Consider the following 139,984-nt stretch of genomic DNA (forward strand, 5'->3'; position numbering starts at 1 on the left):
GACAGAGGGACAAGAATGGAGGAGAGTATCTGGAATATTAACCTGTCTTGAGGGATCATTCCTGGCAGCTGAACCAAATGGCTCCCCTGATTCCTGCCAGGGGGCTGAAAACTATAGTGATCTAATGCTGGTGGCAATAGGGTGTTTCCCACATACACACACATACACACACACAAAATTACTTCCAAAACTTAGCGCTTTTTAATATATGTGTGTGTGTGTGTGTGTGTGTATTAATTTCAGAGAGAGGAATGGAGAGGGAGAGAGAGAAACATTGATGTGAGAGAGAAACATCAATGGGCTGCCTCCTGCACACCCCCTACTGGGGGTCAAGCCAGCAACCACAAATTTTTGGTGCACGGGACAGTGCTCAACCAACTGAGCCACATTGGCCAGGGCCTTAGTGCTTACTTTAGAATTGTGTGGATTCCCAGTCATTTTCACACAGGAAGTCTGATACCCTTGATTCAAGTATAGACTCAAGTAAGTAAATTTGGGGAACCTTTAAGTCATTAATGAATCAAACAGTAAACAAAGAACCAGATGGGAGAAGTTATGTTGGTCCAGAACATTTGTGAACACACGAATCTTCAGCAGAGATTTGCTGATCCCTGTAGCATATTTCTCTCATCTCCTTTCAAATGTCCTATCAAGTCACATGGTTCCTGGGGTCATTATTTGCTGGCTCTGAAGGTTGGGCTACATGCTATTGGATTTTGTTTCTTGAAACACTCATTCAATTTAGATTAACAGATTTGTTTCTATTCTTTTTTTCTCCAAAAAGGATACAAAAGAAACTAATACATGATACCAAGGATGGGAGTGGCACCATTTAGAAATATTTAAGATTTATTTATAATATTTTACACAATACAACATTCATAAAAATACCTAATTCCATAGATTACCCAAAATGATATCTCAGTTGGTACTAAGCACCTACAAGGAACTCAATAAATGCATGTTAACTAATTTATATTCACCAGGATAAGAGTGGTCATAATGATGTGCATTCATAAGGAACTTTGTTACTCCTGAAATACTTTCACAAAATGTCATTTTAAATGAGCCTCAAAATCTCATGGAGCACTGAGAAGGGCTTTGTGAACGTACATATGAAGGCTTATATCCTGGCTTTGCCACTAGTTAACTGTGTGACCTTGGGCAGGTTACTTTAGGGATCTGAGCCTTATCTTTTCAAATGTAAAACCTGAATGATAACTATTCTTCCTTGAGTTGATGAGAGATTTAAAGATAACATATGTCAAAGGGACAGCAGAGTATCTGACACATGGCAGGCACTTAGAAATGCAAATCATTTTTATTATAAAGCAAGACTGATTGAATTATCCCCTCTTACAGCTGAGGCAACTAAGGCGAAAGAGTAAATGAGTTGACCCATTACTACAGCTGCTAAGGGCCAGGGCTAGGAGCAAAGCACAAGTATTCAGTCCACCAAAGGAAAGAGTTCTCTGCTCTGTTTCAAAACCGGAAGGGTGAAAAGTAGAATTATTTCCAAAACAGGCGTGTTGATCTCTGAATCTTGAAAATAGTTGATCCATGCTTTCCTCAGCAAATAAGGCAATTAAAATAAACCTGTCCCTGCACTAGTGTTGTCGATGGGAAGCAGATTTAATTCAGGAGAATCTCACTTCTCATTTTGATACAGGCAAAATTTTCTAAGGACCTGACAAGTTTCAACTTTACCATCACTTGTATTTTTCTTCCATCCTGCTTTCAGAAATTCACTAATCCCATCCGGAGCAGCTAGAGGAGTATATTGTGATGGAACGCAGCATAGTCTGAGATCTAAAATGCAAAGCAGGTGCTGGAATGATATCAAAAAAGCATACACTTGGGAAAGTCTGGTTACAGAAAACATTTGAAATGGATATAGATAAACAGTATTTTTGTCATACTCATTGGGGACATCTTCTGAATCCTGGAGTCCTGGTGTTGCGATTTGATTTGAAAAACTGTAACTGAGATGATGAGCATGTCAACAAAATGACCTTCAGTAGAGTCCCAGATGCGGTATTAATCAAGAAGAGCTACGACTTTACCAAACGTTAGCATCACAGAAACCGAAAACTGAAGGAGCTCGCAAGAGACAGAGAAAACATGGGTACAGATGATGAAGGGCAATAGCAAGATTCCCGTGAAGATCTAGAATATGATGAGGCAATTAGAAAAAATGTAAGTATTTACAGAGATTCAACCATTCCTTTGGAAGGTGACCAGGTGATGAAGGAGCACCTCGAATTAGTCTGGCTGAGATGCTTGACCTTCACATTTCTCAAGACGCAACTGGTGACAAAGGTGGGTCTATGATGACATGAGATCATGCTGTAGATGGTTCCCACATCTGTAGGCTCAGGATGTCAGGCAAAACGACCTTTTCTACTCCACCCAGGCCTCCACATTCAGAGAGGAGCAATTTAGTTTTAAACCTGAATAAACAGGACTATTTTGATTGCTCACTCAAAATAAAATTCACTAATCCTGACATTTCAATATGGGTCACCTGCCCTTCAGCTAACGAATGTAATTTCTGAACAAAACAGACCCCAAAGTAAAAGAAGTTTGCCATCTCAGGAATGCTGCTGGAGGTCATCATTGTCATTTAAAATGTCATTTAAAATACCCAGCTCATCCTTCCCAAGCAGGAATAAAGGTCACCCTAGGACCTGGTGCGGCATCTGACACGTGACAGGCAGAACTTTTCTGCCTGCACTTTTTCAGTTCTGGAACATAGTTGGGATGCCTTCTTCTTGGAACCTCATTATAATAAGTGACTACATTCGGCATTATTGACGATAATCTGCGACCTGCCGCCTAAGGTTAGACATCTTCAGAACCTTACAGTAAGAACAAAAATCACTGGCGTTTCTGCAGCAAGCCTAAGGGAGCTTTTGTCAACTCCCTGCGATAAGCTCCCAACGGTCAGTGTCACTCGCAGCCCCGTATGGTGCTGACATGTAGCGAGATGGCCTGGAGCAGACAGTGCAAGCCCTAGTGCATGGGAACGGGGGAAAGAGAGAGTGAGCGAGCCCGGGACGCCCCCCACCACCCAGAGGGAAACAAGCGAAAGCAAGTAGCTGTGCTCTGCGGACAGCATCTTCCACCTGCTACAAGAGCACCAGCGCGGTAAATATACACTCAACACTGCCCGGTGTGCAATTCAGCCAACAGCTGTTCCAAGCTGTTAGTAAATTTCTCTTCTCTTTCTTTATTCTTGGCTTTACTTTCATTGCCTTTCTTCTGTCCTTTGCTTTTCTTCCCCCCTCTGCATTGCTTTAGTATTTCTTGCATTTATTTCTATTCCTTCCTTTATCCCTCTGTTATTATATGCAAGTGCTTTCAAAAGAATGCTAAAGAAATGTAAAGTTGTTTTATCATAATTACTCTTAGTGTAGTCATTATTTATGCCAACGCGTTACTAAATGTCATTTGCATTCTCACTATTGTATCTACAGCTTGTTCCTCCAGCTTTTGTCTTATCTGGTCTTGACAGATTTTTCAAAATACGGCACATAAATATTAATAATAGGAGCGAAGTTGAATATCTTTCTATTAACTATTTTTTCCTTACTCTGGAAGTATCCAGTGAATTAGGTAACATTCGTTACACACCATCTGCAGAAGTAATCATTATACCATAACTTCAGAGGAAATTCCAAAGATAAGAAAGACATGTTACTTGACCTTAGAAAGCTTAGAGCCTAGTCAGAGTGACAAGCCACACAATGAGTAGCTCAAATGTGCAGAAAACCTGAGTTCAATGGGGCAGCAACTTTGAGTTAGCCAGGTAGAGGTGACCTTGTAAGGCTTTTTGAAGGTGAATTTCAAAAGGAAAAGAGATGAGAAATCTAGGGCAAGAGGGATATTCTATCTGACCCACCAATGGTGTTAAGTCCTTTCCTATAGCCTTTTGCAGTCTCCTAGGGACTCTCCAGTATTCTGATGCCTTTCCTGTTTCTGTTCTTAATATATTATCAAAAGCTGCTTTGGAACTTAAGAAAGCTCTAATATGTCTTACTTTATACAGTTTCTTGTTGTGTGTGTGTGTTTTTACTTCCATGATCTTGCATACTGCTTTTGTACAACCACAGCCTGCTTCTCTAGTTCTTTCAAGTTTTTCAGGTATTTTTTGGCATTTATTTTTAGCATAACATGTAAGAGCCAACCATTTTTTAAAAGCAGTCCTGTGGCATCTGCTGTTTGAGGTATGACGTGTAGCACGGCAGCCTGGAGACTTTATTCCAGCCCTCGCCAATGCTCTAGGTTGTCCCTCCGTTTAATTATCTCTGTGAAAAAGATCAAGTTACAAAACAGGCTCCTCCACACTGAAATGGGGACGCCAAACTGAAGGATCTCAATTCAGTCTGAATCTGTTAGACAGCTGATCACCGTCAATAAGCTCCAAGCCTGGAATGAAACTCTTTCCACCATCTTTTCCAACAGGCTGCACCTTCTAATTTATTGGACATTAAAGTTGACGCAGCGACTTTTACTTGAAAATTAAAATTCATCCTGGTAAGAAAAAAAGGGAGGGGAGATGCTTTTAAATGAGAAGGCAGACTTCCAACACCACAAGAGTTTCTGCCTGTGTGCTTGATACCAGACAGGGTCTGAAACATGGGCTTCAAAGAGAAGAGCTCTCCTAAACTGGCTGTCCCTACACAAAACCATGAAATGCATCACCGGTCTGCTTGTAGAAAACATTTCTTTTATTCCAAAATAAAGGACACAATGTCAGATTCAAATGTCTGAATGGAATTAATGTAAATCTTAATCTGCCCAAAGGTGAGCTTGAAGGATGATCCCTGAAAGCTAGCATTTCTCACAAAGCAGGCATTTGATAACTGGGGGGAGAAAAGTGGAAGAAAGGGCCATAAGATGGGAGACAGACAGCAGGGAAAAAAATCAAGTTTTTCACATTATTTTTAAAGGCTAATCATAGCAAGGGCCACTTAGGGCATCAGCATTGTTCACCACCCTCCACTCACTACAGGAATCTTGCACAATTTGCATGCTCGTTTTCAATCAAGTAATTTAATAAAATCCAATGTTCATCCATGTGACTGGATTTTTTAAAAAATAACATTGGGGTACATCACTCATCTCACTGGCTATCCCTTCTCCACCTAGCTCCGTCTGAATGGAGAATGAAGAGCTCTCAGTCCCAGGAAGCATATCGAAGCCCATGTTCCTCTGCTGGAGCCACGGCGTTTGCACACTGCACGGCGGCGAATTTTCCTGTTTCCTTTCATCATGGGCTTGATTTACCAGGCAAATATTCAAGGCTCAAAGCTGATGGATCTACCCTGGAGCCAACTTCAGAGTTAGGCCTTAGATTTACAGAAATAAAATAAGCATCACACTTCAGTGACAAATATCTACTTTGAATTCCAATTTAGTAGAAATGTTCATCCTATAAATCCTCGCCTCGGTTTCTGACTTGGTTAGGAAGTCTTCTGGTTTGGGCCTTAGCCCTTTCCTCGAGGTGTCTGTTTAACTCAGTCCTGCACTCACACATATATATATATAAATCGAGCTCCACCATCCTGTGTAATATGTGTATCTCTGCTAGTTGTCAGGCTTTGGGAGAGACTGGAAGTCGCCGGGCCTGGCTCTGAAACAGCCTGGCAGCAGCTGGAGAGCCCACACAGTCAGTTGAGTTGGCATCGTCTTCTTCAAAGCTTTCAAAGCGCGGACACCAGGCTGCTGGTGCCCGAGTGGACGAGAGTGTCCCCTCCTCTGCACACAGCCTGAGCGCAGGCGTCAGGCTTCGAAAGGTCTCTAAGCGGAGACAGCCAGCAGGCTGTCGGTGTCACTCGAGAGCCGGCTTCTGCGGAGTGGACAGGAAATGCCACTGCTCCTGACCTGAGAGGGCAGAGCAGGCGTTCACACACGCATGCAATACTCTCACACATACGTGCACACACACTTATGCACATCTGTGTACATACATGTACATACCTGCTCCTGATATAGTGAAGAAATACCTGTGAAATCCCCCCAGAATAAAAACTTTGAAATTAACACAAAAGCACCACCAAGGCTCTGGGGTTTGAAAGAAGCTCTTCCATAAGTGCTGCTGCTACCCCCTGAAACAGAAAACCAGAGTAGAGAAAGGACAAATGGGGAGACGGGGGGACCCCTGAAGCTGAACAGTGGGCATCGCACCCCCAGCAGCTAAGAGGAGGAAAAGGCCCGTGGGGCCAAAGAAAAGCAGGCAGAATTTAATTTTAAAAGATCAGTGAAAGAACAAAAGGAGAAGAGGAGAGAGGCCAGAGCTGGAAAGGGGGCTGAGCACAAAAGTTTAAGCTGAAACAACACAGTGGGAAGAAAAGAGGCCTGTACCTGAACATGTGGGAAATAACTGAGTTTGTATTTTACCTTCAGCCAAAACAAGTCATGAGACATTTTAAAATGTAGAAACTAAGAGAAAAGAACAGGACTTCCCTTTAGTAAATCATAGTTCAAGTGGGATGAAATGTTACTTAACATTGTTTTCTAATTATAAAAACATATAGTCATTTAAAGAACATGAAAAATACCCCCCCAAAATAATAAAGAATAAAAAGAAATACCAATAGTCCCATTACCAAAAGATAACCTCTGTTAACATATATTCTTCTGGTCACATATGTACAACTCATGATGACAGTATATATGTGGTGATTTTTTTCCAGTGGTGTCTTACTATAGACAGTTTTTCATTAAATTAAATCATTTTTAAAACAACTTGTAGACAGTCACTTTAATTCTTAGTTTTTATAATGTGAACAATAATGCTGTAAATATCATACATAATTTTTTGTCCTAGTTTCTAATTACTTCCTTAGAATTCTTAGATTATTGAAGGGCAAATTTGGTACTTGGTTCAAAAGGTGCCAAATGTCATTTTTAGAAATTTTGTACTAATGTATACTGCCACTGACAGTATAGATAGGTTTGTTTCACCACACCCTAGCCAATAATGAGCATTTTCTTTTTTTTAAAAATCCTCTACTAGCTTGGCCGGCGTGGCTTAGTGGTTGAGCATCGACCTATGGTCCAGGAGATCCCAGTTTGATTCCCGGTCAGGGCACATGCCCCTGATCCCTAGTAAGGGGCGTTCAGGAGGCAGCCCATCAATGACTCTCTCATCATTGATGTTTCTTTCTCTCTCTCTCCATCTCTTCTTCTCTCTGAAATCAATAAAGAAATGTTTTTTTTTTAATCCTCTACTAAATTGATAGAGGTGCAAAATACAATGTCAAAGGCACTATTAACCCTAATCCAGTTTACTATTTACTATTTATCTTCCAAGTCAACCTCTGAAGATGCACAGAATACTTATACTTTTAGAATCATGAGCTCCTTTGAGAATCAGATAAAAACAATGAGCCTCTTGGAGCTCATCCTTAGTCAACCTCAGACTGACTTTGAAACATCAGACCTAAGTGGAATTTCTGGAACATGAGCTCATTTGGAAGCCGAGACCCCAATAACTAGCTTAAGCACAGAGAGCATACATGATTTAGTGGGATAGGACTCAACTTGAGTCATGGGACTTTGTGATTCTAGATCTACCTCTAAACATACTTAGGTCTTTATCACATGCTGGCCCCTAGAATCCCTTCCATCTGTGAAGCCCTGGAGTTCTAAGATAATGTCAACCTTTAGTGACATGTGGTAGATAACTGCTCCGTGGACATTCCATGGTTATTTTCTGCACCTAGGCTGGGTTCTTTGACAGATTCACAAACAGCCAGGACTTTCTCAACTCTGTTTGACATCTGTTCCAGGAATACAAATTAATGTCAATGCTGCTGATTGCACAGATCTCATTGCATTCCATGGTAGATTGGGAGCTCCTTCAAGGCACAAACGGTGTCTAACTCAACTGTGCCTCAATTACTCAACATACCAATAAATGTCTGCCAAAGTAAACCAAGCTAAACAAAAAATAGAGTATCTTCCAAAATTAAACAAAAGTAGTTTTGTTTTGTTTGGATTGACTATAATTCTACAAAATGTCTAAATATGCATGGTCATTAGCCATCTTTTCACCTTAAACAAAATGTTTATACAGTTCATTTTTAGTATTCACAGTAGTTAGGTTCTACTAAGTCACTGAGAACAATGAACTCGTGAATTCATTGTTCCTGGGGAAATATAGGGTTAGGTTCCTGCAAATCTCTGGTCACAACATTTTCATCACCCAAATGATACATAATTTTGTATTATGTGTTTCTATTTAAAGATAACTTATTTAATACACATTATTGATTCATTAACATTGAACTCATGGCCAACAGCTCTGTAACTCATGCCTGAACCAAACTTATCTAGCATATGTATTTTCTCCTTAAGGCACATCATAGCCTTCTCGTGCTTAGGAACACTAGGCAACACTTTAGCACTACACTTGGGAACGATTTTACACAGCAAACTCACCATCAAAAAACACAGAAATGCAAAAAGTACAGCACTAAATATACCAAGAAAAGGACACTTTTTTACAGCATGAGAGCTACAACAAGAAGGCAGAACCCTGCTTTGTAAGAGACTCAATAAGTGCTTATTGTACTAATCAGGATTCTCCAGAGAAACAGGATCAATAGGAGATATTTATCTAATATATATCTGCAGATACACACACACAGCTGGAGACCCAGGAGAGCCAGTAGTATAACTCTGAGTACTGGAGGCAGAAAACTGATGTTTCAGCTCAGCAGTCAGGTAAAGAGAGTTGAAGCCCTCAAGGGAGGGGGGGGGGCTACTTTACTCAGTCTACCAATCCCAATGTTAATCTTATCTAGAAACATCCTCACAGACACACCCAGAAATAATGTTTAGCCAAATACCTGGACACCCTGTGATCCAGTAAAGCTGACACATAAAATTAATCACCACACTTGTTAAAATAAGAGTACAGAATTCAGAATTCATTATATGCCATTGGCTCACATGTTCACCAAATATATATCTTCATAAACTCCAAAGAATAAAATGCTATTATTTTCAACTACTTATTTCATAAGGAAACTTTCTCCTACCAGATATCATCTGCCAATACAATAAATTATTCTATGCATGAACTTAGCAGGCAAGACTATACTGTAGACATTTTAAAATTAATAATATCTATTGCGGCTACCATATATAGCATAATACTATTTCCCATTTCATTTATTCTTAAAACAGAATTGTAAGGTATAAACTGACCCCAAATACAGACAATAAAACTAAAGCTTGAAGGGTAGGAGTTATTTTTCCAAAGATACACAACTAGTAGGTAATACAGTTACTACTTGAGCCCAGGTTTGTTTTACTCTAAAACCCATATTTTTAAGTGCTACATTATATTGTAGTGGATTTTAGTATAGAAAACAGTATTTTTAAAAGGTTTAGTTCACATTTCAAGAACTCTATTAATGCTAAAATAACTTAATATTGCAGTCAAAATACTTTTCTAGGTGAAGAAATAATCATAAGTCAAATAACACAGTCATAGATCCATAGACTCAGCGGGCAGGTGTCATATTTATTTCTCCAAAAATGGATATCCAAAAATGAAACTATTCATTGAAACACAGCTAACCAACCACCATGTAAAAATAAAATTGCGAATGATCAGGAAAGCTAATACAGTACGAGGCAGAACCTTCTGGACTAACTTCTTTGATGAAAAGGATATCACTAGTATTAGCTGCGTTTCTTAGAAAAAAGACTGTGAAAGTCAAGGTCAAGCAAGATATATATGTATGTGCTTTCTGCATTCTTTGTATACTTTTACATTATTCCTTTTAACCTAAGTTTACATATGTTCTATTCTCCCTCTCTCGTTTTGAAGGTTATAAAAATACTTTTTAGAATGTGTTTCAATAATCCTGGAGTGTCTTTTAGTCCCCATATTAAATAAAGATCTTTATTTAAGTAATCAAATGTTTGATTTCTTTGAGTATCTGCACTTGATGTGCATATTTTTAAAATTTTACACTAAACATTGGTCAACTTTACATAAAAATAGAACTAGAGAGGGAAGACGGCGGCCCTGTGAGAAACAGCATCGCCCCCGCCCCCAGCCACGGACCTGATTTCCTCCTAAAATCCTACGGAGCCAGCTTGGAAAAACCAGAGACACATACCTGAGTGGACGGAGCGCGAGTGGGGAGCACTGAGGAGACATCACGGAGTCCGGTAAGAGAGGGGGGTGTAGGAAGGGGGAGTCCCCCTGAAGCCTGTGCTGGGCTCTGAGCCCCGAGGCCTGGAGGCTGCAGAGCTCCCTCCCCTCGGGAGTGTGGACCGGCCTCCAAAAGCGGGGATCCCACACCCGGAGCGACGAGGGGAAGGAGCGCCCCACGCACAGGGCAGAGGGACCCCGGGGAGCGGTGAGTCCCGGAGGGATCGGCGCCTTCCTAGGAAACAAAGCCTCTGATGGCGGACGGCACCTTCCTAGGGAAACAAAGCTTCTAGTGGCGGCTGCGACCGGCATCTAGTGCTCTGGGTGCTGACCATAGGGAAGGCTGTCCCAAGGTCTGTGGCACCCGAGTGGTAAGGGACCAGAGGACTGCGCTGAGCAGCCGCACGCAGGGACCCTCTGCGTCCCTGGGGGGCACTGTGCTGAGCCCCAGAAAGCGCTGAGTCTGCGTGGCGCGGGGGAGGGGAGGAGCCCTCCCGCCCTGAGCTCCCGGTGCCGGGAGGCTGGGATCTGCGACCAGCCGAGGGGCGCCGTGGTGGCGCGTGAAGCCGCCCCAGCTTTGCTGAGACGGGCGGTGCGGGGAGCTGCGTGGGGCTGACTTTGGGTCCCCTCCCGCTGGGGGCCTTGGTACACAGGCAGCGGGACCCTGCAGGGCGGACTCTCTGCCTGTGTGTTGCTTTGTGCCTTTGTGAGTCTGATGGCGGAACTGGCTCCCACCTTCCGGGGTGCACTGTGCAGACAGACCAGCAGAGGCTGGGATTGGCGTCTGCGCAGTAGACGGTCTGAGGGGCGGGCCTGGTGCGACCAGCCAACCAGAGCTGAGCAGGGAGGGGCGGAGCCTGCTGTCCTCTCCTGCAGCCGGGAGCACCGCCCCCAACAGGAAAGGGGCGGGCCTGGCTCACTGAGGCCCCGGACACCCCACAGGGCACAGTCCTGAGGGGAAGGGAGAGCAGCTCACAGGAGGACATTATAAGAATAGGACTCTCAGGGGCTCTTGTTTAGGAACTGGAGGAAACGCTGAAAACCCCTGCTGGCGGCTGGGCAGGCAAAGGGCTCACCAGAATGTGTTTTTAATTGAACCCACTGAGCCCAGGCTGCCGAAACGGCCCAGACAGAAAAGGCAACAGGCTGAGATCAATCTGAACCTGCAGCGGGCCAGAGCCTGGGGAACTAGAATCAGAGGACAGGGTAGGGACTGAGGAGCTGGCGGTGGAGCAGAGACTATCTCCCACAGGGTGAGCGCCTGACAGAGACGCCTCTAAGGGGAGTGATACCCTGAGCTACGCTAGCCACCCTGCACCCTAAAGGCTCTACAGGAGACTCTGGAGTAAGACCAGGCAACTACAAGGCTGCAAAACAGCTGACAAGGGGAGGTGGCCCACGGAGAGCCTCAGATCAACCATCTACCTAAGGACACCAGAGCCAAACCTGGGCGGCTCCTCACATTGGCTGATACACAAGCACCTCCCAGGAGAACGGAAATCAGCACACAAAACAGTGACCACAGACAACATAAGCTGCCCAGAAGAAACTCACCTGACTGACTACCTTTTTTTCTTCTGTTTTTTTGTTTTGTTTGGTTTGGGTTTTGGTTTTTTTGGTGGGTTTTTTGGTTTGTTTTTTGTTTGTGGGTTTGTTTATTTTTTATTTTTTCCTTAGGAAGAAGAGAAAGGGGAGAAAATTTATTTTTTTCTTTTTTAAATTATATAATAATTTTTTTTTTTTAAACATTTTTTTAACTAAATTATTTTTTCCTCTTTTTTATAAAAGAATTTTGTCTTGTTTAGCTTGTTTTTAGTTTTGTTTTGGTTACTTGCTTTGTTTTGTTTTATCCTTGCTTCTAATATCAAGACTTTCTTGATATCCCTGCTTAATGACCGGGACTTTATCATTATAACCAAGTCTACTACTCTCCTCTACAGTTTCCCCCAAATCTCTTACCAGACTCCCTCCCTTCCTGGGCTTTATCTCTCTCTCCTCTCGATCCATTGGCATAACTTTTTTTTCTTTTTCTTTTTTCTTTTTCTGCTTTTCTTTCATTCTTTCGTTATCCTCCCTTCTGTCTTCTTGTCTTTTTGTTCGATTGTTGGTTGCTCTTATTCTCGTTATGGTATTTTTGTTTTCTCATTTTCAACTATTATCCTATTCCTATTCTCTCCCTTAATTTCTTGTTGGCCCTTCTTTCAGAATCTTTTTTCTGCTTCTGTTATTTCCCAGTAGCTTCTCTATTTTTTACATTTTAGTTTATTATTATTTTCTAAATTTTCGCCAGTATTAACAACAATATACGTCTCTCTCTCTCTAAGCATTACTTTTCTTTCTCTCTTTTTTTAAGCTTTGTGTGTGTGTGTGTGTGTGTGTGTTCTTCCTTCACTCTCCCACTTCTATTTTCATGTGGGTTGTTTTCATTGTGACTGTCAAGATATTTAGTAAGATACCTCTTGTTTCCTGGAAGTTTAGTTGTGTAGTGTCCTGCCTTGCCAACACCTGTACAACAGCTTACACAGCGAGGTTGGGGCTGAGACACAGTTAGCCAACCTGAGAGGAGGGTCCTCCCAAGGACTGATCAACGACAATCTAGACCCAACCACAATAGGAGAACATAAAGAAACCACAAAAGAGACACCCATAAGAGGGACACACCTAGACCAAAGAGCTCAGAGGTATAAGGAAAACACACCTCTGGGCTCCACTGGACCCACAAGACAAAATCTCATCCCACAAGACTGGGAGACAGCAAATATATCTAATATACAGATACAAGCACTAAGACCTACCAAAATGGGGAGACAAAAAAAACAACCCCCAAATTAAAGAAAAGGAAACATCGCCAGAAAAAGACGTTGATGAGATGGAGTTAAGCAAGTTATCAGAAACCAAGTTCAGAGTACGGATGATGAAGATGTTCAAGGAACTTAAGAAGGCTCTAGATGATAAGATGGAGGACTTTAGTGAAAACATGAAAAAAGAGATAAATACCATAAACAAAACTCAGACAGAGATAAAGAATGTTGTATCTGATCTTAAGAATGCACTGGCAGGAATTAAAAGCAGGCTCAATGAAGCAGTACATAGAATAAGTGACTTAGAAGACAAGGTAGAAAAAAATCACACAATCAGAGCAGCAAAAAGAAAAAACACTTAAAAAAGCATGAGGACAGTCTAAGGGAGCTTTGGGACAACATGAAGCGAAACAACATTCTCATTACAGAAATGCCAGAGGGGGAGGAAAGAGAGCAAGGGATAGAGAACTTGGTGGAGGAAATAATGTTAGAAAACTTCCCTAGGCTGGCGAAGGAGAAAGCCACACAAGTTCAGGAAGCACAGAAGGTTCCAAACAAGAGGGACCTAAAGAGACCCACTCCAAGACACATAACTAAAATGGCAAATGTCAAGGACAAAGAGAAAATATTAAGGGCTACAAAAGAGAGACAAGCAGTTACCTACAAGGGAACCCCCATAAGGCTGACAGCTGCTTTCTCAACAGAGACTCTTCAGGCCAGAAGGGAATGGCATGAAGTTCTGCAAGTAATGAAAAGCAAGAACATGCAACCAAGATTGCTTTATCCAGCAAGGCTATCATTTAAATTTGAAGGTGAAATAAAAAGCTTCCCAGACAAAAAAAGGCTAAAGGAGTTCAGTACCACTAAACCAGCATTGCAAGAAATGCTAAAAGGACTGCTTTAAGAAAAAGAAGGAATAGTGAGAGAAAGGTACATTAGCATAAAGGGGGGAAAATGGCATTAAATAAGTTGATATCAATAGTAACCTTAAATGTAAACAGAATAAATGATCCAATCAAAAGACAAAGGGTAGCTGAATAGATAAGAAAACAAGACCCAAATATATGCTGTCTACAAGAGGCCCACCTGAGAGCAAAAGACTCACACAGGCTAAAAGTGAAGGGATGGAGTAAAATATTCCATGCAAATGGAAAGGAAAAGAAAGCTGGAGTAGCAATTCTTATTTCTGACAAAACAGACTTCAAAATAAAGACCATAGCAAGAGACAAAGATGGTCACTATATATTACTAAAGGGATCAATCCAACAGGAGGAAATAACCCTTATAAACATTTATGAACCTGATACAGGAGCACCTAAATATATAAAAAATTTCTTGGGGGACTTTAAAGGGGAGATTGACAGCAACACAATCATAGCGGGGGACTTTAACACCCCACTGTCAGCATTGGAAAGATCATCAAGACAAAAAATCAATAGGGAAACACAGACCTTAAATGAATCAGTAGATCTAATGGATTTAATTGACATTTACAGAACATTTCACCCCAAAGCAGCAGAATACACATTCTTCTCAAGTGCACATGGAACATTCTCAAAAATAGACCACATGTTAGGGCACAAGGCAAGTCTGTACACATATAAGAAGATTGAAATCATATCAAGCATCTTCTCGGATCACAATGCCATGAAACTAGAAATCAACCACTATAAAAAAACTCAAAAATATTCAAACACATGGAGGCTAAATAGCATGTTATTAAACAATGAATGGGTTACCAAGGAGATCAAGGAAGAAATCAAACACTTCATGGAAAGTAACGAAAATGAACAGACAACAACCCAAAACCTGTGGGACACCGCGAAAGCAGTCTTGAGAGGAAAATTCATATCATTACAGGCCTATCTCAAGAAACAAGAAAAAGATCTAATGAACCATCTAACACAACAACTAAAAGAACTAGAATGAGAACAGCAAGAAAAGCCCCAAGGAAGTAGAAGGAAGGAAATAATAAAAATCAGAGCAGAGATTAATTACATAGAGACTAAAAAAACAATACAAAAAATCAATGAAACCAAGAGCTGGTTCTTTGAAAAGGTAAATAAGATTGATGCACCTTTAGCCAGACTCACTAAGAAACAAAGAGAGAGGACCCAAATAAATAAAATGGGAAATGAAAGAGGCGATATAACAACTAATCCAACAGAAATACAAAAGATTGTAAGAAAATACTATGAGCAACTATATGCCAACAAATTGGACAACATAGAGGAAATGGACAAATTCCTAGAAGCATACAACCTTCCAAAGCTGAATCAAAAAGAGGCAGAAAATCTGAATAGGCCAATAAAGACTAATGAAATTGAAGCAGTAATCAAAAAAGTCCCAGCAAACAAAAGTCCTGGACCAGATGGATTTACAGGTGAGTTTTACCAAACATTCAAAGAAGAATTAACACCTATTCTATTCAAACTATTCCAGAAAATTCAAGAGGAGGGAAAACTCCCAAACTCTTTTTATGAGGCCAGCATCACCCTAATCCCAAAACCAGATAAAGATACTACAAAGAAAGAAAATTACAGGCCTAGAGAAAATTACAGAACATAGATGCTAAAATCCTCACTAAAATACTAGCAAACCGGATCCAGCAATACATTAAAAAGATCATACATCATGACCAAGAGGGATTATTCCAGGGATGCAAGGCTGGTACAACATCCGCAAATCAATAAATGTGATACATCACATAAACAAAATGAAGGACAAAAGTCATATGATCATATCAATAGACGCAGAGAAAGCATTCAACAAAATCCAGCACCCATTTCTGATAAAAACTCTCAGCAAGTGGTAATAGAGGGATCATACCTCAACATAATAAAGGCCATATACGACAGACCTACAGCCAACATCATACTCAATGGGCAAAAACTAAAACCATTTTCATTAAAAACTAGAACAAGACAGGGGTGTCCACTTTCACCACTCTTATTCAACATAGTACTGGAAGTCCTCGCCATAGCCATCAGACAGGAAGAAAACATAAAAGGTATCCAAATTGGAAAGGAGAAAGTAAAACTGTCATTATTTGCAAATGACATGATATTGTACATAGAAAACCCTAAAGACTTCATCAAAGTACTACTAGATTTGATAAAGGAATTTGGCAAGGTAGCTGGACACAAAATCAACATCCAGAAATCAATGGCATTCTTAGACACCAACAATGAACTTTCAGAAAGAGAAACTAAAAAAGCAATACCATTTACCATTGCAACTAAAAAAATAAGATACCTAGGAATAAACTTAACCAAGGATGTAAAAGACCTGTACTTGGAAAACTACGTGACACTGAAAAAAGAAATAGAGGAAGATTTAAACAAGTGGAAGAATATACCATGCTCATGGATTGGAAGAATTAATATCATTAAAATGTCCATACTACCCAAAGCAATTTATAAATTCAATGCAATTCCTATTAAAATACCAACAGCATATTTCACAGACCTAGAACAAACATTTCAAAAATTTATATGGAACCAAAAAAGACCCCGAATAGCTGCAGCCATCTTGAGAAAAAAGAACAGAGTGGGAGGGATCACATTACCGGACTTCAAACTGTATTACAAAGCCACTGTAATCAAAACGGCCTGGTATTGGTACAACAACAGGCATATAGATCAATGGAACAGAACAGAGACCCCAGAAATAGACCCATGCCATTATGGTCAGTCATTATTTGACAAAGGAGGCAAGAGTATCCAATGGAGTAAAGACAGTCTCTTCAATAAGTGGTGCTGGAAAAATTGACAGATACATGCAAAAAAATGAAACTAGACCACCAACTTTCACCATACACAAAAATAAACTCAAAATGCATAAAAGACTTAAATGTAAGTCACGATACCATAAAAATCCTGGAAGAAAACATAGGCAGTAAAGTCACAGACGTCCCACGTAGTGGACTTTTCACTGATACATCTCCTAGGGCAAGAGAACAAAAGAAAAAATAAACATATGGGACTACATCAAACTAAAAAGCTTCTGTACAGCAAAAGAAAACAGCCTCAAAATACAAAGGAACCCCATGGTCTGGGAAAACATATTTGCCAAGATGTATCTGATAAGGGGCTAATTTCCAAAGTATACAAAGAACTCATACTACTCAGCAAGAGGAAGACAAACAACCCAATTAAGAAACGGCCAAAGGACTTGAATAGACACTTCTCCAAAGAGGACATACGGATGGCCAAGAGACACATGAGAAAATGCTCGATGTCGCTAATCATCAGAGAGATGCAAATTAAAACCACAATGAGGTATCACTTCACACCTGTCAGAATGGCTCCATCAACAAATCAACAAACGACATGTGCTGGTGAGGGTGTGAAGAAAGGGGAGCCCTAGTACACCGCTGGTGGGAATGCAGACTGGGGCAGCCACTATGGAAAACAGTATGGAGGTTCCTCAGAAAATTAGAAATGGAGCTGCCTTTTGATCCAGTGATTCCACTCCTAGGAATGTATCCTAAGAATCCTGAAACATTAATCAGAAAGAAGATATGTACCCCGATGTTCATAGCAGCACAGTTTACAATAGCTAAGATCTGGAAACAGCCCAAGTGCCGTCAGTAGATGAGTGGATAAAAAAGCTGTGGGACATTTACATCATGGAATACTATGCAGCTGTAAAGAAGAAGAATCTCGTACCCTTTGGGACAGTATGGATGGACCTGGAGATGATTATGCTAAGTGAAATAAGCCAGGCAGCGAAAGACAAACATCACATGATCTCGCTTATACGTGGAATCTAAAGAACTTAATAAACTGATGAATAGAATAGATTCAATGACATGGAAGCATAAATGAGACTGACAAATGTCAGAGGGATGGAGGACGTTGGGTGGGTGGAGCGGGAGAGAGTAACCAAAGAATTAATATGCATATATGCACAACCCAAGGACATGGACAATGGTGGGGAGAGGGACTGGGGGGGGGATGGGATGGGGTGGAACGGGTCACTGGGGAGAAAAAGGGACATCTGTAATATTTTAAACAATAATAAAATTTTTAAAAAAATTGAACTAGCTTACCTAGCAGGACGTGGCTCAGCGGTTGAGCATCGACCTAGGACCAAGGAGCTCGAGGTTTGATTCCCCGTCAGGGCACATGCCCAGGTTCTGGGCTCGATTCCCAGTTGGGGGCGTGTAGGAGGCAGCCGATCAATGACGACTTTCTCATCATTGATGTTTCTCTCTCTCTCCCTCTTACTTCCTCTTCCTTAAATCAATAAGGATATCTTTAAAAAAGAAAAAATAGAACTAGCTTAAGCTATACACATACATATCCACACACAAACATATGCACATGTATACAGAGACTGTGATGTAAAAATCTTTTTCCTATTGTTGATTGTAGTAAAAAATATTTGAAAAACCATACTCTGGAAACTACTTTTAACAAAATCCTAGTTGCCATTACACGTTATATCAGCTGGTACTTACTAAATGTAAATGGATTAAATGCTCTAATAAAATGCACAGGGTGGCTGAATGAACTAAAAAACAAGATCCATCTATATGCTGCTTACAAGACTCATTTCAAATTGAAAGACACATACAGACTGAAAGTGAAGGGATGGAAAAAGATATTCCATGCAAATAGAAACGGTAGCAGTACTCGTATCAGAAAAAATTAAAATTTAAAACAAAGAATATTTTTAAAATTATAAAGAGGTGAATCCAAGAAGATGATATAGCAACCACTATCTATGCACCCAACATAGGAGCACTGGTCCCTTTCTGAAAACCACTGTCATTTGCTTTCTGTGTGCTTTGGTCTTCCAGACTCTCCCTCAGTGGTTAATGAGTCACCCTGCCACCATGTCTGGCTCTCCATTTTTTCTCTCAAGAACCACCATTGCAATTTGCTCTCTAGGCTCTCTGGGTCAGGACCATCGTCTCCCTTACGATGCCTCCCAAAAGAGACTGGGGTGCTAAGACATGAGAAGGAGAGCAGCTTTAACATGAACACTGGGCTTATGTTATCCCAACCAGAAGAAACCCTGCAGGTCAAACATCTCCATATGGCACAGCAATTAGTGAAAAAGATTTAGAATTATAGAAAAAATTATAATGACGATGATGATGATGATGATGAGAGTTAATCTTTATTGAGTATCTATTTTGTGCCACGCATTGTTCCAAGCCTTTGACGTGAATGAATTCATTTAATGTTCACAGTAACACTGAGGTAGGTAATGTTACCCCCATTTGCAGATCAGGCAAATGAAAGTTTTTAAGCAACTAGCACACAGTCTCACAGCTAAAACGTTGTGGAGAATATAGAAAGAAAAGAACAAAAATCCAACTATGAAGTCATCCAGAAAGAAGAGAATATTGAATTATCTGCTTCACAAAGGGAGAGTCTATGAGTTTTCAGGGTATCTTTAGTCTGCCTTTAGTTAGAACTCCTCAAGGTAGGTAGATGCTTGGATTCCAAATGCCTTTACCTGTCAACTTCAGTGTGGCATTTCTGGGGATTGCCAGTGTCAATCTCAGAGAGGTTTTTCCTTAAAGAAGATACTGCTTTTATTACTTCCAGACTCGAATCCTCATAATAAAATCTAACAAAATTTCTAGGCACTCACCAGGACGGTAAAGCGCAAAGCAAGAAGCCTTAGCACCTGGTGGCTAAAATTCACCCTACTTATGTGAGACAGGTTAGTCCCTACCTTATTTTGGGAAACTCGGCAAAAAGGCCGGTAGACAAAAGGTGCTATGAAGATCAACAAAGTAAGCCACTTAACACATGCATCCAAAGTCACTGAGGGGGGAAGTCACTGAATCCCAAAGCAGTGAAGTACCCACTTCAGAAATTAATATCAAACAGCTGGGCTAAATATTGGTGATTCGATACTGGTTTTCAAGGAACTAAAAAAAAAAAAGAAAAGAAAATCACTAAGGGCTGAGAGGAAGGAAGCAGAGGGTTATTAGCAGCTCTCTCTAGCAAATCTGAAGTGCTTATTAAAAAGAGAGAGGACCTCCAGCCTGACATTTAGACATTGCTGATGTGACGTGCACCGTCCCATTAGAGCCTGACCTAAATTTCAGAGTTTAAGAAGAACTAAGTCTCTGCTCCCACCCATTTCCAAAAGTCAGCTGAGAACTCATTTCTCAGACCCTTTTCATCTACAAGAAAGCCCTGAGAACTTTTTAAAAATTTAAGGACAAAAAGGTCAGAAAGTTAAAAACGCAGTATGCAGTCTCTCCTCCTTCCTAAAATGGCCATTTGGCTAAAAGCCATGACAATGTAAGAGTTAAAATTCTGCACTGTTTAAGAACAACCAGTTGACCTTTAACTATGCTGGTTTGAATCCAGTCACCTTTCAACAAGCATGAAATCTGGCACAAGGCGTCCTAACACACACCAATTATTTTCATAGTGTACATGACGGAGCTCACAGCGTCCTGTTTAGAAAAAAGAATAAATGTTCGTTTTTCAAAAGCCAGACTCAGAGGCTGAGTGTCTCTGGTGACGGGTTTGTCCTTCGGTTAACTGTCTCCAAAAGTGCTGCTGGAGACGGCATTTTCTTGAAAAAGCACAGTTCTTTAAAGAAAACGACTTGTTCATGTTGTTTAAATTCTGTTCTGTGGAATGGTTTCCCCCAACTTTTAGTACATCGAAAGTAAATATAGCTGGGAAATAATTACTATGCTCAGTTAAGAACTTTGCATACCATACAAGAGGGAAACTTGCTCCTCACACTGCAAGGGCGAAAGGCAGAATCCTACTTTGAGCAGATGTATTAAAATCCAGAGATTCAACACCCACCGTTGAGTGCTCCCTAAAATGAGTCTTTGCTTTTCAGAGGTAATTGCTATGAGTCTTCTATAAGTGGTGATATTCCCTTGTGTCTTCAAAACAATTCCATTTTCAAAATTCTGGCTCAGGCTTCTTAAGAGCAAATTCCTTGGCTGTTTTGGTGCAACGTGCAGAGGTAGAAGCCCTCTCTGCAGGACTGTGCCAGGCAGACAGACAGACCGACAGCCTCTGGTCAATTGCAAGACTGTGTTCTTCATCACTTCCCCAGTTGTCTATCTCCAGGTCCCCTCCGTGACTCTCCTCAGCCCATTTCTGTCAGCCAGTTCCATGGAACACTAACCCCACACCTAGGCCATATTCTTGTCTGTTTTTTCTTTGTTTAACCCTTTGCCTTCGGACTGAGACTTCTGAGATTCCTTCCCAAATCTCAGAATCCTCCTCTCTCTCAGCATCTTGCTCTAGTGAGAGACTTCTGCCAGCCATGCCTCATTTGCCAGCCCCTCCTTGCCACAATATTTGACTTCCCTTCATTCGCTCTGTGTCATTTGAGTCCAGAAAGAGAACAGTCAGGTTTCATAGCAACGTGAGCAGTGGCCCCAGGCCAGCACTTAGATTGTCACCCATCCAGCCACTTCTGCTTTGGGGCCGGGGTGGGGGGGCTTGATTCAGGAACAGAATCTCCTGGCTTGGGTACTGCTCACAGACTGGCAGGAAAATATCTGCCAGCCTGACGGTCCTTTGGGGTTTACTGTCTAACAGGACAGGCTGGTTACTTGTATTGTTCTGAGGACTCCTTTGAAATCAAAGGGACCCTCCAGGAGCTCTGGCAGTATAGGGTCATTCTACAGATGTGTCAGGCAAGACAGGCAGCCACGGCTCCACAGGCCTCGCTCACTGCCCCTGCCCTAACTCTCACTCATTCCTAAGAAGCAGGGGCCCCTCGCCAGCCTCTTCTAGGCAGCCACTAATTCCAATCCCATTTTCCTACCTCCAGACCGAGTCAATGTTTTAAAGTCCAGGCTCTCATCACTGACCCCAACTCACAACTGATTTCCCACCCACCATTTGCCTTGCCAAGATTTAGGGAGCAAGGGACATGAAAGTGTCTTTTGCTACCATCCTCAGCTCAAGTGCCAATAGAAAAACTCAGGCCACCGAATATAAGGTGTGAACTACCACGAGGCCCACACCTGACCTTCTTAGTTACTCTCCTTAAACGCAGTGAGTGACTCCCTTGGTCACATCATCCTAAAGTCTGTGACACAAAAAAAGACCCAAAGCCCTGTATGCTTGAAGAATTGCATGGCAATACACTTAGTTAACATTTGCTATTTTATTAGGCAGGGTACACAGTTCTATGGTGGATGAGATTTGCTCAGGCTTCCCACGCCAGCTACGATTTCCTGTCCTTTCTGTCAGCATCCTGCACAGGGCAGCCTCCGCTAGAAACGCAACGTGGTACTGGGGAAAAGAAAACACGGAAGGCCCGGGGACAGGAGGCTGAGGATTCGGCCTCAGGTTATTAGCTGAGAGACTGGCTGAGTCACTGAAATTCACTAACACCTGTTTCATCTTCTGTAAAATGGGGATGGTAATATTCACCTCACAGGGTGTTACAAAAGGAGCAAATGAGATCCTGAACATGAACATAATTTTGAATTATAAACAGAGAAAGAGGGTAAAAATGGAAAAAAACTAAAAAGATCCGCCTCCCTCACCCTTTTACACTAGAAGGTAAAAGAAAATGTTTAGACAGGGAACCTAAAGAAGGCAATTCAAAGTACAATATTCTTAGGAACTTTCAAAGGGGAAGCCACTCTGCTCTCCCTGGTCAAGAGCTCGGCCTGAGCAGCGTGTTGGGAGCCCTGAGTGCCTGGGGCACAGGCCGAAGGGCTGGGACCTGCAGCGAAAGACCAAGATGCTTCCCTCCTGTCAGTCCCAGGAGTAGGGACAAGAGCAGCTGAAGGACAAATGTTGAGAGTGAGGTGAGACAAACACCTCAGACTATCAACTTACTTTATTCCTTTGGCAGATCACCTTCAGGAGAAAGTCCCAGCTTTGTGTTTCCTGCTTGGTCCCCTCGAATGGGAAGTTATGCTGAGAGACCCAAAATAGAAAACGGGAAGCTAACAGAACTGATTTTCCCAACTCCCCAAAGCAAATCACTGCACTTGTTACAGATGAGAACTGCAGTGAGGAGTAAAGCCCCTTTCGAAAGGAGGTAACATGTCGATTTGCCAGCTGTGTGAAGAAAATAGCTTCTGCCCGGAAACAATCCCTCAGCTTCCTTCCTAAATGAAGGAGGAAAGCAGAGTGGCATTGACAGTGAAGTAAAGGGTACCCAGGGTGTTCCCATCAGAACCAAACTGCCACTAAAAATAACCAAGTGCCCACTTTGATGCTGACACTAATCTACGGCGCTTTTCTTAAAGGGGGGGTACTGGCGTGACTCTCCCCCCAGCTTCCTCATTACTGTTCAGGGTATGAGTATTTCCTTAGAACCCGGTGTTTGAAAGTTTCAAGCTAAAATGCCAAGCTCCACCCCCGCCCGTGCCTGTCCAATCAGCTTCTAGCCTGTAGCACCAGGTGCACCTCATTTGCATCAGGCACACACTCAGCTCGTTTTTCTACCACAGCTGGACTGGGGTGTGCACACCTGGCCATTTCCTCTGCTCTCTGGTCTGGATACCTAGCACCCCGCCTTCCTGCCTGCCCTCTTTCACAGGACCGCCAGATGGACCTCCCAGCACACTGACTGCTCACATCACCCCCTGTTCCAAGGTCTGCCACAGCGCCCTCGCGCTGATCAAACCTAAACTGCTCATAAGTGGTCTCGCCACAGCTACCCAGCGCTTAGCGAGCGCGTCACAGCAGGGGCGCCCGAGCCCGGGTGCCAGGCGCACTGGGGGAGAGCCTGCCCTGATGAGCTTTCTCGCTAAGCAGCTGTGTGGGCCTGAGCAGGTTACGAAACCTCTCTGCACTGTTTCCTCATTCGTGGAAAAAAGATAATAGCACCCAACTACCTAGTGATTAAGGACGAGGTGGGACAACGCTTACAGAGCGGTCACCGCGGGTCTCAGTAGGAAAAAGAGTAATGAATGTTTACGGGGTGCTTACTACAGCCCAGGCTCTGTTCTGAGCGCCGCGCACGTACACATGTTTACACAGGTATTATTACTATCCTCATCTTACAGAAGAGGAAATTGAGGCAGGTGAAAGCGAAATCACTGAAACCACACGATGACTCAGTATAAGAACCAGTGTTTGAACTCAAGCAGTCGGATTCCAGAGCCTGCACACTCAACTCCTTGCTACGTCTCCTTCCCTCCAGTTTTCACCAGCTAGCACAGCCCACGTGTCCACTCCCTCCTCCCCACCCGTCCAGGCTTCGCTCCACATCCCAGGCTCCCCCGATGGATGCCACGCTGCATTTTCTCTCCAGCCTCACCTGACATTTTAAAAGCAGTTATTGCATTTTCTCTGTGCTCAAGTATACCATCTCTCTACTCTTTTAGTTTACCTTCACTCACACGATCAGTGTGTAATTGTCCTCCGGTTCCTTCTGTAATCTGTTCCTAGAAACTGCATAAGAAAAATAGACTACATCTCCAAATTCCAGGATGTCCCAAAAGAAAAATGATATTTACACCAACAGCCCAGCTGCCATGATGAAGCCAGATCTCCTGGTTTCCGTTCATTTACCCAGCAAGCACTTACCAAACATCTGCCATGTTCGTTTCAATAGGTGAAGATGACATAAGCCCTGTCCTCTGGGAGCTCACAGTCTAGTGAGGAGATCATGTTTATATAGAAAATTTTAATAAATTGTGGTAAGTACAAAATGCATGCTGCTAACAGCATCTCTACCTTTGGCTCTTCTCGCTCAGGCATTTCCCAGGTCCTGTCCTTCACAGAGGCTGTCACACTGCCCCTTCCTTTTCATCTCTGCTGCCACCCTGTGGTCGACTTGCTCCCCATCTTGTTTCTGAACTATTGCAATCACTTCCCAACTTATCTCACCGCCACCCTCACTCTCCTGCCCTTCAAGACCAGCCCACCTCCTGCTGCCCAATAACCTATGATGTCGCTCTCATATCTGAAAACCACATAGGCTGCTGAACCAAGTGCAAAAGGCCCTGAGCCTGAACAGGCAAAGCTGCCTAGAAACAAATCCAGCTTTTTATCGTTGCTTTGCTCCATTTCCGTCCACATAGATACACTTCACCTCACACACCACACCCAAGAGAGACTTGCAGTTCTTCAAAAATGATTCACCTTCCTACCTCCTATTGTTTCCTTTGCCTGCCCTCCCCTCCCATTCTATCAGCTCATTATTATCTCTGAAATTCAGATGCTTCTCCAAGGTTCAGGTCAAGTCACCTCCTCCATGAAGCCTTCTCTGATTCTCCCACAATGTGTGATAGTTCTGTTCTTGGATTTGCTTTAGTCATGCATTTGTATCTCTTTTAGGGCACTTTAATTCTATCTTGCCTTACAGTCATTTGTATGTTTTATCTTATGGTCTCTGCATCTTTAGGATAGTACTTTGTCTTTATGATCTTTGTTCAGTACAGCGCCTACATTAGGCCTCAAGCATAACATGCTCAATAAAGAATGAATATGCTCTTTATTTTTTGTATGTGATATAATGGGAGAAATATCTCATGAGGACCCAAGAAGAAACTCAAGTTTTTTTCTTTTTTATTATTATCATCCAATTTTTCATCCCTAGGTAATATGCTAGGCAATAGAAGTACAAAAATAAAGATGCAAAGGCCTGCACTAAATAAATGTACATTTTCTATCAGGGAGATTGGCACATAATATGAATAAAATAATAAGATACTTGCAAAACAATATAAATTGCAAAAATATGGCAGTTCTACCACCAACCAGGTGTGCAACCTTGGGCATATTACTTATTCTGTGAGGTAAGTGTTGATAATTATAAAATCAAAATTCAAGGGCAGGCTATGAATTTATAAATCTAACCATTGCATGGCCTGCTCGGCTAATGGATGGCCTTCCCATATTAGTAAGTGCCAATATATCTGCAATAATTATTAATGCTAATTAATTCTAGGGAAATTAAGTATGCAACAACCAAAGAAAGGTAAAAGCCAGCAACTGAAATTGATAATTAGACAATGAGAAAAATCAATTATATGTGCTTTACCAGCACCAGTAGATTTTTTTAATTGCCTGCCAGTCGGCTGTTTGTAGGCAGGGGACAAGACCGCATGGTCAGCATTTTGGTATCTTCCTGGCTGGAATGTGATCTATAGCAGCAAACTGATGGACACAGCCACGGTTACGGTTCTGAGGAGATGGCTGGGGCTTGATTAGCGACATTTCATTTGGAAGATGAGTCTGAGAGATGTCAAATGATGCACAAGGATACACAGCTGGTTAATGACAAAGCTGGGATGAGAAATTTCACAATGCCACGAAATACAGAGTATGTGTATCTGGGCTCCTCCACCAAACCCCCAAAATGGAAATTAGATCACCCTCCAAGGTTCATGATTCAAACTATTAAAAATTAATAATCAGAATAGCCATGTGTTTTGTCACCTTAAAGAGAGCTGCCTTATAATACAATTGAAAACACATCTCATTAAAAAAGACTTGATACAAAGAGTGGTTATCACTCATATAATCATAGGAAAGTGAGACCATAGAGGCAAATACAGGCAGCGCTCACCCAAGCTCTCTCCGGGTGAAAAGGAGTCTTGATCAGCAGATTCTGAGTTTGACATTTCTCGGCCAAGGCTATTCCAAAGATAGAGGTGAATGTCCTACTTTACTCCAGCATAAGACATACAGGTCATTTAACGGACTTTCTCTAGCGCTGAGGCTGTGCTCATCCAGCCTGGTTATTTGCTATAACGTTTGCCTGTTGGAATAGAATATGACGGTCAAGCTGATGAATATTTTGGTTTCTCAGACAGTTGTCTTTGTCATCACAAATTAATACGTCATTCTCACTGACACATCAGTCTCGTTAGCTGCTGAATGTGAGTCCTCCTCTAAGAAGCAGATGCTCTCTCAGAAGGCTCATGAAATCAAGTCTTTGGACCTGAAAGGCTGAGATTTAAACCTTGGAACTTGGAAAATTCTGCCGCACAGACGCCTTGTAGGGGCTCCAGAAAGACAGTGGATTCCCTTCTCTTAGAGACTTACTTGCCCGTTACACAAGCCATGTACCCTGTCTTCAAAATCTACTAGTTAGTACTTAAATTAGGTAAAAACTAGGCTGCTTTTTCCTTGTGCACCATGGAGCCCAGTGAGGAGCAGTGCTGTGGCAGGCATGAGAGACGCTCTCCCCTGGGCTCCCGTGCTGTGCCACTCGTATTGACCACAGGGGACCGGAGATGCATGTGTGGGCAAGTCAGCACCCTCCCTGCAATGCAGGCAAGGGCTTCACTTTGTTCATCTCTCTATCCCCGCACTGGGTTACTGGCTCATTGAAGATATTCAGTAAATGCTTGGGAATGAAGTAGTCTTAGTCAATACCATGAAAAACTTACTGAGGATTTAACATACTAAATTAAGAACTCCAAATGATATGGTTCCTATCCTCAAGTAAAATAGATTAAAAATTTAAGACCCGAACTGTGAACCATGACTTGGTCTTAGGTATGGGTCATTATCAAAAAAGCAACAACTCAGCAACCAAGAAGTAATTTCAAAACAACAAATTCTCTTTTTCCATTTCTCAAACATTGGGAAAGGGACTCTTAGTCCCCAGCAACAATTCATAAAGCCCTCTTCTTTTCATATGGTTGCTTCACATCGCTCAGGCTCTTTCCATGTACCCCTCTTCTTTAGATTCTCCCACCAAAGCACCTCTTCCAGACCTAACCCTCGAACCTCTGTCCTTCTAATCCTCCATTTCCCTTGATTCTGCATCACAAAAGCCCAAAAGAACTGCTTTGGCAAAATTAAGCCAGGCATGAAATTTAGAGACATAAAAAAAACAAATAAGCAAAACCAGGACCATTCTTTGTAGGCAGTGTTCTGAAAGAAGCACACCTCGAAATTGTCACACATTACAAATGATGGCCTGTTCATAGATAGATCCAATTTAAAGATGCCAAAATAACTAGGAAATAATACAAAGAAAAGAAAGTGCCTAAAATTTTTAAGCATCCACAATGTTTAAGAGACTTATGACAGACATCCTGCTACCTGATATTAAACTATACTACAATGCTATAGTAATCAGAACAACATGGTACTGGCATAAAAACAGACACACAGATCAATGGACTAGAGAACCCAGAAATAAAACTATACCTATATGGTCAATTAATCTATGTCAAAGGAGGCAAGATTATACAAAGGGGTAAAAACAGTCTCTCCAATAAATGTTGTTGGGAAAACTGGACAGACACATGCAAAAGAATCAAAGTGGATCACTTTCTTACACCATATACAAGAGTAAACTAAAAATGAATTAAAGGCTTATATAAGACTCAAAACCATAAAACTCCTAGAACAAAACATAGGCACAAACTCTTTGACATTACTGTTAGTAATATTTTTTTTTTGGACATGCCTCTTCAGGCAAGGGAAACAAAAGAAAAAATAAATAGAACTACATCAAACTGAAGAGTTTTTGCACAGTGAAGGAAGCCATCAACAAGATGAAAAGATTACCTACTGAATGGGAGAAGATATTCACCAATGATATGTCTGATAAGAGGTTAATATCCAAAATATATAAGGAACTCATATAACTTAAAACCAAAAAACAAACAATCTGATTAAAAAATGGGCAGAGAACCTGAAGAGACATTTCTCCAAAGAAGACATACAGATGGCCAAAACACACATGAAAACCTGCTCAACATCACTAAACATCAGGTAAATGCAAAGGGGACATCTGTAATTCTTTCAAAAATAAAGATAAATCTTTTTTAAAAAAGAAAAACACAATGAGATATCACCTCAAGTCTGTCAAAATGGCCATCATCAATAAATCAACACAAAAGTCTTGGTGAGGGTGTGGAGGAAAGGGAACTATCACACACTGTTAGTGGGACTGTAAATTGGTGGGGCCACTAAGGAAAAAAGTATGGAACTTCCTCAAAAACTTAAAAATAGAGCAACCATAATGAACCAGCAATTCTATTTCTGGGTATTTATCTGAAGAAACATAAAACACTAATTTGAAAAGACATATGGACCCCTAATTTCATTGCAGTATTATTTACAATCGCCAAGACATGAAAGCAACCTAAGTGCCCATCAACAGACAAATGGATAGATAAGATGTAGTACATATCTACAATGGAATATGACTTAGCCATGAAACAGAATGACATCTTCTCATTTGCAACAACTTGGGTGGAACTAAAGGGTATTATGCTAAGTGAAATAAGTCAGAGAGAAAAAGACAAATACCATATGATTTTGCTTATATGTAAAATCTAAAAAACTAAATAAATAAACAGACAAAACAGAAACAAAGTCATAGACACAGAGAACAGACTGATGGTTGACAGATGGGAGGGGGCTTGGGGACATGGATGAAAAAGGGAAGAGATTAAGAAATATAAATTGCCAGTTATAAAAACAGTCATGGGATGTAAAATACATCATAGAGAATATAGTCAATAACTAGGTATGGAGTCAGATTGGTACTAAAATTTTGGGGGTGACCGCCTTGTAAGTTTTATAAATGTCTAATCACTATGTTGTATACCTAAAACTAATATAATATTGTAGGTCAACTGTAATTGAAATATATATATATATATATATTTTTTTTAAGAGACTTGAGACATTCAATAAGAATACATTTATTGAGCACCTACTATAAGATTTTGGAAAGTATATTGTGTGGGGGTACTCAAGACCACCTGTACATTTGGATATTCACTAGAAGAACTCACAAAACTCAGCTTCTATTTGTATTTACAGCTAAGATTTCTTATAGCAATGTAGTAAGGACATACAGCCAGATCATAAAGGAGAAGTCTACAGGATTCCATATACAGACTTCCTGAGGCTCTCTCCCTCTCATAAGAGATCATATGGAGAACACATCCTTCCACTACAAAAATGCAGCAACGTGTTCATGATGAATCCCCTAAGGAAGCTCCTTAGAGACTCAGTGCTCGAGGATTATATTGGGGGTTGGTCATGTCGGCACTCTCTGCCTAGAACGTAAAAAATTTTTCACTCCCAGAAGAAAGCAAATGTGCAAGCACAAACTGTATTGCTTGCACAAAACTCTAGGCACAGTGAGCAACACCTATCAGTTACCTGTTGACCGAGAGTACTCTTAGAACCAAATTCCCAGAAGTCAGCCAAGGGCCAACCTTGCTAACAGGACTTTCTAAGGGTGGCAGCCTCAGGCCTGCTATGTTAACTCTTTTCTGCATGAAGGCCAACTTCTTACCCTTGAGACAATTAAATTTAAAGAAATAAGATTTATACAGAAAACATCAATGCATATACAGTAGGTATACCTTGCTGGATAACACTAACGCAACATTTCCCAAAATGTCCTCTAGACAGACTTTATCAGAATCACCAGGGGGCTTGTCAACCTACTGGCTACAACTCAAAGCATCCGAAGAAGTAGAATTGGGCATCAGTCAAAGCCACACGTTCAGGTGGGATTATAGGCGACCTTGAATGCTATCATGAAAAATTTGAATTTGATTGTGTAGCCATGGGAGGTTTTCCCACTGAAGGTTTTCTTTTTTCTTCAACAGCTAATAATAAGATCAAAACAGCATCGTATGTAGATGATACTGATCACCTTACGCAGAACATAAAGGGTAAAAATAGTAAGCCAGGAAACCAAAACCTTGGAAAGAAAGTGATCATAACATCTTGAGACTGCTCACGAGGAGTTAGACACTATCCAAGGTGATTTACATGAATTCTACGTCAACCTTCTAAAGTACGTGCTATTGTCCCATTTTATTGAAAAGCTTGCCCAAGGTCACACAAAGAACTCAAACCTAGATGGTGTGATTCCGAACTCGCTATCCAACAGACCCCTGGAACAGAAAGTCAGGACCGCAGAGAAAGAAACGAGTGGTAGGCCAGTGCCCACGGCACAGGAGAGGAAGTAATCGCGGGCTTATCTTGTCTTTCCTCCCTGTGGGCACTTTCTTCTAAGACGACAGGCAGAAAGTCATATTCCAAAAGAGGTGGAAGATCAGAAGAAAGAACAAAACCCAGAAATTGTCAAGTTTTTCTGAATAAGAGAGGTGAAGAATAAATAGGAGTCATGACTTCTTGACCCAGACTGAGAGCAAGAAACAAAGCACCACCCTGCATCTTGATCTAAAGAAAGGAGTGGACAGCTGGCGGCATCCTTTTACCTTTAATATCTCAGAAATTTATACTATTAAAAATCTTCCTTCCTGTTTATTTCCCTCTGATACAATACAACCCAAAAAATCACTTAATAACTGAGCTACTCTTGAGACTGTAATTCTTAAGACATCTAAAATTAACCCTCTAGAATCATCACAGTTACGTTGATTGATCACTTGATTGCATAAAAAGTTTTGCAGATGCTAGACTAAGACACTAACCCACAGGGCTTTAGAGGACGCAGTGCAAGTAATTTGCTCAATCGATAAATATCTATCTTGGTACTTCATAAAACCCAGAATTAAGCAACAAGACATGACAAGCCACGATTCACAGGGAATTAATCTGTTGCCTCAATTGGCATTAAGCAGGAGACCAAAGGCCATTAAAACAAGTCGAAATTAATGTAGCAAAATAACTCAGTCCTAGGGTACTGATCTTATCATGTTGAAAATGACTCTAAAATATTTATGAGCCATTAACATAACTTCTAAGCGAGCTGTCTATCTTTCTCCTACTCAAAAACCCTGTCAGCCAATTCAAGCGCTCAGAAGTATGGCCAAGAAATGACCAAGAGGAACAACTTGAACAAAATCTTCAAAACCTTTGACAACACCCGGACGGCCTGTGGAATGTACCCTGCGAATGGGGAAAATTCATTCCGATTCAGATATCCAGCTGAGTTACAGCTTGCGTGGGAATTCTTTTCCCCTAAGAGGTAATGTCAGTAGAGTTATTTGCTCATTTATGGTTACAGCACTCCGACATGGGATAAAAGGATGGAAGGAGACACAACCTGCCTTCCAGGAATCTCAGGAGAAAGATGGGACAGGCACAGATAAAAGCAACATGAATACGTGCAGGTAAATACTTATGAATGGTGGTAAAACCATGGGTCGTAGAAGTCGAATGGCCGAGGTTTGCACCCTGGCTCCACTAGTCACCATCTTCAGCAAGCTTTACAAATCTCTCTAAGCCTCAGTTTTCCCTTCTGAAAACTGAGTTAACAATACCCATCTCTTAAGTTGCTGCGAAGAGTCAGTAACATATGTGAAGAGTCAGTAACAGAATGTGTAGCACACAAAAGTTCAACGAATGTGAGCAGCTATTGTTATCCTAAACAATATTTTGCTTTCACTACCCTTACGACTCCCCCTACCACTGTGGCTCTCTCATCTATATTTCGCCCCTACCTTAAAGATAAAGAGGCTCCCAGGCTGCATGAAGGGGTCCAGTGCAGATGGAATCATTCCTCTCGGGCTGGAAGTTGAGAGGCTCCCGGTGCGTCAGAAACGTCAGAGAGGAGCACTGCGCTGGAGGGGAAGGCTGTAGAGAGAGGAAGCCTAGCTTAGATAAAGCAGATAAGTCAGTTTGCTCTAAATGGCTTCCTGAGCTGAGGAAGGGCACATGTTCATAGGTCATATGATTTTCAGAGCTGGAAAGTGCCTTAGAAATCCTTAAGTTAGGCAAAAAAAAAAGCAAGCCACAAAAATGGTGTTTGTGACATTTTGGATAGCCACAAGAATTGTATGCCTTCCTCTAGGGTTATTTGAAACACTGAAACAAATTCAGTATCAAGGGGAAAAAATAGATGGATGCAATGGTATTTTTTTTTAATTTTTTTTTTTTTTATCTTTAAAGATACATATTTCTTCCTTCGATCATGTGGCAACAATGTGAGCACAGAATCTGCTTGCTCATTACCAGCCTTTCTAAGTAACGGGGAAAGCAGAGCCCAAAGCAGGTTACTCTCAATGTCAAACTTATCTGCTGCTTTCTTTTCAAATGGCCTAGGACACTGTCACCCTGACTCCGATACACCCCACATGGGGCCAGGACAAAGGAGCTCAAGTAAGACTCAAGTGACTGCTCTTAGACACACAACTAGCTGGCAAAGGGAAACAGGAGTCCTGCTGGTGGAGAGGAAATTCAGAGGAGGAAACAGATGATGGCGAGGGCTGGGAATAACGTGCTGAGGGAACCAAATGATGTGGGCAGCTGAGGAGATTTGAGCAAGAAAGCAACGGAAGCAAAATGATTTTTTTAGGAAAAGCATTCTCGCTGCTGTATACAGAGTACAATAAATTAACTGTGTCAGATTCCTTATCGCGACGAAATCTAGAATGAAAAATCCACAAAATATATTTAAAGGGAAAATCCAGTTGTAATTTTTTTCATTTGAGGAAGTTTTCTGTTTATAATCCACACTTAACCCAGTTTAGGAATGAAGTTAAAATGGTTTGGGTTGTGTGTTTTTCTCAGTTGGTTATAACAAACTTAAAGGCTAAGTGGCTTTAAAAAAATTGTTTTCTTTTTTTTTAAGGACAGAAAGTTACCAACTAAGCACGTGGGAGCTCAGACTATTTTTTAGGTATTCCCCAAGTCAAAAGTTGAGTTTCAGTCCTGCTTCCCTTAGAGACGTCCTTTTGCTCTGGCAACGTGAAGACCCTGAGTTCCCCTCAGCTCAGGTTTTCGATCCAGGGAACTGGAGGTAGGGCATTTTCCCAAGAGAGTCCTCAAATTTTCAACCCTTCTTTCCTTCCCAGGACACCTGTGTGCATATTGACCTAGTACAGACCTGTGGTCTCGGTAGACTCTCAGCCAATGTTTAATGATGACCCCGGCCTTCAAGGCTCAGCCACCACCCTCAGCTTTTATAGCCTTTTCTCAAAGCGGAGAGAATGAAAAAAGAACTTTAAGACGGGAATGCATCCTGCTTAGCCACTGCCCCTACTAGTTATCAAAGGCCCTGCCGATGGGAATGCCCGTAAAGGGCAACATTAACACACCCATGTTTGAGCTGCCGTCTGAAACCGAAGTCAAATACACTCGTAGCATTCCACCTGCTGACCGACAAGCTGCCGCGTTTCCTCGGAAGAAAGGAAATGTGGGAATGCGGGAAACAGGCAGGGGTTGGAGCAGGAAGCTGCCAAGAGGAGGACCCTGGGGGGCTTCGCGTACAGCTGCGTCTGCAAGCGCCCTGCTACTGTGCGCACTGCAGGCTTACTGCGCAGCTTCCTGGGTCTTAGCAGGAGAGGAGCTGTAGCTGACGGAGCTGGTGCTTAAGGCCCCACATCCGAGAGATCCCCTGGCCTCCCACTGGGGGGTGAATGAAGAGGTGACAGGCCACAGTGGGGAAAGTCTTGGAGAACGATGAAAACCCGCTGTCCGTGTGTCTACTGGGGTGCGAGTCTCTGACGTCTCTCACGCTGCTTAGGCCCTGGGAGGCTTCCCAGCCCAGGCCGCTGCGAAGTTCAGGGCCCTTCCTGGAGTGATGCGAGCGAATCCTTCCACGCCCACCGACAGCATGTTCTCCCTGATGTATCTTGGGTCGGGTTTGACCAAAAAAAGTGAATTATTTTTTGAAGAGATAACACCATAAATGGTACAAAATTGTAAAGTTATACAAGAAAATAGTGTGAAATAGAATATTCCTCCCTACCTCTGTCTCTGAGCTACTCAACAACTGTTACAGTCTCTTGAATATAACTCCAATGCTGTTCTATACATATTCAAGAATGTACATGGCATGTATTTTTATGAAAAACTTACATGTGACAAATATAGAAGAGTCATTTGCAAACTTTTTCACTGTGGTCCGCAAAAAGAGAGGCAACTCTCTCTTCTTTCCACTGGTGTAGCTCCTGGTGCCCAGTGCCGAGGGCGTTAATCATCTTAGCTTCATAGTGTGTGTTCAGCAGAGCACTTGTGCTTCTCATTGTTATTCTGATTCAGGATTTTTTCTGCCAATTCTTACTCTTTTATTTTTCCATATAAACTTTAGAATCAGCTTCTCTGGGCACATATGGTCTTTTTTGCTCTGTATTTTGCTGCCAATTGTTTTTGTTTTCTAAATATTCTGCAATTTCAGTTTCAGGATTTACAGAGTATAATTTCCGGGAGGTCAGGTTTTGTGTGTGTGGGTTTTTTCCTATCTTCATTTTTAATTTCTGATTTGATCGCATTATCATCAGAGTATACTGTCTATTTTCATTTGGGAGGGTTTACTGCCATTTTCTTCGTGGTTTCATATGTGCTGGTTTGTGCGGCGGCTCCGCTGTTAAAGGGAAGCATGTTTTCCGAGAGCCTGATGGACATGCATCCGAGCGCTTACTGACTGTATCATTTAGACAGCCCATATCCTTCCTTGCTATTTTTTAACTTTGTGTGTCAGTAGTTAAGAGATAAAAGTTAAAGTTTTCCATTGTTAAAGCATTTCTGTCTGTTCCTGTTTCCTGTAACTCTGGCACCATGTTTTCCAGGAGGGTTCACCCACACTGAATTTCGCCCCCAGCCGACACCCTTGGGCCGCCCCCACCTGTCTTCTCACAGTCCGCGCGGCCCCGACGCCCGCACCTCGAGGGGACTTTCCTGCCGTCCCCGCGGCCGGGCCCCTCCCGCGGCCGCGCTTCCCCGGCCACGCCCTTCGAGCCTCCTGGGGTCGGTCATCTTTCCAGCAGCGGGGGCCCGATGGCGGGGCTGATGGGGGGCTCCCCCCTGCCACCCGGCCTCCTGCCGCTGCCGGCCACTCACCTGCCGCTCCCTGGACTCACACTCACACTCACACACACTCACTCCATACACACACACACTCACGCACACATACACATTCACACACACTCCCACACACTCCCACTCACACACTCACGCACACACACACACTCCATACACACACACTTTCACACTCACACACTCACTCCATACACACACACGCACACCCACACACTCACACTCATACACACACTCCCATACACACAATCACACACATCAGTCACACACACCCTCTCACACACTCACTCACACACACACACTCATGTAGACACTATTCCTGTGATTCCAAAGAAAGGACGGTTTTGTCCCTCAGAGCGCCCTCTGCTGAAGAACATGGTTTTGTGGGCTCTGCCGAGATCTGCACCTCACCCCCTCGGGCGTCCGCACCCACAGCGACCTTGACTGCACCCATCCCTCCCCGTAGAGTATCTTTTGGGGGTTAGCCTTCAAGCTCTATGAAAGGTGAGATTCACACGTAGGCCCTCTTTCTCTGGCAAATTCTAAGGTGATGGAAAACATTTCTCGAATCTGCTCTTTTAAAAGGAAGCCCCAGTATTTACAAAAGGGGAAATAAAGTTTAAATAAACTTAAAAGAGCAGCCGCACAGGGGGAAAGGTCCTGGCAGGGGGACACGGATCCTGAGAGCCGAGCAAGGAAGGGAGGGATGACATTCCCAGTGCCCAGTGCCCCCATGCGGGATCCGCATGTAGACTGCACTCGGGTCCCTCCTCATGACACTTATTTCCCCCGCCCCACTGTCTTGCCTCATCCCCTCCCTTTAGAGTCCTTGGTCCATGGACCTGAAGCCTCAGCACCACGTGGAACTGGTTGGAGATGCAGAATCTCAGGCCCCTCCCCAGACCTGTCCCAGTACAGGACTCTTCATTCTAGCAAGATCTCCAGGTGATTAATAGGCATACTGGGGAAGTGCCAGCATACAGTAATTCCTCACTTAGCACTGTCAATACGTTCTTGGAACCTGCCACCTTAAGCAAAATGACATATTTCCAAACCAATTTTACCACAGGCTAATTAATATAAGCAACAACTAAGTTTCTGCAGCATATTTCTGGTCACAAAAACATCACCAAACTTCTAAATAAGAACCCAAAACACTTCTAATATTAGACATTAAAATAAATGTGAGCTATATATACATTTGAGAAAATGAATGAAAACTCAGAGCATTTGCTTCCAAACTGCTTATTCCAGGTCAAGGTTACAGGTGGTTGGAGGCTATCCCGGCAGCTCAGGGCACAGGTTGGCACGCACCCCGGACAGGGCCCCTTCCACGGCAGGACGCACTCACACACCCCCACACTCACTCACACCTACCCACACACACACCTACCCCCACGCTCACTCACACCCACCCACACTCACACTGGAACATTGTAGACAGGCCAGTTCATTTCATGTGCACATCTTTGGGATGTGGGAGGAAACTGGAATCCTCGAAGAAAACCTACACAGACATGGAAAGAACGTGAAAACAACACACTGACAGCGGCCTCGGCTGAGGATCAATTTTTTTTTTATCAACACTGTAACAAAACACCATTATTAGAGGATCTGCTGTAGATCTCAGCTGGAGCATCACGTCCCTCTGCTAACCAGTCACCCCGGGCTGCTTTGTAAACACTCATAAAGCATCTGTTTTTTTTTGAGCGCTCAGTCTGTAACTATACTTTAGGACAATTTTTTCTATTCACCTGTATCCTCCCAACTAAACTACTGCCAGGCCCCACGACTCTCCAACAACCAATCAATAAGTGTTTGCTGAACAAGTAAATGAATGTGCATAATATTATATTTGCATCTCAGAGCATTTTTGGTGCCAGCTGGCTGACACCCGCACATTCTCCCACCAGGGGCCTCCCTGCAGGGGACCCACCCACACCTGCATCAGCCTGGAACTCCTCGAGCCAACCCTCTGACTGGCCCAACTCAGTGCCCGGCGTGGCCTTGGACAAGGCCCTGCCAGAAGTGAGCGAGGAAATCAAGGAATGAATGGCATCGCTGAAAAGAATCCAAGAAATCCCATTACACAGAGCACGGTTCCCCACGGCTGACATACTTGTAAATGGTACAAAGAGATCCTGCTGCCCGAGTGTTATTTTGGAAAATCTGATCCCCATGTCTGTGGGAAGGGAACCCAGTCCCCACCCATTGGAGCAGCTTCCACAGCCCCACCAGCCCGGCCCACAGCGGGTGTGTGCAACGTCAAGGGCCCGGCAGACAGGAGTGGGAGGCCGCTGAGACGGGCCCCCCACGCTGGGCTCGCACTGAACCCCAGCAGTGGAATTTTCTCTCGCCCAGTGCCCTCACCGGGTATAGCTGAAATTGCCATTCTCAGCTGCGAGGGCTGTTTTGATGAGCAAGGAATGAAAGGTGACAGCTTGAAACTAGTTTCCCCGACTTGGATAATTAAACCTTCACTAAATATAGTAAGTTTAAATGAATGTTCACAACATTGAAACAGAACATGCTACTTCTAAAAATACAGACTCCCTTGCAGCAAAAGGCCTCTTGGGAAAGCACACACTGACTCAAAACAATGATTTCATCCCTCCTGCCCACCCCCACCCCCCACCCCCCAGACCCAGTGAGCCAATTTTTTCCAAGATGAGGGTCACCAGGCAGGGGGGAGTGCCAGTGTTACCAGGCACTCCATGAAACTCTCAGGAGACTGATGGTAGAAAGTCAAGAGAGGAGACTGTGGGATCCTGCCAGCCCCAAATCAAGCAAACCAGCACTTGTTATGTATACTCAATACAGGGTGTCCCAAAAAATGTATACACACTTTAAATAATTATAAAGGCAGTGTTTATTAAAATACATTTCATTTTCAAAATGTAATAGAATCAGCTGTTTAAGCATGTCTACATATCTTTGGGACACCCTGTATATGCAAATCTAAAAGTTCCTAGGGGAAGGAAATTTCATTAGGTTCCTTTGCATTGTACTCCAAAGTGTATTTTGTTAGAAAGGAGAGACATTTTAATGAAAGATTTCCTTTGAAGATGGTATAAACTTTCTAGGAAGTTTTCCTGAATGATTAAACCAAAAATGACCTCTCCCCATGGCCTCAAGAGCAGTTACATTCAGATCTCAAAGAACATTGTTCCCCGGTCGTAAAATTCTCCTTCACAATTCACCTGGTGTAATAAATGATCAACAGACCTTGTAAGAGCTGAATTCACTTGGTCTCCAATTCTAAACCTGTTTTCCTTTGAACCCACTCCAACCACAGAAAAAGTTTGCATTGTGGTCACAATGCCCCTCATGTTGCTCAATCCAGTCATCAGTCCCCAGTCACCTGAGCAGCATGTGACATGACTGATCACTCCCTTCTTGAAAATCTTCACATTTCATTCATTTGGTTCTCAGCCCACCCACCCTTCCCTCTTGGTTCTCCTAGGACCTCAGTAGGGACATCTTAGCTAGAACAGAAATTCAGATTCTGCTTATGTGTGGCCTCATCTCCAGTGCCCATGCATCCTGTTTTTGAAAGGCTTGAAATTTCAGTTATCTTTACAGCAAAACTGTGTACATGGACATGACAGAAATAGCAGCCTTTTTTCCCAAGATGACATGTGGATCCTCCATCCTTTGTACAGACAAGATCTCCTTTCCCTCCTTTTCCTAAAACTGGTAATTAGTCCTGACATGTGTGTTGCTCTAAGATATCCTGTAAAGCATGTTCACTTAATTTTCTTTTTTCACAGAAAAAAATATATATATGGTCCAATTCATGGCTTTTGAAAAACAAGAAAAAATCATGGCCCCACAAAGGAAGGAGTCATCATTTACCCCTCGAAAGGCTCTTTAGGAGGTTCAGACATCACAGCAACCCCCTCACCTGGTCCCCTGGGACATCCCTCTCTGTCCAGCACCCTGGTACACTGACACCCACACGAACACTTGGTGGCAGAGTTTTTCGATAAGCTTCTCTGTCTTCTGGCTACGAGTTATCACATAACGAAGAATAGACTCGATAGAGCTGAATCCCTCAAATTCCCCTTTTGGGCACTTAGCTGATTCCCCCTTAGTGAATATGGGAACCTTCGGACTAGATACAAATATGCACAAATTACACCTACAATTCAGTGTAGGACAAAGGCTACTTGGCACCCTATTAATATGTGCCTGCTCTTGAGTTTTAAAGATTTTAGGACCGGAAGGAGGGCCTGAGTTTTAATGGGGGAATGGAGGCTCAGAGAGGTTCACGGTTGCCTCTGTCCAGTGCAACAGCTCCAGGAGCTCAACTCTCTCCTGGAGAAAGGGAAAGTCAGGCCGCCACACAGAACTTTCTAGCCACCTTCAGCTAATAGGGATGGAGGGTAGGGAAAACAATCAGAAAAGACGGTTCTTTCCTCAGTCATTTCATTCCACCAGTAAGTTATTCGTACTGTTTATCACATCACAGCCATGCTTAAAGATTTGGTAAATACAACATCAAATCATTCCAGAAGGAGAGGTAGGAAGGGTTCTTTTTCTTTTTAAAGAATTGGGGGCAAGTAATGAGGGAGATGTGGGCCAGGAAAATTTGGTTTCAGAGGTATGAAAGGCTTATCTGCTTCTCCTACTTCATGATTATCAAGTAACATGAACTGTTATCTTTTTTAGATGGGAAAAGGCCATGTTCACAATAAGCTCACTTCATTTCCTCCTGTATCTGCATTTGTTATAGTCTTGACTTGTCTTCTAGTTCAACATAATCAAACCAGATTGACTGGGCAAATTGGCATAATTTCATATATTCTGAGGGTCTCCCTGCATGATATTTAAGGACTTTTCATATGTATTACTCAGGGAGCTAGGCTTGAAAGGAGGAAACTGGTTGTTTCAAGAAGGCTTTCACCTTTGTGTGCAAATTCTTTAAACTGCCAATTGCCCTGCTGCCGTCTCCAAATGACGGTAACTCATAATCTACAAGTTTATATAACTCAGGAATTCTTCTAGCGTAAGTTACATAAAGCACATTCTTAACGTCTACAATGTGATGGGTGTTCTATGTTATGTTTACTTTTTCCATGGGAGCTGCGAGAGAAATCTGGCAGGTCTGACACTTTTAAGAGTTGTGCTTGTTCTCTGCTCTGAGTTCAATTCAAACGTTGAAAGTTCAAGAGAAAATGCTTAAAAGGAAGTGGCTACAACGTATATCTACACCATAGATAAGGACATTTATAATATATGAAGCATATATATAAATGTACAATTTATAATTGCCAGAATTTAATTACTTTGTAAACTTTCAAATAGGCAGCTATTTTAGGATCTATTTATATATTAAAAGGTAGAAAAAGAGTTGTGCCCTGGCTGCTGTTGCTCAGTGGTTAGAGTGTTGGCCTGCACCCCCAAGGGTCCCTGGTTCCATCCTGGTCAAGGGTATGTATGTGGGTTGCAGGTTCAATTCCCGACCCCGGCTGGGGCGCATGTGGGAGGCAATTTGTCTCTCTCACATCTATGTTTCTCTCTCTCTCCCTCCCTTCTTCCCTCCTTCCCCCCTTCCACTCTCTCTAAAAATCAATGGAAAAAATATCCTAGAGTTAGGATATCTTTTTTTTTTTTTTTTTTTAAGTAAACTGCTCTTTTTTTAAAAAAAAAAAATATATATCTTTATTGATTTCAGAGAGAGGAAAGGAGAGGGAGAGAGACAGATAGAAACATCAACGATGAGAGAGTCATTGATCGAGCCCACAACCCGGGCATGTGCCCTGACCGGGAATCGAACCCCGATCGCCTGGATCCTAGGTCGACGCTCAACCGCTGAGCCACGCCCAGCAAGGCAGGATATCTTAATTAACAAAGAAAAGGAGTTGTAAGATTATATTTTGCTCATTTTTTACTATATTCCCCCTTTACAAGCAGAATGTCGGCTCTTTGTTCACTGTTTTTGGGAAGAGTAAACAGGCAGAAAGCAGATAAGGCCCATGGGGTTTCCTAGCAGTGGTTTCTGAGGGGAGAGTGGAAACTGAACCCTTAAGGCTAAGAAAATAAACCACAAAGTGTCTGAGACAAACAAGAAAGGAAAATAATTTCCCGTCTCACCCTCCCATTAGCTCAGAACAAAAAGGTTTCCTGGGACTAGAGGAGAGCAGAGACTGGGGGAAGGGGTGTCCTTCAAAGGGGTGTCCCGTGTGCAGGGATTCTGGATGCCCAGCACTTCAGAGAAGCAGGCAGCTATAACGGCAGCACGAACGCAGCAGACAAGCCATCAGAAGGGGACGTGCCGCAGACAGGCATGAGGAACGACTCGGCAGCAGCCCCCGAGGCCCAAGGGCCCAGGATCACGCAGGAACACAGTCACGAACAACTGCATAGGACCAGATGACTCATCTGCGACGTTAGAGCTATAGGACCAGATGAGTCATCGTCAACATTAGCAACAAGCCCTAGAACTGGGACTCCAAGTGTGAAATGAGAGAAAAGGTGGCCTCAGGCCTGACCAAGATTGTCTGCACTACACTAGCAGAATGGGGATTGATAATAGGAATTATGATGGGTTGTAGGAAAACCACCAATATTTGTGGACTGAGAGTCATACCCCTATGAGGGTAATATTTAATCATCTACTGTAAGCTTTTCAACTAAGCAGAAGGACATTTACGGTCTTCATTTCATTGAGCTTATCTGTTTTTATTGCATTGTGAAACCAGTACATTGTAAGGAAGCTTAAAATCTACGAACGTTTCTATAATCACAGTGCCCTCTACTTGGAGGTCAGGAGGAAAAGTTTATTATATTGCAGATAAAAACACTAAGACATAAAAATCAAAACAGAGCAGGTCAGTGATAGAACTGAACATAGTTTTGTTTCATTTTTTAATGGATCCTCTGGTGCTCAGAAAGTATTCTAACGACTATAACCATATGCTAACAGGACATCATATGGTAACAAGACATCATAATGGCCAAAATAAGGATTATTTAACCATACAGCATCAGAAAGCCCAGAGACATTTAATTACTTATTATAGCCACAGGGCTGCTATTGCTAAAATTCAAACACAAAATTTAATAGTAGAGGTTGTTGAATATTCAATATCAGTTGAATTTACAATCTCACTAAGTTCCTAAGGTGAAAGTGAGGGTACTGATTTGGAAATAATGGAGCCATAAAATGTGGAATGAGGACACCTGGTTGTATTGAAATGAGGTTGACAATCCTGAAACCCCCAAGTCACCCGAGTCTTCCTTACCTGGGGAAGTAGCTTACCCTGGAGAAGTAGCTTACCCTCTTTTGTCGGAGGACACCAGCCTTTCTTTGTTTGAAAAGCCTATGATGACAGGAAAGGGGGTGATCATTCTTCTCAAAACCCACCACAACTACAACTACCTCTTGTGGCCACTGAACCTGTAAGTAGGGCTGATTCTCAGCACGCTCCAGGGACTCAGGCACACACTATAACATAGAAGGAAATAGCTCACTCTCAAAAAGAAATGCAGGATTTTGCTAAATACATTGGCATAAACCAGGGGAATATATGTGGAAGTAGAGTCTAAGGGTGATAGCATAAGGATAGAATATAACATTTTACTGGGCCAAATTCACTGATATGGGTATACTTACTAGACATTCTGGATTTAATGTGTTAGATTGTGCAGCAAGAAGTGGCTCTAACAATTTACGTGGATGGCTGACTGAAACTTGGTCTCAACAGTGGTCTACATTTAATGAGGTTGAGATGTCAGGAAGTACATACACTTAGGGAGACAGGAGTGTTAGAGAAGATTTATTATGTATGACCTGCAAACCCACCTCCCAATGATAATCCCCAAGAAGGCCCAGAATATACTCTTCATTGAGACATTGATACATACATCATTGGGTGGAGCACCTATATCCTTAACAAGCTCTGTGGTTGCTCACTTTGTAGGCCTAGAATGACCATGAAAGGAGCTTCCATTGAAATGTGTCCCCTGATTTCAATGAAATGATGGGACTCCAGAGGAACAGAAGTCATGAGGCAGCAGTTAACCACCAAAGATCACCAGATGGACACCTTTACCACGAAGGGCACCAAAGATGTAATGGTGATCTGAAAAGAGGGTTTAATGGGAAAGAAAACTCTAAGTTTGGAGGCCAAGTGCCTTGCAACAAAGGATGGGAAGAGGTATTTAGATGTAATTCTCAGAACAAGCATAGTATAAAGATATTTGTGTTGCATGTGAATCCTTACCGAAGGGCATCCACTACAGAAGAGGCTCTTTAAAATGAGATTTTCTGAAGTCAGACTCTTTCCCAGCTACCCCATGCTACTTAAAGGGCCCATGAGCTAAGTGGCCAGAGAGTCAGGGATAGAGACTCTGCATAGATAGGCTCAACAGCACAGATTAGTCCTTAATAAGGCTGTCCTGGCTACCACTGCTATTGCCTTTCTAATTGGCCAACAGCAGAAACCAACACTGAGTCCCTCATATGGCACCATTTTCCAGGGGCACCAGCCAGCACCTGGTAGCAGTCTGGTTATGCTGGCCTACTTCCATTACGGAGGGGATGGAAATTTGTCTTCTCTGTACTATACATAATCTCTGAATGTGGATTAGTCTTTCTGCCCATAATGCTTCTGTCAGAACCACCATTTGTGGACTCAAAGAATGCCTCATCCATCATCACGGTATTTCACACAGCACTGCTTCTGATCGAGGGATTGATTTCACAGCAAATGAAGTACAGCAATGAGCTTATGCCCAACTAATTAACTAATTTTATCACGTCTCACCACCCAGAGGCAACTAGGCTAATTGAAATGCTGAATGGCTGACTGAAGAGTCAGTTGCAGCACCAGTTGGGAGACAATACTCTAAAAGGATGGGGTTCTGTCTTATAGAATATGGTATATGCCTTGAATCAGAGATTTTATATGGTGCTATCTCCCCCACAGCCAGAAACATGGATCTGGGCATCAAAGGATGGAAATAAAAGTGGCTCTTCTCACTATAAAGGGTATGTGAAACACAGTTTATTCTTGTATAACTATTGAATTATTTTCCATATGAACTGTAAATCTACTTTTCCCTACCCTGTATAAATAATAATCCATTTGCAGAATTTGCACTTCCCTTCCCAGAAACTTTTACCTCTACTGGTTTAGAGATTTAGGTGATCAAGGAGACAATGCTTCCACCAAGGGACATAGGAATGGTCCCACTGAGCCCTGGCTGGTGGCTCAGTTGGTTGGAGCATCATCTCGTACACCAAAGGGTTGCGGGTTTGATTCCCGGTCAGGATATTACCTAGGTTGCTGGCTCAATCCTCGGCTGGAGCAGGTAGGGGAGGCAACCAATCCATGTTTCTCTCTCACATCGATGTCTCTCTCTCTCTCCCCCCATCCCTCCCTCTAAAAATATTAATAAAAACACCCTAGGGTAAGGATTTAAAAAACAAAAATACTGGTTCCATTGAATTGTTGGATGAAAATGCCACCAGGCCATTTTGCACTCCTTACGCCACTGAACCGACAGAAAAAAAGAGTATCTATTGGCTGGAGTGATTGATTCCCATAACCAAGGGGAAATTAGGGTGCTGCTACCCAATGCAGGCAAGGAGGACTGTGTCTGGAATGTGGGGATCCTCTGGGGGCACCAATAGTAAGTATTAATGAGAAATTGTGGAGGTTTCTCAAAAAATTAAAAACAGAACTACCAGATGATCCAGCAATTCTTCTTCTGGATATTTACTCCAAAAAAAATATGAAAACACTTATTTGTAAAGTTATATGTACGCTTATGTTCACTGCAGCATTATTAACAATAGGCAAGACGTGGAAACACCCTAAGTGTCCTCTGGCAGGTGACTGGATAAAGATGTGGGTATAGTACAGTCACTCTGGGAAACAGCGGCAGTCAGTTCCTCAAAGTGGTAAACATATCGAGCAATTCCACCTCGAGGTGTACACCCGAGATTAAATGGAAACATATGCCGCACAAAAACTAGTCCACGAATGTTCGCAGCAGCGTTATTTCTAATAGCCAAAAGGTGGAAACCATCCAAATGTTCATCAACTGATAAATGGACAAATAAAGTGAGATATGTGTATACAATGGACTATTTAGTCATAAAAGGGAATATATGCTATAACAGGACGAGCCTTGAAAGTGTTATGCTAAGTGAAAAAAGCCAGAGCTGGCCATAAAAGCCCACATATGGCATGACTCCACTGTATGAAAGTCTGCAGCAGACAAACCTGCCCAGCGCCAAGGACAGCCGCGGCTGCCTGGGGCAGGGGAGGCGGCGGATAGGGCGTGTTGCTGATGGCAATGGGGCTTCTTGGGGTTGATTAAAATGTTCCAAAATTAGACTGTGGCGATGTCTGCACAGCTCTGGGAATATCATAAAAACAGTGAACTATATACACTTTAAATAGGTAAATTTCAATGTACATGAATTAGATCTTAATAAAGCTACTTTGAAAATTTGTCTTTTAAAAGTGGCTTTACTTCTGCCACTATAGTTCATGAAATGTATCAAAGTGAGGCTACAATAAAAACAAGAATTAAACCCAGTAAATCACAAAATCTTCAGTTTGAAAAGTTGATCTGGCTATTTCTTGCCGTTTCATTTTATTTGCTTTCAATAAAAGTTGTTTTGAGAAACATCTGAGAGGATAGCGGATGATTTTTCTCAGATGTGTTATAATAGGCTGTTTCATCAGCCTGCCTGAGGGCATGCTTTGTGAGCGTGATTGAAAGCGCCCCGATTCTAAATCCATGCTAAAGACCAGCTCATCAGAGAGCAGAAGCAGGGGAGCCCACGGGAAATGCCAGGGGGCGTCCTTCTGGCTTCGCCTCTACACACGGAAGCCAGAGAAGCCTTCACCTCTCTGGGCCTCTCTTCCAACCTGTAAAAGGAGGGCGTTGAAAAGAGATGGGCTCTGAGGATCTCTGTGTCTCTCATTTCTATGGGTTGAGCATCTGCTCTGTCGACTTCATAATCTTTTATCAATGATAGAAGGCAAAGGTAAGTACAGGTGAGATCTAAGCAAATTTTGCAAATGGAAGTAAATTTTTGATGCTAAATGCTGATGTGTGATGGCCCGCATGACCATCAAATTTGCCTAGAAACACAGTCTCTCCAAAACAGCAAATTAGAAGCTAGATGGGAATCAAAACATAACCTGACTCTTCACAGTGAGCACTTTGGAATGAGGTTAAAAGAGTATTTGTTACAGTTGTCAGCTATATTTATTGCCACTTTCCCCAGGAAAAGTAATCATTTCTTCTTCTTTTTTTTTTTTTTTTTTTAATAAAGGCTTCTGTAGTTATTCCTGATTGAAAAATAAAGCTGGGCAATTCTGAAATAATTAAACCCTCTATATAGTTTCCTTTCACATTACTCATCTATTCTCTTGCTCCCTGAGGATTTTGCAAAGCAACGTACCTCAGGAAAAATGCAGGAAAATGCAATTCCTTTTTTCCCCCCTATTTCTTTTTGTGTGCAGTAAAAGAGTCCCCAAAAGAGCTTTCTAGTGTAATGCCAAATGTCCAAATCTGATTCTAATTGCTGCTTACATTAGCTAAGCTCACATTTAAATCATGTTGATGACATTTTATCAAGGCTTTGAAAAGGGCTTAAGCAATTTCTGTCTACTTGAATGAATTATAAGCTAGATGTTGCTCAAGGATTTTTAAATTTTAATTTTATTCCCTCAAATTTTACCTCATTTAATTTACTAAGTATGTAAAATGGTCAGCTATTCAGTGAATGAGAATCTTCTACCCACAAAATACAAAGGAAACTACAGACTTGGCCTTTACTGAGCAATATAAAATATGAATTAATAGAAAATGAACAAAATTATAAAATATAAATATGTTCTTATAAAAATATGAAATGAATATAAGTGTATATATAAAATCTTTGATATAGAATACTATATACTATTAGGTACAGATATATAGTATTAGATACCAAGTATTCACTTAAAATTAAAAAATAAATTACAAGTTATTAACTTTTAAAAGGTAATAAAGCTGATAAATATAACAAAATCTGGGGGAAAAAACTATTAATTAGCTGTCTAACACATTTCTAGAATACTTTTATCCCTACAATGTTAGTTGAATACTCTTTGGTTGCCTTGTCATATGATAATATGTGGGGGTTTTGAGAAGCATTGAGAAGCATCTCTTTTGTCCATTGTATGTCTGTTTGGTTCTCTGTAAATATTATGAGCTCATGATTCTGAAAAAGTCATTAAACATTGTTGAGTGAAATACTGCTCAAGTAACAAGTGATAACAAAAGATGACTATTTATCCAAAAGCAATGACCTCGTTATAATGCAGCCATTTCTGACCTTTGCACCCTTCTATTGGCTTTTTCACTTCCTGCTGGAGAAGGTCCTGGCTCTCATGAACATCTTTATGTCTCTGTTTTCATTTTTATTCACTATAGTTCCTGGTTATCTCGATTCTTTCCCTTATCATCATGATTTGGAGCATTAGAGCTCTTAGTTCATATTGTGACACAGTAAGAGAGTTTTTGGTATGTCAGAGCTTCTGCCAGCCTTCTTTCTTTCAATCTTGTTTCTGGCTTCCCCTGGGGATACTTCTTTTGTATTTTTATTTTTGTGTAGTGAATAATTCTTCAGTAACTTACACAATATATAATTAACATGCAACATGTCATATAACTCATGCAACATATGACAATTCATCTGACATCCAGGCATACACAAGAGTAGGAGCTGGCATATTCTTAGGTAAAGAGTCAGATAGTAAATATTTTGCGTATTGGGGGGCCTTACAGTCTGTCTCAACTATAAAACTCTGCCTCTAGAGCACTAAAATAGCTGTAGACAATATGTAAATACATGGGCATGACTGCATTCCAGTAAAACTTACAAATAAGGCAGCTAGCTGGATTTGGTCCCCAGGCCATAGATTGTCAACTCCTGCCCAAGAGCAATTCAAGTACATTCTCAAAGTGCTGCTAGAGTGTATTAAGCTACACGATTACTCATATTACTTACTCTTAAAACACCTTTTATACTGCATACACTGATTTATTAGTGAATTTTAGGAGTTCGGGCACTTGGACTCTTTCTTCTGGCTGCTTCACTGCATTGCTGGCGACAGGTGTGCCATTTCATCTGCGACCACAGGATTTTAGCAGGACAGATGCATCTGAAATGCTGAAACAATCCAATCCATGGGGAAACACTTAAAAAAATGACTTCACACACCTTGTAGTATGGCAACAGGTTTCAGTCTTACGTGGAAATTCTGATAAATTCTATTTTGCACGTATCCAATCAAAAGAGAAAAAGTACATATGGTGCATCTGTTATTGACACGAGGCATTACTGAATATATTGCTGATAGGAATTTCCATTTTGACTAGAAATCAATGAATATAATTTTACAAGACTGGAAATTAGAATAGTTTTCCCAGACGAGCTTCTGGTTCTCTACACTTCAAACCTTGCTACATGACAACCATGCTTCTGTTGCTAGACACCATGTGATGCATTCAGATCTTGACCAAACTCTGGTTCTGTCCTCTCGTGTTTCCGCTCTGCTGGGCAGACTGACACGGTGGGCGGCAGGAATATTCCTGGAAGCCACCCAACAGCAGGAGAGCCAGCAATAGCTCTGCTGCCTTTCTGATTTTGTTTCTTGTGGCTGCTGTGATAGTTGCCACACACTTGGTGGCTTAAAACAACAACACACATTTACTGTCTTACAGTTCCGGAGATCAGAAATGTGAAATCAATGTCACTGGGCTGAAATCAAGGTGTCAGCAGGGCCACACTCCCTCTGGAGGCTACAGAAGAGAAACTGTTTCCTTACCTTTGCCCACATTCCTTGGCTTGTGGCACCTTTCCTGTTCTCTGAAGCCAGCAATGCAGCGTCTTGCTTCAGAGGTCACTTTGCCCTCTTTTTTGAGTCAAATCTCCCTCTATCTCCTTCTTATAAAGATACTTCTGATTCATTTAAGGCCTACCCACATAATCCAGGACAATCTCCCCATCTCAAGATTTAATCATATAAGCAGTCTCCATTGCCTCATAAGGAGACATTCATAGGTTCCAGGGATTAGGGCCTGGGTATTAGTGGGGACCATCAGACAGCCTATCACAGTATCTAAGTTATAAATATAACATCCCTGTCTCACACCTAACCCAAACTAAATGTATATCCCATTCACGCTCCCATCAGGCGGATTCCAAAAATGCCTGTGGCATTTTTCCCCAAAGGGAAAAATGACATAGAAGTCAGAGTGGAATGAGCAGTCTTAACTAACTTACGTTAGAATATATTACTTTTGTAAATTTCACAAAAATCTAGGACTTTGTTATATTAACTCAATTAATCCTCACAACTCCATTAGATTTTATAGATGAAGTACCTTAGTTTCAAACACATTGCAAGGGTCCCAAATGAGAGATCTTCCAACTAAAGCTTCACTAACTTCAGGGAAACTCTCCTCCAACCCACTATTTACCTCCCCCAGGGTTGTTTTCATGTTTGTTTTCTTGCTAGTAAATGGGAAAGGCTGAATTTGTGGTCAAAGGCATTTCCACGCAGATTTTCCTTTGGTTTGTTTCATTTTTTAGAACTGAGGTGAAAGTCATACAACCATCATTCAATATGTGGCCTTTTGTGTTTGTCTTTTCACTCAGTGTGTTTTCAAGGTTCATCCACATTGTTGCAGGTATCAGTACTTCATTTTCTTTCATGGCTGAATAACAATCCATTCTATGGATGTAACACATTTTATCTTCTCAGGCATTCGAGTTGTTCCACCTTTTGGCTACTTTCTTATGAATATTTGTAAGGGTTCTGCACCCAATTTAACATGTGGGGGTTTTCCTCACACCACCGACCAATTCTCCAACACCGGCTGGGTGATCTACTGTTCAACTCAGTTCAGACACTATCTACCACGGGAGAGTGTCACATTCCACAGGTAAGGATTCAGTCCTACAACACTGCCCCCCCCACACACACTTCCAACACCAACCGAAAGTTCAGGACGTCACCTATGCTTCTGACCAACTGACTACAGAGTGGAGGTTCTAATGACGCTCTCCTCAGGTTGGATTAAATCACCAGAGCAGCTCACAGAACTCAGAGAAACCTTTCACTTACTAAATCACCAGTTTATTACAAAAGGCTCTAACTCGGGAATAGCCAGATGCACAAGATGCATACACACGGCAAGGTCTGGGGAAAGCGCAGGAGCTTCCAGGCCCTCTCCCCGCATGCCACGCTCCACAAATCTCCACCTGTTCACCAGCCTGCAAGCGCTCTGACACCTCTCCTTTTGGATTTGTACTGGAGGCTTCATTACAGAGGTCTGATTGATTAAACACTGCCCACTGGTAATTGATTCCATCTCCAGCCCCTCTCCCCTCCCAGGAGGCCAGGGGGTGCAAGCAGCACCCACCTCTGGGCCACAAACAGGGATGAAGACCAAATATGCATTTCTTATTATAAATCACAATGTCACATTTATGTACAAGTATTTGTTGAACACCTATTTTCAATTTATTTGGGTATATAACTAGAAGTAGAATTGCTAGTTCATATGATAACTTTATGTTTTACTTTTTAAGGAACTCCCAGGGGGGTTTGCAATTTAAGCCTTGTTCCTGAGAGTAGTATTAACCTAAAAATAAAAGACCAAAGTGAGAGGCAACAAGTGTTTATTTGAGATTTAAAAAAATAACTATTCTGGGAGCTCTGATTCAAGTAAAACCCCAGTGGTGTTCAAATTAGGGCGTGAAGGCAAGGGGCTTTATGAAAAAGGGAAAGGAGATATTTACATGAATTGAACGGAGGAATTTCTGTAGGTGCAAATAAACTAAGTTATCCTTTAGCTATATATGGTGGTATTAATTCTAAAGAATGTCTTTATTTTCAGCCCAGTAGTCAGAATGTCTGCTTTCCTGTTAGCTTTGCAAATAGTTGTTTGAAATACAGTGTTGGTTTGGCCCAGTCCAAAGGTTATTTTGCCTGTTCAAACATTCCAAAGGTTTCAGGAATCAGGCCTGCAAGGCAGTTCCTCTGAAATGGCTGCCCTAGCGCTATTTTAAAATGGCTCCACTTATGTCAACTTTTCACAATGAAATAAAAAGCAACTTCTCTTAACATGGTCATGTAGGATAGAGTCATTTTGGGGGAGACAGTGACCAAGAGAGTCGAGAAAGGAAAATGAAATTTCCCAAGTGGCTCTCAACCCTGGCTGTACCTAAGAATCAGCTGGGTAATTTTTTTTCCAAGTGGTAATTAAACATTTAGAAAACTTGATTTTAAAAAACCTTGGGAAACAGATTATTGTACCAAACATTCCCTTCAAATGTTTGCGTGGAGTTGCACGAACCAAAGTCCTTGCTTGTAGTTGGAGGTACTGGGACAGATTCCTGCACTGGCCTATGCATAGGAGAGTAAACCCTCAATTTTAGGGACCTTGATTTAATGGACTTTGGATTTCATGGACAAAATTTCTGGTCCATATCTCATATGTGACAATTAATACCCTGTTAATTTTAAAATGCTTTTAACCGAGGTTTGCTTATAATTAAATTAACAGGTTATATTTTTTGCTATTAATTCAGTTCTTTTTAACAAATTTTAGCAAATAGACTATATGTTGGAAAAAATACCGTAGTAATTTCACTGACATAAATAAATAGTACATATGTAAAACTATAGCCTACATATTTAAATCCAAGAGTCACCACTGGTAAACAACGTTCAGAGAATGATTAGCACGTGATCACACCCATGGTGGGGTAATGGGTTCTGCTGTCCCCGGCGTGACTTTCTGCAGCTGTTTTAATTCCTGCTGGCTGATGTTCCCACGTGCGCTAAGCTACGCCCCTGCCTTGTGCATTTGTTTACTCCCGGTGACTGGTGAATGCTTGCATTTACTAAACCTATTTAGTATAAATTTAAAATTACTGTAATGCATATAGAAAAATTTTCTGTGAAATTAAACTTTTTATACATACTTAATTTTAATTACACAAACGTGTCTACATAAGTAAAAACAGGTAAACTAATTTGTCAATTAACATACACAGCGGGAAAGCCCACTTTATTCTATAACGGACTATCAGCTTTAATGGACACCACCTGGACTGAATTAGTCTGTTATATCGAGGTTTTACTGTATCGCCTCTGGCTTTGGGAAGACTGTATACATGAGACAGTCCTGAAGAAAAAGTGTTTGAAACTACTCAGAACCACCTGAAAGTGCGCTACAAACCTTTGAATTAAAACTAGAATTACTATCCATTTTAGGGATCTTATAGTAGCAGGAGGCATAGAATAGAAGTGGGTGGTCAGAGACACTTACCAGAAAGAAGGCAAAGAGGCCGAAGACAAACCATTTTACAACATTGTGATTCTGGTTGACTATGTGCCTAATAACCAGTTGTCCACCTTCCTGGCTCACAGAACCCTATATAGCAACTGCTAGGCCCAGGAAATACACTAGGATGTAAGTAAGTCGGCATTTTCCAAGCTATGGAATATGCTCCACTTATGAGTTGTAAAATCAATGTGGCAGGTCAAAACCAACCAGAATAAAAACTGCCCTTATATTTCCTCAATTACAAGACACTAACAAATGTTAAGATACAACATCAATTTTTCCAAGCTTTGTTAAAATAATACATTAAATATACACATCGCATTTAAATGCATCTTATTTTTTCAAAAGTAAACATGTATATCTTAGATTCTGAAATATAAAGTCACTTAAATAAAAACTAAAATCAGACTTTTTTATGGCTTTTGCTATATAATAACATCAACTGGAAAGTGAGCCCTGGAAGAGAATAGCTAAACCCATGAGTCAGAAACTTTCCATAGGGTAAGACTATAAATTATGAACACTGTGGGTGCTTCAGATATGTTGTGGACAGGAAGTGGGTTTTTTCCAACCCAAAGTATTGTATAGGAAGGTAAGTTATCTAAGTTTTCTATTGTGGACCCCTGGATCACACAACAAATAATAATAGCAATAGTACCGTTTGTTGAAAACTGACTTTGCCAGACATCGTACTAAGCATTTTGGTGACATTAGCTTATTTAGTCCTCCCAGCAACTTATTACACTTTGAAGATAAAGACCTTAGGCTCTTTAATAACCCCTGTGTGTTTACAAATTAAGAAATATACTTCTATATAACTGATAAACTCAAGAACTCACAATAGAAATAGAATACACTTCAAACTGACTTATAATAAAAATAATACACATCAAAACTCATTGGAGGCTACTAAAGCTGTGCTTAGAGGAAAATTTATAGCCTTATATGCATATATTAATAAAAGACAAAATTCTGATAATAATCTAAGCTCTTATCTCACAAGAAATTCAAAGAAAAATAGCAAATTAAAGTCAAAGAAATAGAGTGAAGGAAATAAAGAACACAAGGTAAAGAAATAGAAAACATATACAGGAGAGGGATCAACAAGCTGAAGACTGGTTTATCACAGAGGATAAATAATTTGCCTAAATGACAGAGCTGAGTTAACCCAAAGCTCTTTGGCTCCCTAAACCAAACTCAGGCCATGGCCTAAAAAGCTACTCATAACCTACATCTGGTTCAGAGTCCCCTGAAGTGCATAATCTTAATAAAAAAACACCATTTATAGAAGATAGGACCAAAATGTAAGCAAAGCCTGCTTTTACAAATGGATTTCAACAGTGAAATCATTTTTGGTATTGTAACATATTTGCAAAGCTTTTTTGAAGCCCACATTTTCTCTGTTTTAAAATAACTCTTGAATTATTTTATAGGAAAAAAGCCGGAAAAAAGTCAATTGCTGCTTACCTGAAATAACTTTGCATGTATATACTGAACAAGAAACTATTAGATTACTATTTTAAACAAAACTGGGAAGAATTTTGCTAAGTAACATTCTCTATGGGATTATTCCAATTACTTGGAAAACCAAAACACTGTTTTACAGTTAAGATCCTAGGTAGCAGGAATTGTATACACTTACCTGAAACAGTTCTCTAACGCCTCGCATAATACTCTGCACTCTGTGACATTTAATAAATATTAATTCAGTATCTCATTGCACTGGTTTCTCTATTTTACTTAGGGTGTTTATATACCTGTTGCAGCTAAAAATCCCAATGGCTCACGAAGTGTGGTTTCGGTACCAGCAGCATCAGCAATAGCAGCACCCGGGACCTTGTTAGATATGCAAATCCTCAGGCTAGTCGCACACCGAATTCCCCTCTCCAAGAGGAGCCCAGAAAGCTGTGGTTTAACAAGCCCTCCAGGTGGCTGTAATGCAGCTGAGGTCTGAGAAGCACTGCTCTAAGGTAAGTTGAGAAACACTTCCAGAAGCACCTCAAAAAGTCATCGGCAGCCGCAGCTACAGGCAGCTCCCAGGGCTCTGCACGTCCACAGCGTGGGCAGCTAATGCAGCTGCTAAGGGCTCTGAGTAAGACAGGAGACTCATTACCTGCGAGGAGCTTCCATGACTCTCACAGGTTCTACTTGCAAAAATGGGCCAAAAGCAGCACTTCCCCACTCGCTGCAAGACAAGACAAGACATTTAATGAGCTCACAACACCGAGACATCCTAGCCTGGACATTTGATCAGTCACCAAGGTAGAGTTGCCCCTCCCCTAAAAAAAAACCTAAGCAGGAAAATAGAAATGAAGGAGCAGACGGAAAAAAAAAACACCACCATTTCAAGAGCCGCCAATTAGAAAATGGTTGCTAGAATAAAAGGATGCATCAGCACTTTATCAGCAATTATTCTAAGGTGACAATGACTATGTTCCCTCACTAGTTCCCCTTGCCCTGTCCCTCCCTTTATTTTGAGAAGACAATGAAGAAAAATGCTTCCTCCTCATTTCCCTGAGCTCACACTCTTCAGCTAACGCTGGGCAGGGCCCGAGAGGCTCCTCGCGTCTCTGAACAGAGCAGAGTCCCGGGGCACTTGCCTTTCCAGCTTTGTGTTTTGCTGCTGTTGTGTTGTTTTGATTACTGTTAGTGAGCTTTCTCCTTTCCGATCGGACCAGGGAGTAAAGTAAAGATCTGAGCGGAGCTCTACTGATGACGGAGGGGGGAAGGGGTGTGTGCGCATTTCACTACAATGTCTGTCTCCCACTCACCCATGACCAATTTCCGTCCCACCCACTCCCGCCGTACAGGTTAGGGCCGGTCTCCTGCCGCAGGCTGGGGAGCAGTGCCCTGGGGCCGCAGCCTTCTCCCCTCCTCCCGTGTCACAGCGCACCTGCTGACTCTGTGCCTGGATCTTGAAAGAAAAACAGCTCTCTCTTTTTTATAATGATTCTGTAGTCTACTTTTTAAATTACGAAAGTAATTCGTGTGCATTTTAACTAATTAAAATACTCCAAAGCTGCTTCTATAATATCAATGTTTAATGTAAATAAATTTGTAATGGACAATTGTGGGGCAATCTTCAGTTGTGTAAATGTGGGTGGGAAACTGTTCTGCTTCCTTAGGGTTTCACAGCCTCACTCCCTGGTGCCCGGTACAGGGCACATCAGCTCAACTCGCACCAACACTCGCCCCTGGGACTGTTGCATCCAAAGGCAGCGAAACAAGACTCCATGGCCAGTGGTGCCAGTGGGGTAATTCTAATGGTGGCCGCGCTAGAAGGGACAACTTCAACAGCACTATTTGTGCTGTGGCCCCCCCCTCTTGGTGTCCTCCACAACCAATTTCCTGCCAAGTTCCTGAGCCTAGTTCTTCTTCAGCCTTAATTTTCTAACCAGGTCTGTGAGCCCCATTCAGCCAATTCTTTGGAATGTTCTCAATAGAGGTGAATCTTTTTCCTTTAAGGGTGGATTTGAATTTTGAAACAGCCAAAAGGCATTTGGAAACAAGTGATGATACTAGTCAACGCTACACACGGGCGCGCACAGACACACACAAATGAGATGTGATTATAAAGTTTTGACATTTTCCTGCCTGACAAAGACAAAGAAAATGGTGCCAAAAATGTCTTAAACAATGGAAACATTGTTAATTAAGATGAATGGATTTTCACATTTCTTAATCTCACTGTTTAAAAGGATGGAATTAAAATTTGCAAGTTAAAATCAGTCTCATTACTGCCTGCCTAGTACATAGCTTATGAGCCCAGGCATAACAGCAGTCACAGAGGCCCTAGGAATACTTCATAATTAATAAGAAAAAATTAGGCTTACAGGTCCATAAGTTAATGAAATATGGTAGTAGAGGTGATTGAATCCTAAAACACAAAAATTAACTATTTAAAATTATATTGGAGATACCATAAAAAGTCATAAATAGAAACAAGAACTTCTGGAATAAGCAAAAAGAAGTATTATCAAAGTACAGAATTTACCACAAAAAAATGTAACAAAGATGTAGGGTTTTGAGATATTCAATGCTCCCGAAATTTCACAATATCCACGTGGTTTGGTTATGAAATGAAAAAGCATATATATACAACTGGAATCATGGAAATGCCATTATTACCTACTGAGGACTCTGTCTTACAGCAAAATGACTAGGTCAGGAGGCTCTCGGGAACACACAGTGCTCCTTTGAAAGATGTTTCCTGAGAAACCTGCACAAGCTATAAAATAAATAATATAAACAGCAGTACAAGTCCTGCCAATTATATCCTTTCTTACTTCTGCAGACTGGTGATGTGCATAGGGATAGAAAAACATTCCCTTGTAGTAAAAGAATATAAATGGAGTATAAAAAGAATATAAGAATTTTAAAACTACATCATTCTAGACTCTTAAAATAAATCGAGCTAGAAGAAAGCCATAGCATCTAAGTTTGACCAATACTCACTGCTTATAACTCAATCCCCTACTTAAATCTACTAGGGGCTATAAAAGTTTATAAAATTGGGCTTTTGATTATGAAAATATTCAACACTGGTAATGGGAATGTTTTGCATCTTTTGGTGAGTAAAAGGGCTATAAAGTCAAGAATATTTTAATGAAATGAGGAATAATTGAGAGATGCTTACTTCACACTTTCATTTTATATTGGGTTAAGAAAAAACAAAAACAGATCACCTTGGTTTTGACTTAATAATAAACTTGAAACCAGGAGTCATGACTTGAAGCTCTGTTCCAGCTCTAATACCCAGCTTCCCACGCTACTGAAAATTACCAGGAACATTAATAACCATATAAAAAGGGAGCCTGGGTTATATAAATGCAAGTCAATACTAATAGGGAAAAGACCATTTATTGTGATGAATGTGTTCACTGAATGTAAAAAGCAAATTATTGAAGATTGAGTGGAAGGGGAAAATCTATAAATATCGAGGCTTCCTGCAGTAGAAGGGGATTAACCGCATGGAAATTAAAGAAAAGCTAAGGGGAAAGACTGAGTTCACATGTGGAGAAAATATTAAAAGCATCTCACTGCAGGCAACAAGATTAAGGCCATGCATTTGCAGAGCCAGTTCTAACATTCATTAAATGTCATGAAATGAAACAGCACAGACCCAGAGGCATGGAATAGCACACTGTTGATGGAAAAATAGAAGCAGGCAAATAAAAGGATCCCTCTTTTAAATAGAGCACAAGGAACATTCATCAACACCAACAATATTTGCAAGCTTTGTAAATGTATTGGTACAAACAAACAGTGGCATGCTCTGTGAGAACTTGGAAATGGAGACCATGATGTAGCAGCAACCTAAAAAGGATCCAAAAGTGAATTCCTAAAAGCCCTTGCATCTGGACCCACTGAGCTAGACTAGAAGAAAGCCCCTTGAAGCAGTTGTTCGAGAGATGCTATAAAATTCTTTAGTTAAAATAATGTCCTGCCTGCTCTGTCATAGTTCATGAAATCCCCTTACTGCCCACTCCTTTAGATTAAAGCCATTTAAGACTCTGTATTAAAATAAGTATTATCTGGACAATATGGAATGAAATCATTTCTAACCGCCACTACTAGAGCCTTATTTCATGCTGAGGCTGGTCCAGCCTCTCAGGGCTCAGCTTAAACATCAGTTCCTCAGTGACACCTTCCATGTCCCGCCACCTGCCCTGGAAAAACTGCCTTTCTCTCCCGTGTCCCCTGCGCTCTCAAGGGTTCTGGGGCACCAAGGTCATCATCCGTAGTTACACGGGGCCATGTTCGTTTTCTCAGCGGCTAAGGTCCCTTGGAGTTCGAGCTGCCTTTCTTCCTCCATCACTGCCCAGCCTAGAGCCCGCGTAGCAAGGCTCTAAAACTAAAATGAATGAGTGACAGGGCTCTCTGTGTGGCTAGCTAGCGGCCTCCGAGAGAGATGTCGTGCGGCCTGGATAAATTATGCCGAGGGCTAGGCCGGCACCACAGCGGCGGCCCTGAAGCGGGAGGCAGTTCCAGGAGGGCACGGCTGTCTCGCCAGCTCCCCAGACGCGTCTCATACAAGACCACAAACACACGGGCAGAGCTGAGGAGGTGGGGCGTGAAGAGAAAAGGACCCCTAAGAAAGAAGGGGCACGGCGGAGGGTACAGGGAAACAAAAGTAAGCCCCTCTGCCACGATCTGCTGGGACCAAGCCCCTGTACTGCCTCTGAGTGTGGACTTGGTGGGGTGAAGGCTCCCAGGTCGTCAGAGAAAAGGCCAGAGTAACTGGGAACCTCTCTGAGTCTCAGTTTCCCCATCTTATTCTATTTGCCCACCGGCATTTGAAAGGATTCAGTCAGAAAATATACGGGAAATCACTGTCCAAAGTCCTCTAGGAATGAAAAGTATTATTTGTTTTGGTCCAACCAACAAGACAGTGAAGGCAAAAAGCCACCGGTTCGTAAAAATAAACATATCATAGGCAAGGAGATTAAAGGTCAGCTCTGGAGATTTAGGCTGGCTCAAGGGCTGCCAAAAACTCTTGAGTATTTTATCAACAGCTCTGACATATAACACACAAGTATTGACACTAAGAAAGGAAAACCTTTGTTAGCTTTTGCGGATTAAACCAACTGGCATAATAATATAAACAGACAAAGGCTAGTTCAGGCTACGCTAGGCCTTAGGCGCATTAAGACAGCCAAAGTTTCAAGTTTCTTTCAGAAAAAACGCATTCCACGAAGCATTAGCATTGACTCTATGCTTACCCTGATCGGCTTTCTTCTGTGATACAGAACTGAACTTGCTGACAAGAGGGTTTCCCTCAGAAGCAGAGAAAGATGCAGATAGGAAACTCAGCACAAGGTACTACGGGGCCAAGTGTGCAAAATGGTTTTAAAAAAATCAGGAATCATTAGCATTGGAAGTGACCTTACAAACCATCTAATCCAAAGATCATCATCTCCACAGGTAGGATTAGTTTGGCCAACATGGGGCATTTGACATCTTTTTGGATCAAATATTTTGTTGTAGGACCCACACACTCCACTGGGCCCACTACTCTCGGCAACTTACCTCTTCCTGGCCCTGGGAGGTGGACTTTGTGACCTCCAAAATCCAGCCCCTTAACTTTACTGAGGAGGGGACCAAAGCCCAGACAGGTTGTGACTTGATCGAGGCCACCTGCCCAACTCTTTACTGGCAGGTAGTGCTACAACTTAAAATCCAAACAGTCTGATTTCTAACCAAAACTGGTGCTACAAATTCTAGTAGGAAGGACCCTTGGATAATAATTTGGTTGGGGAGGGTCCAAGAGTCTTGCCTTGAGGTTGCATTTGAATAGCAAGTACATAGCGCTTACTTACCCATTTGTTTAAGGTGTGGGAGATGAAAGCTCCCCAAGCTCTCCAGGGGCATCTCTGCTGTTGCTGACACACTGCTCTTCCCAGGGCACTGTCCACCTCCCGTGAAGTCACTTATCCCAGTAACCTGCAGTGTTTCCTGGGCTTTGCTTGACTTGCTTGTAGCATGTTGACAACTGTAAGTCAACAAGGCCAAAGCCATTATTTCTAAATCCATGTTTTATCTTAATTCCACCTCTGCATTTATTATAAAGTGCTTGGTTTAGAGAGCAGAAGATTAGCTTAGTCAGGAATGAGAGTAAAACATTTATTTTAAGGAGAGAACAGGCAGTTATCCCCACATTGCAGAATGCAGCGAAGGCAAGGGGCTGATTTGCACAAAATTTTCATACCTGGGTCTTTTTCCCTCAAACTGAATTTTGCAGGCCTTTTCACTTTAAAACCTAATAATATGACATTTATTCCAGAGCACTGGCAGCTGCATTTAGATAATTGCTCATTTTTACTTATAGCCCAGGTTGGAGAGTATTTAGCAAGCAGTAGCCTCCTGAGGTTTTGGAGGAAACCATAATAGGGAAGCCAAATATTACCGTTACTTTTGTTACAATAATTGATTTTTAAGTTTACTCTTCCACAATGACTAATTATATAAAACATACTGGACTTTTAAATAAAATCCCTAGTTTTTCCTTTATGGTACAATAATTACCAACTCAAGACTAACCCCTCCTGGGAACATCTGTCCTTGTGAGATGGATCATGACTTGCAAAAAGTCTAAACCAGAAGCCTCCTAGAGCCTTAACAGGTCATTGGTCTCTGAGAAAAGGTAGGAGGAACTTTCTGAAATCAAAGCCCTCATCATCTTTAAGCAGTAATTGTGTCTAATTATACTGGTATTTTGATAAGTAGAAAAATTTAAGAAATTTACAAATGCTGTCACTGTGTTTGAAATGTTAATTATTGCTTCAGATGATTAAGGGTTAGAATACTGAAGCAGTGTTATCCAGTCAGATGTGACCACCCTGTACATAAGCATCAAAAAGCGTTTTGAAGATTGGAATCTTAGGACAAACTTGCAGATGGACAAAAACCAGGTTTAATAAAAAATTATACAGAACCTACTAGGCAAACGGCTGAAGTCAGTTATTTTCCTCTGTGGCCCATATTGTGGTCTGATTTAAGATCTTGTGTGAAGTTGATTTCAACCACATTGATTCTGATCCTCAAAACAGTTTTCCCATTTGACTTTGCTTTTTTTTAAATAGCAAAGTCTAAAACACACCTGATTTTAAAATATCGGTATAAGTACCAGTAACTAGACATAGACTGGAATCATGGGCTCTCAGAAAACCAGGGATTGCATTTTATCCTGGCATAACTATCTTTAGCAGCAAACCTTTCTGCTCTCTTGGTAAATGATCACTGAAATGTTTGTTGCCAGGGCTCTTCAAAAGGTCACAAGTTCTCAGTGGAAACAGTGAGCAAAAGGCCTTTTTCATTCCCATGTTGGATTAGCCTACAACTAATCAAAGTACTTCAATTTTAAATATCAATGATAGTTTACTTATTGCTCATGAAAGCAAAATATTCTTTAGTCCTCTGGTGTGTGTTTTTAAATAAGGCTGCATTTATCTCACTAGAATTCTCAAGACCACATTGTTATTACTGTTAATTAGAGATGCTGACAGCAAGGTGTGGGACTTGCGGGGGCCAGAAGGACAAATAACTTTGTCGTATTCTCATAGGGAAGGCCTTGGATGCCGTAAGTGTCCTCAGTTTTGAAGGAAGAGCCCCCAAAGGAGGCAGTACAGAGTGAGCAGATCTAGCCAACTATATATTTTATTTTTTTGTTTTGAAAAAGGTGTGGCTATGGAAAACATAATTTATTCTAGATCCTCAAATGAAGCAAGCAATTTGCGTAACAATTCTCCAAGGTGGAATTTGCAAAAACTGTACATTTTTAATTAAATCTTACATTCATGAGGAAATTGTAAAACTTACATAGCAACACAAGTAAGCACAAAACAACTAAAAAGGGACATTTAAAAAAACTGGGCTGGTACCCTATTTTCCCTGTATTGTTCCCATTTTATTTCCCCACATTGAAAGCTTGAATATTAAGGTTACTAGAAGCTACTACTTACCCTATTAGTGAATATACCCTCCACTTATCCCAGGCAGCATATTTGTTCTACAAAATGAAATAATGAATGCATTTCCAGTTGATACAAGTAAGTCAATTCTCTGTTTACTGATGTGGCCCCAGATCCCAACTCTCAAATCACTGGGGTACTCAGGAGCAAATAATCAAAGTTTATACACTAGAGTAATTTGTTTGCCTGTAAGACCCAATGTGCGATGCTGTCAAGGTTTGTGGTTTATACTTTTTTGCAGGTTATGTTGTCTTAAGCAAGGAAACCCAAGAATGATTCCAACGCCCTAAGGTTAGAATTTCCGGTCTCATTTTGAATTCAGTACTTCAAATTTAGGCAAATACTGTGATGACGGATAGAAACAGTTGAATTGCCTCTTAACATGGATTTTAGCAGGTAATAGTTTCACTTTGCTCCAGGCCTTTAATGTTTGAAGGTTTTTGTTCTTGAGGATGAAAGTAAAGATATAATTTAATAAAGCCACACCCATATAGTAAAGAGCCTTTTTAACTGATTCCTGTCTTAATCATGATAAAAGATTTTTATGACATTTCAAACATATATTTAATTTCTTCTTATACATAAGCAATTCTCAAATACTACCTGTTTTCAAGCTACATTTCCTATAAAAATATATAGAAACTCTCCCCTAGATTTAAGAATCAGAATCAGGCTCCTGGATAACACAAACACTGTCATGACTCATACGTATTTTACATTTGCTAGACCCTGGGTAGGATCCCCTGAAGGCAGATCCAGGAGATGTGTGAGAAGTCAGAATGATGAATGGCTGAATCCCATCATTCTGCTTACACACGAGGTACTTCAGCCTTAAAAATGTGCTGTAGTATTCTCAAATTTTCCGTGCAGAACACTCATTTGGTAAGTTCCTTATTGTAGTTTCTGAAATCAATGATAATCACTATGGCATTTTCTACTTGTCATACCTAAAAATAAAAGCAATTATACATAAATACTTTAAAAATCATACCTACAAATAAAACAAATACATGATTGCATTCACAGAGCTCCAAAAGAACACTTTGCTTTCATCATTGTTGAAGTATTTGGGGGGAATTGTGGGAAACTCAGTGAAAAATCATCACCAGGTATTTGTAAAAGTGACCAAAAGAAGCTTGGAATGAATTAGGCAAAGCTGGGTTAGGACAATGAAAACACTGCAAATCAAAAAGCCACCTGAGATCTCAAGTTTTAGAAAGTATAGGCTGAAAAAATAACATGTGAGCTTATATGTAACTCTCTAAAAAGTGTTCATAAAAACCATAAAATAGTGCTCACTGGGAGACAATAAGACATGTTAGTCAGGAGCCTGGGCTCTGCAGTCAGACAGAGCTGGCTACAGCTGCCCAGTGTGTTACTCACAAGCTGGGGATCTCAGGGAAGTTACCCAACCTCACCAAGTCTCGGTTTCCTGAGCTGTAGAATGGATACAACTTCCATAATAGTGGCTACAGCAATTTAACAGACTAGACTTACCTGAAGAAAGTGCTGAAATGGAAGAAATGCAGCACAGAAAGACAGCTGCATGAGAGTAAGAGACAGAGGACAGAGTGAGAAGATCTAAAATACGTTTATTCAAAGGCAGAGAGACTGTGACAATGACAACATTTAAGGTGATGAAAGACTTCAATCCTCTTATTTAAAAAGCCCTACAAGTCCCAAGCAGAATAACTGTTAAAAAGTTTATCATGTAAACTGAAGACAACCGAAGACAGAGGACATCCTAAAAAGCAGCCTGCAAAAAAAGACGTATTATCTATAAATAAGTGATGGAGTGACATTTCATAATGATAAAAAAAATAAAGGTGGGAAGGGGGGGCAAAGGGAGAAATAAAAATTGGAAAGTATAAAGTATCTATCGCTTCATAACAAATTACCCCAGAATTAAGTGGCTTAAAACAACAAATATTATCTCAGTTTCTGTGGGTCTGAAATCCAGGCACAGCGTAGTTGAATCCTCTGGCTTAGGGCCTCCCACAGGCTGCAATCAAGGTGTCAGCTAACACTGCCTTTATCTCAAGGCTCGACTAAAGGAGATTCTGCCAAGATCACTCATGCAGCTGTTGGCAAGCCTCAGAAGATCCACCTACAGGATCACTCATGCAGCAGTTGGCAGGCCTCATATATCTTCACTGGCTACTGGGAAGAGACATCAGATCCTTGCCTGATGGGCCCTCCACAGGCAGCTCCAGTCAATCAGCTGGCTTTCTTGAGAGCAGCCAGGGAGAGAGAGGGCAAGAAAGAGGGAAGCCAGAGCCTTTTTGTAATCTATTCTCAGAGGTGATACACCATCACTTTTACTACATTCAATCTGTTATAAGTGTGTCACTAAATCCAACCCACACTCAAGGAGAGATTATACAAGGGCATTAAGTACCAAGAGGCAGGGGTCTTGGGGACATTTTAGATGCTGACAACCACAAAAATGAAAACCAAAACAGTCTTTGTTTGCTTATATGCAGTAAATGTAGAAAATTCAAAAGAATCACACTAGATGTTTAGAACAGGAAAGTCTAGCAAGGTTGTTGGGTACAAAAATCAGTACACAAAACATGTATACACACACTATATAAGCAACAAACAGAAAACTGAAATTGTAAAATAACCCCATTTATAACAGAATCAAATATCAAGGCACCTGTTAGTTAAATAACTGTTGAAGCTAGGGATGAGTACTATTATCTTTACTTTTATATATATATGAAATTTTAATACATTTTTTAAACATATCAAATACCTAGGAATAAATCTAACAAAATATTTGTAAACCTTTACAGAGAAATTTAAATATTTTTCTCATTTATTCTAAATAAATAAAGGTGTAAACTATGTTCATGGACTGAAAGGCTTAATACTGTAAAGATAGCAAGTCTCTTCAAATTGATTTATAAATTCAATACAGTACAAGTCAAAATCTCAACTGTGTATGTGTTTGTGTGTGTGTGTTTAGTTGATAACCTGATATTAAAATTTGAACAGAAGTGGAAAAAGTCAAAAAAATATTTGGAGTCCCGGCCGTTGTGGCTCAGTTGGTTGGGTGTCATCCCATACACCAAAGGGTTGTGGGTTCAATTCCCACTCAGGGTACATGCCCAGGGTTGCAGGCTCAATCCCCTGGGGGGGGGGGGGAGTGCAGGAGGCAGCCGATCAATGTTCTGCTCTCACATGGGTGTTTCTCTCTCTCCCTCTCTCTCTAAATATCAATAAAAATACTTAAATATATATTATATATATTTGGAAATAGTCTTTAACCATATTAATAATGCAAAGTAAAACCATAATGAGACCATCATATACCAGCAGGTCTTGCTGAGGATGCTGAGCAAAGGCACTCATGCTGCTGACGGGAGTGTGCACGGGTACAACCACTTTGAACAATTGCTATTATCCACTCAGCAATTTCACTCTCTCCATAAGTATATTATACTTAAAGAAAAGTAACATTAAGAAGAAGAAAAGGAAAACTAACATATATTTCCAAAGATAAGCAATAGGAAAGGAGACTCTGGAAAGTAACCTCTACTGTGGAGAGCAAATTGAGTAAACAGTAGACTTATTCTTTGCTCTAAACAGAATTCCAAGGTTTGAAAATAAATTCTGAAATACTAAAAAACTCTCATTACTTTATCTATTTGCAAAGTAAGGTGGTACCCAAACCAGTACAGATACTTTTATCTATTTTTAAGTAAGAAAATCTGAGTCAATTATTGGAGGCATTCTGCTACAAAAGAACAGGGGCAGATCTCAGGTGCAAGGAAAAATCAGAACAAAGAGCAGAGCATCCCATTAGCGAGTGTTGCTCTAACTTTTTGGGTAGTTGCTCTCAGAAGCCTTCCAGATACTCCATAATCCAAGGGTACCACTATCTGCAAAAGCACAAAGTAAGCAAAAGAAATGGACAAAGTACCCTCCTGAAGCTGGTACAAAAGCTCAAATCTCACTTCTTATTTTATCATAGAAATAAATGACTAATATACAGCCAAGGCAATGATGTTAAGCATTTGAAGATACTTAAATAAATGCCAAAAAACCATGTATAATATTTTTATACAAAACAACAGTATTTATTTAGATCCTATTTACTTTCAAAAGAATGAGGAAGTTGGGGGAAATATATTTATAAAGGTAGTCTCATTTTGCTTAACCCATTTGTGGTTTTCATGAAACAACAAAGATTTGACTTAGAATCACATGTGTAAAGGGAATAAAAGATTGTATCCTGTTCAGTTTTCCATCTCTAGTCAAGACTGAAATTACACCACCGCAGTCAGAAGAAAAACTGTTCCGCTTATAGGTAAACATCAACAAGTATATATCTTATAACAGAACCAGCTTCAGTAAAATCTGTAATAGCATCCAACAAACCTGCAATAAAAGACACAGACATGATAACACAGGACATTTAAGAATCTTTATGCAACAATGAAAAACAGAATTTACACAGGATATATCATAACTGACTATTAAGTCAATAGCATCACAGTCACGGTACCCAGTGTCTCTTATTCAAGTACATACACTATTCCTAAGACTTGGTTATAGCAGAGACATCAGTAACTAGGATGTACACACAATTATTTCATAAACACCATGAAAACAACAAATAAAAATACCCTTAAATTTTCTAATAATTATAAACATGTTAACATTATGACTATATATTTATTTCAAAATGTTTAACTGATTTGTACACTTTAAAAATAGCACTGAGTTTTAGAAAAATACTGATAATGGCTCGACATTTTTTAAGTCAGATCATATTTATATTTCAGTAGTCTGTATTTTCTGCTCTTCTTTCTTCCACCACCATACTCTCTAACCACTCTTCTACTCAAAACAACATCAGAGCTCTCCACCGGCTGTGAAGTATTACATCCGAAAACTTCTAGTTCTTTGAAATGGTTGGAAAGGATTTCTTAGTGCCCACATTAGCAGCTGTGGTTTTGGTTTTGGTTTTTCAGGAAACAGGAGTGCTTCACTTTCTGGAGTGGGAAATCGTTCTTGGTAGACATCAGGATAGGATTTTTGAAACTAAAAAGAAAAGATCCACAATGAGTCCAAAAAACAGATGAAAGCCAATAAAATTGGGCAATCTAATTTTTAAATGAGTTCCTGATCCCATACTTTCCTGTTTTTGTTTTGTTTTAATGTTTATTGTTTTCTATCAGAAAAGAGAGCAAAGAAAACAGATCACAAATTTACTTCAACACAATGCATTTATTTATGTTAAATCATTTGATTCCACTTTCTGTGTATCTAATTCATCTTTAATTTGTTTCAATCTTCAAATAAACTTCTCATTTAAGTCACATTTCTTAAAATGTCCCCCAGTGCTAACTGTAAATAAACCTTACTTTAAAAATATTCACAAGTAGCTCTGACTTGAAAATAACATGTTCTAAACAATTAAAGAAAATTTTGATCCAACTGCATTTCACCATTTCCCTGCATCAGCGGCCCCTGCTTCTGCCCAAATGGAAAGCATTCTAGTATATATTATATTGTGAAAAGCTTACAGGGAAGCAACATGTTTCTCCTTTGCTCCTCACCACTGAACTCTTCTCCAAAGTTACTGAGAAAAATCTGAGCGGGAATCTAGAGCTCTGGTGCTGTGTATGATCCTGTATGTACGGTGTGTTCAGTAATCAAGCTATGCAGGATTCAGTCTTTAAAAATAAAAACCATTCATTTAACCTTGGATCAACATTTTAAGAACGGTCATAGTAAACCTATTTTGAGTTGAAAACTATTGTCTGAAACCCTAAGCCATGTTGTCTAATAGGAATTAAAAACTTAGTGACGCCCGAGGCAAGAAACCAATTTGATAAGGCTATTAGAACCAAAGTCTTTTAATTTCTAGACATTCTATATATGTAAATCCATCCTGATTTGCCTTTCAAAGAAATCTGTCATTTATTAGCATCTCTAAATATAAAGTAATTGCTCCACTAACTCCTATCATATGCCACATATCAAAATAAAAGATGAATATTAGAGAACACATGAAGAGTTCAGTAATGGCAAAGGATCTACACTGGAGAATGAGCATGTGGGAAACAACCATGCAAATCAGTGAGGCTTCTGGAATGCATGAGCTAAACAATGTGCTTTCAGCACTGCTCTCTCAGAAGATGGGATCCCGATGAAACCTATCGCAATAGAGAATTAAAACCACGTAAGAACAATAGGGAGGGAGAGAAATGACTAGAGAACAGCCTCTGTACCTGCTTCAGCTTTTTCTTCTTCTCTTTCCTGGAGAGCTTGGCATCTGTTATGACTTCCTCCAACAGAGCTGCCAGAGGTTCCTGAGAGCCATATGCTCTCTGGTATTCAAATTCCTCTGGACTAATTTGGCGACAAAACGATGGAGCAGATAGAGTGATATCCATGTCAGCGCCTGGGTATTTTATCTGAAGCAAAAGGATTCATAAAGAAAGAAAAAAGTGTATTTTCAAATAAATTACAGAAATTTTGTTCAGATCAAGCACAGCATATCTCCCACTAGGAATGCCATGTCACTCCTCAATTTAACTGGGGAAAACTCCATATTAAAAAGTTAAAGTGTTTCAAGAACTTAAAAAAAAATCACTTAAAGACACAGTTTTAAATGAGATTTTTACCTTTTTAAACCCAAGAGCCATTTTAATAAAATGTCCTCTTAATTAATAAGGTCTGAAATTAAAACATCAACTGAACATGTTAGCTACAAAACGATTCAAAACAAAAAATGATGTTGAACACACACAGTGAAGTATCCAGGTTTCTTCTCCCATCTGAAGAGTCTGGTCCTCCCTCCCTGGGGGATGGGCGAGGCACGCCTTAGCTCAGCTGTCATGTAGAGAAGTCCTACAACCATCTCCAAACATGTGATGGTGAGAATCAGTGAAAACAAGGAATGTGCAGACACTGCACAGGGCAAAGGGAGAAGGGAGAATTAAGAGGAAAGATGATACCAAACCTGTGAATAAATGAGCATCCGTTAAAAATATTCAACTTCAGAGTCCAAGAGCGTCATCTTCTCAAAAATACAGCATCTACTGTTCTTCTGCTGTGGATAAAACTACAACTATTGCATTCACTTCTTTGGCTTAAGATTTTTTTCCAGAAGCCACAGTTAAAAATAAGTGTTGCCAAGAAGAATATTACATTAAGTACGTTCCATGCCTCAATATCAGTTTACCAGATCAGTTAGAGACAACCTAAGAGAGACAGACCAGAACCATAGGGGAAGAGGTATACATAGGATATTTCCTTTTTTATTTGAAGGCCAGAAAAAGCAGAAAAGGGCCAGAATAAAGGGGACAGCCAGAGCCTAGGACACGAGAAAAACACCAGATAACTATGATTAAAGGGCACAAGAGGAAGGGAGGGGTTGCAAATAAAGTTGGTAGAAGGCTGGTGTAAAAAACAATGCCTACTGCACAACTGATCTATCCCAAGGTCAGCCCGAAACTGCCCCGAAACAATTCACCAAAACAGTCCAAATAACACTGTTCATTTTCAGAGAAGCACTGCCCTAAATGTGTTATCACGTAGCGGCTAAGTAGTCTATGTGCGAGAACAGAGGTCTATAGGAGCTTAGTGCTAAAACAAACCGCTCTTTGGCAAGTCTACTGAATAATTCTAAGAGAGAGGGTTATTGGACAATTGAGTAGTTACTGATTGTATTCAGTGCCATCACAGGTAAATTAATCATCATAGCTCAGCTGCCTGATCTTCAACTGACAGAAAAGGGCTCACAGGTGTAAGTTGCTGCAGCACATGCCTGTGCTACGTGAATACACGAACTTAGCAAGTACCAGAGCAACACAGTTCTCGCGATCACTTTTCCTTACAGAAATACAGCAAAAGATCTCTTTTCTTTCTTTTTTTTAAAATCTGAAAAATATCTAGTGGAGGCAGGGAGATTAAAAGATTAAACTAAAATAGCAGTAAGATTACACTTTTCACCTATGAAATGGCAAAGGTATATATTTTAATAACACCCAAAGTAGACAAGGGTGTAAAGAAATGAACACTCTTATACCACTAATGGGAATAAAAATTGGAATGCTCATTCTAAAGGGAAATTTGGCAACATGCAACCAACACTTAAAATCTACTCATGGCCTTTGACCATGCAATGCTGCTCCTAGAATTTATTCTTAGAAAATAATCACGGATCAATCCAAAAAAAATAATAAATCTAGCTATAGAAATGTTTACTGTTACATTGCTCACAACATTAAAAAAATGGAAACAATCTAAATATCAACCAAAGTAAATCACTGAAATAAATTATGGTAAACCATATTATGGAATACTATGTTATCAATAATAATGACATAGTGTGGTAATGTATCAACAGTGATGACAAAGCTACCAACTGAGAAGTTACTATGTGATAAACATTCTTCTAAGCACTTGACATCTTAAGCCATTCAATCCTCAAAACAACCCTAGGAAGTAGGTATTAACTATCATTATCTCATTTTACAGATAGAGAGAGATGTTGGGGCAGATGCTGAAGCAAACATATATTACATGGCAGAACCAAGGTCAGCCAGCTAATAACAGGCATGGCAGGAATTCAAACACCATTGAGCTCGAGTCTGTGTTCTTGGTTGCTCCAGTGTCAATCAAGAATAATTTTAATGATGTAGGAAAATTTTCTTCTTGTATTGTTAAGATAGGAGAAAATAAGTTATGAAAAAGAAAGAAAGGGGAGGGGAGGGGAGGACAGGGGAGGACAGGGGAGGACAGGGGAAGGGAGGGGAGAACAGGGGAGGGGAGGGGAGAACAGGGGAGGGGAGAACAGGGGAGGGGAGGGGAGAACAGGGGAGGGGAGGGGAGGGGAGGGGAGGGGAGGGGAGGGGAGGGGAGGGGAGGGGAGGGGAGGGGAGGGGAGGGGAGGGGAGGGGAGGGGAGGGGAGGGGAGGGGAGGGGAGGGGAGGGGAAAGATAACAGCAAAATATCTGAAAGACTGTAATACTGACAGAACCTTTGGTGTTACTTGGATATATTTTTTTGGTATGTATTTTCTTTATCTTCCAAATTCCTTCAAGGTATTAGGTTAACATCAAAACAGAAGAAAACTTTTATCTTAACTTTTAAATTGCTCACTGGAAACAATTCAACAGTTATTTACTTTTATAATACGTTGGAAGGTAGCAGTTCACTGGGCCTTCACTGAGGAACCTCAAAAAGTGCTTAAGTGAAAAAGAGGTCAGTCAAATCATTCAGAAGGAACCAAGCAGAATTTCTGCCAAAAGATTTCTTACCAAAGTTTCTGCTCCCACAGGCTGACATACAAACCCCACTTTGGGGTACACATAATAGTAATATATTACATTTTGCATCGTTTAACATAACAATAACAACTATGATAATAACACTCCCTTCCAAAGAGTAACTGCCATATATCAGGCATTTGTGCAAGGGGTTTTACAGTAATCCGCAGTTTAGTAGTATACTGTGAAATGCTTCACAACCATGTTATACAGAACGTATGGGCCACTTTAACAATTCCAGAAACTAAAATCTGGAGAGTGTAAGGGACTTGCCCAGAGCCACACAACCAAGGAAGGGACCCAGGAGTCTGACCCAGGTCTCATGGCTCCTGTTCTTCTACCACGCCACGTGCTACAGTGCGCCAGTATGGCAGGCAGTTAGAAGCACTGATTCTGGAGACTGATCTCATCAGTTTGAATCCTGGCTCTGCGACCTTGGACAAATCACTTACGTTCTCTGTGCTACAGCTTTCTCATCCATAAAATACAAATATTAATAGTATCTAGGTTGCAGGGCTGTTAAGAATCAAGGCATGTATTTCATATAAATCACTTCCATCTGGAAGTATATGTAGACTCTGAACAAATTCATTTAAGGAATTTGCCATCAAAAGTATATAGTCTTGGTCCTGGCAGGTATGCTCAAAGGGTCAAGGGAATGTACCTCGGTTGCATATTCGATCCCCACCCCCAGCTGGGGTGCATGTATGTAGGAGACAACCAATCAATGGGTCTTGCTCACATCAATGTTTCTCTTTCTCTCTCTCCCCCTCCTCCCTCCCTTCCACTCCATCTAAAACTCAATGGAAAAAATATCCTTGGGTGAGGATTTTTTTAAAAAGTATGCAGTTTTGATTGACATAACACAACCAAGTAGACAATGCACAAATTTTCAGTGATAACAGACTTACAGTGCTTACTACGTGCCAAACCTTGTTGTAAGCACCTTGTACGTATTAATTCACTTAATCCTCATAACAAAAAGTCCCAAGAAGTCTACCATGCTTACATGACTTTCTGGGAACAATTTCGTAGGGTTTCGTAATATCCCTTCCTTTACCTGCACTCTTCGTAGGTGAGCCACACGCTCCTCAATGGAGGTCTGCAAGGACAAAGGGACTTTCAGAATCTCTTGGTAATTGTCCATTAGAAACGTCACCAACCTAGCAGCTAATAAATCATCCAAGTCCACTTCATCCCTGGAGCACAAGATGCAATGGGAAAATGTCTGAATCATCTAAAAAAGAAAAAGAAAAAAGGTGGGGGGATTTTAAAATAAATACCAATGATTTTTTTTTCTTACTCTGAATTGAGTCCAATTTAATTTGCAAAAAGCAAGTGTGACTAGTCAGTGAGAGATGGCCCATAGCACAGGGTGCACATCCTACCTGGCCCCTGGCCACACAAGTCATCTCAGATGGGCTGATTTTCTTATTAATCAGCATGAGCAGAATGTGCACCTCATCTCACAGAGACTTGGCAGAGATGCTTGTCTAAAAGCTTTTAAAACCCTTCCACAGATGGTTTTAAATATATATTTAAACAAATTCCAAAAATTAACATTACCACCATGACCCTGATCATGTAGCACTTCTAAGTTTGGTGTACTTTATAGCCATTTAGTCTGATAATATCCTAATTTCATTATTGATTTTTTTTTAATATACTAGCACAGTTTGTGTGCCTCAACCATTACACATTTTCCTAGTTAACTTATTTTTCTCTAGGGTTTTGAATGTACATTTGACAGTGACCTTTGAAGAAAACTGTGAGAATTTACAAGAAGTGCATTAAGTGATGTGAGTCTTTAGAGTAAGCAGAAATACAAAAAATACTATAGCAGCTGCTGCCACAGAATTCACAGTAACTACTCCATCCTTATTGCTATCCTTTGGATGGATTTTCTTTTTCCTTTCTTATTAATGTTATTGCTGACAATCTTATTTCAAAGCCTATAAGCATGCAATTCTGTTTACTAAGATGTCACTTTCTCAGCACTGCAGTGATGCTTCATCTTCACTCATATTTATGTGGACTGAGATTCTTTACAGGGAGACAACGGACCCCAGGAACCCCACGAATGCCTTGAAATGTATGCAAAATTTCACACATGCATTCTCCTGGGGAATAAGTGCCAACTCTTCTTCAGCTTTTCAGAAAGGTCCACCAGCCTCCCTACCCAACCACACAAAAAGGGTCAAGAATCACTCCACAGGGCACTGAGTACTCTTCTGATCTTACTCCGCACTTCTCAAACTGGGCCAGGGGGCCCCCAGGGGTACACAGGGGTTCACCAGGACATGGAAATAACATGCACATACCAACGAAGCATCAATTTGACTCCAAGACTTAGAGAGAAATTAAGAAATTTAGCTAATAAGCAATTCTAAACATAAACCCTACTGTAAAACACACGCTGACATAACAAAGTAATATTCAAAATTCCTCAGTTTTCAGCAAAGTTGAGCATATTTTAAGAAAAAGCCTCCCTCATGGAGGCGCAGGTTCTCTTGCTCCAGCTGTCACGTCCAACCCCGCATCTTACTCTTCCCTCACTCAGCCCTGTGTAGGCTGCATCTCTCCTACTGGTTGGAGTAACGGCTCTGCAACCCTTTTGACCTGGAGGAGAGAGCGTTGTTTTCTTGAGAGATCACTTATCCTTTCTGTCCACCCTTCCTTTTCTATGTGTTGACAGTACACAGGCATCTCTACACTCAAGAGTCCACCCCTGCTCACTCTTTTATTATATTCGTTAAGACACCAAGACCAAAAGTACAATACTAGTCTGGGGGGATCCTAAGCCATGGCTCTTTGAGCAAGCCTGCCATGCACCTTCCTCTGGTTCCAAGCCAGTAAACTTTACTCAGGTGAATTTTATTTCAAAAACTCAAGTCATGTTCGATGTTAGAACTCAGCCTACCAGTGTTCGGGTCCCAAGGCCATCGCAAAGTGGTGGCATCTCCTTATTTGAGCAGATCCTTGTCATCATCCTCATCAACAGCTGTAACTTTCTCCTGTTTTCAGGTGGCAGGAGGAGGCAGCAAATCTGAAATGCTTCAATGGCCATTTTCTCTTTCTGTAACAAACCTGATTTAGAAAGAAAGTTTTTACTCTATAAAAACCTATATCCTAATTGACTCTATTATGTTCATATTTTTACAAAATATGTATTACTAAAATTATGTAAAACATGTTTAATATATTCAACTATACTGGGCGAATTGATTATAGATCCACTGTCACTCATAAATCAGCACAGAAAATGCAAATCACCAACCAGTGTTGACAAATATATAGAACAAACACAGCCATTTCCCCACCACAACCTTGACAGATACACCCGAGTTTTCATAGCACTTTTCCACTGAACCAAGAGCAGTCAGGTTGAGCCCAACCTAAACCCTAACATTTACTCTGTTAATAGGTCCAAGATAACATGAGCAAGTACATGAATGTGCCATCACTGCCCTGAATTCTTCCCTTTGTATTATTTCTTCATGAAAAGCAGATCACCATCTTACACGATTCTCACAGACCAAATAATAGAACTAATTAATGCTCCTATAGCCAATCCACTGCCAAATGGCTCTGCTTCTTTCTAAATAGCACCTGCCCAACAACCCTTCCTCCCACTTAAGCTATTTTTTCTAGTTAAGGGGGCCAATTCAATTGCGCTACATGCCATCCCTCCTCACCCAGTATGATTTTGCTAAAAATTAGGGTGTTCTAATATAATATTGTCTGCTCTTCGTCCCTATTTGTCCCTGGACACAGCCATTCCAAGCCAACTAAAGAGATGAAACCGCTTTCATCAATTTACTGGTCCAGATCCAACCTTTTCAAGTTTCTAGACTCTGATTTGGCAAAACTATCTTTTACATTCCAAAATATTTTCTCACCATGTATGATATGCCAGGAACTATGCAAGGTCGTGGAATTATGAAAATATGCCAGATCCCTTCTTTGGAAGAGTATATTCCTTGTGAAAAGGAGAGACCCACAAAAAATAAATGGCAAAACGTAAGTGTAAGAGGTACTTTAAGAGACCTCTGTAAGGGGCATATTAGGGGAACAGTAAGTCACTCAGTATGAAAGCAGCATAGGCCGTGAGGTAAGGGCTTAGTATACAAGCGAAGCTAAAAACCTCATCAGCAGACATGAGACCTTAGGAACCTGGAATACCAGACTAAGGAGCTTGAGTTTGATCCCAAAGGCAATGGATGTGCAGTATGATATCCCAAAGGGGGCAGGGGGAGGGAGTTTTAATATGCCAAGTTCAGATCCTAAATGTTCACCAGAAATACTGCTGCTAATTATCATTATCATCTATGTAAATCTGCTTTCAATTCTACATAATCAAATCCATGAAAAGAAAAAAGGTTTATGTCCATATTTTAATTCATTCTTTCGTTTATCTAATAAATATTTATTAAGCCCTGCCCAGTCCAAGAACTGTTTTAGAAAGGCTTCAGTGGGAAATAAAATCCTGTCTGATCTCATGGCACTCCCTTCCCAGTAGATAATAGGCAAAGAGATATATAAATATGACGTGAGGTGAAAAAGTGCAGTGAAGAAAATGAAGAAAAGGAGCTGGAGGGTGATGGGAAAACACTAGGGTTTTGGGAAAGGTCTCTTTCTGATGGTGACATTTGAGCAGTCATCTGAAGGAATGACAGTAAGCCAGGGAAATATCAAAGAGACAAATTTTCAAGGCTGAGGAAATATCAATTAAAGATTTTAATATGGGGGCATGTTTGAAATGTTTGAGGAACAGTAATGAGGCTCGTGTGAAGAGAAAACAGTGTGTAATGAATATTCAAATCAGAAGTGAGGTTAGAGAGGAAGCCGAGGGATACACAGAACCTTGTAGACCATCATTAATGACTTCCGGTTTTATCAGAAGTAACCTGAGGAGCCACTGGAGGATTCTGTGTAATACAAGGGTAAGGCAAAAGTAGGTTTACAGTTTTGAGTACACTAAACAGTTTATACTTGTAGTATTATTATTTATTAATAACTCTTATTTTCCACATGAACTGTAAACCTACTATTGCCACACTCTGTATGAACGTGAAACACCCTAAGACACAGTGAAATCTGACTCTCTTTAAAATTAGAAAAGCAAGGTATCTGTGGGCTAATGTGATAGAAGGCTTCATGGAAAAGTGAAGGCTTTGTGGAGAAATAAATCTAGAATTTAATGAGTTCTTACCAGTTCCAACTGCAACTTTATCTGAACATTGCATCTTCCTTCCTCCTTGTTACCCACTTACAGTCTATTCTCTACATAGCTGCCAGAGTAAAAAGTGATTCAGGAATGACAGACAAAGGAATTAGCAGAAAAATATGTTACATATTCATAGGTATTCTAACTATGCTTACATATTTAAAAGAAATATGAACACAGTGAGAGAAATGGAAATATAAAAGAGAGCCAAATGGATCTTCTGGAGACGAAAATTACTAAGCCTGAAATGTTCACTAGATGATAACCATTACAGATTAAACACTGCAAAAAAAAAAAAATCAAGAACCTTAAATACACAGTAATATAAACTAGCCAAAACAGAAGGAAAGAGAAAAAAGTGAGTGTGTGTGGGGAGGGGGGGTAAGGGCGGATGAACAGAGCTGCAGCAACCTGTGGAAAAATATCAAATGATCTAACATATATGTAATTAGAAAAGGGAAAGGAGGTGCAGAAAAAAATTTGAAAAAATAATGGCCCAAAAGTTTCCAAAGTTGATGAAATCTATAAATGAACAGATCAAAGAAATTCACTGAATCAAAGCACAATAAACACAAAGAAAAAACACATAGAGGCACATTGTAATTACATTACTGAAAATCATAGAAATCACGAGAGAAAACTTCAAAAGCATCAGAGGAAAAAAAGACACATTATACACAGAGGAACAAAAATAAGGAATTACCAAAGACTTTTCATCAGAAACTATTTAAGCCAGAAAACCAGAGATCGACACCTAAAAGAACAAAAACTTTTAACTTAGAATTCTGTATCCATTGAAAATATCTTTAAGAAGATAGTCAAAACAAAGACTTTTCAGAGCCCCATGCCCCTCCCCAAAAGTAGAGCATTTGTTTTCCAATACACCTATACTATAAAAAATGTTAAGGACCCTTTCCAAGCAAGGGAAAATGACACCAGATGAAAGCCTGGATCTACACAAAGGAGTGAAGAATGCCAGGGAAGATTAATATGTGCATAGATAAAACCTGTTCTATGTTTCTTAATTTCTTTGAAAGAAAATTGTCTGTTTAAAGAAAAAACAATAACAATGTGTAGTACGATTTATAATATATTATTAAAAAACATATGTAGGACTAAAATGTAATGAAACAATAGTACAAAGAGAGAGAATGAAAGAATGCCATTGCATGTAGTAACATTATATGTCAAATAATATAATATTTAAGGTAGGCAAAGATTTCCTGACACACAAAGCATGAGCCATAAAAGAAAATGATAAAATAAACTTAATGAAAATTTTAAAAATTTTGCTTTTTAAAAGGCATTTTTAAGAAAAAGAAAACCACAATCCAGAGGAAAATATTTGCAATACACATAGCTAACGAAGGACTTAGATGCAGAGCATGAAAATAACTCTTATAACTCAGTAATAAAAGAACAAACAGACAATAAAAAAATGACAGAAATTTCAACAGACACTTTACAAAAGAAGATACATGAATGGCCATTGAGCAAATGAATAGACACCTAACACTACTAGTCATCAGAAAAATGCAAATTAAAACCAAAAAGATATACCATTACACACTCACTTGAGTAGCTAAAATTTAAAAGACTGATGATGTCAAGTGTTGAAGAAGATGTAAAGCTACTGGGACACTCATATCACTCATATCACGGGAATATAAAATGTCACAACTATTTTGGAAAACAGCGTGTCACTTTCATATAAAAGGAAACATACATTTTCCATACGATCCAGAAATTACACTTCTAGCTATTTTCCCAAAAGAAGACATATATTCATACAAAGTCTTATACACGGATGTTCATAACAGCTTTATTTATAACAGCCCAACACTGAAAATAATTTCACATTTCCCTCAACAGGTGAATGGGTAAATAAATTGTGGACTATCCAGCAATAAAATACCCAGCAATAAAATGTAACAAACTACCGGTACTGGCAATAACATGCACAAAGTTCAAAAAGATTAATTGAGCAAAAGAAGTCAGATACAAAATACATACTGTATAATTCCACTTGTATGAAACACTAAAACAAGAAAACAATCTATACAGACAGAAAGCTTCTATTTCTGGTTGTTTGGTGCAGTGATGGGGTTGAGGACTGACTAAAAGAGAGCACAAGAGAGTTTTTAAGCGTAATGGAAATGGTCTACATTTTATTTGTAATTAACTAGTATAAATTGACCAAAACTCACTGAACTGTACTTAAAATGGGCGCATTTTAACTTTGTTAATTATACCTCAATAAAGTTAATTTAAAATAAATAAAGAGAACTTAAGAGACCTAAACATGAAATAAAACCTTAAAAAATCTTAGAAATATAGAATCTCTCTGTGACAGATATAGAAAGATTTCATGCAACACACAAGTTAATTTGACCAAAGTAAAACACAAAAGCTCTTTACCTTATGATTAACATCAAAGACAAGCCACAGACTAGGAAATGATATCTGTCAGACTAAAGGTAAAAAGGATTAATATTCAGAATATATTTTTAGAATGACAAAAAAGTAAAACCAAAAGAAGAGTAATGGGTAGAAAAAGTATTTCACCCAAGTAAAAACCCACATAAACAATAAACAGCAATAAGATTCCTTTTCACACCCATCAGAACAGAAAAATTAAAAAGCCTGATGAAATCAAGTATTGGTAAGGAAATGGTCAAATAGGAATATGGTGCTAATGGGGGTGTGTAAATTGCTGGAACCACTCTGGAAAACAATTTGCTAGAAGTAGTATTTACCAAACAACCTAGAAATTTTGTTTCTACACATAGAACATTGCAAGATGTAGTATTAAATTAGGGGGGTGGGCGCATGAATGTCTGTTATATTAGTATCTGTTCTGCCAAATTAACACCACCACCATCCTCAAAGAGTATTTTGGTGGACATCTGGAAATCAAATTGCAGGGTTCCTTTTTAAAGTGCTAATTAAGAATGTTTTCTTTTTTATGAACAATACTTCCAATAACAATGAGCACATCTAGCACTAGATCTTAGCTTCTGAATATCATTCTTTACTTCGGACATAGACAAACTTTTTGGGGCTACTATATGTGTCCTAGATAAAAATCATTTTAAATTTGGATTGTGTTTTAGAAGTTCATCTATCAGCCATCTATTATCATTGTATTATGTCCGAAGTTATCTTTTGGCAAAATCTCCAGGAACCTGAAAAAAAGCCTTACGAGTCTAGTAGCCATTAAGTAAATCTATATTTTAAAAGAGATTAAACACAGAATATAAAGCAGACATGAATTAATAGCATTTCTCAACCACATTAAGACTATAATTTGAAATTACAAAATTATTATTAGAAAATTTACAAAACTGACAGGGAAATAGTTGATAATTTTTTATGTTTGTGAATGTTTAAAGAGGCAATAGTGTAAAAAGTTACAATCCTAGAATTCCGTTAGTGTTAGGAACATGATGCTAAAGACAGGAAAAGAAACAGTCATAAGAACATTTGGCTCTGCCCCAGTTTATCACATCATTACACATATCATATAAAAACAGAACATATTAAAAATAAAATAGGAGCCATGTTTGCAGGAAGTAATGATGTGCAACACTTCCATGCCCTTAATCCCAAAGGGAGCAAATTCTTCTACCACATGGAAGAGCACATGATTTTCACATAGTATTTTAGAACTTGAGTAGATGATCTTCCACTACAGCTGAAAGAATTTTAAAGTCTCATCAAGTAGTTTTGGAGCTTACTTTTCTTTCTTTAAAAATTAGAACTAGTAACAGCAAATCTTTATAATGATGAAATTAATTTATAATGATGAAAATAGTTAGCATTTATTAAGCATTTTATTATGTACCTACCAGTGTGCTAAACAGTTAATATATCTCATTTAGTTTTTATAACAATCTCTGAGGTAGATACCATTATTATTTGCATTTACAGATTTATTTTTTTAAAAGGTGAAGCTTAAAGATATTAGGTCATTTGCCCAAATACACAGCTATTTCGTGGTAGGTGGGATTTGAACCCACATGGTCTAGGGCATGTACTCCTAAAAACCATGCTATATTACCTACTTTTTCCAAGTGGTCAAGAAAAGTGCCTAGAAGTAGAAATGCTGGTTCAAAAGAGTACCACAAACATTTAATAAGCAGACAGTCAAAGAAAATACCATTCTACATCCTTCAGCTTGGGGGTAAGGATTAGAAACAATAAAAAGAACAGAGAATTTCTGAACAAAACTAAACCTGAAGCTAGTAGCTGTTTTATATTAAGGGGGGCACTTCAAAATCATTTTCTTAAGAGTTCAGAATGAAAGCCAGGTGATAACTACTACTAGTTTCCCTCTCATAAAGTAAAAAATAGAACGTAGTTTATGCCTGAAGAAACTCAAACCCCTTTAAAATGCTAATTTCACAACAATCAGAATGAAAAACTGAATAAAACTATAAAATATGAGCCGCAGATAAAAGCTATTTTTAATCTAAGTGTAAAGAACAAACCATGTGCTGCTTTATCTAAGCATAAAGGACAAACCATGTGTAATATAAGCATCTGTCATAACTGACTATTATTACTGTTAGTATCTAAGCAATATTATACTTTCTGAGAGGCCTTCACCTTCATTAAATCCTCACAATCACCTTACTATGTAGGCCGCTAGGTGAAGGTGAAATTTAGAGGGTTTAACAGTTTTTTACAACTAAAATTAATAATTATATTTTACATTGTAACAATACAATGCACATTCATAGGTATTTAAAACAAAACCTTCATAAAAACATCTACTTTTACCATATACAATGAACTCTGATATTTTGTGTATTATTCTATGTCTTTTTTTTTTAATCCTGTTTTACTACAAAGAATTCATATCCAACATGTAGTTTCTGAAACAATGGCTTAGGGACTACTGAGTTTGAACTGAGGCTCTTGTATAACAAACATCCAGGAATGCACAGCCAGAGGTCAGACAGATTCTCCGGTTTTGATTTCAGACACAGATCTGAGAGGAAGATAAGAACTGAAAATACTCAGCACATGGGTGATTCATGAAGTGGTATGGATCTATCAGAGAGAAGATAAAAGGGCTGAGGTCTGGCGTATCTCTAATAACTTAAGTCCTTCCTGGCATCCAGTCCCAAGGATGTTATTTTTCAATCTGTTCAAATGTCAAAGTAGGACTCACTTTTAGTTCTGCCTTTAAATCTTGGAACTCTATGTATTGCTTTCCTCAGTTCAAATACATGTACAAATTTTTAGATTCTCAAAAATAGTTTAATCTGCACTCCTCTACTTTTGTTTCCTAATTTCTTTCTCATTGCTGACCATTACCTAATCTTTTTTCTTCAATAAAAGCTTATTGATAAAAGCACACTACAGGATTCAGCAAAAAATGATTGTAAGAGAACCTAGCTGTAAAATACAGTTGAACTGAAGCGACATCTCCAGCAAGTAATTTCGGGTTCTTCAAGATCATAAAGTATTACTGATTTTTAAAAGTGTCCTGGTTTTCTTAGATTCCATTTTAAGAACTTCTGAAGGACATTAGCATTCTATTCTCATTTTACAGCCAAAGAGTTTTAATGTTGTAACTATTTTATTATTTGGATTCATTTCATTTTTCTAAAACAGAAGCTAAAAGAGTAGCCTTTTCATTTTTTATCATTTCCACAATCTCAATGTCATCATAAAAATACTGAACCGTCCTTCTCCTGAGAAAACGGCAAGGGCCTTCTGTAGCCCCAGAGGCAACTGGTTCCTTTTCAGGATGATATAATAGTGCTTATCCCATTCATAGATTGTAAAGGTCTCTCATGAGTAATTTTACATGAAAATCTTCCTATCATTTGAGAGAACTGACTAGATAGCAACATATGGTTATCCTATTGTAGTTTATGCACTGTTCCAATTTTTGTACTTTTCAAAACAAAGCAGAAAAGATACTCAGTGGGAAAATAAGTGTTACCCATTGCTCTAAGTTTCATGTTTTCATATCTATTACTATGACACGCATTACTGCCATTTATCAATGAGAATCCTGGGGCCCAGAAAGGCAGAGCAATTATTAAAGTTGATACAACTAGGTCAAAATACCAAGTTACCTGAGCTTGGTAATGTTTCCATTGGTGAAATAAGAATAAAATAATGAAAAGATAATTAAAAAATCACCAAATCTTCTTTGAGTTTTTTCAATCATGAAAACATTTTGTTATATAAGTAGATTGAGGAACAATAACTGAATAAATAACTTAATACTCAAAGGAACCCAACTGTTCCTTGAGATAGAAATAAATAAAATCAAAATCAATGAAAATGTATAATATTCTATCTTATTACAGGTTAGGTGACACTTTGGCCATGATGACCTTCCTTTGTCACCCTCCCTCTCATTTCTCAATGGCTACATCAGATTTTTATTTTCAAATCATCAGGAAAACAAATTTTCATTTTTGCAAAGTAGACCTAATCATTCCACTAACATGTGTAATGTTCACAATAAGCTATTCCTTATGGGAGCTTCAAAAAAGAAGTGAAATATGAAGACTTTTGAGAAGGCCTGGAGTTCCCAGAAGGGCCACTGGGCCCATGTCTGTTCAGCCAGAGAACAAGAGATTCATGAAGGGTTTGTTGCAGTTTTTGAACAACCAAAGGAATAAAAAAATATGTCACAGTTTCATTTTCACTGAAAAGAGGTATAAAAAGGAAAAGGTTTACACTAAGCCAAAAGAATTCAGACTACACATCAATTGGTAAGAACACCCTGCTAAAGAAAGACACAGCAAGAAAGACTATTTCTCTAGAGGCTTTTAAAGAAAGGCAAACAAGTCGCCTTTGTGAATTGCTTAAAAGTAGATACAGATTCACCCACACACAAGATGATGCCCTTTCCTACATGCAGAGTCCCAATGCTTTAGCATATTTATGCCTTCTTTTGCTTTTGCACTTAGAAAGTCCTTCACCTACCCCAACGTCAGATAAATAACTATAATTTAGAATTTGAATTTTTTACATTTAATTCTCTAACCCAGCTGGAATTTATCCTGCTGAATGGTGGGAGAAAGGTATTAAGTTTTCCCCCAAAAGTTTTTCAGTCATCTTAGTGATTACCAGTATGCTTATAAATAGCTTTTGTATTTAGTTATAGCCAGGGAACACCTAGGCATTTCCACATTTAAGGAGTACCTAACACCACTTTTGCCAACAACCTTGACATAAAAGTAGTCATTACATTTGGAGGTGATTCAATATCCTTACCTTGGCCCATCTGCATCTTTAAAAGCCCCAGCCATAAGCAAGCCTGGTGTCCTGAGAGGAGAGACCACCACCAGCAAGAACTTTGGACTAACATGGGCAAGAGCAGTCTGTCTGATCAAGTACACCACCTAGGCACTCTCTGAGAAAAAGAATTGCTTTTCCTTAAGAATTACCACGGGACAAGGACCCCAAGATAACCTGAGGAACGTAAGTGCAGAGGTAACAAGGCAAAGATGGTGCTCGTCTCCAGAGGATTCCCTAGAAGTCACTAGACAAAAGAACCAAAGAATAGAAAATCTAACCTTATGGATATTTTAGGTTAGAAACACAGGAGGAGATCTCAACCTATTGAATCCAATGATCCAGTGTTCAATCCGTCTAGTGAATTTCAATGGCATTTTCTAAACTTAACATTTAGGAAGAAGGGAACAGCAAAGAGCTACTATCTCAGTCTTCCAGCCTACTGGCAGGGGTCTCAAGCTCAAGTGCTTACAGGAGCAGACAAATGGAATAAATGAGTAAAGGGGATCAAGTGAACTGGGCTTTAGAGCCTGAAAGGCAATGCGGAGCATTGGAGACTTGGCAAACTGGAATTCATGTCCCTGAAACACTTGCTCCTTCTAGTGGAGAGTGTACACTACACAGCTGCAGGAGTTTGTGCCACTGAAAATTCAAGCCCCGAATTGCCAGATCTTCCAGTTTTTCTAAAAAAGCCAAAATTATAAGTTTATATGAATTTCTTGTTTCTTAGAGTTTGGCAATTAATTAAATTTCTTTTGAAAACACACAGGTCACACCAGATGTATTTATGAGCTAGAGCTGGCCAACAGAGCACTAGTGTGGGATCTCAAATTATAACATCATACATACAACCCACAAGTCACACAATTTTTTAAAGTACTCTTCCCTACTCCTATGCCCTACTGTGCTTCCTATCTGCTGCTCTTTTCCTCAATATGCCAAATTATTACAAGCTACACAGAACTTAGGGTGTGTGTGGAGTGTGAGTGAAGGATGCTATACTACCTCATTCACCCCATTCCAGAGTCAGACAAACTCTGATTTTTTTTTTTTTTTGGTTTTGTTTATACGAACTCTGATCTTAATACAAGGGCCTGCCATTTTGCAAATAAAGATTAATTGTTATGGACAGTTACGTTAGGTCAGACTGCTGAGCCAAATTTAAAATTTTTTTTTTATTGTAAGTAAAGAATAAGTCTTACATCTCTGAAAATGTCTTTTTTTCCCCTTCTTTTTTCTTTAAGAACTCTAAAATGTCCTGTTTCATATATCAAAAATGACTAACTGCTCTCAGGGTAAAGGCTTTGACATCAGCTAGCATTATTTCATGCTAGAGGTAAAAGAAGCCTCAAACGAAATTCATTAACAGAACTGAAATCATTTCCACTAAAAAGGCTGCAGGATTTTTAGCCTCTACACAAAGTAGACTGATTACTTACTTTAAAACATGTTTACCTAATGGCACCCTATTCCAATCAAAGTAAGTCAAAAGGTTTAAGGAATGAGTTAACCCTACTGGGATTCAACCTACACATCTAGTCTGCAGATACATAATTTCTAGATATCTTTTCCCACAGGCTCTAACAGGATTTCTATATTAGATAATCATCATTAATCTTATAAACAAACTATGGTCTTCCATAATCTAGAAGACTTTCTTCTTTCACTACATAAGGATATGGTTTTCAATGCAGGGTGTCTCAAATACATTCACTTTAAGAAGTACTGGATCAGGGAAGGTTAATATATATCATGACCGCCCACACACATTAGTCTAGTCTTGCTGTTACCCAAGTGCGATAAATTCTCCATTCTACCCATTCTCCTCCACACCAAGCCAACTATAGATGATATTTTAGAGGGCAACTGACTCTGACATCAATTTGGAAATAATCAGCCATAATTCCTAGCTGAGTTCAAAATGAACACCATAAATATAACTGATTCAAATTAGAATTCATTTTTTAAAGTTCCAAGTTTTTTTTTGTTTCTAAGTCAGATAATTTTACAATAGGACATTATAAAAATGGAAAATGAGAAAAAAAATCTAAGAAGTGATTTTTAATCCAGTCTTTAGAATTCTTCTTTTACCAGTAGCATAACAGTAGTTAAGTAGCTATAATGAGAATCTACTCAATCAATCAATATGCATATTAATCAACAGCAAGTATTCATCATTAGGCATGATATTCATGAGTACATAAATCCCCAGTCCTCTGTGGTTGAAAACAAAATACCATGAAGACCCAGTGGCCTCAAAACTCAGTATTAGGACCAATTCCTTCATCTCTTCCCAATACTGTCTCTCTGAAAACAAACTCAGTTTTATGTACATGACTTGTAATTGTTGGGTTTTGTTTCTTATTATCAGAAAACCTACAAAATCTTAAATTTTAAAGTACTGTGCTATGAGATCAGGTAAATTATTCACATATACTTTATTTTGTTAGGATACTACGGCAGCATCCATACTTTCCAAGAAGAAAGTAAGACTGAAAGGAGAAAAGAAAGAGAAGGGAAAGATTGCTAACTCCACAAATAAGAGCATGCTAATTCCTACAAGTTTACATAACAGAGTATGATACCCACACAATGGTCTGGTGATTAAAGCAAACCTTTAGACAAGAAAACAATAGTACTTATTGAACAATCACAACAGCAAGAGGAAAATCTGCTTTCCTAGAAAAAGAAACAGTATTAGAAAGACCTATAGCAAATAGTGATTTTTTCCCCCCTTTTTACCATGTTTTTTTGACAGTGTAAATTCTGAAGTATAAATCTATGTGAGGGATAGCAACAAGTTTTGGAGAATGATGAGTTACTATATTCTACATGTCACAAATAGCAAAGAGCTCTATAGAAATCTGTTCCTCCCATAAACAGAAATTCGATTTCTAAATGAAAATACGCCTCCCATACTTGACTGTTTATGACACCACATCCAGAGTAGCAGATTTACTCATGAACAGTAAATGTCAAATTTATATTCTTTTCTACCAATAAAGGCATGCTTTTATGTAAAAAATGACATACAACATATTATCCTTTCTTAGGAAATAATGGTGCTTGCTTTGAGTTTCATAACAGAGTTTAACCATTTTCTTTTCCCTTTTCAAGAGCAAGGCACCAACTAGGCAAGTACCCCATTAGTTTTTATTTCAAAAACACTATGGACATTTGGCTAATGGAGTCTCACGATAGTGAAAATGAAATGATTCAATATTGGTAATGCAGATAAATGCTCACTATATTCCAACTTACCTAGAGCACTGACAAAGGCATCAAAAAGATGAAATGTAAGCAGAGGCTCTTTCAAGTGACCATAGTAATCTGCTATGGTTTTAAAGACATCTTTTTCAAATCCTAAGTACATAGGCTGCTTCAAATCCGAACAATTAGGCCCTATTAAAAAAGAATGAGATAGGAAAAAACATTAGCAGGGCAACCACTGAGTATTAGCTTCTCTGCATATGTATGTTGTGTACAGATATTCAAAATCAGAAAAGTTTTCATGGGGAAAATGACATTAAATAAATTGACATTATACATTTCACTTATACAAATAAGAAAAAAACCACAGTTAACCTGATTTATGGCTACATTGATATCTATTATAAAACAATGAGGAAAACCACTGGCTTACTTCCATTTTAAATGAAATTCACTCTTTTTTTTGGTCCTTCCAAAAGGCATTTTTATTAAATGTAAACAATGATAATTTTCTTGAAATATTCAATATTTTCCTAGTTTTGACAGCACTGACCATGCTAACAATTAGCTCACACATGTAATAGACAAATTATAAAGCAATTTCAAAGCTTTTCATTATTTTGAGTCAGAGCTGAGTAAAATAATCAATTTCTGCCTCTAAACTATTTCAGACTGGTAAGAATTTATACCTTTTTCTTAAAGATATTCTGAAAAGGAGATTTTACATTGTGTCTTGTAATGCATTCTGATTGTAAAACTCCATATTTAATCCCTAACCAACCAGCAAAAGATAGTTTATCAAGCAGAGTCATATTGCAAAGTTGGAAGAACTATAAGAAGCCTGAAACAACCTGGTCCCAGCCCTATCCTATGCCAGCAACAAGGCAAAGATCCACTTGTATCTGGGACGAAAGAGGAACAAGAAATGCTTAGCTCTCTGTGGAGTTGGCAGCAAATGCCCCCAACGATCCACAGAGAGACTGCAGGTTTATACTGCCAAGTGCAGAGATGAGCTAGAGCTGCCCGCGCCTTGAGGAAAACGGCGAGTGGTCCCAGGAGGCAGGGTAGCCAGCCTTCTCTCTTCCCATCACAGCACGGAAGAAAGTTCAACTGCTGGTAGGCTCTGGGCCAGCAGAACACACGACTAAACTCTACCCAAACAGAGCTCTACCTCAGGAGAACCTAAGATGAAGCCAGTAAGAACGGAAAGGAAATTCTAACTACATGATCGCTCTAACTAAAGACAAAGGATCAAACTAAAAAAGACAAGCATTCTGGGCCTTTATCTCAAGGCCACTGGGACACTGTGAATATGGCTTTTTGTGGGTCTCTCTAAAAACTCTTCTTACCTTTTAGTATTCTGAACACTTCTTAGAAAATAACTGAATTTGAGTGGCTAAAGTAACAAAAATTTTGAAAGGTCTCTTGTGTGGTGCCACATAAACCTAGCATCAAACAGCAGACATTTCTGCTTGAGTCCCCCTCTAAAACATTGCAGGCTCAGTCAACTGAAATGCTGTCATTAGTTTACTATGTCTAGCAAGCAATACACACTACTCCCTCCCCAGAATAAGTATGCAGTTCATTCTAAGCAACTGTACCCTTTTGTGAACATTTCATCATTCTTGTTAAAAATATGTAAAAAATAGTTTCCCTAAAAATGCCAGGTGCATAGTGAGCTCTATGAGGAGGCCATATTTCTAAGATCTTTTATTTCTTAATCATCTTGAATTTCAGAATTTTTTTTTAATTAGATTTTTATAAATGTTATTCTTGACATTTTGGGAAAGAGTTGTGTGTATCCATTTCTGATTGAATTCTTGCAAGCTGCATGCACAAAGAAGAAGAAAACCACAGTTGACCTGGTTTTATATTTATTTAGCATTAGTCCTTCATTCTGTGGTCAACCACTACGCTGGCCAAGTACCCAGGCCTGTGTGTACATGGTCTACAATTAATGTGGACAGGCTGAAAGGAAAGAAGGGAGGAGCAGATTTACAGAAAAGAGAGCACTAGGCCTTCAAAATACCATATAATCAGTCTACCCTTTCTGTTCCCTTTTAGATGACTATAATGGAAACCTAGACTCATTAAAAATAAAAAGGGTAAGAAATAGGTCATGACTTTAAAAGACTCAAAATAAACTTTGGAGACCAATGAGAATTTGGAAAAATTAATAATTTAATAGAACTATTCAAAAGGCCGAACTTGTCCTTTCACCACCTTTTTTTCTGACATATAAACAAACATCTTATGAATATGCCAACCATCCACTGCACTTGATACATCTGAGACATATCCTGTCCCAAGAATCTCCACCTAATATACCACCAGCAGACACACATGGAGAACATTACTGAGTCACTCCTCACATCTTTCCTCTCCACTGATGAGAAATTCCAGTTATTCTAGCTTTTCTGCAGAAGTTTGGTGGCTTTATGTGTACATTTTCCTTGAGGGAAAACTATGCTCTTTACTAAGTTTTGATCATCACTGAAAATTCAACATCATAGCCACACCTTAATATGCACTTTACAACATATTATAGCCTAGATTTCTTATTCTGGCTTCCTCTGTTCATTCCCAGTTGATCAACCTCCAGATCCTAAATTTGCCAGGAATTCAGAAATGGATAATTTAGTATCTTATTTATATCTTCTATCTTGTCACTGTCAACTCTGGCCAAGGATATAATTTAACTTTGATTTCAAATGAGCAAGAAAAAGAAAAATCACTTTCCCAAGGCAAAACCACAGAATTCTACATCTCAGAGGTTCCAAAATAGTTACCAAAAAATGATCATTTTAATAGTTAAACATAGAGAACTCTGGGCTTCACATAAACTAACACAATGTTGCTATTCACATTCAGAGTGATAGTATGTAATCATTTTCTGTATATTACCTCTGAAATCACCCACAGTAAGCTGAATCGTTATTTTAGTTTCATTCTATAATCAAACAAAATCAACTTCAGTTAAATAAATAATTCAGAGTCTACTAATTCAAGAATTTATACACTTATCTCTATACATACTAGTCTCACCCAAAAGGGAAGAAAGAAACTACCTCTCTGCAGTGATCTGTGATGTCTCAAAAGGCCCTAGAGAATAAATATCACCACCATCAATCAACCAAAATAACTAGAATTCTTCTCATTAAAATCATTTGCTTGAGCTAAGCCATTAACCACTAGAATCCCTCTTTTGGGTCAAGCCTTCTGAAATCCCCCCCGAAATGACAGTGTTAAGTGAAATACCATAATTACTCGTTGCTTTGCAGTACCTCTGATATCCAATAAAATGGATTTCATATGCCTGTGAAAACCTCAGAGGGACAGCCCTGACTCAGGCACCTTCACTGTACATCCAAAGACTGAAACAGTCTTTCTTGTTTCTCTGCATGCAGGTTCTTCTCCTTCCAAACCATCTAGCCTACCAGCAGTTAGATTAGGCTTCTAAAATAGTTCTCTCCCAATTAAACTACTAATGGCCCTGTAAATAGCCATTAGTAGACAGGATCTGCTAAGCAAACTGTTGATGTAAATATAGGACGTACTTAGGAATACATGTTTTAGGAATAAAAATCATTCACTAGAAAATGGAAGCACAGATTCCTTTAAAAGTATTCTATAATTCATCCCTTTCACCAAGACACAAATTTATCACTAAAAGTACAGTAATCCCAAAATAATTAAAGGCTAGTCTCACAGGTGTCAAATCAATGTTCAGGCCATTGAGCAAAAATATACTCTAATTCAGGATGCTAATTTCTATGAATTTCATAAAACTGGAGGACAATTAGTACTTACAATTTGCCAAACACTTCATTGCTGACAGTACCCAATGAGGAAGTTCTTCTGCAGAAAAATAAAAACAAAAAGCTATCTTACTCAATTGCATATAACTTTAGAAGTTACATATATAGTTGGTATCATAAGAATATAGTACTTGCCCAAGTAATATGAAATGTATCTGCTAATCAAATCTACCTATTTATGTATAAATCATGCCTGCAAAATTCTCCAAGGACAAGATGAACTTTAGTGACATATTAATGTAGGCTATTCATATTAGAACACCCTTAAAATAATAATGGTTAACATTGCTACAAAAAAATCCTAGATGAGCCATTTGGTAGAGTCTCGTCTTCCTCCCTGGCCCTGCCACAGGCATCTGATGGATGGGCCAGCACTCATGCTTCCACTTTCTATCTTCTCCACCTTCAGCAAAACTGCAAGACAGTGGTTGAATTGTCAACCTAATGAGCCTGAGTCTTGTGAGTGCTCTCTTCTTTCTGAAAAACTTAATAAGACAAAAGATGCCTGGTCATCCAACTGGTAGCTAAAAGTATTAATGTTTGCTGTACTCAGAGAATGTGAAAGGATTCCAGATGTATTTCAAAGGCAACACCTCCTCATTCTATGTAACTTAATTTTACATGTTGGTATTTATTAACCAGACAACTCATGAATTCACAAATTTCTGCTCCCTGATGTCCTCCTGAGGCAGGGGCTATAAGAGGGGAAGCACTTAAGGCTTCAAAGACACATTCTGTTCCTGCCAGGAAACTTGGCCTAGAGCAACCTCTTCCTGCTCACCGCTGCTCGGCTCCTTCTGGCACAGCTCTGTCTGCTGCCTGGAGCCTCCAGCCTTCTCTTTAATAAATTATACAACCCAAAGTACTGTACCACATTCCCACATCCAGTGGTCATCCTAGTTCCAGCTGATGCCCAGGACCAAGGGTTTGAAGCGAAGAAAGGACCAATCAAAGAGCCCATCCAATTAAAGTCCCTCCCTTTATCCAGGGGAGGAAGCAGTAAAATCAGTTTGGAGATCCTGGCTCACTCCACATACCATGATGGTACTTTTCCAAATCAAAAACCAGAAGAGATAGCTACTAAATGTCTTTTTTTTCTTCTGATTTGTCAACTGGCTTAAAAAAAAGGTATACAAAATTGAAACACCTTCAACATTTAAAAAGCTACTTTTATAAAAAGAAAAAAATGACATAAACCACAAGTATCCCAGAAAAACTGACACAGACATACCATAACAAAAAGATCAATGAGAACCTAAAATCCATCAGACCCCAAGATCCACCTGAAAACTGACTCAAGTTCTAAGGTATGTCTTAAACCTAGTCACTTTTCAGGGATTTTCCAGGGATAATACAGAACCACTTAATGCGAGGGTGGCTAACACTGAATTGGCCTCTGGATGGATTCTCCCGACGTTTTCACTCCTGAGGATTCATCATTCTATGACATTTCTTTAATCCAAACAATTAGTTAAATGGCATTAGGACATGAGAGGAGACTATGTGTAATGAGGGGAAAAATTTATTTAGGATTTAAAGAAGTGTCAAATAGAAGCTGCAGACCTATGCAGCCAACGTATTGGATCAACAAGAAACAAAATGGTTTTTACGCACTTACTTGACTTGTCATCAAGGATAACAACTCCCTGCTTGCTCACACTATATACATTATGTATGATGAACTTGGGCTTGACGAGTTTAATGTCTAATACTTCTTCTAAGGAATCTAGGCCAAGGATTTTCTGTAAACTAAAAAAATAAATAAGAATTACATTAATTAGTTACTTTTTAAAAAATCATTATTTACCCCAAAGCCCAGCACTGTAAAAGATCAGTCTTTAAAATGTGTTGTTTTCATTCATTTCACCCAATCTTTCTGGGGCAAAAAGGCTAGAAATTGAGTATAAGAGAACACACTTGAAAAATATCCTTTTGCCATTAATATATTGCTTCACTAATTTAATAACATAACACCTTGAATGCCAAAAAAATGATTTCATAGGATATCATAAAAACAAAAACTAGCTTATCTAATGATGAGAAACTGCTACTAGTACATTTTTGTGAGAAAAAACAACAACTTGCTATATCATTAACCTTAATTACCAACAGTACATCAGATATCTAAAAGATCAAATTTCTCATTCTGTTTCATTAACAGTTCAGTGTTACTAGGAAGTTTAAGAACTTTCAAATGTCTATTCTTAACTATTATATAAATGACACAGAAAATATCCAGAATTCAGTTAAATTATGTTTGATAAGCAGCACAGCTACAAATAATGCAATCAAAGTTGAAATTTTTATACATAACTTCAGGAAATTAAGTATGCAGAGAATAGTGGAGAAGCAAATTAGAAAAAAACACACACTAAAAAGTGTCATTAATATCAAATGCACATACTATGATAATGTCATAGACTTCCATATCTCTTCTACATTGGCCTCTGTCAGCTGTCTGCGGTAGACAAGACGGCAAGCCGGCACCTCTCCGATAGCAATACTGTGACGCTTGTACCACATCTCAGAATTCTAATGGCGGGAAGGGGAGTAGAAAGAAAGAAAATAAATATTTCAGTAGACACTGGTATGGTTTTATGAGAAATTCTTTAATTTGGTTACTTGCAATTTGATTTAAAAATAACAAGAAAAATAAACTTTCTTTGCATGGACTACAGAGAAATAAAATGACTCTTAAAGATCAGGTCATATCATAAATGAATATTCAAGAATTGCAAAAGAGCTATGATGATAAGCATGACATTTCCTTTGAGAGTTCCAAATAATCAGTGAAGTAGGAATGAAATAAAATTTTATTACTTCAAAATTAACTAAAGGAATTCCTATCCAACTTCACACACTGTCCAAACTGAATAATTATTTAAAATAAAATGATATTATATTCAAGAGTTCTCTATTTTTTTTTATAAGTAAAGATCAAATAAGTACAATGTTGAAGAGCAGCCCCCAGATCATAGGCATGTCTAAAAGGCAGGTAAAACAAGAGCTCCACAGGGACAGCTGGGAAGGAGAAAAACTAATACCCAACAAAAATGGTAGTATTAATTCTCTCTGGATGATATTATGGGTAACTTTTTCCTTTTGTCTCTGCCTGTAAATAATTCTACTAAATACATTAATAAGAGAAATAGCAGTTAAGTTACTAAGTACCTGGGTGAACTCACTTGATTCTCATAACAACCTTACCCCAGAGGGGTATTATCATCCGGGTTCCACCAAAAAGAAAACTGAGAGAGGAACACAGTGAACGAAACAGAAACAAGCTCAAATAGCTAGTGAATGGAGGGGCCAAGACTCAAACCCAGCAGTCTGGCTCCAGGGCCCACACCCTTATTTTTGACATTATATTGCCCACTCAGCAAACACACGAAATAATTTTATGTATTTCATTTTTATTTGATATAATGGCTAAGCGAGAGAAGACAGGACAAAACAGAAACAAAAAACAACCAACAAAGTGGAGGCAGAGACAGAAAGAGGGAAAGTAAAAAAGAAAAAATGACTGAGTCAAGTTCTTTAAGATGAACTGTTTCTCTACTAACTCTACCTCATTACTCTAAAACCTGTATCAAGGGAAACAGATCCTGCTCCGCCATTCCTTCTTTGGACAATTCTCAGGAAGCAGCAGTCTAGGCTACAGTGGAATTATAACAAGCAGGGAGCTTTCAAACTTCTACCACTTCATTTAAGGGGGAAGTACGAGAAGAGGCACGACAATAGTTGTCAAAACAAATGTAGATTCAGATGACCAGGAAAATGATACACTGGGGGTCGGGGGTCGACAAATCAAGACACTGGTATACTACTTCAGGGCTCCTGAAAAATTTGAAACTGAAAACAGAAGAAAGAAGTCACTGTCACTGGTGCATTAAAGTATGCTAATGAGTTCTTGGTTTTCCTAGAGGTAATACCAGGAATTTTACAACTTCGCAGAACCAGATAGAACAGGAAAAGGAAGTTATATTGATGACAGACACATTAATTTAATATGGGATTATCTCTTTTGTAGAAACAACACTGGGTGACCTTATAATAAACAAATGTCTGTTGAATAACAACTCTACTGATGGGGTCATATTAGGTGTTTAATATGAATGTGCAAAAAAATGTACCTCATCTCATAGAGCTTATATTTTAATTTTCTCTAGGACAGGGACTATCAAGTAGACCTTAATTAAGTATTCCACATTGGGAATTAATTTAAAAATCCTCAAAAACCCTTTGTGCTCACTCTTTCAGAGTAGTTCCACTTTGTTTTCTAATAATTTACATTTGTATTGTATGCTTCACTAGACTATGAGTCCTTTTAAAGCAAAACTGTATGACATACTACTGTACCTGTAGAGCCTACCACAATGATTGGCACACGGCAGACACTCAATCTTTGTTGAGTGAATAAATTAATCACTTCCAAATATGACTTCTCCTCTACGTTCCAGCGCCATTATCTCCATCTGCCTATTAGACACTTCATTTAATATAACCCAACTTTGTCATCAAACATATTTAAAACCAATTTCATCACTGTCTCTGACATATCTGCAAGCCTTTATGGAGTCCTCATTTCTGTCACGTGTCACTTTTTCTTGCATTATCTTAGATAAAGCCTAAGCTGCTTAATGATTCTCTCCAAACTGAGATATAATACAACCTCTTCAGATAACTTTTTTCTTTTCTTTACATTGCCAAAAAATGTTTATATCAAATCTTTGCAAACAAAAGTATGAACTGGACACCAAGTCCTATAAGACTAGGTTAACTTAAAACATTGGTGTTACTATAATTATTAAAAACTGCCATACAAAATTTCTCTCTATATTTTATTTTTAAGCATTATTTAAATCTTGGTGGTCTTTACTGGGGGTATTTTAAAGAAAAAGTATGTTCCCCAAAAAGGAGTTCATTGCACAATGAGCTTAGGTTTTCCAAGACCAGCAGATTCTACCTTTGTTCATATTTTGTATAGGGCTCACTCCACAATACTCCATGCCCTAACCTTCTCACTCTCAACTGGTAATAAAATTCAGGTGGAGGAGACAAAGAGGGAAAAGAGCAAATTATAGAACAGAAAGGAAAAGAACATAATTTGAGGGAGTTGTAACAAAACTGTTTGGTCTGAACATATGAAAAAAGCTGCCATATATTCAGTCAAAATGTCAGTAGGAAACAGTGAAAAAATCTAAAACTCAGCCTTTCTTCGTTATTGATGTCTCAGCTATTGACAGGTAAGGTATCGTTTTTAAAATACTTTCAGACCATAGTTCAGAAGGGAACAACAGGGAAATGGACTAAGCCTGGTGGTTCACAGACTACTACTTATTTCTCCCTGCTGCTAGCCCCAGTCTTTTAGTAATGGCACTTACCATCACAACTGGCCTCACTGGGATGTTCTCTTGTGAAGTGCCTGATGGGGGGTCATTCCACTCTGGAAATTTAATAACACCCTTTTGGTATGGGGGCCTCTTTGGATATGGTTTCAGGGGTGAGGAAGGAGGGAATCTAAAAACCAAGAAGAAAACCTCTATTATTATAGTCAGTGGAAGACACAGATATTTTAACAATATCACTTCTTGTATCCTTGAGAATTTATATAATGGCAAACTTCATATAATAAATGAGTTCATAGTTGATCAAATCATTATACATGGCTAATTATACCCAACAATATGATTAAAAAAAAAATATTCATCCATCATGCCCATCAAATACCATTTATGGAGAAAAATAGGAATCAAGCATGTGACACATTTTTAAATAAATAGAATTCATTTTCTTATCATTTGACTTTCATTAATATGTTCTTAATGTGATGCCCAAGTAAGCCATTCCTTTCACCTAGCTTGAAATCCTTACTGCCTCATAACTCCAGTTGAAATTTGTACATGGTAAGTATGCAAATAGAAATTATTGATAGATAAATCCTCAGCAATACTTGCTAAGGAAGCATATATTAGAACAAAAATCATTTGAGCCAGGCAGGTATGGCTCAGTTGGTTGAGTGTCACCCCGTGTACTAAGAGGTCACTGGTTCGATTCCCAGTCATGGCACATGCCCAGGTTGCGGGCTCCATCCCAGCAGGGGGCGTGCAGGAGGCAGATGATCCATGTTTCTTTCTCCCCTCCACTTCCTCTCTCTCTAAAAATCAATAAAAACATTTTCAAAAAAATCATTTGATCTAATATTCATTTTTATAACTACTTCTAATATAGATCAATCCTCCTTCCCTAGAATATCCAACACTTCACACTGAGATAGAAGCTTCGGTCTAGAAATCCATCTCAAAGGAAATAGAAAGCTGTCCAATGTCCCTATTCTGGCTTTCAGTAATCCTGTTTCTGTCCCTCCTAGGTATCAATAGCATCACTCCAGAACTAACCAAAGAAGCCTAAATGCAATCTAAATATCTTTAAACTAGTCTAGACCATACCTGATAAAGAACAGAAATGTAATTAATACATATTTTACTTAGAGGATCTTTTTCTATTAGCTTATTAAAAAATGATACACTATATTGCAATGTATTGCATTGCACTGATAAATCAATGCAAGAATTCTAGTTCTTAATGTTGACACAGAAGATATTCCTAAAACAAATGAGGAAATCATTTACAAATGTCTATAGTTTATAAGGAAACTTTTATCAAGGTAAATCAGGAGGATCACAAATAGAGTACTGTGGAGAAATGTTTCAAAAACAGTCACAATAGACTTGAAAAAAGATGACTGATGGAGAAAAGCTGAGTTTCATCTTCTCTCAAAAGAATATCCAATAACTGCATTTTATTTGAAAGGTCAATTCTGAGTTTGTATGAAAAAAATGAGGTCTTCAAATCATTAAATCAAGTTAAAGATAAATAAACTGAAAGATAGCTTAACTTTCTGGTATTAAGTTACTAAAGCAGTTATTTCCAAATGATTCCAAAATACAAATTAAATTGAACTCTAAAGCCAGTGAAAGTTACCCTGGTTCGTAAGTAGAGCATGGCTTATAGAAGTCCAATCCTGTCTCTTAGAAGCCAACAATCACTACAAAAGTCCCATTTCCAGCCAAAGTAAAGCATGTATACACACATACACACTCACACACACACACACTCTCACATTCACATACAATACCATATATAATTCCAGCAACAATGTAAGGACAATAGCTACCTTAAGGCCATCCTGCCACAAGAAGCACAACCCATGTAGAGATGCCCTAGAGCAGGGGTGGGGAAATCATTCGGTCTAGCCCTGCCAACGCAACCGCAACCGCAGGCTGGACTTGAAATTCAATAAAGCTAGGAGCTTTTTTCCTAGCTAATTTTTAAGCTGATAATTTTGTATGGCCCTCGATTGATGTTATAAATATCCAAATGGCCCTTGGCAGAAAAAAGTTCCCCATCCCTGCCCTAGAGGATGAAACCTCCTGTAGAAAGAGAGGGGCCAAAAGGCACAAAGGCATCACATTTGTGAGCAGAGAAAGAAGCCACCTTGGAAATGAATATTCTACAGACCAACATCTATGGGTAAAGGCCAAACTGCCAGATGAACCTAGCATAAATTGTTGACAAAAAACAAACACACAAAAAACCATGAACAAAATAAAACACTTTAAGCCACTAAAATAATATCACAGGAGACAGTATTTCACACTTGCCAGACTGGCAAGAATTTAAGCCAGTCAATATCAAATATTTTCTACTACTAGAATAAAAGTTAGCATATTCACTATGGAAAAGCTTGGCATTACAAAGTAAAGTTGAACATGCATATATCCTCTAAACTAATTCCACTCCAAGGTAACTCTGGGTATCCTAAAGGAACTTCCACGTGTACAAAAGGAAACATGTCCATAAATGTTCATGGGAGCATTGTTTATAACAGCAAAAAACTGAAAGAGGTTCAAATCACCATTAACAGAAGAACAGATAACTAGATTGTGGTATACTGATATAACAAAGCAGAATATAGATGAGAAAATCCCATCAACTATAATTAAATATATCAACATGGATGAATATCAAAAATCATGAGAAATAAAAGAACAAGTCATAAAAGGACACACACTCTTCGGTACATTTTATATAAAGTTCAAAACAGAAAAATACTTCAGAAACAAATCAATATATTGTTTAAGGATACAAGTGAAAGTGTTAAAACAGTAAAGAAAGTGAGGGCATAATTAAGACAAAAATCAGGATGTCGATGACCTCTGAGGAAAAGATTCAAATTGTGGGTAAACAAGTGTTCATTTTATTATTCTTATATAAATTGGTCAGCTACGGTTTATACATTCTTCTATGAATGATCTATTTTTCAATAAAATTGTCTGAGGGCATTTAAAAAGAACAGAGCTCCCTCTAGTGGACTAAATTTGTTTTTGCTTTATAAATTATAAATTTTATCCTAACATGATCATGGATTCCAGAATTTAAAGTCCCTTAAAAATGATCTAGTACAAACTCCACATTTGTACACTGAAGATAGAAAAGGTACTAACCACAGCTAGTCATCCTATAGAATAAGCCAGGTCTCTTACTGCTACCTCTGCTGCCAAATATTGGTTAAAAAAAAAAAAAAATTAGAAAATAATCTATATTAAACTATTATCCTTTGATGAATTTACTTGAAACAAATTAGAATTCATTACCTAATCAACTAGGGTATCTAAACCACAGGAAAAACATAGTTTATAATTTTAATAAATTTGACCCATAAGTGACAGAGAACACAATGACTTAAACTCTTTTCCATAATATATACTAAAATTATTCCTTTAGCATCAGCAGAAATTTGCAGCACCTACAGCTTTTGCCAGCCTGAGCCTGCCTCTTTGACTTCATAAGTAACCTAAAGCCTTTGTATAAAAAGCCAGCCGGGGTAGAGATTATTGTAGGAATTGACCTCTCTGAGACTGCCATTTCCCAGAAACCCATGGGTTCGGCAAACCCATAGCAATTTGCTGGGTTTCAATGTACTATGTACCCATTCAACATATTTTTCTAGTCCAGTAGTGCTATATAGTACTGTGTCATTTACATGCTGAAAAACTGCTAATGATTACATTTCACAATACGTAAAGTGTTCAAGGGAAGAATGAGAGATGAAGAGAAGTAATCAGTTGTCAAACTAAGAAAGCCTTGGAGCCCCAGTTCAGAAATGATTCCTTATTCCATGTGAATAAAATATGAGTAAAGGATCAAATGATAATTTTTAAGGAGGGGAGAGATGTGATCCAATCTGAAAGCCACTCCTACTTTAGATTAGCAGTAACTATTTAGAAAATAAATTACATTTGAAACAGAAACATTTATATATATTTTTCATATATAAACTACCTAGGACTTCTAAAAAGTGTACAAGATTTACAGGGAAAACTACTACCATTTACAAGAGCACCAAACACCATTAACTACTTAGATCTAAATCTAACAAAACTTGTGTACAGTCTGTGTACTGAAAACTACAAAACACTACTGAAAGATTAAAAACCTAAATAAACTGAGAGATATACCATGTCCAGGATTTGGAAGACTCAATTTTGTTAATTTGTCAAATCTCTGCAAACTGATCTACAGATTCCATACAATTTCACTCAATATCTCAGCAGAAATTCTTGTAGAAATAAGTTGATTGTAAAATTTATGTGAAAAGGCAAAAGAACTAGAATAGCCAAAACAATTTTAAAAAAGAACAAAGTTAGGGACACACTACCAAATTTCAAGATTTATTATAAACTTACTATAATCAAGACAGTGTTGTACTGGAGAAAAGCTAGAATATAGGATGGACTCTATATGGTGCTGTGTCCCATATACATAGGAATACATGGCCAAGAACCATGGGCTGGATGCAGGAATAGCCTTACTCACCCCTCCTCCCAGGACCCCATTCCCACAACTGGAGGTCCTGTCCCCTAAAGAGCGAGTACTCTTGCCAGGAAACATAGCAAGGCACTTTGGACTCCTTGTGGCAGGGAGCAACAGGCAAGACGAGGAATCACTAACACAGCAGCAGTAACTGATCCTCACCAGCAGAAAGAGGACAGGCTGCTCTGACCCCGTCAAGACAGGAACACTTGTGGCAGCTCTACTACCTTGTCCCACTGTAACTGTGAATGGGCGTGTACAGAAACATCAGCCTGAGAAGTGCATGGTTAGCAAGGGTTCCGACTCTCAGAAATGAACTTTTGGGTCACACTACCAGGTAAGCCAGCCAAAATCTGCCAAGGTGATAGGTGAGGGTGAGGAAATTTACAATGGAGAGTGGAGGAGGAGAGGATGAGCACCAGTTGTAGCTATGAGACCAGCTGCAGCAACAGGGACTATGTTCTTCTAGTAATTTCCGTCTCCTAGACTTCGCCTCAGGAAGAAAGGCCCATGAACGTGTGGAAAGCTGATCTGGAAAGCACAAGAAATGGAGGTGCACAGTCCATCTCTCCCTTCAAGAACCCAACAGACTCCAGTCTCTAGCTGCTGTACCTTTCATGCTTCTCCCAGGAAGCTTCCAGCACATGAATGAGCACAGTGAGGGCTCTGGAACCACATCAATCCTAACAGAAGACACAGGACTCCTCTAGCAGGCAACCTCTGCCCAAGGAATCCTCATCAGCCTGGTAAAGACTTTCTCAGAACTGCACCCTGTGGTCTGAGGCCCTTCCTACCCAATTCTTTCCCTCTCTGTTTCAGAGGTCAGACCTGTAGCACAATCTGAAGACTCACCCCAATTCCTGTTCCTTTCCCCTTTATTCTTTCCAGGTGCCCCAGAACCCTGGTATTAAATCACCTGCATTACCTATGTCCACCTTGGCATCTTCTTTTCTCAGAGGGCCTGAACAGAATCTTCTAGTAATTTGTACTCATTCATGTGTGATGACTTCACATCACTTCAAACAATGTAAGTGCCTTCTACATGTCAGATACCACTAGGTAGCGGAGGTATGAAAATTAATAGGAGTTACTGCCCTCAAGAAACAGTCTAGTGCAGGAGTAAGCAACCGTGGCCTGCAGGCCAAGTCCCACCACTTGCTTTAATAAGTGAAGTTTTACTGGAACACAGTCATGCCCAGTCCCTTACATTTGCTCTGTGGCTGCTTGCAATAGCACTCAGGCAGTTGTACTGAGGTCGTCTGACCCACAAACATTTACTACCTGGCCCTTTATGGAACAAGTTTGCTGAGCTCTCATCTAGTGAGACCAGAGGTACCCTCAAGACAGAAACGTAAGCATCCTTACTTTGTAGAGGAGGGCACAGAGGTTTAGAGTGTAAGCAATTTACCTAAGATGGCATGGGTAACAGTAACTCAGCTGGGATTTGAACCCAGGCCTGCCTCTCTCCAAACTCTGTGCTTGTCATAGCCCTTCCATTACTGAGCTTGTATTATACTTAACCACAGCTCACCTGACATGGGAAATGACTGAGCCACTTTTACTCAGGAATAAAGGTGGGGTGATTATTGCTTAACTCCTGCCCAGTAAAAAGGAAACTTCACTTACCAACCTTTGAACTTCTTTCTCAGTAAATACGAGGCATTGTGCTGGGTGTGGGGGACACAGATAAAAGCAAATTCTTTCACAACCTTTTCTACCAACACTCCTTGCATAATGACAGGCAACAAGTTCTTACATATTCCAACCTCACTCATGATGACATGATGATGGCTTTTATAAGCAAGTCCCCTAACCTTGACTGACCTCTCTCCATTCCTTGCCTGACAACCCCTATTGATGTATCAATACTCAACCTAAGTGTCACCTCTGAAGCAAAATATTCTCTGACTTACTCAAGCAGAGTTGATTCTCCAGTCCTCCAATGGCACGAAATGCAGCTCCTTAGAATAGCATTTGTGACAATGAATTCTGATTTATCTGTCTTCCTATCTAAACTTTAACTCTGAAGACAGGGCCACGCATCCAAAGTGTTCAGCAGTGAGGCTGGCATAAGTAGGCATCCATCAAGCTTGAGAAAGGAAAAGGAGGCAGGAAGGGGGGAGGATGGGAGAAGCAACACGTGAAGATCTAATTACCTGACCCCAAAAAACACCAAAAGCTTTAAGAAAAGGCCAGAACATAAGTATTAATTGAGCAACTGGTGAAATGCTGACTGGACATCAGTTGCATAAAAATGCTTAAATAGATACGCTTTCTGATACTCACATAAAACATTTGTCTGGCCTCTCCCACTTCTACTCTGCAAGCCTATAAACTCCTCAAATCCAGAGTGGTATACCCTCACCTTTAAAGGACTTTTATAAATCTGGTCTTATAACCTGCATCTCAAGGCAAGTTCCCACGCCTCTCAGAAAGTTATGGTTTAAGATTAACTGAGAAAAACTGACTGATACTGACAGGATCTTTATTACTTGGTTTCAAGATAAACAGTATTTGAGAAGTACTGTTCAATCCATCTTCTCTTCATCTAAAATGGGAGCATTCAGGGAGCCATGCTCCTTTGATTTTTCTGGCTTCCATTGCTCCATTCCCTATTAATGATAATAATCAGGCATCATGAATTCAGAGAAAAGAAACCCAGGTAAAGACTAAAGAAAGGCTTTTCAAAGGCAAGTTGGCAAAGACTGAGTGGATAAAACAAATAAATATAAAGGGAAGGGATCTAGAAACCTGACAGAGAACATAAAACACAGGAACATAAGACCACAATAAAGGGCCAGGAATAGAGAGATAAATCATGGGTTCAAAATTTTTACAAGCTAATCAAACTAACTACTTTTTGTGGGTCAGGACAATCTACTTTGATGCATTATTTAACACATCTGCATGTACTGTCATCTTTTAGATCCAAATATGGCAGTGGTAATGTAACCTCAGAATGGGTTGTACTTAAGTCCAATACAGGACTTTCAGCCCAGGGGCCAAGTGTAATCAGCCTACTACTTTCTCCCAGTGAACTGTACTCCTGTGTCTCAGGGACTATCAGGATCCTCAGCTGGAATATGTCCCCTGTCTCTAACTGCTACAGGCTGATCTGTTGCTTAGCTTTTGGGAAGTTCACATACACACAAAAATCCTGGCACTATTTCCCAGGCCCCAAAACTGCCTGTTTTGCTCCCTCTACAGGCACTGCTTGTTATATCAGTCTGAGTGAGTTCTTGGTGGCAGAAACAATTCTGGCTAATTTAATCAGAGAGAACCTGAAAACATCCAAATAAGTCACAAAATCAACAGGAGAGCTGAAGAATCAGGATTAGAAAAACACAAAAGCAGGGTTAAGGGGAGAAAGGAGGCCACAGCAGCACACATAGCAGGAACCACAAGGGACAGCCTAGTGTGAAAGTCACTGCTGGCACCATGGCCTCTACATGCCTCTGCCTCTATGCACTTCTGTCCTTGCTCCTGCAGGCCGCCACTGCTAGCACAAGGAATTCTAAGCTGTCCCTCCCTCTTTGCAACCCACACTCAAGATTCAGTCCTAGGTAGGAAGAAAACCAACTGCCAAAGGTAGGACACAGGCCTACACCTAACTGCTTGGGGCAGGAAGAGGGAGTATCTCACCTACCAAGGCTTCCACTGGTGGGAACAGGGCCCTGCCTCCCCCCATGGTTCCTACAAACAGGAATCCCACAAAATAGGAAAATTCAGAATGCCTGGAAACAATAATAATAATAATAATAATAATAATAATAATAATAATAATAATAAATGGTCAAATGTCTATCCTATTACTACTATTCAATTAACTCTAATCTACAGAACATAGACTTTATTTCTACTCGAAACACTAACCTTGACTGCCTTGTCTTTTTAAAATAAAAGTCTACTCGCAGCAGGTACTTAAGAAACTGTCAAATGTATCCCTATGACGTCCTGACCTAAAACTTCTTCTGCAGCCAGGCCAGGCTCCTCCTCCTTCTCCCAGTAAAGCTGACATGCATTTCTGAGAGCCTCAGTCTTGCCATTCTTGTTACCTGAAATATCATCTCCCTTCCTGTCCCTTATTATTCAGATCCTGCCCCATTCTCAGGACCCAAGTTGAAGTTTTCCACTTCCTCTTCCATAAGGTCTCAAAACACTCCAGTATACACTGAGTAGATCACCGACACAATTCCTGCACTAGCCAGACAGACAGACATAATCATGACACAGTCTGGTATAATGTAGGGAAATGGTGGGAAGTGTGGCAACTGGAATGGGTTTATCTTATCTAAAGACTTTCAGGTTCATAATTTTGTAAGACAATGTGTTAGAACCTAATAGCATTAGGTGCCTCTGGGTAAGAGAAGTGGGTGGCTGGGGAAGAGAGGTGGAAAGGAGACTTTTTATTATATATACTCTTTTTTACTTTGTAAATTTTGAACCACATGAAAGTATTACCTTCACAAAATGAAAAATAAAAATCAGATAGATAAAATTTTAATGACCAAAACACTACACCAGTTGAACAAAATAGATGTGCCATCCCAAGGACCACCAGTGTAGCACATCTAATTTAACGTTTGTTATGCGTTCATTTGGGTTAATTAATTAAATAGCCTTGGTTCTGCTACTTATCTTTTTCACATATTTGTAATCTATCACAAGAGACTGCAAAGTTAGGGAAGAAAAGAATCATGTTATATTTCTTTTTATCTCCTTCATTGCCTTGGATTGAGAAACACGTGATTATGTACTCAGTATTTGGAATCATAAAAAGTCTGGAATTTGAAAAGGCCTTAAAGATCTAGTTCATCCCTGTCATTTTATAGATGAAAAAACTGATGCCTAGGAAGGCTAAGGAACTTATCTAACTATTACAGGACAAGAACCTTGGATTTGGTGAAATGAGTGAAAACAAAAGAGTAACATCACAGCCCTGGCCAGGCAGCTCCGTTCCTTGGAGTGCAGTCCCATACACCAAAAGGTAGCAGATTTGATTCTCCGTCAGGGCACCAGCCTAGATTGCGGGTTCAGTCCCCAGTCAGGGCTCATACGGGTGGAAACCTCGAAGTTTCTCTCTCACATCAATGTTTCTCTCTCTTTCTTTCTTTCTTTCTTCCTTTCTTCCTTTCTTCCTTTCTTCCTTTCTTCCTTTCTTCCTTTCTTCCTTCCTTCCTTCCTTCCTTCCTTCCTTCCCTTCCCTTCCCTTCCCTTCCCTTCCCTTCCCTTCCCTTCCCTTCCCTTCCCTTCCCTTCCCTTCCCTTCCCTTCCCTTCCCTTCCCTTCCCTTTCTTTCTTTCTTTCTTTCTTTCTCTTTCTCTCTCTCTCCCTCTTCCTCTTCCTCTAAAATCAATACAACATATTCTTGGGTGAGGATAGAAAGAAAAATCACAGGCACAAATTCTGAGCGTTACTATTAAAGGATGTCCACTAGAGGGAGCCAAAAGTCCATTAGCTTGAAGGTGAGGTTCTTAAATCAGTTCCCCACAATCAGCAAACAGAACAGTTCCACTTCCCCTCCCCCCAAAAAACTCCCTCCTGCTCTGACTCTATAGGCACAGCCTCCTGCTCAACCCCCTACTCCCAACACACAGTACCATTCCATTGTACAGACATACAATGTTTACCCATTCATCCACTGAAGAACATTTAGGTTGTTTTCAGCTATTGGTGATTATTAAGAGAGCTGCCATAAATATTAATGTACCAGTTTTTGTGTGAACATAATTTCTCCTTTTTCTACGGTAAATGCCCAGGCGCAAGAATACTGAGTCACAGTGTAAGAATATGTTAAACTTTAAAAAAAACCTCCCAAACTGTTTTGTAAAGTGACTACGAATCTAGGCTTCCCACCAGCAATAAATGAGATTTCCAACTGCTCTGCATCCTCACTAGCTCTTGATACTGTATTTTTATTTTAGCCATTCCAATAGATATGTAGTAGTATCCTGTCATGGTTTTAATTTGCATTTCCCTAATACTAACTATGTAAAACATTTTTTCAAGTGTTTATTTGCTATCTAATTATCTTCGATGAAGTATCTGATCAAGTGTTCTGTTCATTTTTTAATTGGGTTGTTTTCTTACTGTTGAGTTTTATGATATATATATATGTGTGTGTGTGTGCGTGTGTGTACAGTGTCCAAAAAAATGTATACACACTTTAACAGCTTATAGCTCAATTGATGTTTCTTTCTTTTCAAATTTAACCCATTGGAATTAATAATTATTCAATGTGTATACATTTTGGGGGGACACCGTGTGTGTGTGTGTGTGTGTGTGTGTGTGTGTGTGTGTGTGTGTGTGTGTGTGTGTGTGTATTATTTCCCATTGATTTTAGAGAAAGAAATGAATGCAGAGGGAGAGAAAGAAACATTGATGAGGGAGAACCATCGATTGGCTGCCTCCTGCACACCTCCTATAGGGGATTGAGCCAGCGACCTCAGCACATGCCCTGACCGGGAATCAAACCAGTGACCTCTGGGTACATGGAACAACGCTCAACCAACTGAGCCACAGCAGCCAGGGCTAGTTCTTAATATTTTTGATACCAGTCCATTGTCATTTATGCATTTTGCAAATATTTTCTTCCCATCTGTGGCTTGTCTTCTCATCCTCTTAATAGTATCTTTCACAGAGCAAAAGTTTTTAATTTTGATGAAGTCCAATTTATCACGGGGTTTTTTTTCTTTCATAAATCACACTTTTGGTGTCATGTTTAAGAACATAAAAGACATAAAGATTTTCTTCTGTTTAATTAAAATTTTTGTAGTTTTACATTTAAATCTATGATTCACTTTGAATTTTTTGTATAAAGTGTGAGATTTAGGTTGAAGTTCATTTTCTTGTATATAGAAGATAGATATCCAATTGTTCCAACACCCTTTACTAAAAAGACTACTCTTTTTCCTTTAAATTTAAAAGAAATTTACACCTTTGTAAAAAATCAATTGGTCACATTTGTGTGTGTTTCTGGACTCTTCTGTTCCACTGATCTATGTCTATCCCTTCACCAACACCAGTCTTCATTATTGTGGCTTTATATTTAGTAAGTCTTAAAACTGGGTAGCATGATTCCTCCAGTTTTTTAAATTAAGAACTGTGAAAGTAACAGTATTCAATAAAGATGACAATATCTACATAAAGTTTTTTAGTTTCAAATTATAATCAGTAGTTTGGAAATAGGCCAGAAAAAAAAGCAAGTATGAGGGAAAGGACCAGAAAAGAGAAAAATAAAGTAGGAGGAAACAAAAGGAAAAAGAAGGGAGCACGACAGTGACACACATGAAGGGGTGGCAAGAGAAAAAGAGGAACAGAGAGAGGTAGGGGAATAAAAAGAAAATGGGTCCGCACACAGCAGCTCCAAACCGCTACAGCTGAGCCAGTGACGCCCCTCTGTAACCATGAACACCTTCTCAGTTAGCAGTACCCACCAGAGCCAGACCAGGAGTGAAAGCAGGTCAAGGGCTCCATCCTGCTGAAGACCTACACTAGGCCAAACACTTTCCTCATTAAATAGTCAGAACAAGCAATTACCATATTACACACTTCTATTTTTACATAACCCATTACGTTAGGTTTAAGTAATCTTATATAATTGTCTGTTCACATACATAAATGGGGAGATTCTATGATCAGTATGACATTTCTTTAACTAGAATATTCCTGGTATTTTATTTAGATGTTTCAAAGAGAAAAGTGCCTGGTTCTCTGAGGATGAAATACCCACCTTGCCCATCTCACAGGGTTGTCATGAAAATGAGATCACAGAAGGGAAACTGCTTCAAAAACTGAAATTTCTTATAAAAACACTGGCTCTCCTCATCAGAAGTCTAGAGCCACGAAGTTTTGTTAGACACAGATGACAGCATCTGACTCAACTCTGAGGAACCTTAGGTGAAATCTAAAATAGTCTTCACTAGAAGCAAATCCAGATGACGACTTGATATCATCAGTATTAGTAACAGGAAATAACTCTGGGCACTTCTCTGCAACATCTTTTCTGATTATTATGAACAATTATGCAACAAGTCTGACACATCATAGGTGCTCTAGATTTTAGTTCCTTTCCTCCCAGCAAGAACTCTCAGCTGTGCCTGCCACCCTTCTTGATACAAAGTATAAAGGTTCCTCTACCAGAAAGCCTGATATTTAGAGGCATGTTTTAGAATTTCTTCACCTTACTGACTCTCCACCTACTCTCAGATCTAATCTGCCTCTAGCTCCTAATCTCCCTTGTCTGCTTTCACTATAAGTCGGCTGTAGTGCTATTCAACTACGAGCAGCACTAGAAATAAAGCACGTAGGGCAGCCTGTGCTCTTGCCTGGAGCACTGGCATGTAATGGTGACGATCCAGAGCACTAGTCCAGAAGCTGTGTGTGCAACAGCTGCCTTCACATTCATTAGCTTACTCTCCGTTCAAGGCATATGCTCCTAGGCAAGCGATCTACATGTCTACATAGATTTACCCCAGATTAACCTGAGAACATCAAACATCTGGGGTTAACTTATAGAATTTCCACTCAGGAAAAAGGAAGACTGAGTTTTCAGATGGTAAATAATGAAAGAAAATACTGCTCCCTTATGACTCAAGTATTCCGTAAGAAAAACTGGGGGTAGGGGAAGGGGATCATTATTTCATGGACGAATTTAATCTGTGTGCACTGTTTTTTAAAGGGGAAACATGAGGAAGCTTTCATATTGCGGGAACATGCTCTACAATCAGTGCTGGGTGGTCAGCTCCTAGAGCATGACCCTATTTTACAGTTCTGATGACTCACTCTCAGAGCCTCATGGGCCTAATGAGAGGTACCCAATTTAAGGTGACAAAAGAACAGATTAGAAGTTGCTCATCCAGAGAATCTTTTAGCAGTGTGCTGGCTAAATCTTGATGGGGTACAAGCAATTAGTTTCCCAAGAGAAATAATTACTGAAGAATCCCCAATGAAGTGCGGCATGTGGAACCAGGGCTGGAGTTTCTACTGCCTGATGCTAATAAGTACTATGGTCACAGAATAGGCTAACATCATGCACGATCCTAATTAAAAGTTGGACCATCAGATCAAAAATAACTGCCAAATGGAGACACAACTAATAGACCAGATGACAACTTGATATCTAGAAGCTGAAGATTGCTGATGAAACTCTGTGAGGAAATTAGATTCTAAACATACAGCAACATCTGGTCTTGGCCTTGGCACCCTCTCCTTGCTCTGCAGCCTTTCTCAGCAGCTAGTCTTGAAGAAGCCAAAGAAATGGTTCAAGTTGGAAAAACTCAGGTTTTTTCTACTCAAAGCCAGGTATCCCAGCGGCCCCCAAACGCCCTCACTAAATATGTTCTAAGAGGATTCCTTATTTTTCTGGGGGCAAGCTGCCCTACCCTACCTGCTCTATGTCCAGTGCTGCTCAAAGTTGACTAGCACTACAGCAAAATTACAATGAAAGCAGACAAGGGAGATTAGGAGCTAGAGGCAGATTATGTTTGCAAACAGATGGAAAACCAATTCCTTATTTTTCTAGAGTAAAATAAAGCAAATGCTAAGAATCCATATTCTCCTTTTTCTAAATCCCTCTCAGTTTCTTAGCACGTTGGTAGGCCTCTCTGTGGATAACTCAACAATTCCTTTCTTCTGGACTCATGTAGCTTCATTCCTCTTTCTTCTCCCACTCCCTGAATCTGAGGTAGGTCCCTTCCACCTCCAGCAATAACAGCCCAGCAAGCAGTGGGCATGGAAGTACAAGCAAAGAGATGTCCATTTCTCTCAGATTACCTGGTGGTAAGTGTCCGATCATAACAAAGCACTGAAACATGAGCAAAAATGTTTGAGGAAAAGCAAACATGCATTGCCAGGGTTAATCTGAGACATCAGGGAAATCTAGTACAATTCTTCAGATAAGCCCTAAGCTCTGCTTAATGATCAGCCCCATTCTGTCACTAGCCCCCTTAAATATGCACCTTCTCATTGCGCACAAAGGCCACCCAGAGCTACTATTTAACCCTTTTCAGATTCTCCAGGACAAGTACTAAGCTATGGTAGCCATCTTCCCAGGTGTGCAAAAGGCATGAAAAGATTTCCTTACTGAAAGGTCACTGCAACAAAAGGCTGCTGTGGGATGCTCTATGGAGTCAAGAAACATTACATTCGGTTTATTTTAACAACACATTCAGTTCTCCACTCAACAGATCAAAGGGGAAGCATCCCTCCAAGGGACAAGGTAAATTCTTTCACATAAGGAAGTTTCAACAGACTGACAGATCCATTCGTCTTCCCCATACTCCTCCCCTTCAGAGTTCACTGGATGCTGTTACCTGTACAAGTGACCGTTGTCTTCAAAATCTTCCTGACCCCATTTTCCCTTGATGTCTTCAATAACATGATTCTTCAGGAACTTTCTTAGCAACTGCACCGTTTGTTTGCGGGTCACTTCAGGGCCAAAGTTCTGACTGCACCTCAGCAGCTCATGTAGCCAATCCACAGCTTCGGCAGCTGTGAAGCAATGCTCATAACTTTTGAAACGACAGCGATGCTTCCGTAATGGCATCCTAGCACGAAAAAGCTCGACTGTTTCATTCCACTTGGAGAAAAAAGAGAGAAAGGCATTGAATAATCAGTTAATTTTTTAATGGTTATTGCATCCAAAATACTTAAGACAAATACAATTTTTCCATTTAGAAGGCTGCCTTAATACTAGACAGAGCTTTGAAATTTATGTATTTACAGGCTTCACACTGTAAAGAAAAAGTAATTTTTAAAAATGAATATATTCATTCAATAAATATTTACTGGAAATATTGTCATTAAGTTGTCCTATTATGTGAACTTAATGAATTTTTACATTAATGAGAAACATATGATAAAAATAATAGTAAACAGAGCCCAATGTGCTTAATTCACTTCTTGGAGCCCTATGTTTAATGTGACTTCACCTCACTCAGCAATTATTTACTGTTCATTTCATGAAAGGTATTATATGGGGAAAGGAAAAAAGAGACATAGTGCCTGATGTCAAAATGTGTTCTAAAATTCTGCAGAATGTTTTCCTATTTAAAAGTAAATCTAGGTAGTAAGGGGTAAAGGGGGCCAAATACATGGTGAAGGAAGATGATTCGACTTTGGGTGGTGGGCACACAATGCACATACAGATCATGTCTCACAGAAATACACACTGGAAACCTATATGATCTTATTAACCAATTTCACCCCAATAGATTTAATTTTTTAAAAAAGAAAAGACAAAAAATAAATCTAGACATCCACACCTTCATCAACCCTCCCTAGAATAAATGAAATGTTTACTGATGTGTTCTTCCTACATAATTACTCCAATATCTTTTAGGATCCTAGGTTTTCCACCTATCCCCCCCAAAAGTCCTGAAAACTCAGTCTTATTCCCATACCCATTCTCTCTCCTCGTACTCTTCTCTCTCAAGCATGTTACGTCACAAGCTGTGAATTTTATTTTTCATCTCCCTTCCTACTGAAATCAGATTTTCTGATTTCACCTTTTTCTCTCAGCTAGTTTTTATCTCATCATGTTCTGATCTCAGTATATTCTTTTTATTTTGCCCAACAATAGTTCCTTGTTTTCTCTTCTGATCAGGACTTTACTTCAGGTTTCTCTTCATACACTCTACTGCCCAAGCATCTCGGCAACTATTGTCCCTTTTCTCTTCTCTCTTTGATGGCTTTCTTAGCCACAGTAATAATTCCTGAGTATACATCAGGTACTTGGGGGGCTAAAGTAGGCAGGGGCTGTGCAAGCATGTGTTGGGGAAGGTCATCAAGAAGACATGAGCACCTGTTGGACCCATGAGCTGGACCCATGAGCTGGACCTGAGCAACTGGAGGCTCCCCCATCCTCCCCTGAGCTTGGAATACACGCTATTTGCCTTTCCTGCTCCCAGAAGGTGCTCCAAGGACACAAGCTTGACATAGGAACGTGGTGATAAGACTATGTGGACTGGGTACATGACTAAACCCAGTTAGTGCCTCAATATAAACTTTTAAGATTTGGCAGGTAGATGCGGAAAACGACTCATCTTGTGGCTGCCCAAGACAATCCTATGTGAGTTTCCTTGCTTATCAGCCCTGCCACTGACAAATCTTGAGTGGTCTGCCGTTTTCTTTGGACTCTCCCTGCCCTCTGTGGATGGAGGATAGTTTCATATTTCACCTGAGAAGCTCCCAAAGAGGTTGCAACCCAACAGCAAGCACCTTGGACATGTAGCACAGAGTACAACACACAGTAGGTATCCAATAAGCAAATGCTTAATTGGTCTCGTGTTTTCTGCTTTTTTAAAACCACCTTCTAACTTCATGCCATTTAATTCCACTCTGACTCCCAAACATGTCTTCCGCCTGGCCAAATTCAAACATCATTTTGTCTTATGCATATTAATCCTCTTACTATATTTGACACTGTTACAGGCAATGCTCTAAATTAAGTTGGTGCAGATTTAAAAGGCCTATAAAATCTCTTTAAAACACATACAGAAACAAGGCAAGCCACAGAGTAGGGTAACAAATAACCAGGATTTCCAAAACAAAACAAAGAATTCAAATCAACAAAAAAAAGACAGACACTCCAACAGAAAAATGGAAAAAGACTTAAGCAGGTACTTCACATAAAAGGATCTCCAAATTTACCACGGCATATGCAAAGATGTTCAGTCTTATTATCAGCGAAATGAAAAAGAAATCCACAGTGCAATATCACTGTAACCAATACAAAATGGCTACAATGAAAAAGACAGGCAACATTAAGTGCTGGTAAGAATGTGGAGTAACTGGAAATCTCATATATTGCTGGAGAAAATATAAATCTGTACAATCACTTTGGAAAACAGGTTGGCAGTATCTATAGCACACCTTATAGCACAGCAATTCCATTCCTAAGTATATATCCAACAGAAATGCATATGTATGTTCACCAAAAAACACACTGTTCATAGTAGCAATATTAATAGGCAAAAACAATCCAAATGTACATCACCCTAAGAACAGAAAAATAATGATTTATCTGTGCAATGGAGTGCTAGTACAGCAATGAAAATAAATGAACTATTGCTACATGCAACGATACAGATGAGTAACACAGATAAAAAATGTAATACTGGTATAAGAAGACCAGATATGAAAAGTAAATACTATATGAAGTAAATACTACATAAAGTTAAAAAGCAGGCAAAATTAATATGGATTATTAGAAATCATAATAACAGTGGCTAATTTGTATGGAGGTGGAGAACAGGAGGGGGCAGGCAGGCCTCTGGAATGCTGATAGTGCTACATTTCTTGATCTGGGTATTGTTACATGGGATACTCAATTTGTGAAAATTCACTGAGTTGTACACTTGAAATTTTTATGCTTAAAAACCAAAACACACACACACACATATATATATGCACACAAATACATATATATTAAAATCCTCTTTAAGAGCAATCCACAATTTTAGATTACCAACCTGAAAGTTGGTAAATATGAACTGGCTGGCTGTGGTGGTAGACTGAATGCAGGAGAGAAAGAGGAGGGAGGGTGGAGCGGAAACCATGTGAGTTCATGAAAGAGAGACTGGACATAAGCAGAGGAACAGCAAAGCAAACTGTCTACAACTACATAAAGAATAGTGGAAAAAGAGCCCATGAAGAGTCTGTGGACATTGATATAACTTTATCTGCCTATCTACCTCACCAGGTTATTGTGAAGTCAAATGAAATCATCACCATGAAAGCACTTTGTAAAAGATAAAGCATTCCTCAAACATAAGGATAATATATAAAATTTCCAGGATAACCTCTTAAAACAAATTAGGGGGTTCAATCTATTGTAGAGCTGAAAGAAACTCTGGGACAAAATCAAGACCCAAAGAGGACTCAGAAATTGGTACATGTCACTCAAGGTACTTCGTCTCAGAATAACATCTGGAATCCTATGGTCTCCTCCTCAAGTGATCATTTCATTATGCCAACTACCTATGAATGTTAACATAACTTTAAACAATTTCCATGTATTTTTAACAATTTCTTTTAATCCTCTGCTGACACCTAGCTTTCATTTAGGTGCTCATCAAGTATGTTGGGAGGTAGAGAGGGAAGGCTGATAAAAAAGATTTTCATTTATTTTATGTTAATTGAATTATCATAATCTTATCAACTAGGCTTAGTGCATAGTATTTTGTGTATTATATAACATAATAAAGACATGGCTCTCTGGAACCCAATATTTTGAAATATAAATAAATTTCAATAAATAAAATGTATTAAATAAATGAATAAAGTTTATTAATTTAATCAGGCTGGTTAGCAGTTCCTCTACTTGTTACTTTAATTACAGAATGCATATTTTAACAAATGCAAAAATATATACAAGAGTCTGCCCTCTCTCTCCAAGTCTACATACCTATTAAACATGTATACACATATATAGAATTTCCCCCATTGTTTGTATGTGTTGTTTATTATTGTTGTTTGCTTCCTTTTTAAAGAAACAAGATCAATCATACTGCACACATTATCCTACAGTCTGCTTCTGTATTGAACATACCATGGATATCTTTCTATCTATGTCAATACCTGCACACCCATTCTTATGAATACAAGTTTCATAATTCATTTGATTATTTTCTAACTCACGGGCATGCAGCTATTTCCAGTTTGTGTTAAAAGTATGGTCTTGTTTATACAACCTAAAGTATCATGCTGTTATTTATTTACTTTTGATAGGACAGATTTCTAGAGTATCAGCATGTTTAAATCAGTTGTAGCAATTCACACTCCTACCAGCAATGTATGAGCCTACTGCCTCATCTTCGGCCATACCTAGGTGTTATCATTCCCTTCACTTCTGTCAACCACATACAAGCAATGCTACCTCCAGGTAGTGGTTGCATTTTCCTATCTTCATCTTTAGTCATTTTTATTTCATCATCTGAGACTTGCCATTTTTTCTATTGGGTTGTTTCTCTTTTTAATCAACTTTAAGAATTTAAATCTAAGTGCATATAAATCAGGAAAGTTAGTCTATTTTGATTAGTTCAGTATCCCCACCACCAAGGATAGTGTCTGGCATATAGTACGATGTTCAATAGATATATATTAAATGAAGAAATATGGACTATTAATTCTCCTTTAAATATTTTAGAAGTGTTTTTTCTCCTGGCTTTTCAATTTATTTATGTGGTTCTCTTGCTTTAGGAAGGTTTTGTTCTAAATGATGATGCTGTTTTAAAGAAACAAATATAATTTTTTTCTTTATGGCTTCAGGGTTTACGCTCTTAATTAAGAAAGTTTCCCCATCCTGAGGCACTAAAAATATTTACCAAAATTTTATTTTAATATCATAGAGGGATTTTATTTTAATATTTGAAACTTCGACTGAAATTTTTTATGGTGGGAGTTAAGAGAGCGCTAACTTTATTTTCTTCCAAATGGAGAGCCAATAATGCCATCCTTTTCTCACTGAATTGCAACAGTAAGTTACCTTACACATTACCTTTCTTGATTCTAAACTCTCTTTTCTATCCCAATGAGATACTTGTCTGTTCCTGTGCAATACTATACCCTTGTGATTACAGTCAATTAATACTAAGTTTAAATCTCTGGTAGGTCAAGGTGCCTACAGTCTTTAAAAATTGTTTTGAATTCTTGAACTTTTACTCTTGTGTATGAGCTTTCAACTCAATGCAGATCCCATTCAAAAGAAAATGTATCTATTGGGATTCTGATTGGGTTTTTAGCTGTTCTTTCAGCTGGTTTTCTTTTCACACTAAAAATTTTATAAGACATCCTTATCAAAGGTTCATATCTCTTATTAAATAGGGAATTGCCCGGCCGGGCATGGCTCAGGGGTTGAGCGTCGACCTAGGATCCAGGCGATCGGGGTTCAATTCTCGGTCAGGGCACATGCCCGGGTTGTGGGCTCGATCAATGACTCTCTCATCATTGATGTTTCTGTCTCTCTCTTTCTCCCTCTCCTTTCCTCTGTCTGAAATCAATAAAGATATATTTTAAAAAAATAGGGAATTTATAAAAGACTTTTGAATTTCTTTATTTTGATTTTTAATGGCATTTATCATCACAGCTAACATTTACTCAATCCAGTGTTTCAACAAAAATTTCAAAACCTTTTGGTTTCTGCATCTACTTATTTCCAAATATAATTAAGTGGTTATTTGGCTACTCTGCCAAGAAAGAAAAATAATTAAGTTACCTTTAATTCAACATTCTCACTTACATTTAGGAAGAAAATATCCTATCCCAATAAAGAACAAGATAGAGTTTGAGAATGTGACTTTCTTCCATCACATATTACATTTGAAGAGATACTCTTTATAGCAAAGGGGACAAACAGATTTGTTTTATGATTAAAAATCTATTTTTGTTTCACTTATTTATTTCAGTCTCCTAATTTAAGAGAGAAAGAATCATAGGGCACAAATGTTTTTGCTTAACATCATGGCCTAAACTACAAAATACAACAGTATTGAAATGTGCTTCCTGTTCTTTCTTCCAGAATATTTATTCCATTTCCTTCCTTCTTAGCACCAAAATACTATGATAGTGGTGCTATAATAATATAGGCCCTGGGCAGGGAATTTGAAGACAACAAAATTCTAGATTTAGTTGTACTTGCCACATACTAGCAGTGTGAACTTGATCAAGTCAGTGAACTAGTCAAGTTAGATTGTCAAAACCAGACAATCTGTGAAGTATATTCTAGCTCTCAGATTCAATGATGGCTGTAAGTCTTTTCAAGTTTACCAGTTGCACCAGATGATATAAATAACTCAGAATTAAGTTCAAAGAAAGGATCAGTATATTTAAGTAATTTTCTTTCTCCTCATTATTTCTTTTAAAATAATTAACTATTTACATGTGGGTACAAAAATGAAAGCTATTTCAGTCATGATGAATAAGTTGCTAACTGGCATCCACATTCATCATGAACTGACTCATCAGTCTGTCATTTGATTTTTGGCATAAAAATTTACCTAGTCCATAAAATGTTATTTTCAGATAAGGCTTTGATGCTTTAGAAAACGGAGCTGTAGGCCGGCCAGGGGTGGCTCAGCCGTTGAGCATCTGCCTAGGATACAGGAGATCGAGGGTCAATTCCCAGTCAGGGCACATGCCCAGGGTTATGGGCTCGATCCCCAGTTGGGGGCATGCAGGAAGCAGATGATCAATGACTCTCTCATCATTGATGTTTCTGTCTCTCTCTCCGTCTCCCTTCCTCTCTCTGAAATCAATAAAAATATATTTTAAAACAAGAAAATGGAGCTGTATATGGTTTGTGAAAATCTAGTGAGTCACAAAAGCAACAAGTAAAGGCCTGCTCTTTGCATGCCAATATATTTTCCAAAGCTTTTCCTGAAGATTAGGTTGAGGGTGATGTTGAGAGAAGGGGTAAATGGTAAGCTGCTTTATGATTTACCTGGTAAAAGCTTTAAGGCACAATTGAATTTTGCTCAAGGAAACATTTATAAATTTCACAATGGGAGGAAAACACCTGTAATGAAAGTGGTATCAATGACAAATCAAAAATTCTTACTTAAAAAAAACAACTGGCTATTGTTTCTGTGCTTTCAAAATCTTAGTTTAAGATCAAGTTTCTCAAATAGAATAAAGTTTAGAACTAGATTGACTACCTGGGAAATTCTGGTGAAATTGAGGTACTTTCATTAATTATTATCATAATTTAATTTTCTGCTTAACTTTATCAGTGTTGGCTAAACTAGGCTTGAATATCACTTCTTGGGGACTGAAGACTTCTGGAGAGTAGAAAGCACTTTTCTTTATAAATTCCTTTGATAATATATACTTTTAATAAGGGAAAGTTTAGTTAGAAAGTTACAGAAATAGAAGGGTCCTTGAGCTTAGGAGAAAGAGGGAGAGATACATGCTTTGAGGAAAGGAGGAGAGGTCCAGGCATGACCTGGGGAAGAGAGATCATGCCCTGGGGAAAGGCACATGGGCAGCTCCTCACATGACAATATTGTAATGTGACTCAGGATCAAGCACTGTCCAATACACAGGCACTCTGCATCTATGAAAAGTGGTACTTCATACATTTCTGTGAATATGAGATTAAAAAACAGTTCCAATTATGATGTGATTTTTTTTTTTTTCAGCAGAAAGAATGAGAAACAGTTGTGCCAATATTCAAAGCCTCTCCGTTTCTCTTGCATAAGTGATGTGAACATATCGGGGGAGATGGGAGGATGTGTTATTTTCCTTCCTCAAAGAGAATAAAGTTTTTGAAAGACCCTGATAAAGCACAATCTCTAGTTCATCCCTGACATTGAACCTACCAGATGGTTTCAAATACTAGGGACAATTGTGAAGCAGAAGCAGATATAAAAACGTTATTTTTAAAACACCTTATTTGTTCCCTAAAAAGAACATCTAAAGAGGCTAGCAGAAAAGAAAATCAACATCTGTAGAGGCTAGCTGAAAGGAAAACTTAAATTTGTATTTATTGATTGATTTATTTATTTTTTTTAATGAATCACTCTGGGTGTCTGTATCAGATTGTTTGCAAAGATGAATGCAATCATCCCCCCATCCTGTTCACAGGTACCTCTGTGATGTGACTGCAATTCTGTCCACAAAGAAGTGGAACTGACTAGGGAATATACTCAGTAATACTGTAATAGATAGGTATGGTGTCAGGTGGGTACTAGGCTTTTGGGAGAGGGATCACCTCATAAGTTATATGTGTCTAACCACTATGCTGTACACCTGAAATATTGAACGTCAACTATAACTGGAAAAAAAAAATTTAACAAAAAAGAAAAGTGGAACTGAATTTCTACAATCTGGATGTAGCTGTTTGATGTGCTCTGACCAATGAGATCTAAACAAAAAGTTTCAAGCAAAAACCTTCTTTTGGTTATGATGGAACCACTATCCCCTATGTGAAGATTCTTGGTCCCGCTAACAGCCAAAACCAAGTCAAGGGGCCATCTTAGACCATCCTGTCCTAGTCACACCACCAGATGATCATGACACATGAATGGCCCCAACAGAAGAACCACTGACAAGCCCAGGCCAGACTGCTGACCCACAAAATTGTGGGCGAGTAAACGGTTAAGTCAAATGAAACAATGCTAGACTCTTCAAGTTCCCTGAAATCATAATTATAATTTCATGAGTATGTGGCATGTGCACTATTCTGTAAGAAGGAGATAATCTTTATAAGATTCTCAAAGAGGTCTATGAGCCAAATAAAAAATTAAACAACCATCTGCCCCAACCGCGGTTTCTCCTAGGAGCTGTCTTTCTAAGCTCTGGCTTGAGCCCACCAGTCATCTGACACTGGCTCTGGAAAGAAAAGGAAACCCTAATCATATCTCCCACTGTCCCACTGTCCTCATCTCTTCCACATTAAGGAGTCTAGTTGATTGAGAGTTTGGAACTTAACTCCCCTCTTTTCCTGGATATACATTAGGGTGCGCAGAACAATTCCCAAGTTAAGATGTGACCAGAAGCTGTGGCAGACCGAGAGATCCCTTCCTCCCAAATTACCATTACTTTCATAGAAAGCTAAAGACCTGCCATGGACATACCAAATTGACATCACGTCTCGCTTTGCGGTAATCCTTTGAAACAGAAATCACTACAATTACTTGCTCCAGGTCATAAACAAGTCAAGTAAGTACTTGACTGGAATGCCCCTCAGAACTCTGAATACCAAAGCTCTTCCCCCAGCAGAAAAGGCCCGGATCACCACGGTCTGCAAAGGCTCTTTCGGGCAACCAGGCCCCCCCTCATCTGAGTCGGTGATGCCAAAACAACAGAAACGCCAACCGGAAATACGGCCGGGACGATCCACCTCAGTTTTGGGCACCGTTACAAAGAACCTCAAGTGTCACCACAAGTGACACGCCCTGCCCCGACTGCAGGAGGGGGTGGCCCTGAGGTTATGAACTGGGTTCTCCTGCGCTGGCAGCAGTCGCAGGGTTACTCAGGACAAAGAGGCTCGAGGGAAAGGGGTCACCTGGTCCTCCCCGCTTTCAAATTGGGAGGCGCCGCTGATTGCCGAGAACACCGCCAAGGTCTCGGAACAAAGCTGCGCCCCTGACGGCCTGGGCGCTGGGCCCCGTTTTCCTTTTTTTTAACAACGTCCCGAAAACGGCGGCGACGACCTAAAGCCGGGCCGGGCCGGGCCTGACCTGCCGAAGCGAGGAGTGACCGGTCCGCGGTAAGGGCGGGGGATGGCGGGGCTGGAGGCATTGCCCACGCCCTCTCTCGCTCCCGCTCATGCTCCCGCTCCCGCTCCCGCTCACTCACCAGCCTGGTGGCCCGGTACGGCCCGGGCCCCACGATGCGGTGCTCCATGGCCCCCACACAGAGGCGGCGGCGGCGGCGACAGCGCTAATCTCCGCGAACCCTCGGAGCCCCGTTTGAATTGCGAGCCTGCGCGCAGCGGGCGCTGATTGGGCGTCGCGGCGGCACGTGACGGGAACTGCTGGGCGGGGCCGCCGGGACTCACAGCTTGGGGGCGGGGCCGCCGGGACGCACAGCTTGGGGGCGGGGCCGGTGTTTCCCTGGAGTCCTGCGGGGGGCAGAGCTGCGGGCGCGCTCGCAGCCAGGAGCAGGTCGGTTCCCGGCTCTTGCCGCACCTCGCGCACTCTCCAGGGGGGGTGCGGACTGACCATACTGGGGTGTCTCTGCCACGCCTTGGGGAGAAGGTGCCTGGAGTCCCCCGCCGACTAGCCCACAGCCTGTCCACCCCGCACACGCAAGCTCTCCACAAAAACGTCCATGGACGTCTGTGCCTCAGTGCCCGAAACCCGCGGGACCGGGTAGAGATCCGCGTCCGCCCTTCCGAGTGCGCGGCCGAGTGGGGAGAAGTCGGTTGTGAAATGGAGCGAGCCCCCGGCGTCTGCCGGTGGAGGCCGGGGAAAAGCCAGGCGGGCGCTCCGCCGCCGGGAGCGTGGGTAAGAGCGAGCCACGGCGCTGGACCGGAGCCCCGGTCCGCGTTCCTGTCTGTCGTCTTGAAAGAGCACGTTTTCCCTGGAACTTGATACAAACTTCTGTAGTTTGTATCAGATCGAATTTTTCGGGCCGTTGCCGCAGAGCTGTGAGTTCTTTCTTCGCTGCTCAGGACTCGCCCCACCTGGGAGTTGGCCTCACGTTCAGTTTTCCCGAGGGACGAAGGAGGCGCCAGCTCCCTGCCGGTGCCCGGGGCTCAGGGTGCAGGTCTGATCGCCTCCGGGAGCACTCGGGGTGCGACTCACGGGGGAGCTGAGTGGAGAGCCCGGTTCCCTCCGTAGCCCATCTTCATAGACCCCTTCCTCCATTTGCTGACTTAGGTATGTATTTGTCTGAATTTAGAAAGTCAGAAAAGTTCCTGGGATGATGCATATGTGTTTTGTAATCAGAAAGAGCAATAAAGATCATTTTATTTCCAAAGAGTGAATCCTTATCATAACTTCTTTGGGGGGGAGGGCGGGCCTCTGAATTCCAAGGAGGGGACCTCTCTTGTTCTTGGCAAGGAGAACCGCCAGCGGGGCACAGAAAGGAGAAAAGGAACCCCAGAGCCATGTCCGTGGGAACCCGCCACGGTGCTGGAACTGGGACCTGGTACAAAGCGTCTTGTGTGCTTCCTGAGTGTCTTCCCAAGGGTCCCTCAGAAGCCATGGGCAAGAGAACTCCTTTTACTGGAAAGGCACATCTTCAAAATGACCAGGGGCCACGAAGACAGTCTTTGTAAATGTAGTTTAAGTTGGACTACTGATACCAGTCTTCCAACATCAGATAAAAATAATTGGGAAATTTCCAACATCAGATAAAAATAATTGGGAAATTTCTCCCCCTAAAAATAATTAGGGAAATTTCTGTGCCCTAAAAATTCGGTTCTTTGTAACTTTCTGGCCTAGCTCCAACCCCAATGTTCCTTCTGTTCCTTAAACATACTAAGTTTTTTCCCCCCAACTCACAGCCTTTGGACTGTTCCCCCACCAGGAATGTTCTTGCCCCAGGTCTTCGCAAGGCTGCTTCCATCTCACCATTCAGGTCTCAGTTCAAATGCTACCACCCTACTCTTGCACTGTTTTATTTCTTTCATACCATTTTTCAGTCTCTAAATTATTTATTTTTTGTCTTCTAGTTATCGAAAAAGGGGTTCCACCTTCTGAAAGTATTTTGAGCATTTGTGGGGTGGTTTTCAAAAAGATAGGAGGGCCACTAGTGTTATTTTGTAGGCAGGAGCCAGGGGAGCTAGATATCCTGTGATGCTTAAGTCAGGCTACACAACCAACAACTGGCCCATGTTCTGCATGTCTTTTCAGTGTCTCACTGGGCATTGAGGTCAGTGAAAAACCTGTTTGTAATTAGCTGAGCACCAAACTCTATTTTACATAAATGAAAAATATTTCAGCTGGTTTTAATACACACTGAAGTTTCCAGGAATATTATGCTCTGTTTTGTTTAGGAAAAGTTGCTTGCCATGTCAGAAAATCGTGTCAGTAATGACAATGCAGTGTGTGGTGTGTGAGACATATACGTGCACCTGTAATTGTTGAATCCAGGGGTATGGTGCATATTGATGCAATATATTCACTTAGTCTCATTTCAAAGTGTCTAATATAAAAAAGAATGATAACAATATTAAGCTATTGTCTTTAATTTAAATTTAGTTTTATAAGTAGATGCAAGTACTTGCCTATTTCATTGTATCTTTAGGTGTAGTTATACGTAGATATTTATTTACATTTTCAAATATTGCTTCTTTATAAATTACTTCCTTTTATTTCTCCTTTAAATAAAAGGATGTTAAATTATTTTTTAATTATATATAGGTTGATTATCTGTGAATTTCATTTTGGCAGAGAAAGGCTATTCATTCCAATCCAGTTGTGAACCATTGCTCTCCTCTAGAATATAAACTCCATGAGATCAAGGACCTTGTTTCCCATTGTATCCCAGTTCCTAGAACAATACCTACTACACAGTAGACACTCAAACAAAAATTTCAACTAAATGATACATCTTTGTCTTAATGTAAAAATGGTTTAACCTACTCAAAAGTGAAGCACCAGATAGTTTATCCTATGTTTTCACACCTGAGCATGCCACAGTCCTCGATCCCTCACCATTGGTACCCCAGTTTAATAGGCGCAAAAATTACTAGTTTATGTTTTTGTCTGACAGACTCATGACTATTGTAACTAAGTACTTTTCTCTGATTTACCTACTAAGAATTGAGAGCCAAATTTGTGGCCAATTCCTACCAACAATAAAGAATACAACAGTGAGTTATTTTCTATTTCTACCTTTATTTTCTGGTATTATATGAATATATCAGGAGCCGCCTCAGTTCCTTTTGGGGAAGAGGGAGTGTTTTTTCCACAGTCCTTACTTTTATAAAGCAGTATTCAAAGCTTTTTTCACATTATCTTATTTGATTCTCAGAACTATTTGGAGATGTAAATTATGAATAACCCTTTCTTACTGTTGAGGAAGCTAAGCTTCAGAGAGGTTAAGTGCCCCATTAACAAAACTTAGACTTGAACCTAGGCCTTCTTGACTTGGTTGCTTGATTGGTTGATTTTTACTAATGCCTTCAGGAATCAAAAAGGGTCATTTTCAAATATAAAGTCAAATTTTACATTTACATTTATGCCAGGACACATTTCAGGAGACGGGGGAGAAGGTAGAAACCTTTTGTAAGTCTATCCAAATGGCTCTTCCCAGGAGTGAGTTTCATAAACATCATACATTTGAATTCTTTTCAACCCTCTGATTATGGTTTGGCTTGTTATTTTTGTATTAACTGGGATTGAGTGCATATGAAGTATAAATTTAATAAGATTACTACACGACCCCCAAGACAGTTGAATTCTCAGTTATATCTCAATTAAATTATTAAAATTTATTTCCACATTCCTAGTGTAGCAATTTTAATAAATTACTGTACATACTCTTCTCTGGCATATTAAGTGTGAGGCCATCAAGATCCTTAAAGCAGCTTTCATTCAGCCTCAGAACTTCTTTATAAGGTGAGTACTAGTACACTGAGAACTGGCAGTTTCACCATCACCAGCTGGCTTATCACTAACATCAGGAAATTTCAAGCTGTGGAGGAAAAAACAACGTAGACAACAAGTACATTGTGGGGTTAGGAGTTGTATTTCTCAATCACGCTGAGTGGGGAGTGGCTGAGAGCCAGGCTTCCTTCCCCCTCGGGATTCCTGGCTGCCACATTCAGTCCTTCTGCTGTATGAGAGGTCTCCCAGCCAGTTGGATGTGTCATTTTGAAAGAACTCTGCTGAAACCTGATTGTTCTGCAACTACATGCGGTTGTGTTTGTTGGCATTTAAACCATCAAGACAGTCTATTTGCTGAGATTCTTAAAAGTTGCAAAATCCATGGCTTGATTTCCACTGCTATTGGTCTGTACTGTCACCATTCGGTTGGGAAATGCCCCCCCCCCCCATGCGCACACACCAGAACTGTATCAATACTATTCACTAATAGGGACACCATGCTCTTTGGGGTATGGGTAAAGAAGAAAACATAAAAACATGGAAAATATAAAACCATTCTATTTCCTAGAAACATTGAATAATGTTTTTATTTCAGTATTTAAAAAAATAAATGCCACAAAGAAATAAGCAGATTTACATTCATTTCATTTATTCAACATGTATGAGTACCTATGTGTCGGGCATTGTCCCAGTCACTTGAATATAGTAGATAAAACAAAGCCCTTATTTCCAAAAACTGACATCCTAGTAGGGAGGGGACAACAAGGCAACTATGATACATTTTTTAAAGTCTGTATACCAGATGGTAACTGAGTGCTGGGAGGAAAAGTAGAAGAAAGAAAAGTAGAGAGTGGAGAGGGGAAGGGGGATGCTATTTTGTCTCAGATGGCCCAGGAGGGTCCCTCTGAGGAAGTGACATTGGAATAAACAATCTGCATGAAATAAAGAGTAGCTGTCTGGGGAGAAACGTTCTAAGCTGATATGTGAGTAAGAGCCCACGTGAAAGCCTGAGGTGGACACGTGCCTGCCACGCCCAGGAATCATGGAAAAGAGGCCAATGTTTGGGGAAGTGGAGTCAGTGAGGAGAGTGGAGGAGGTGGGGCTGGGTAGAGAGTAGCAAAGGGTTTATTAAGCTACATTATGAGTCATGGAATTTGCATTTTACTCTGAGTTAGTTTAAAATGCATTAGAAAATTTTAAGCAGCAGAGTGTCCAGATTGTCAATAGGGTTTTTTAAGCATCACTTTGGCTGCTCAGTGGCTAATAGGCTGGGATGGGCACAGGAGTGCAGGACAATAGTGAAGCAGGAAAACCAGTTCGGAAGCTGTTGCAATGCGCCAGTAGGAAAAAACAGTGAACTTGGTTGGTATAGTGCTTGACACATAGTGACAATCAACAAACACTTGAATGAATAAATAAATAAATAAGCAAGTGAAACCAAGCTTCAAAAGTTACTCATCTCGCCCAGCTGGGCGTGGCTCAGCGGTTGAGCGTGAACCTAGGATCCAGGCGATCGGGGTTCGATTCCCTGTCAGGGCACATGCCCTGGTTGCGGGCTGCAGCCGATCAATGACTCTCTCATCATTGATGTTTCTACCTCTCTCCCCCTCCTTTCCTCTCTCTGAAATCAATAAAGATATGTTTAAAAAAAAAAAAGAATTTAAAAAAAACAAAAGTTACTCATCTCTTAAAGGTAAATGAGATTCATCCTGTGTATAAGTGCATTTCTTATATGCCTATATTCTACAATGTAACAGTTAACTTTTCACACTTTCAATTTAACCTATAGAATTTGCTTCTGAACCTAATACTGGGTTATTGTTCAGGATTATTTATATCTGCTTCTCCCTTCTGAGTTTCGAAAGATACAATCCGCACTCTGTACCTTGTGCTGCAATCATTCACACACGCCTCCCTTCTGCCGCCTTAACGCTCACCAGCACAATTCTAAGTTAGCATAATAAAACCTTTACCAAGGATACAGCTGAGAAGATTCTCGTGTTTGGGCATAAGTTCCGTTTCTAGTACACTGTACTCATGCTCTTTGTTGCTGTAGCTGAGTATAATTTTCTGTATCTAGGAAAGTGACTTGATGGGATAAAAATTTCTTTAACATTGGCCTGGCCAAGGCATATAGGATGAACTAGAGGAGGAAGATCTTGGAGGCAGGAATGCCATTGGAAAGGCAACTGTGTGAATCTAGACATGAAATTCCAACAGCAATGCAGTGCTGTGAGAATAGCTGCTTGGACTCTTCTCTTGTGTCTCAGTTTCCTAATCAATAAAATGGAAATAGTGGTATCTGCTTCATGGGGTTATTGAAAGACTTAACTGAGAAAATACATTCAATTTTCTTCTCATTCTGTTTTCCTTGTATGGTAGGTAGAATTCTAAGATGGTCTCCAAGATTCCCAGCCCCAATGTACCCACGTTTCTCCACATATTCAATCAAATGCTAATCTAGCTATTGCTGTAAAAGGATTTCACACATGAAATTAAGGTCACAAATCAGTTGACCTTGCAATAGAGAGATTATCTGAAGGGGCCTGAATTAATCACATGAGCTCTTTAAGAGGAATGAGTTTTCTCTCCCTGGTTGCCAAAGCCGAAGATCTGAAGAGGAACTGAATCTTGTCACCCTGAATGCTGTTGGATGCAGATTTTCCCCCCAGGTCTTCCAGAGGGGACCTCAGCTTGTTTGATGCCTGTTTTCACCTTCTGATACCTGACATACTGAGCGGAGAGCACGGCACACCATGCCAGACTTCTGACCTACTGAAGTGTGAACTAATAAATGGGTATTGTTCTTAATCACTAAATTCATAGTAATTTCTTATGTAACAAAAGGAAACTGATATACTTTGAGTAAACAAACTCTCGATAAATGTTTGTTCTAGCTACTACGTGGCAGTAGAAGGGATAGAAGAAATGTCAATATTTAGTGAACGGTTGGCTATAAGACATGAGGGAGAAGAAAAAGCCACGGATAGCCTTCAATGTCATCTGGGAGATTGGCAGAAAAATTGCACCATTAACCACAATGAAATAGAAGTTGTCTGGGTAAGCAAGAAGCAGCCCCGAGAAGGGACTTTATTATTCATAAAAATCACCAAGGCAGCTTGTTTAAAATTCAACTTATGGATTCTACTAACAGAGGTATCTAGAGATGCCTAGATTCCATTGGTGACTTACGGTTTGACTCTTTGCCAAGAACTGCAAATATCCATGACACGTACAAGGTGAAACCTTGAAGCTCCCACCTGGGAGGCTGGTATGCAAGAGAATGTCATCCAGTTTGAAAGTGAGTCTAGCCAACCACCTAGGATCCCCTGCTCCACAAGACTTTGATATTCGCTTCTCTTCATGCTTATGCATGCTAGGGAGGAAATACATGATACCAGCATTTGAGGATTTAGCAACGTCCTTAGATCTGTTCCTCATAAATGCCAAAGGCCAAAGAAGTTGGGATTTGGATGCAGCATTTAATTAACAGTGAAACATCCAAATAGAAATGACCCATGGTTGAAAATAATAGAGTTTTGGAAGGTGACCCCTGCAGATAAACAAGAACCTTGAGGAAGGAAGGATATAGAGAGAAGAACAGAGGACTTGCTCCCCTGACTGGTCTGCTTCTCTGCCTCACAGCTAAGCCTAGGCTTCCCTGCCCACGCCTGGCACTTCACCTACTGCCGTTCTTCAGCCTGCCCTAGGCCGGTGACAGCTGGACTAGGGGCTTGTCCCACTCTTGGTTCCCTTCCTAGAGGTTTAAACTCTGGATACCCATCAAAGACATTCTCTTCTATTTTACTCTCACAGGCACAAGATTCAAGTTTTAGCCTTAGCAGATTACAAATCATTACATGCTATTGAACTTTCAGGTAGCTGATAGTTAAATGATAAACTCCAGGATTAGTAGAACAGCTGTCTGACCTATAGTACCCAAGTTAAAGTTTTAAGAAAAATCTGAAAAGTAGGGTAAAATTATCTGCACTTTTCAAACATTCATCACAAAAGGTCCTTGAAATAATAATGTATCGAATATAGCCAAAAAGAATTCAATGTACAAAAACAAGTGAAGGAAGAGGCGAATGTACAGAACTTTTGGAAAATGCTATGGCAGGGTCTCACAGCCAGACACTTGTGAGTGGTAAGGTGCCCAGGGCAGGGTTTGCTTGCTGTGGGGCAAGATATTTAACAGGGAATTTCCTAGTCTTGGAGGCAGCAGCAGAGAATCCTGGCAGCCAAGGCCCATGGACCACAAACAAACACAGGAGCCTAGAGGGCCCAAAGTGGGGCAGTGGTCAGCAGCGCTTGGCCAGCACAGGATGAAAATGAGATTGTGAGGCAAAGCAGCTGGGGAACAAGGAAGGTCTGTGAGCCGGCGTTGGGGCAGGCGTCTGTACATGCTGGGCTATCTTACAGCACTAACAATGGTAACAATGGGTATTATGTTCGCCTCCAACACTGCCACTCTTAGTTTCTTTCAGAGCCAAGTAACTGAAACTGGCTTGGATATGAAAAACAAAATCATTTCAAGCATTTGTCCTTACTGATGATGATTACTTTGTATTTTGTATTTTTCTTTTGCTTATTTCTGACACAGGTCATCTTTCTTTCAACTTTTTATTGGTCTATAATAAATACAGAGAAAAGCACACAGATTATCAGTATAGTGTTTGGGGAATTTTCACAAACTGAATACATCCTTGTAACCAGCACCCAGATCAAGAAACAAAACATGACCAGCACCTGGGCAGACCTCCTCCTGCCACCTCCTGCCTCTACCATCCCCATCACCTTCAAGTTAACTGAAGCAGATTTTTTACTTGTATGAAAAAAGAAAGGAAACAAGAAAGAGTTTACCAGACCAAAGAGGGACCAGGAGCCAACTTGCAAATTCCCAGGAATTTAGTCCGTCTACATTGTGACCCAAAAACCAACTATGAAAAGTGAAAGGATGAAAAGATTTTCTTTAGAGGGGAAAAAAAGCAGAGCATTTGGTTTCAAGCTTGACTGGACATCATTTGTGGATTTTCTTCTTTCATTTAAAATTTAAGAGAGACTTTCTAGACATTGAAACCTGTTTGGCTGCATTTTCTTATCAAGCTTTCTCTGTTACTCCTGGAATTAACAATGGGGCAGTGCTTTGATTCCAGCTCCAGTGAGGGGCTGGGGGGAGAGTGGCTCTTCAGAGTTCACTATAAAGTGGTCCCCAGCCTGTCTACATACCAGAACCCTGGAGACTCTTAATAAAACACACATACGAGGCTGAGTCCAGGTCTCCTGGCCGACTCCTCTGGGGAGAGCGTGCACCAGAAGAGTGACCACAGAAATGCCATTATTATCAGATCCCCTTCCAGGCAAGCTGTGGGCTGAAGGTGGGGTTCTGTGGGCCCTGCCAGGCAGCGTCCTGAGGACCCAGGCAGCATCCTAGAAGGGAGGGCCTCTTGCCTGTTCTGTGCTTGGAGCTGAAGTTAACAGGAATGTTAGATAAAGGCCCTGAGGAAAGTCAAGGCAGGTCTCCAAACTGGGCCAGGAGAAATATAGAACCCAAGGAGATGGGAAGAAAGAAGGTACAGAGAGCTAGGAGGCTGAGGCAGAGCCTGGGGTCACTACAGAGCTGCAGTGCAAATAGCCAGAACCAAGTTTTGGCCAGGAGCTTTTAAAGAGACAGGTACCACACCACCATCTACTAGGAATTCTTGCCCCTAAAATGCAGGCTAAACCTGACCTCCGTGTTATGTTTTCACTACCAATTTATAAGAAATGTAGAGGACAGGAGACTATGGGGGGCTTCAACCAGCAAAATCTGGAACCTGGGAGGGTCTATAAAGGACCATGTGTGCGCAACTGCAAGGAACAGGGAGGGTGGGAGGTGGAGGGAGAACCTGTGAGAGATTTTAGAGACAAATCAGCTAATCACAGTGTGTGGACATTATTTGGATCATAATTCAACCAATTACAAAAATAACAAGAACTACAAATTGTAAGAGCAATTAGATAATTGGAAGTTAGAATATTAAATAGATATTTGAAGACAAACAAAAATTAGAGTTTAAAATTTTAGATGTGATCATTGTATTTTAGCTATCATTTAAAAAAATTCCTTAATGTTTTAATATTAAAAAAAAAAAAAAAAGACTCCTTAATGTTTTAGAGCAGTGGTTTTGGAACTCTAGCGTGCATCAGAATCACCTGAAACACAGATTGCTGGGCCCTGCCCCAGAGTTTCTAATTCTGCAGGACTTTACTGGGGCCTGAGAATTTCCATTTCTAACAAGCTGGTTGATGGGTGCCTGAAGGTTCACATTACTATTCTATTTTTGTTATGTTAGAAATTTCCAATTTAGAAAGTTTTTTAGGAAAAGGAAAGACAAATAATAGAAAAATCATTTGACAATATCCAACATCCATTCTTGATTAAAAAAATAAAACTCTCAACAAACTGGGGAATAGAAGAGAGCCTCTTCAACCTCATGCTATTACGAACCTATGAAAATCCTACAGCTAACATCAGACGTAGTGGCAAAGACTGAAAACTTTCTCCCTGAGATCAGCATCAAGACAAGGGTGTCTGCCCTCACCATTTCTATTTAACATTGTACCGGAGGTCCTAGCGACTGCAATGAGGCAAGAACAGAAAATAAAAAGCATCCAGATTGGAAGGAATAAGTTAAACTGTCTTTATTTGCGCACAACTATCATCTATTTAGAAAATCCTATGAGGTCTACAAAATAGAGCTAATGTAAAAGTTTCACAGTGCTGTAGCCTGAGAGAGGGCCTGAAGCTGGGCCAGGGCTGGGTAGCTGCAGGGCAAGGGCTCTCTCTTTATTCTCTACAGCCCCCGGAGCCCTTTTCCCTTCCGAGCCTACTTCCTATCACAACCCGGAGGCCCCAGGTGGGCTGCTTTTCTTTCCTGACTGATGTTGGGAGCGAATATTTATCCCTCAGTTAATCATATTTCCCTATGGAATGGAGAGACTTAACCTTAAAGCAGACATCCTCAAACTTGTCTGTCCTTGGGGAGCTTCAAAAACTACTGATGCCTAGGTTCCACCTCCGCAGCTTATGATTTCATTGTTCTGGGTTATGGTCTGGGCAAAGGATCCCAGTGATTCCAAAGTGGTTCTCGTTTGAGAGCCACTGCCCTAGAGTATTATTTCTTACCTTGTAACTTCTCTGAACAGTGAGCTTAGGAAGTAACACTGAGCAAGAATGGCTCAGGACCTATGTTTTTTTTTGTGTGGGACCTGCCTGCCTACAAAGTTTACCAAGTTTGGTTTGCTGCTCTGAGCCATAAATTTTATAGTAACAGGCCCTGTGGCAAGGGGCAGAGGGAACAGGAGGTGGAAGAAGCCTGTGGTTGTCCAGAAGTGACTTCAGCAAGGTAAGTCTGTCTAATTTAGGTATATAAGAAAGTATCAGTGGCCCTGGCCCGGTGAGTCAGCTGATTAGAGCATTGTCCCAATAGGCCAAGGTTGCACATTCGATCCCTGGTCAGGGATCAGACTAGGATCAACCAATGAATGCATAACTAAGTGGAACAACAAATCGATGTTTCTCTCCCTCTTTCTCTCTAAAAAGAAGGAAGTATCAAAAAGCCCACTTAGTCAACAGGCCTAAAGCCATCTTCTCCTAACCACTTATCTCCCCAATTTTTATTTGGAAAAATTGAAAGAATAGTCCAGTGACACCTATATGCCCGCCAAATACATTCATCAATTGTTAACATTATGCTCCATTTACCATCTCTCTCTCTTCCCCTCTCTCTCTTTGGGGGGTGAAGGGAAGCTGAACCTGTAGAGTTCAATAAGCATCTCCTAAGGACAAGGTCATTGATCTACTTAAGCATGATACCATTTTATTCTCAGGAAGTTTAACATATACACGTTATTTAATATATGATCCATATTTAAATCTCTCCAATTTACCACAAAATTTCTTTTATACCAATTTTAATGACTGCATACTGCTTAGTTGTCTCTTTACTCTCCATAATCTAGAATAGTCTCTCTACTTTTTATGAGACACTGACAAATTTGAAAAGGCCAGGCTGACTATTCGTGTCATTGAATATGCCATAATGATGCTTCCTTATGACTAATATTAAATATTTAGCAAGAATACTACGTAGGTGATGTGTGCTTCGCATCTCATCACATCACATCACATCACATCACATCACATCACATCACATCACATCACATCACATCACATCACATCACATCACATCACATCACATCACATCACATCAGAAAGAACACATTTGTCCCATTATCTCTGATGCTGTTTAATCACTTGGTTAAAGTGGTACCCACCAGATTTCTTCCTTTTAAATGTACCTTTTTCTTTTCAACTTAATAATCTGTAGGGTGATACTATGAAACTTATGAATATCCCGTTTCCCAACAAACTCCTACCCAATGGTTTTTGCATCCTCTGATAATCTGTTATTACAATCATGGTTGCAAATAGTGATGTTCTAATTCTGTGATTCCTTCTACATTTTTTAACTGGCATTCTATGTAAAGAAGAGCTTTCCTAACCTTCCCTCCATTTCGTGCTTTTTTTTAAGTATCACTGTGGACTCATGAATTCTTTGTTTACTTAGTCGATTGTGACTCATTACTATTATTCTTTTCGAAACCAGCTCTTGTGTCCTTTCAATACATCCCATTAGTCTTTAAGTGGTGTCTTTATTTCTACTACAAGAAGTTTCCAGCTCATCTTGTATTCTTTCTTTTCTAGACCTGACGTCAACCATTTCTCCAAGGAGCCTCCATTTCTTTTAACTGGAAATGGCATTTCTTATACCATTTTTCTTCAGCACTGGTAGCAAAGATTTTATATTTACCTGCCTGGCTCCTGCATCTATTGCCAAGTTGTTTCCAGACTTGGGCAGGGGAAAAATAATATGTTATGAATGAACTCTCCTACACCTCAACACCTGACCCAGTGTGATACAGAACAGACTCACACCTTATCTTTTATATACTGATCAATTTCTATATTGATTCAACAAATATTTTTTTTGACTGGGTGCCTATTCTGCACAAGGTTGTGCTAAGAACCCAGGATAAAACTTGAAGCAAGGCAAGCACATGGAGCTTACAGTCTAGTGGGGATACAAATATAAACTGGATGACATTACAAACTTTTAACTGAAAATACTGTATGTGCTCTAAAAACAGGCACACTGAGTTCTAGGCATACAGCAGGGAATCTGATATATTCTGGGTAGCAGTGAAGACATCCTCAAAACTATGAACTTAGACCTAAGATCTGAAACATGGAGAGGAGTTACCAGTTCAAGGGTAAGCGGTGTGTGCATGTTGGGGGCAGTGGTGGTGGCGGCAGAGGACTACGGGGGTGGTCAGTTGCACAGGTTCCAGAAAGAGGTAAAGAGAGGAACTTAGAATGTTTGAGAAACCAAAAGAATACTGAGGCCTTCATTCAGCCAAAAGCTAGGGAGAGGGGCTGCTGGGGTGGCTGGAAGGCTGGGCACATGCTGACTCTATGGGGCCTTGAGAGCAAGTTAGGGGTTTTAGCTTTTATTTTCCATATACCAGGAAGCCATTAAGAGGTTAAGCAGGAAAGAGGCATAATTGGATCTATATTTTATTTTATTTTTAAATTTTTGTTCACAATATTACAGATGTCCCTGTTTCTCCCCAATGATCCCTTCTACCCCGTCCCGCACCCCTCCCCAGTCCCTCTCCACACAATTGTCCGTGTCCTTGGGTTGTGCATATATGCATATCAGTCCTTTGGTTACTCTCTCCCCCTCCACCCACCCCCCTCCATCCCTCTGAGATTCATCAGTCTGATCCATGCTTCCATGTCATTGAATCATTTTGGTTCATCAGTTTATTAAGTTCTTTAGATTCTGCATATAAGTGAGATCATATGATATTTGTCTTTGTCTGCCTGGCTTATTTCACTTAGCATATTTCTCTCCAGGTCCATCCATACTGTCCCAAAGGGTATGAGACTCTTCTTCTTTACAGGTGCATAGTATTCCATGGTGTAAATGTCCCACAGCTTTTTTATCCACTTATCTACTCATGGGCATTTGGGCTGTTTCCAGATCTTAGCTATTATAAATTGCGCAGCTATGAATATAGGGGTGCATATATTCTTTCTGATTGTTTCAAAATTCTTAGGATATATTCCCAGAAGTGGGATCACTGGGTCAAAAGGCAGCTCCATTTTTAATTTTTTGAGGAATCTCCATACTGTTTTCCATAGTGGCTGCCCCAGTCTGCATTCCCACCAGCAGTGTATTAAGCTCCCCTTTCCCCACCCCCTCGCCAGCACATGTTGTTTGTTGATTTGTTGATGGAGCCATTCTGACAGGTGTGAGGTGATACCTCGTTGTGGTTTTAATTTGCATCTCTCTGATGATTAGCGACGTTGAGCATTTTCTCATATGTCTCTTGGCCATCTGTATGTCCTCTTTGGAGAAGTGTCTATTCAGGTCCTTTGCCCATTTCTTAATTGGATTGTTTGTCTTCCTCTTGCTGAGCAGTATGAGTTCTAAAGTGAATACTGCAGAAAAGATTGGCTGGGGCAAGGGTGCATGTTAGTGTTCCAGGTGGAAGGCTCTTTACAGTGGTGCATAGAGAGTGTTCTAGGGCGGTGGCTGTAAAACATCATTGTCACTTCCTGTCACCAAAGCAAGCACACACCCATTTTGTGGTTCTCGAAATATTTCTTTAGACAATGGGGAATCTAATTCCTGGTCTCCGCCCTAACTAAGCTCTCCCTAGCAGCCCCCACACTCTCTGTTTTTCCTTTTTTTCTTTTATACCATGTAGGGAAATACAAAAGTGAGAATGGAGTTCACACTAGGAGTTTAGGGACACAAAGGTACACAAAGCCAATAAACATGTTTCAGAAGTAGAGTGGAGGTCTCTGGAGGAGGGGAAAGGGAGGGCAAAGGAGCTGGAAATAGTGTTTGGATCTTTTGCGGGAAGGAGCCAAGGATGGGTGAGAGGTCACAGGGGACAAGTGTCTGAGTGCAGGGCTTACCCTCACCCTTCCTTACTCCAGAGGGTCTGCCCTTTCGCCACCATAAGGTGTGGCCTCACTAAAAAGCTGGGCTGCCCCAGCCCTGGAAATGGTTTGAACCAGAGCAGGAAGGCCCGAGGTCTGCAGTCGGGTGGGCGGGTAACGTGTGAGAGATGAGAATCCCAGCAGTGACATCTGCGAGGAGGACAGGAGGTGGCCCGCATGATTCCTCAAAGTTATCTACGACCCGTATGCTGTGCAAAAGTGTTCCAACAGATTTTTAAAAGCTTGCCAGCTCCTTTTACAAGGTAGCTTAACTCCTCCAACACCAAATTTGATCACCTTGGTGTCAGGTTACAAATGTAGTAAATGGAAGGGGAGGGGTGACGTGGCCGTGGCATCTTAACCATTTTCCAGTGCACAGGTCAGCAGTGTTACCGCAGGGGTGTCCTTATGCAACTGATACCCAGAACTCTTTTCATCTTGCAAAACAGAAACTGCACCATTAACTGAACCCGCTCCTCCTCCCTCCAGTCCCTGGCAACCACCCTTCTACTTTCTCTTCCTAGGGATTTGACTCCTCCAAGTGCCTCATGTAAGTGGAATCATACAGAATCTGTCTTTTTCGCTTATTTTATTTACCATAACGTCCTCAAGTTTCATCCATGTTGTATCATGTGTCGGAATTTCCTTCCTTTTTAAGGCTAAATAGGATTCCATTATATGTAAATGCCACATTTTCTTTACCCATTCATCCACTGATGGACGCGTGGGTGGCTCCCACCTTTGGCTCACGTGAAGACTTCTATGAACATGGGTGCACATGTTCTTTAAGTCTCTGTTTTCAATGATTTTGTGTATGTACCCAAAGGTGGAATTGTTGGGTTATATGGTAATTCTAGTTTTAGTTTTTTGAGGAAAGCATACTCTTCTTCATAGCAGCTGCCCAGGGTTCCAATTTCTCCATATCTTCCCCAACCCTTGTTCTTTTGTTTGCTTGTTTTTTTCAAGCCATCCTAACGGGTGTGTGTTTATTTATTTATTTATTTTTAACTATAAAGGTACATATGTTTATTGTGGAAATTAAGTATATAGAAAAAATAAAAATAAATGAAAGAAGAAAGTAAAAACAAGAGTGTTTTCCAACATTTTATTTTATTTTATCTTTTTTAAAAAAATATCTTTATCGATTTCAGAGAGGAAAGGAGAGGGAGAGTGAGAGATAGAAACATCAATGATGAGAGAGTCATTGATTGAGCCTGCAACCCGGGCATGTGCCCTGACTGGGAATCCGAACCCTGATCGCCTGGATCCTAGGTCGACGCCTAACCACCGAGCCACGCCCGGCAGGGCTTCCAACATTTTAAATGTTTTGTTTTCAATGTTCCATTTTAAAATGAAAAAGCAAAGGGTTGCTCTGCAAATGTAAAATGGCCCCTTGATTTAAAAAATGCAAAGAGCCCCACCAGGTTTGGCTCAGTAGTTGAGCGTCGACCTAGGATCCTGGTGATCGAGGTTCGATTCCCGGTCAGGGCACATGCCCGGGTTGCGGGCTAGCCGATCAGTGTCTCTCATCATTGATGTTTCTGTCTTTGTCTCTCCCTCTCTTTTCCTCTCTCTGAAATCAATAAAAGATATATTTAAATAAATAAATAAATAAATAAATAAATAAATAAATAAATAAATAAAAATAAAAATTAAAAATAAAAAAATGCAAAGACCTTAATAAATAGACAGACAAGCAAAAGACTGGCATAGAAAGGATGAACTAGAAGTAGCTAATAAATATGTGGAAGGGTTGGTATCAGCTTTCGGGGAGACTAGGGTGAAAGCTACTTCCAACTGGTGTGGACACAGGGTGAAGGGCTCCCTGCAGGCCTTCCTACAGGTGGAGGGCATCAAACACACTTCTGCTCTGCAAGGACCATAACCCCAACTGGTTTATCCACTTAATACAAGAAAACAGAGGCTGGACAGCCAGAGGAAACATTTCCTTCCCTACTGCAGAAACCAATGATATATTGTGAGCATTCCACAAAAGATATAGAAGATAACTGAGCCCTTACAAAGCTCTAAAAACACAAGTGAGATGGTCAAACTACACATTTTGTTTCAGATAAAGAATGCTGGGGCCATTTTGGAAAGAAGAAAGAATATTAGAGCACTGTATTGAAAACCCATAGGTATCACATTCCCTGATTTCAAACTACACTACAAAGCTAATCAAAACAGTATAGTATCGGCAGAAAACTAGACACACAGATCAATGGAACACAATTGAGACCCAAAATAAACCCACTTATATGAGTACCTAAGTTACAACAAAGGAGCCAAGAAAAGTCTCTTTAATAAATTGTGTTGGAAAAACTAGACAGGCATATGCAAAAGAATGAAACAAGATAATTATCTTACACCATCACAAATATTAACTCAAAATGGATAAAGACTTGGATGTAATACTGAAGCAATAAAACACATGGAAGAAAACATAGGCACTAAGCTTTTGGACATTGGTCTCAGGGATGTTTTTGCAAATTGGACTCTAAAGGAAGGAAAAACGAAAGCAAAAACAAATGAAAGGGACTACATCAAACTAAAAAGCTTTTGCAGAGCAAAAAAAAAATATATCAGCAAAACAAAAAGGCAACCAACCAAACAGGAAAAGGTGTTCTCAAATGACACTTCTAGTACAAGATTAATATCCAAAATATATACAGAACTCATAAAACTAAACAAAAAACAAACTGATTAAAAAAATGGGCAGAGGCTCTGAATTTTTCCAAGGAGGACATCCAGATGGCCCACAGATACATAAAAAGATGTTCAACATCACCAGTTATTAGGAAGATGCAGATCAAAACCACAATGAGAGGCCACCTCACACCTGTTAGAATGGCTGCTATCAAAGACAAGAAACAACAAATGTTGGGGAGAATGTAGAGAAAGGGGAACCAGGGGACCCCTCGTACACTGTTGGTGGGAATGTAAATTGGTGCAGCCACTGGGGAAGACAGTGGGGAGGTTCCTTAAAACCCTAAGGCTAGAACCAGCATATGAGCCAGCAATTCCTCTTCTGGGTATTCTCCTGGAGAATGTGAAAATGCTAATTCATAAAGATATATGTATAACTATGGTCAGTGAAGCATTATTGACAATAGCCAAGAAATAGCAACAACCCTGAGTCCAGCGAAAATCAGTCCAACCGACCCACGAGTGCAAAACTGTTATGAACTACTGAGAATTTGAGGTTGACTGTTATGTGGCATTCGTTTGCAATAGTTATGTGAAACTTATAACAAAATATTAATAGATCTCTTTGGATGGAGAAAATATGTTAGATTTTCATTTTCCATTTGTGCTGTTTTGTGTTTTCCACATTTTCTACCTCTAGCCTGTGTTGTCTTTTAAATTGCGGTGGGAAAAGGAATTAATTTAAAGAATTAGAAGAAAAAAACCAATGGGAATAATATGTTTCTTCTTCCTAACTCTATACTTAAATTAGAATGAGATTGTTTATTTTCCCATGGTGCATACAAGTTTACAATCCATCAGGCATTGGGACTTTTACGTTGTAAACATTGTAAAAAGAAGTAGGGCGTCTGAACGACAAAATCAGTGCTGGCGTGTCTTGGTGCTCCTCTCCGTGAAGCTTCCCTCATGAGGCAGAGGCACAGACCCCTGCTTCCTCCACTGCTTCTAAACACATGAAAAACACATTTCTGCTTTATTTTAGCAAGCTTTTTCTCTTTTTTTAAAAAAAATTATAAGAATAAGGAAAGGAGAAACTGTGAAGGATCAATATGCTATTTAATCACTAACTAATTGGGGGAAAG

At 39.9% G+C, this 139,984-nt stretch overlaps 1 protein-coding gene across 1 annotated transcript; it reads right to left on the reverse strand.

The window, feature by feature from the left end:
* Positions 1 to 66,873: 66,873 nt before the first annotated feature.
* Positions 66,874 to 121,495, reverse strand: DEPDC1B (DEP domain containing 1B). Its single transcript, XM_016198737.2, has 11 exons — positions 121,440 to 121,495; positions 111,455 to 111,720; positions 96,651 to 96,786; positions 93,671 to 93,798; positions 92,885 to 93,015; positions 91,259 to 91,306; positions 87,500 to 87,640; positions 74,666 to 74,832; positions 72,806 to 72,982; positions 68,701 to 68,886; positions 66,874 to 67,507 (listed from the first exon to the last, which is right to left on the reverse strand). Exons 1-11 carry the CDS (start codon positions 121,485 to 121,487, stop codon positions 67,346 to 67,348), a joined length of 1,590 nt encoding a protein of 529 aa, XP_016054223.1. The 5' UTR covers positions 121,488 to 121,495; the 3' UTR covers positions 66,874 to 67,345.
* Positions 121,496 to 139,984: the final 18,489 nt, after the last annotated feature.

Source organism: Miniopterus natalensis, chromosome 3, assembly GCF_054644295.1.
Source record: "Miniopterus natalensis isolate mMinNat1 chromosome 3, mMinNat1.hap1, whole genome shotgun sequence".
NCBI classification, from domain to species: domain Eukaryota; kingdom Metazoa; phylum Chordata; class Mammalia; order Chiroptera; family Miniopteridae; genus Miniopterus; species Miniopterus natalensis.

Excerpts from the sequence above, each read along its gene's own strand:
- DEPDC1B (XM_016198737.2), bottom strand. The coding sequence starts at position 121,487 with ATGGAGCACCGCATCGTGGGGCCCGGGCCGTACCGGGCCACCAGGCTG. Across the intron at positions 72,983-74,665 it reads GCCTTGGGACCCGAACACTG|ATGATTCAGACATTTTCCCA; the intron begins GTAGGCTGAGTT and ends TTTCTTTTTTAG. Across the intron at positions 68,887-72,805 it reads CTCACCTACGAAGAGTGCAG|ATAAAATACCCAGGCGCTGA; the intron begins GTAAAGGAAGGG and ends CTTTTGCTTCAG.